The sequence below is a fragment of the Megalops cyprinoides genome, chromosome 19 (genome assembly GCF_013368585.1).
Source record: "Megalops cyprinoides isolate fMegCyp1 chromosome 19, fMegCyp1.pri, whole genome shotgun sequence".
Taxonomy (NCBI): domain Eukaryota; kingdom Metazoa; phylum Chordata; class Actinopteri; order Elopiformes; family Megalopidae; genus Megalops; species Megalops cyprinoides.
In genome coordinates this window covers 25,691,428-25,833,345 of record NC_050601.1, presented here as the reverse complement: position 1 = coordinate 25,833,345, position 141,918 = coordinate 25,691,428, and the positions used below count along the sequence as shown (strand labels likewise).

The window sequence follows — 141,918 nt, the reverse complement described above, 5'->3', positions numbered from 1 at the left end:
GCTTTCAGAGAAGAGTCTCCACACTTGCAGCAGATTTCCAGACTGTCATGGCTTTGGCAGAAATGTAAGCTGCTGTAGCCCCATGGCTTGGCATTGCCACAGCACTGAGTCTCCCATTTGATGAGTGCTGCGGCCCATCGTATTGCCACCCCCAGACCAGAAGCCAGCGCTCTGCCGAGCCCAGCTGACCGTCGCCCCTTGAATGGGCAGTCATGGAGAGTGCAGCGTAGACGGGACTGGATGCTGCCAGTTCACACTCGCTGGTGCCTCAGCGCTGCGGTCATTCCCTACTCTGAGTGCCATCTGAATTGGCCCTTCCGGCCACAGGGGTTGTATCGCCATAGCAACCCGTTTCCCGCAATGGCAGGTGAAACCGCGGCGACACACGGCAGGTGTGGCTCGGGGGCCTCGGCGGACGTTGTGGCTCAGGCTGGCGTTCTGCGACAGAGCCGCGAGCTGTTTATTTCCTGCTGTCCCGTCTGGCGAGCGGCTGGGTTTACAGAGTTCGTATTTACGAAACCGACTCCCTGTGTGGAGAGATACTGACCTATATTTACCGGCGGCTGCTGCCAGCCGGCCGGCTGTGTTTTCGTCTGTGGCTGGCGTGAGGCTGCCCTCCACGACCTCTCCAAGTACCTCTCCTTCCTGCACCCGCCCCCACCCCCAAACAATGCCAGCTGGGATGGGGGGGCTATTTTTAAGTATACAGCTGTTTGCCCATGTCTCAGGACAGTAAAACATAGCACTGCAATGTAAAAAAGCCCTCACTCTGGCCATGCCAACCAAAGCAACCCTGCTAACGGCAGACACTGCATATCTGTGCCAGCGGGTCGCGCCTGCCCTCTGCTTCATCCGGCGCGGGTCCCCCTCGGGCCGCGGGCGCTCCGCTCACACGCACAAATGCCGGTGCGCCCGCCAGCTTTTGCTGCTGCTACATGTGGAGCTCATTGGCGTGTCTATATATAGCAGGTGCGGTTTTCACCGGGATTGGGCCGGCTCTGACACACTTGTGGGGTTAATGGGTTGTTAATGCTGGTGCAGGGCTGGGTGCTGCTGCATGATACTGGCAGCGGAACTGGGGGCTGGGGGTGCTCCCAGTTGGGGGCAGGGCGCAGAAGGAGGGGGAGTGAGGGGACCCCTCAGCACAGCGGCATGACTAATGAGCCCTAGTTTTGGGTCATAAACCGCGAGGGGGAGCAGGAGGAAGTGGCCAGTTATGGCGAGACAGGAAGCGTGTGGCAGGAAATAATGTGGTGTGGGGGTGGGGGTGGGGGTAGGGGGTTCCTATGCGGGATCATGGGAAGTCCCTGTGAACGGGACATAGGTTTTGTTTCCCTCTCTCTCTCTCATGACGAGTTTCTAAAAAGCATGACGTTTTCATGGGGCGGATTTTTTGTTTATCTTTGGTTGCATACTGTATACATAGATTTTATTGTCGGAGTCTTTTTAAGCACCCTCATTGATGTGTAGTTTTCTGTTCCCTGGGAAGTAAAACGTATGCCTCATTATGCTTTTTAATTTCTGACTTTATTAGTGTATGTTATTGCAAACAGGATAATGGCACATTTCCAGATGTGCTGAGGCCAATAAGAATTTTGCCATTCATTTATGCAAGAGATCTTGTAAAATTAAAAGCGAGCATGTAAATGTGTAAACATAGTACTAACTTTAGAAAGCTTAATGTGCCAAAACTAATATCTTTCTACAGTATTATATAACACTTGATGTCTTCTCTCTTAAGTACATTCATATGTTGCTGCTAATTATGTTGTGGTGAACATTAAATGCTTGTCTTGGCTAATAAGGGCTTCATTATGTTCAACATTCTGATGCGGTGCCCTTTGCAGGGCGGTTAGGAAACCAGAAGGTTACAGATTCAGATCCTGGCCACATACTGCCGTTGTACTGTATCTCCTGAATCCTATTCTCCTCAGAGCACTTTTCGCTGCCTGGACAGACAATGTATTATTAAGTTACCACTGGGTACAGGGGTTATCTGTGAAAAGTAATGTTTTGTGACCCTCTGTGTGCGGCAGGGTTTCTACACAGACGCCGTGCGGTACCTGGCCTTCTTCTTCTATGTCTCCCTGCTGCTGGCTCAGCTGGTCCTCTGCTGCTTTGCCGATCAGCCCCCGGACACTGCGAAACCAGCACCAGGCAAGGTCAGCGAAGCACCGAGTCTGCAGAGGTGCAGGGATTCACACAACCACACGCACGAGCACTCAGTGAATGAATGTTCCCTTCTGTTTTTCACTTCCCACAGAATCCCTGTCCAATCAGGGACGCCTCTTTCCTCTCAAAGATTTTCTTCTGGTGGTTTGGTGGGTAAGTTTTTTTAATTCCTGCTGATGTCATCACATATGTTATAGTATAAAATTACAAGCATCAAATATATATACTAAATACCAAATTACTGGTATCTAATAGTACCAATGTGGTATACAGCAAAACATATGAAAAAATGTATTTGCAAAAATAACGATTCATATCTTTTCATGTATGCCATTCATATCTTTTAATATATGACATATATTTTGACATAAATTATATTACATGTACTTTATATTTTGGATTGCTGTTACTACACTTTTTATGATTTAGAGCTTGGGATGACAAGGGAGGCAAGCACACGTCCTAATGGTCATGTGTGTCTGTGTGCACGCACGTGCTTCAGTGCACGTATATTCATGTGTGAGTATGTGTGTGTCTCCGTGTGTGTGTGTATGTCCTGCAGGCTGGTCATTAGGGGTTACCGCTCTGCGCTACAGGCTGAGGACTTGTGGACCTTGAGGGAGGAGGACACGTCAGACAGGATCCTCTCTGACCTGGAGCAGGAGTGGAGCACGGAGTGTGCCAAACTGCAGCAGTAAGACGCTCACATTATTTACTACAACTGTTACTGTTGTGATTACTGTAACTGATATTATCACCAGTACTATACTGTTATTGTAATTATTACCATTAATGTTGCAGCCATTGTTACTGCTACTGTTATTGCTGCTATTACTATTACTGTCATTATTAGTAACAGTTTAGCAAGTTCTAGTTTTGTATTAGTAACGCCTCTCTTCTGTGTTCCACCCTGGCAGAAGAGACCAGGCCCTGGGTGTGGGTGCAGGCCCGGGTGGGAGCACGACCCTGCGGCCCCTCCTCCTGGAACAGACCCAGCTTCTGCGGAAGCTTCGTAAGGAGCAGTGCTGCGGTTTCCTCCTGCTCCGTGCGCTTGCCCGTAGCTTCGGCCCCTGCTTCCTGTCCGGGACACTCTGCCTCCTGCTCAACGATGCCTTCATGTTCGCCATCCCGCAGGTGCTCAGGTGAGACAGATATGAAGTAGCGAAACAGGCTCAATTCAGTCTGACAGTTTCTCTGTATGCTTTGTCCTCAACTTTGAGCAAAGGAAGCAAACACCTTTTGCAACACCTACAGAACATTATAATTGAGAGAGTGGCCAAAGCTAGCATTTGAATCATTCACAAAGTTCAAATTTTCAAAGCAGCTGGAAATAGCACTACCATACAATGTGGTGAGAGAGTAAGAGAGAGAGAGAGAGACACAGAAAACGCATGAAAGAGGGAGAAAGTGTAGCGCCCAGCGCCTGGGGGCAAGGCTTTAAACAGTAGCTGACCACATAGCGATGGCTGCCAGTTGAGCGCAAGGTCAACAGTGTGGCCACAAGCAGCTTTACAATCAGAGCTGGTGTGTGTGGTCTAGCAAAGCTGCAGCTCTTACAGTCAAGGCCAGCTGGACTGCACATATTAAAAACATACACTTTTACGCATATGCAGTAAATGTACTATAAGAAAAGCTGCAAATGTTAAAGTAGTTATAGCTTAAATAGTAGTAGCGTACATATTTTATATTATATAGGACATACTTTTACACTGCTGGCTGATGTAAAAAGACAGGCACACAGGTACATCAGCTTATAAAATCCCTCTCTCTGTCTGTGGCTGACACCTTAGCCTGCTGCTGGGGTTCATGAGGGATGCAGATGCCCCATTGTGGAAGGGCTACTTCTACGCCTCTCTGATGTTCCTGCTGTCCTGCCTGCAGTCCCTGTGTAACCACCAGTACATGTACACCTGCTTCACCGTGGGCATGAGGGTGAAGACTGCTGTCATGGGCCTTGTCTACCGCAAGGTATGTTCACATTGCATCCTACTGTCCTCCCAGGAAGACATGTGTCCCACAGCTCAATGAGGGCGTCTCATAAAAAAATACATTTTGCTTAGCAGATGCTCTTAACCACAGTGACTTTTATAGCTAAAGGTTTATCAGCTGTATATTGACTGTGGCAGTTCAGGTTAAGTTTCTTCTGCAAGGGTACAACAGCAATGCTTGACCAAGGAATGGAACCAACAACCTTTTGGGGTACAAGCCCTACTCCTCCAGTATACCACACTACTGTCCCATTATTATACACCTGGAATCTGCAGCCTGCTGATTATTTTACTTTCCCTGCCAAACAACATTGACAACGCTGCTCTTCTATTGGTCATATCCAAAACATAATAATATAATATTAATAAAGACAACATTTTTATTATTATTACTATTATCATCCCTGACTTCTCTCCCACAGTCGTTGGTCATCACCAGCGCAGCCCGCAGAACCTGCACTGTGGGAGAGATCGTGAACCTCGTGTCGACGGACACACAGAAGCTCATGGACTTCGTGGTGTATTTCAATGCAGTCTGGGCAGCCCCCATCGAGATCGCCCTCTGCCTCTTCTTCCTCTGGCAGGTAGACACTCCCCACCATGACCTTACAAAAATGTAACATACTTCAGCAGACGGTAGAATATTAAATGCAACTTTCAGCAGATTGAAAGATATGTGACATGTAACTTTGAACATATATTCTGGGACACTGAGGTTGATATAGTAGGCCTATGCAGTACAATTTTGACATGCATATAAAATTTTTCCTAATGTCACTTTTAGTGAGTAAATTTCACACACAAGCACGTTTGCCTAATGCCCTGTTAAAATGGATTTTTGTCTTACAGGTCCATTATGTGAACCAATTTTGCGCCCGAGAGAGGTTTAGCTGAATGTCTTTGCAGAAAACACAGTGACTGTAACGCGCATCTCAATGCCTGTGACAATGTCTGCGTTTCTCTTTACTTTCAGCATTTAGGGCCGTCAGCCCTGGCTGGTATAGCGACCGTCATCGTTATATTTCCCCTCAATGGCTTTATCGCGAAGAAACGGAGCAAACTCCAGGTACTTCCGACGACATTTAGGTCTCTGTGAAGAATGACGTGCCCCAATCCGCGCGTTCCACGCGCTGGTTTAGAGCTTTGACCGCGTCGTGCAGCTGGTTTAAATTTAAAAAAAAGAGAGAGTTGTTTGACTGCGCAAATGGTCTGTGTGCATTTCAAACCTTTGATCCCTCCTACATTACCCAAAAGAAGAACGACCACAGAAAACGGTGCTATAAAATGTCAATGTTTCATTTATTTTACTAGGACAAACAACAGACGTTTGGCAGCACTACACTTGAAAGCGGAGTTACAGATCAGAGCCTATTAACTGCTGTCTTTGAACTCGGGATTCTATTTTCGTATGCCGAAATGGCGTTTTTGTTATATGTATGATTGATACCGCGCGAGCTGTGGTATCAGCTCTTTCCTCTGTTGTATAATTCCCCTGAGGAAGTTTAATAATGCTGATTACTGTTTTTTTCTATTAACTATGCAGGGATTTCTTTTAACTTTTAAGGTTCTTTTACACTGACGTCTGCATGTTTATGCATTGCATTAAGGACGTTAACTTGTGCTGTGACTGAGTTTATATGCTTATATATAAGTTTATATATTTTCTCCTAACAGTTTATTTTCTTGGAAAAAATCCTTCAGTCCTGTTTCTTATAGCCTCATCCATATTATGCATTTATACTTTATATAAAATGCATATTTACTATAGCAGGCTGGCTTGTGTAGCTTGTTCAATAACACAACAGCAGTGAAAATATGAGAACCAAGGCCCTCAAATAAGGTGAAAAAAGAAGGGTCATATTAAAAAATTGTGACACATTTCAGTGTAATGCCTTCCTCAGGGAGTTGGACACAGTTTAAGTGTTAAGTGAAGTGAACCCACAACAGCAGTGTCACATTTGGGCTTAAACGAGCACCCCTCCGGGTTACTTTGCCCCCTCAGGAGATTCAGATGAAGTACACGGATGGAAGGATAAAGCTTATGAATGAGATCCTGAATGGGATCAAGATTCTGAAGTTCTACGCCTGGGAGAAGGCCTTCCGGGAGAGGGTGCAGGGCTACAGGGAGAGAGAGCTGCAGGCCCTCAAGAGATCCCAGATCCTCTACTCTGTGTCCATCGCCTCCTTCAACTCCTCCTCCTTCCTGGTATGTGTTGCAAGGGCTTGCTTCTGCTTGTCCCCCTGTCTTTAAGAATTGAATGTTATGGCTTGGCTATTGATGTCTCAATTGGTTTCTAATGCCCTCTAAATTTGCACATGTATTCGATAATAATGATGATGGTTATTGTGGTACTACTACTAATAATAATCGTTATCCTCATTATTGTAGTAATGAAAAAATAATAAGAAGAATCAATAGTGCATGCAGCGATGTACTGTAAAATCCCAGGGTCCCCCCTGCAAAGTTGGGGGGGGGGGGGCCTTTGTGGGTTGAACTTTAAATTTTTCTAGGCATGCTGATTGGCCCTATATGCATTTGTGATAGGTTCATTTCAACTGAAACTTGTGCACCAAGGCCGACTCTTTTTTCACTCCAAAGCAGACTTGCTGCATTAGAGTGCCTCATAAATTAGACTGACTCTGATTGCATTAGCAGTAGTTTGGGCCCCCCTGCACTGCACCCCTCGTATGCTCATCCCACCCACCACTGTGTACCGATCCTCTTAGTCTCTGTCGTCCTCAGATTGCCTTTGCCATGTTTGGAGTCTACGTGCTGATCGACAATAAGAATGTTCTGGACGCTCAGAAAGTCTTCGTGTCCATGGCCCTCATCAACATCCTGAAGACCCCTCTGAGCCAGCTGCCCTTCGCCATGAGTACCACCATGCAGGTGAGGTCAAAGGGCAAAGTCAAACACTGCCCTCAAACTTTCATTACTGTGCCATTTTCTCCATACAGTTCTTCCATGGATAAGCGCATCTTACACACTTAAGGTTTGAGGATTGAGGTTTCCTGGAAAATTTATCTTCATTTCTGGTGGCAATTTTGTACAGTATACATATCAAATATATGATAATTTTAAGACACTTTACTGACAGATGTGTAAGAGAAAAACTTAGATGTCCTTTAAGACAACTCTATGAGTGAATTAAACCACATGAAACTGGGTTAATCTTAATGGGTTGCTATTTGTTTCAGGCTGTTGTCTCACTCAAGCGCCTTGGAAAATTTCTTTGTCAAGAAGAACTTAAACCGGGCAATGTGGAAAAGGTCCCCTGCACCCCCGGTAGGAGTCCTCATAAAGTTTCTGCCATTAATAGTTTGCCATTGCATATATCCCTATAAATCAAACTAACAATATAATTTAAGGAAAGATATGACAACAGCAACATATTATTTACAATTATGTAGGAAAAACTGCAGTAAAAATAACGATGGTTTACACATCCTTGAAAGCATATTAAAAATTATGATGGTATGTTTTAAACATTTCGGAACACTGATTTATTGTTTCAGTAAATGCTGTTGTCAGCAGTGCTAACTACAGTATGTAAAACACTGTAAGTGGTGATTCTGCATGTGGTTGAGTTAAAAATAAATACCAAAACAGTCTATCACCAGAATCAGAGTTGAGTAGCGCGGGTGTAAAGTATAAGTGGGTATAAAAATGCTCAGTGAACTTGGTCGTTCAGACTGTGTCAAGAATGCAGATCCGTTTGGAATCCTTGCAGCAGGTAAAGAAGAACTTTTCAGATACTGTCTAGTTAAGCATATATTGATACCCCCCTTTCTCACGCATTCTCTCAGAGGGAGATGGAGTAGTGATAGAGAATGGGACTTTCAGCTGGTCTAAAGAGGGCACTCCGTGCCTCAGGAGGTGAGTCTCAGTATTCTGCCCCCAAGCAAGTGATACCAAAGACTTAAAAAAAATGGTACCCATTGGCACTAAGCATTAAATGGGTTGAATTCTGGGTAATGGCATATTGATAGACTGGTGTTCTGTCCAGGGCAATAAGCTCCAATCATAAACTGCACACCATCCCATGCTCCCACTAACATAGTGCCATAGTCACCAGATTAGCTCAAGTATGCTGCAGTTGAAGGTTTAGTGTGACAGCTCACCGTCGCCCCCTGTGTTGGTAGGATCAGCGTACGTGTGCCGCAGAGATCCCTGGTTGCTGTGGTGGGCCACGTAGGCAGCGGGAAGTCCTCCCTGCTCTCGGCGATGCTTGGCGAGATGGAGAAGAGAAGCGGCCGAGTCTCAGTCAGGGTAGGAGTGCCTGGCCACCACACAGAACCTCACACCAGCCAGTTAGTGCCACTGAGGTTTCACTAAGAGTCCTCATTAAAAAGAGCTACAAACCAAGAAAATTGATTAAAACTGAGGGCAGTGCTTTTAACATTGAACTAACAACTAATCTATTTGTGTAGTAATTTGTTATTGTCAGAAAAGAGCCTAAAACTTGCTCAGTAAAAAGAACATTGTGTAACAATTACAGAAAATAAATAGTTTAAAAAAGTAAAATAAAACTCATCACTCAAAGTTCAGGGGAAAGTGGTTAGAGGGTACATGCCCTTCCTTAATTAAAGCGTGGCGGTTTTCACCAATGGCTCCCCCACCTCTCTCTCACTCTGCTTGCTGTCACTCGTTCACTGATCTGGGATCTGCTGTGGATCTGTGCCTGGCTCTGCAGGGCTCTGTGGCCTACGTGCCCCAGCAGGCCTGGATTCAGAACGCCACCCTGCGGGACAACATCTTGTTTGGGCGCGAGAGGAAGGAGAGCTGGTACCAGCAGGTGGTGGAGGCCTGCGCCCTGCTGCCTGACCTGGAGATCCTGCCCGCTGGAGACATCACCGAGATCGGAGAGAAGGTGAGAGCGGCAGACACTGCTGCGGCACAGTGGCGCCAGCCGAGGTCTGGGCTGTCAGTACTCAGTGGAGATGTCTTGCTATGTTGAGTGTGGAATTTTATTCTAGTTGTGGGCAAGTTGACTGTGGAACCATAATGATCATATGTGTACGTTTTCTCCACTTCACATGAACGATTTTGGTCTCACCTCAAAGATGAATGTAGAGATTACCTCAAATGATAATGATAGGTTTTGTTTGGAAGCCTTCAAAGGTGATTTTTAAATTTTACTCAGTGTCAACACCTCATTTCTGTGGCCCTGAAGGAAGGCCAGGATATGTTTGCACCTCTGAATGTCTGTCACATCTGTTTGTATAAAAGGGGTGCAGTAACCACATTTTACCACTAGGAGTTTTGAGGCTGATAAATTGAGCTCTGCTTGTTCTGTCTCAGGGGCTGAACCTCTCTGGAGGGCAAAAACAGAGGGTGAGCCTGGCACGGGCGGTGTACAGGAGGGCGGACATTTACCTGCTCGATGACCCCCTGTCTGCTGTGGACGCCCACGTCGGCCAGCACATTTTTGACAAGGTCATTGGACCCAAGGGTGTGCTGTGTGACAAGGTAATGCCCTTAAAGAAAAAGCCTTCTATGAGTAGGTGTGTCCAAACTTTTGACTGGTACTATATGTCGTTTAACATTTATTTTACATGGAGCATTATACTTATTCTGGAAAAAAGGCATTAGGGTATTTGAAAATGAAACCCAACTTGGACACATTTAGTACATGCTGAGTAAATGGCCTATTCTGGACAGATTTAAAAAATACTTGGAATGTCCAACCAAGCACTTTCCCTGGGTTTTGTTTTTCATAGGTGTTCTTAATGCTTTTCAATGCTCAGTGTTTCACCTAAAAAGGAATCTTGGGTGGCTGAGTAAATTCATTTTTGTAAATTCAATGTGCCTGAGTAATCTGGTCTTTCATAAATTTAGCACTAAATTAAGAATTCTTAAGTTAAGAAGTACTGTTATTCCACACTCTGGAGTATTCTGGTGGGAGTTCTCTTATTCTGGAGAAGTGCATCAGAGTGAACACATTACCAACACAGCCCCTGTGCTTAAAGCCCAGCACCAGCATCATTGGTAAGACTGTGTCGTGTGATGTGCACAGACGCGCGTCCTGGTGACCCACGGCCTCAGCTTCCTGCCGCAGGCCGACCTGATCCTGGTGATGGTGGACGGCGAGATCACGGAGGTGGGCTCGTACACGGAGCTGCTGGGGCGGCAGGGCGCCTTCGCTGAGTTCATACACACCTTTGCCAGCAGTGAGAGCAAGGAGGGCCCCACACATCGAGGTAGGGGGACCTGCACGGCGCTCAGCCTGCTCCTTCATCACTTCAGTCACTACTGTTTGCACGATTCATCACAACTCAACATTCCTTCTGTACTGAATCAAAGTGAAACTTGAAAATGAGCTCTGATAACTCTGAGTTCTCTTATTCTGGAGAATCAGAGTGAACACATTACCAACATAGCCCCTGCATTTAGTAGAAGGCTGCCTCATGGGGAAATATTTGTGGAATTTACCAGCAGGAATAAGTTGAAAATGCACTGACTTTCCATATTTAATTACGAGTCTAGATCTCTAAAATAAAAAGATGTAATTTTTAGACATTGAGGTTTGCAGGTTCTGTTGTGATTTTTTTTTATAGAAGCTGTTCTGTAAAAAAATGTGTGTATTGTGAAGCTGACGTATAGTGTAAAAGCTGTTAGTGTAGTTTAGAAAAGCTAATGTATAAACTGTTTACTGTTTTTACAAATTGTGCTATTTGCAGAAGCTGAAGTTTACAGACTTGACAGTATTTACAGAAGCTGAGAATTTATATTTTTTATATTTATTAAAATAGATGTGTGTATATATATATATATATATATATATATATATATATATATATATATATATATTAGATATAGATAATAGACATTTTATATTTTATGTATTCATAAGTATGTATATAAACCGATGTTTGCAGATACTGTTGACAGTATTCACAGTTTGCAGTCAGTTGTGAAGCTGACCTTTACAAACTGTACTGATGTTGTTTGCAGAACCTGAAGTTGATATTATTTTCAGAAGCTGATGTTCAAGCTCTTGTTGCGGGCAACAGGAAGTCCTCATCACGCCTCAGCATGACGGACTTCCTGCCCACCTCCAGAGATCTCTCCCATGAGCTGCTCATCAGGTAACTGTGACCAATGACGTGCCCATATGAAGCAGCAACATAATATGGGGTCAAGGGCCTGGTCCAAAGTGTAAGGAAGATATTTTTTAATACAGTGTATGTCAGATATACTGCCTGTATCATAAAATATATCAGTTACTGCTATATGTGCATGGTCATATACATGATACATTGTACAATATGTGTAATTTCACAATGTAATGTAATATACACTCATTAATGTTGATGAAGATGACCGTAACTGATGTTGTGTGGGAATGTGTCCCATGCACTTTAATGAACTTTAAAAACATATTCTCAAAATTATGGATGATATATGTTGCCAGGTTAGTGAAGGAGCTGTAAGAATCATTGGTCCTCCAACCTTTGACAAAACACAGTCGTGATGTGTACCTTGGGTCTCCCCAGCAGCGACCCAGGCGGCACCAGCCCTCAAAACACAGAACCCATCCCTGATCAGAACCACGAGCCAGAACCAGATGGTGCAGGCAGGCTGACAGAGGTGGACAGAGCCCACACTGGCAGGGTGGGTGCATTGCTGAAGACTTAAACGGTGGAGCTACAGCAGACCCGCCCAGATTATGTGTGGTCTGAGTCATTTTTAGTGGCAGTGGACAGCAATTAAGGACACCAGAGCACTTACCTTAAGCATCATTTAATAATCATACTCTATCTGTCTAGATTGTTTTCAATGATTAACAAGCATACAGATTTAAATAAGGGTCACTCATTAGCAGCTGTTGCAGCAGTGCTTTCGGAAGAGTGGTTTGTAAATCTGGAACCATCCACTCTCATAAAACTTTCATAAAATAAACCTCAGACACAGAAAATAATAGCAAGGCAGAAGTCAGAGTTTTTTGGTTTATTTGTTTTTTGGTTCCTCTCAGAGGTAGTATCTGGTAATCAGCTGACCAGAGTTTTTTTGTGGTTTTTCGCCCTCTCAGGAGCAAATCTTTAAATCTTTAGGTAGCAAACTTAAGCTAGCTAGTCGGGTAGTTTAGCTAACCAGCCAGTTCCAGTTCTTCTGCATTTGCTTTTAGGATATCTTGATTCTGGTTGTGTTAGCACGTCTGCTTTTGCTGAACTGTAGGCATAGTTTATTGTATGTAGACTAAGTGGCATTTCTTGTGTTTAATTTCTACCTTTGACTCTTCTGAGCCACCTTGGTGCTTGTACCACTTTTTTTAGCTGGAAATTCTGTCTTGGCAGTAAATCTTTATTTAGGGAAAGTGTGTTCAGTTAGGGGAGAAACATGTGTCCAAAGCTATGCAAGAGTTGCCGGATGATCGGATTTCTGGAGGGAGACCTCCAGGATGAGTTCATCTGCAATTGTTGCCAACTCGTTGAGCACTTGGAGAACAATATTCTTGATCTTGAGGCCCAACTAGCTGGACTCCACAGTAATCCTGAATTGTTACAGTTCCAGGAACTGATTAGTACGCCCTATAGAGAGATAGTATGCTCACCGAAGCTGGGTAGGGGGGAAGATACAGACCAGATAGAGTGAGAGAGCTGGGTTACAGTAGGGCGTAGGTGTAGAAAGGGGTGCACAATTCCAAGAGGGGCGGCATCTCCGGAGATCACGGTGACCAACCGTTTCATGCCACTGCAGGACGAGTTGGCCCACGATCCTGAGAGTGGGAGGACTGAAGAGCCCCAGGGCACCCAGGCAGCCTCATTCTCCATGAAAAGGGAGTTAATGATAGTGGGGGACTCAATCATTAGAGGGGTAGATAGCATAGTGTGTTGGCGCGACAAGGAGTCTCGCATGGTCTGTTGCCTGCCAGGTGCCCAGGTTTGAGACCTCCTGGAGCATGCGGACAAGCTCCTGGCCAGAGTGGGGAAGGATCCAGTGGTCATGGTCCATGTTGGAGCCAATGACATAGGAAGGGGTAGGTTTGGGGTTCTGCAGGACAAATTTATTGAGCTAGCGGGGAAGATTAGGAGCAGAACCTCCATGATAGTTTTCTCTGGAATTCTACCAGTACCATGTGTAAGCAAAGGGAAGCAAGCCTTTATATGGAGTTTTAACATGTGGCTACAAACCTGGTGTAGGAAAGAGGGGTACAGGTTTATGGGCCACTGGGATTTCTTTTGGAACAGGGATGACCTGTACAAGTGGGACGGGTTACACCTGAACCGGAGGGGTACAGCTGCATTGGGCCAGCGTATGCTTAGGGTAACAGAGGGTTATTTAAACTAGAGTCTGGGAGGGCAGGGAGGTTATACAGTGAGATGGGTAGGGATAGACAGACTGCCGGAATAGAACACACCAGTATTTTTTTAAGTATTTTATTAGTAGGGAGGGAACCATGATTGCAATTCAGTCAGAGCAGCACTGTAAAAGAGGTGGTTTTGAGCAGCTGGGAGTGAAAAGGAAAGACAGGAAATACACACGCAGTCCCCTGAAATTTCTGTTTAAATGCTAGAAGCATAAAAAATAAAATTTTGGAACTAGAAACAGTTATGAGTAATAGTAATTATGATGTTGATGGGGTCACAGAGACGTGGCTTGGTGCAGGGGATGGGGATGAGTATAACGTAGAGGGATACAAGCTGCTAAGAAAAGATAGAACCAATAGAAGAGGAGGGGGTGTAGCTCTCTATGTAAGGGATAATCTTAATATTCAGGGAATTCCAAGAATGGAGCCCCTTGGTTTTAGTGAAATATATTGGGGGGAAATATGATGAATGGTGAATGTCTGAGTATGTTATAGGCCACCAGCTCAGACAGCAGTGCTAACAGTATGCTCTTTGATAATATTAAGCTAGCATGTCAGGAGGGTGAGACAATAGTAATGGGGGACTTCAGTTACCCTTCAATTAATTGGGAAGCTGTGTCAGGTCATGGTAAATGTGAGGAAGTTTTTAGATGTTGTAAATGACTGCTTTTTTATCCAGTCTGTTACTCAACCTACAAGAGAGAACACAATTCTAGATCTGTTTCTGTGTAATAATCCTGATAGAATTTGCAGTACTGAGGTAGGGGAGCCACTTGGAAAAAGTGACCATAGTGCAGTTACATTTGAAGTTTTTTGGCAAGAAGTCTGCATTCTCCAATGCTAGAATTTTCAACTTTAGACAAGCTGACTTTATTAAGATGCATGATTATACAAGGAATATAAACTGGGTACCTCTTCTAAATGGCAAAACTGTGAAAGAAATGTGGTGCATATTTAAAATGATTATTCTGGATGTACAGCGTAAATTCATTCCCCAAGTGAGAAAAGGGAAGCTGAAAAAGAAATGTCTACAGTGAATGAATCCACAATGAATAAGTTGTTACGAGAAACAAAAAGAGAAATTATTTATAAAATACAAGTTGGACAGCTCAGAGAGTAATGAGATTGAATATAGTAATATGCAAGCTCAAGTTAAGAAAAAAAATAAGGGAAGCTAAAAGGTGTTTTGAAAGACAGATTGCACTAGATGCAAAGAGCAACTCTAAACGCTTTTTTTAATACTACAGTCGTAGAAGGATGGTTAAGGATAAGAAGTATAAAAAATAAGGATGGAGTTATGGTTTATGATGATAAAGCTATTGCCGATACCCTAAATAGTTTGTGGAGAGTTTCACTAGTGAAGTGTTTTCACATATGCCTTCAGGTGCATTCAATTCTCAGAGTCTTGTGGAGGAAATTGATTTAAATGATGCAGAAGTACTAGATAAACTCCAAAAACTTAAAACAAATAAGGCAGCAGGCCCCGATGGAATATATCCAAGAGTTCTCAGGGAACTAGCGGAAGTGCTTTACAATCCTCTGACAGTTATTTTTAAACAATCTCTCAAAACTGGAGAAATACCAGATGACTGGAAACATGGCAGTGTAGTACCTGTCTACAAGAAAGGTGACCAGACTGATCCAGGAAATTATAGGCCCGTCATCTTAATTTATATCACATGTAAATTACTGGAATCCATCATTAGGGACAATTTGGAATTATTCCTTGAACAAAATGGTATCTTAAATGATAGCCAGCATGGTTTTCGCAGAGGGAGGTCATGCTTAACAAACCTCCTGGACTTTTTTGAGGAAGCTACAGTGTGTTTAGACTCAAACCAAGCTTTTGATGTTATCTATTTGGACTTTCAAAAGGCATTTGACAAAGTACCGCATGAGAGGCTCATAGTGAAAATGAAATCTGCAGGAATTACAGGAGCAGGAGGAGTGGATTCGAAGTTGGTTGTCTAATAGAAAGCAGACTGTAACTGTGGGAGGTATTGTATCAGAGCAGGGTCCTGTATGAAGTGGAGTCCTGGGGCCTCTGCTATTCCTTATATACATAAATGATCTTGATGCAGAGGTTAGTAGTAAAACAGTAAAATTTGCAGATGATACAAAACTAGGGGGCCTAGCAAACAGTATAGAATCAACTAAGGTAATACAGGAAGACCTAAACAGCATCCAAAAGCGGGCAGATACCTGGCAGATGACATTAAATTTAGCTAAATGGTAAGTCTTGCATGTGGGAAATAAGAACCTTAGACAAGACTACTTCATGGGGGGAAAAAACTAGAATGTGCTCAATTTGAAAAAGACTTGGGAGTAATAGTTGACCCAAGCCTAACAGGATTTAGGCAGTTGGCTGTAGCAGTAAAAAAGGCCAACAGAATGTTAGAATATATAGCCAAAAGTATTGATTATAAATCTAAGGAGATTATATTGAAATTATACAATGCTTTAGTCAAACCTCACTGGGAATATTGTGTGCAGTTCTGGGCACCGCAGTAAAAGAAAGATATTGAGGATCTTGAAAAAGTTCAAAGAAGGGCAACTAAATTAGTTCCTGAAATATACTTCCATGAAATGTAAAAGCTATGAGGAAAGACTCAAGTTACTTATATACTTAAATACTTAGTACTTACTATACTTAATAGTAACCTATTTAGACTTAGCGAGAGGAGCCTTAGGGGTGATCTAATAGAGGTTTTTAAATATATAAAAGGACTCAATAAGGTTAATTATAATACATTTTTTAGGGTGAGTTCAGTCTGTAGAACAAGGGGACATAAATGGAAACTAGTGAAGAGTAAGTTCTGATATAAGCACTGATATAAGGAAGTACTATTTTACACAAAGAGTTATCAATACATGGAATAGGTTGCCAGGTCATGTAGTTGACGCAGAGACCCTTGCTGTGTTCAAGCCCAGACTTGATGCAGTTTTGGATTCTCTTTAATTGTAATGGCAAGCTTAGTTGGACCGAATGGCCTGTTCTTGTCGTTTGCTCTTATGTTCTTATGTTCTTAATCAGTACATCTGACTCTCCAGGCCTCTCTCGGTCTTCGCAGGTGAAGCTGGAGATGTACACGGAGTACTTCAGGACCGTGGGCCTGGCCCTCATCCTGCCCATCATCTTTCTGTACGCCTTCCAACAGGCCGCCTCGCTGTCCTACAACTACTGGCTTAGCATGTGGGCTGACGACCCCGTCGTCAACGGCACGCAGGTCGACGCTGACCTCAAGCTCGGCGTATTCGGAGCCCTCGGATTTGCGCAAGGTCAGGGGGTGTCACTTCACCTCAAGAATCTGATATTAGAACAGGCTTTGTCCAGGGGCTGCTACTGATTTATTCAACTCTCTTAGTATTGGTGTGCATTGTCATCATCTAGTGGCGAAACAAAGGTATTGCTTTCACCCCATTCACTCAGTCAGGGGAGTCAGTGGGTAACTCAATGACTCAATCACCCATGTCTCTTGGACTGTTTAGTCAAAGCCAAAATGTCTCTTTTGAAAGATATAAGGTAGAATAGTAGGTGATTAAATGCAGCAATGTCTCTTCTCTTTGTGAAGTAATGATCTCATTATATTACATTGCTGTCATTCAACAGATGCTCTTATGCAGAGTGATTTACATAAGTTACAATTTTTACATACTATCCATTTATACAGCTGGATATTTACTGAGGCAATTGTGGGTTAAGTACGTTGCCCAAGGGTACAGAAGCAGTGCCCTTTCGGTTATGAGTCCTGCTCCTTACTACTATGCTACACTGCCACCCATGTAAGGCATGATGGAATGTGAAATCTGTGAAAGTGTAATGGAAAAGAAAGCTGTAATCTGATCTCGATATCTCCGGAGACAGGAGTCCATTGCTATGGGCAGGCTGTTGTATGCGCCATATACTAACTTGTTGGTTTTCGGCGCCTGGTTTCAGGAGTGGCCATTTTTGGCACCACCGTGGCCATCTCGGTGGGTGGTATTATGGCGTCCCGCCACCTGCACCTGGATCTCCTGGACAACGTGTTGCGCTCGCCCATGTCCTTCTTCGAGCGCTGCCCCAGTGGGAATCTCCTCAACCGCTTCTCCAAGGAGGTGGACGCCATCGACTGCATGATCCCCGACGGCCTGAAGATGATGCTGGGCTACCTGTTTAAGCTGGTGGAAGTGTGCGTCATCGTGCTCATGGCCACGCCCTTTGCCGCTGTGGTCATCCTGCCCCTGGCTGTCTTCTACGCCTTCGTCCAGGTACGCACAAGCTACTTTCAGGAAGCCACTTTTCAAGGAAGCCAGAGGAGAGGCCAGGCTGAACCTTTGTGCTCATTGTAGATTTCCACTTAGGTTTCATCCAGATTTTTAGGTTCTCTCCCTTTGTTGTTTCATATAACTGGAGTGAAACGGGCTAGTAAGCCAGGCTGGGGTGAGGTGGTTAGGGAAGGAACATACTGACCTCACAGATGTGGGCCAAGTAGCCCGAACTGTCCGACCAATGAGAGGGGGTCAGGCTGCAGGGTGAAGCTGGAGCCGCAGGCCTACATAAGCAGCTTGTGCTAACATCACTGTTATTTTCAGACTTGATGAAGATCCTGAGCCCCAGCCCCAACCGTAACCATAAATGGGCTTGTTTTGCCTTCACACAATCTCAATCTGGTCTGAACACAATGAAGACATTTACGAAAAGGCGTCCCAGAACAGCTTGCGGGCGGAGATGCCTACAATGGGAGCTTGCGCTCCAACTGCAGTCAGATATACCTGCGGCCGACCTGAGGCAGCTGTGGTTTCCACGGCGCCCACATGTGGATGCCCTTAGGTCAGCTTGTGCATTGGGTGAACATCTTGACATTTTTAAATAAACTGTGTACAAAAAGTACATCAAGAGAAGACCGCCAAACCAACTAGAATAGAGTGACTCCAAAAAAGTTAATGGTTGAAGATAAAATGGAGCCAGCTGTGAAAAAAACAAAAACAGTCAATATGAGGTCTTTTCAGTCCTGCTTCTTTCTATTTGAAAGTAAGGTGTAACCTGCTGCATCTGGCAGGAATTCTTAGTGGTGTAACATCCATACATGATCCTAGGCAATCACAGTCCTGAAAGTTTCAGAGATGCCTTTCAGCCAGCAGCTGATTGGACACCTGGAACAATGGGTGATTGAAGCTCCCAACCAATCAATGGCTCTAGTTAAGTAAGTACGTCCTGAGCTGGAATGAAGATCAGAAAGCCCACAGCTGCAGCAGACAGATAAAAAGGAAGGAAGATAAGGTGAAACAAGATGGTGAGGGAAAGTATTTGCGCTTTTGTGAGATTTCAAGTGGAAGCTACTTACTAAAATAACACCCAAACCCAGAGAAAGAACCAAGTAACATGCAGAAGCTTATTGGTCCATTTAACATGTCGCCCTCTCCCAGAGTTTCTATGTGGCCACGTCATGCCAGCTGCGGAGACTGGAGTCGGTGAGCCGCTCACCCATCTACACCCACTTCAATGAGACGGTGCAGGGTGCCAGCGTGATCCGGGCGTACGGCGAGCAGCCCAGGTTCATTGTGCGGGCCAACCGCAGAGTTGACCACAATCAGGCTGCCTACTTCCCCAGATTTGTGGCTACCAGGTCAGAGACATCAGGAAAACTGACATCGGTGATGTGACATTTAATCTAGATGAATTAATGACAAGGCAAAAAAAAAATAGAAATTACTCTTGTGCAAGATTGATACAAGTGGAAAAAAATAATCTTGTGATATTAATCATTTTAATTGTTAATAAATCATTCTTAATATTTTCCTATAAAGAAATTATTTTTGCATAATAGTGCCCCCTTGTGGCAACCTATAACGTGTAAATTATTATTGAAGACTGCTTTTTGACTGGGATTGGTCTCTGTAGGTGGCTGGCTGTGAATCTGGAGTTCCTCGGTAGTATTCTGGTCCTTGCTGCCTCTGTCCTATCTGTGATGGGGAAGGACAGTCTAAGCCCTGGCCTTGTGGGATTGGCTGTGTCTCACTCCCTTCAGGTGAGAAGACTCTGTGGCACACCGCACACACAGGACAGGGTTCCCACAGTCATGGAAATCCTGGAAAATCCATGGAATTTTAAAATCCCATTTTCCAGGCCTGGAGAAGTCATGGAATTCAGTAAATTCATTGAAAGTTTTGGAAAAGTCATGAAATTTGATTTTGTCATACCAGGGGCATAGGAGATAAAGTATATTTTATTCTATATTTTATGGATTAATGCGAGTCACAAAATCCGATCGCTTCCTACTCCCATTACACAGTGTGGTAGCAGAGAGTGATGGGAGAAAACACGTTTTATCCAATCTCGTTTCGTTCTCCATGAACCTTCTGCCCTCCAAATCATTCACCACATCCTCAGTAGTGTAAATGAATAGGAAATCTAATTTCGGTTGTCAGACAGCATGGTGATCAAATTGTTCTATTCCTACGAGGTGGGCGTATCCTATCAAAACCAGTGGCCAAAGTCGTCTCTGGATTTGTCTGATAACAACTTGACTGACAGTAAATGCTAGCAATTTACTTCTGTTTAATTGTCATTTAATAATTAGGCCCAACCTGTGGAATAAAGTACGCAAATTTGGGTACTTGTAGGTAGTGAAAGGTCATGGAAATTTCATTAAAGGTCATTGAAAAGTCATGGAAAAGTTTTGAAATCTTGTCAGTGAAAATGGGTGGGAACCCTGACAGGAGCACCCTGGGTGGGTTGTTGAAAAAGCTAAAACTAGTTCACCAGTTTTACATATATGTAACAGAGGGGCTCAAAATGAATGAATCTCTCAGGATATTTAGATAGAAAGTGAAACCCAGGGTAAGTGACTGGTTGGCAAAAGCACACACCAAGTGACATGACCTTTACATGGCTTAAACCAAATATGTCTATTGCGTATGAATCAGTGCACTTTGGATTACTTGCATTTCCACTGATACATGGTTAATCAATCTAAAGTGGAAGGGGTGATGTTCCTGAGTAAAGTAGTGGACATGCTGCCATACACAATGTAAACCTGGTGCCTGGAACCTTTAACCTGATAATCATTGCGACCCTGCTTGAGCACAGAGAAACAATCAGCAGCTGATTCCTTTTTTACTTCATTGTGTCTGATGTTCTTGTCTTACAGTGCATTTCACTTTGGTGCACTTCACTGACATGTTATTTGTAAGAAGCAGACAGGGTTACATTAAAAAAACCTACTGTAACAAATAGAATATGTTTTAACAGTAAACCAGCTGTTTTTTGTGTTATTAACAGCACATTAGATACACTGAAGCAAAGCAGGACTTGGCTGCCATAAGGTGATACTTATATAAACTGGCACACTTAATTTATTAATTTGCTAATTGTCCAAAACAATCAAAACACAGGGTCACTGTCATTGGCATCAGTAAACACTCTGCCTCTGACTTGGAATGTTCTGAACTGTGAACCTGTGTTTCAGGTGACAGCCATCCTGAGCTGGATCGTGCGCTCATGGACCGATGTGGAGAACAACATAGTATCGGTGGAGAGGGTGAAAGAGTACGCCGACACTCCAAAAGAGGCAAGCATCTCCACATCAAGAACCTTCGCTTCCCTCAGGTCGTTGGAGAGCTAAAAACACACAAACACCAGGGAATGTGTTGGGTTGGATGTAACTTCTGCTTGTATCCAACCACACACATTCCCAGAGTTTCTTTTTTAGCACTTATTCAAATGTGTTGTTTAAAAACAACCTAGAGCCCATTTCTTATGTATGTGGACAGTAACAATAAAGTAAACAGTGGCACTTTTAGAGATATGTCCTATGCACATGTTAATACATAGTATGTGAAATAGCAATGGAAAAGAGGCTTCCCCAGCCACAAAATTAGCTGTGAGTGCTATGAATTATTTACTGATCTGAACCAATTCTGTTGTGGATAGACACTGTTTCATACATGATTTGCAACACATGAAGCCTTAATCTCCCATTGCTAATTTGAACCCCTGTAAAGCCTTTGTTGTTCTGACCAGCTGTTGTGTGGGTCTTGCAGGCAGAGTGGACCATTGAGAACAGCGCCCTCCCCGATGCCTGGCCACAGACAGGTACCATTGAGCTCCGAGGTTATGGACTACGGTACCGCAAAGGCCTGGACCTGGCTCTCAAGGGCATCTCTGTGCACATCCATGAGAGAGAGAAGGTCATTATCCACTAACACTGCAGACTGGGGGCATATGATGTACTGTTTAGAGCACTTCAGTCTGGACCTGGAGGTCATGGGTTCTGCTTATTGCAGAGTGATGCTTCATGATCTCCATAATGAGCGGAGCTACAACCTGGTGCTGACCCCACTTGTAGTAATCAGAAGACTTTGCTCTCCACAGCTACACACTGTGATTGATTCAGATTGATTCAGTAAATTAAGAACTGGTAGCCTCATTCACGTTGGGGTTCACAAAGCCTAACTCTCCCTTCATGAATAGTCAAAGCAAAGCAAATTAGTCATTCAGAATGAAACCTCTGACAAAAATGAGTTGTGAATTTTTTTCTGCACTCATTGTTTCCACCTGCTTTATTAAGGTTGGGATAGTGGGCAGGACCGGAGCTGGAAAATCTTCCCTGGCGCTCGGAATCTTCCGGATCTTGGAGGCTGCTAAAGGAGACATCTACATCGATGGGATCAATATCGCGGAGATCGGGCTTCACGACCTGCGGTCCCGCATCACCATCATCCCACAGGTAAGGCCGCTGTGGCAATGTGGGTAGGGAACTGGTTTTGGAACCAGAAGGTTGCAGAGTAGGGGTTAACCTCAATCATTTTGGGAAAAACAGCTGCTTGTGCAACCAGATAATATGTAAAATGTAAGCTATGGCAAACACCCAGGAAACGATGTCTTTGGTATAAATAATGTAAGATTATATAGCGTAAGAATGGAATATCTGGCATTGAAATCAGCACTTGGTGTGAGTTATGTGAAGGTACAGAATAGTGAACATGCAGCACTGTGTGAAAGGTGCTGTAGGGTATGGTATAGTTTGAGTCCCCACCAAGAGTGAGTGTGTAAGAAGGAAGGGGCGTGTCCTGACTGTCTCCGCCCCCCAGGACCCGGTGCTGTTCTCCGGTTCTCTGCGCATGAATCTGGACCCCTTCGACGCGTACTCAGACCAAGAGGTGTGGAGCGCCCTGGAACTCGCCCATCTGAAGAACTTTGTGTCGGGCCTGCCAGACAAACTGAACCACGAGTGTTCAGAGGGAGGGGAGAACCTCAGGTACAGCCCAACCCAGGCAGAGCCACGCCCGCTAGCTAAAGCACCACCCCACACTATGGCAAAGTTACTTATTTTCTACTATCTGTACAGTATTTCCAGATGTATTTAAGAAAGTCTGTACAGCGTGTTACGTTTTTTCCAAAGGACTCTCCTCTCACTGAATCCCCCATCCCTCCTTCTCTCTCTCCCTCACTTGCCGTCTGTCTTGTCCTGCAGTCTGGGTCAGCGCCAGCTGGTATGTTTGGCCCGTGCTCTGCTCCGGAAGACCAAGATCCTGGTTCTGGACGAGGCCACGGCCGCCGTGGACCTGGAGACGGACAACCTGATCCAGTCCACCATCCGCAGCCAGTTTGAGGACTGCACCGTGCTGACCATCGCCCACCGGCTCAACACCATCATGGACTACACCCGGTACGCCTCCCTCGTCATACTCTGTATGTCTGTACCACGCCTCAGCCTTCATATACCATGCTGCGGCTTTGCACTTTTTGCCATAGTGTGTGGTCTATACCCAGCGAGACTGCCATATACCACATATACACAGGAAGGTGATACTGCTACATACCACACAGACACAGGACAAGAGTCTGTGCCTTTGTGCTAATGCTTGGAGGCCTGTTGCAGTCCACTCTGTACAGTGCTTGTGAGGACAGTCTCAGATAGGCCTGACGACTGTGATACAGAGCCATGGTGTTTCACGTTTCCTGTGTCTTTTTACCATGGTTAATGGGACATTGTGTTGAGTGATGGCTTTGTGAACGTCTTGACATGTGCCAGTCCAAGCAGGACATGCTCAGAACAAAGCTCAGTCTAGCAAATACATAAAAAACAGATGAATAACCTCTTGCGTCTCTGTCCGCAGGGTCATTGTCATGGAGAGGGGTCACGTGATGGAGATGGACTCCCCCTCCCAACTCATCGCCCAGCGGGGTCGCTTCTTCTGGATGTGCCGAGAGGCTGGGCTGGCGTGAGCGGCCGTCCCGACGGTTGGAGGGCTTCAGGGGTGGGATGGGGGTGCAGGGTGGGGGAGAGACTGGGATGTCCCCCCACCTTTTAAAGAGGCCGGAGAGTGGTTCGTCCAAGGCGACCAAGCAGCCAGGACTCATGGGCGAGATGGAGAGGATGTCCACTTTTGCAACAAAACCCCCAAACGTTGAAGAGTCACAGCCAAATCCCCATTAGACCCCCCTGGCAAAGGGGGCGTCACTCGTATTAGGGGTAGGGCTTTACTATCCTCCAGGTTCATGTAGATGATTCAGTGAGGACTGTGACATCATCAGCACTGGAGGGACCAACTGGGGACAGCCATGTATCAGTTACTTTCCGGTCTGAGTGGCAACAATTCCAGAGACAGAGGTTGGCAATCTAAGGCCGAGGATTTGACAAGAAAGAACATGGCGTTACTGAAGCAATTTCCTGAAGCAGTTTCCGCCAATGTTTTAAAAGGAGTAAAGCACTTGAACTCGAACACCATCTCCACAGGCTTCACCTCAGAAAGCCTTGGGAGATGCACGACCCAGTCGGTCACCTCCATTCGGCTTCTGAGAAATGGTTTTACACTTTTTACGAGCAACATGAAGGGAGTGAAACTTTACATTGAGCCAAGGGACCGGCCTCAAAGAATTTCTTGGTATTTATCTGAGGCAAAGTAAATACAGGCCTGAAAGCTCGGCAGGCGAAGAATGGCTCACTTGAACACAGCACCACAGATGGCTGTTTACACTTGTGAGGGTGATATACTATAAATGTGCAGCTCTTGCACAAAATGCCAGGGATGACAGGAATGCAGAATCTGTCCAATAGAATTTCAGCCTCTAGCCTACCCCTACTCCCTTTTCTAGGCATTGTAACCCCCCATCAACGAGCAACTCTTATTTTCACATCTGTCAACAGATCAACAAGGTCTGAACAGTTGCTGAAAACAAAAACAAACCAAAAAACTGCCAAGGCCAACTCTGAAACATCTGGTCTTTCCCTTGTTTGGTTTCCAGTATCTCTGCTCAGACCTCCAAGCTATTTTTAACGAGCGGAAGCAAAGGGCAGAGATCCAAATGGGACTCCAAACAGGGCAAGGTTTGTACTTGCCTCTCTTGATTTGTAAAAGAAAAAAAAACACATTATAATGCTTTTATAAATCTAAAGGCTGTATTATGTTTTATATGTTTTTTTTTTATTAAGACCATTACTTTTTTGATTGACAATGCATTTTGTATGTACATTGTATGAGTATTTTAGAAAACAAAACTTGAATAAACCAATTAAAATTTTTTAATTGTTGTCCATTTTTATAATCATCTGAAGAGAATGTGCAGTGAAGAATGGGCTTTGGATTTATGTAGATTCCCAACCTTTGACATCCTTTACCTCATACTTCAAAAGTCCACAGCACACTTACCTCAGAGGAGTGCTTACAGAAATAAAATGCCATGAAGATAACAGAAGTGCTGCTTGGGTCCAGGGGTGCAGCCTAAATACAGGTGCTCTTTGGAAAGATGAGTTTATTGCAATAGATGAGACATAACAAAGGGCACTTTGCTTTGCACCTTAAGAAAAACTAAAAAAGGCCAGGTCAGTATGGATCCACCACGGTATTTTTTTGTACCTTCCTGCAAAAAAAGGCCTTTGGAAAGTTACTACTTTCCAAAGTGTTTGGAGTCAATGTGAGCACCTAAGCCTAAACCTAAACAGTAACCAATCACAACCCAGGACCAGACCCCCAACCCAGTGCTGGTGAGACCCAGCTTGAAAGGGTTTCATCCAGTGGTGAGAGAGTGATTGTTGATGAACCTCATAATGGGGAGTACCATCATGCACCACTGTCAAGTACAGTCTAAGGACTTTGCTTTCTGTGGCAAACAACCCCGATTGGTTCAAGTCAGCATCTTAAGTGGCCCTGCCCGTTTCAGAATTAACCAGGCCTCACTTACCCATTGCCGGATTTACCCAAATAAATAAGGCTCTGTTACACAGTGCCTGGACGCATTCGCACCATCAGTTCACCGCTGTTTTTTTAGTATGTTGCCATCTGCCTCAGAAGCTTGGGTGTACCAGCTGAAGCAGGCCACACAATCACGACAGAGCACATCCTCACACACTTAGCTTCTTCCTCCATGTTTGCTTCAGATTAAAAATCCTTATCCTGTTTTTTATTGGACTGTCACTTTGAATAATCACATTTCAAATTTGAGCTTAAATACTTCATTTTAAAGCACCCCATGTCTTTCTCCCGCTAAGTCGATGGCTTTGGGATTCCATTCATTTTCAACCACAAGACTACAGGTTCTGTAATCCGCTGACATACATAAAATTACACGCTGCAGGCAGTTCGCCTTCAGCCTTCCACTTACGATGCAATTTAATGTTTTTATTACATGGTATCAGTTCCTTCGCAGATGGAGTCCTCATTCACAGCTGTATCAAAACTGTCTGTCTGCCTAAAACCACTGCAACAGATGCTGGAACACACAGCCAAAGTTAAGTGCTGGTCTGCTGCAGCTGGAATGTATATATTTTGGTAATGTCCAAGACACTGCACAAAAAAGATATACATTTGGTCTGTGGGTGTTGAAAAGAAAGCTGCCTTTTATTGTTGAATTGCATCCATTCATGATGCTGTGTCCTCGTTTAAGAAACACAGAGGCACACGTTCACAGGATGTATTCCAAACAATATAAATGTAGTCTAAGCCCAAATCTAAGTGGAAAAATTCTAGAGACACAAGCATTTGAATTTGTTCAAAGTCAGGTGGTACAGTGTTACATTAAAAAAAATGGGCTGCAACATTCAGCTAAACACCTCTTTCTACTGAGGACATGCGTTGCACAATGAAATTGAGCAGCACTGCCCCCTACTGGAGCTGTGGTAATGGAGTAACGGTGCACAATGGAACTCATGTGATGCCTATGAGTCAATCGTCAAGGAGCAAAGTGTTGTGCACATAAAGAAACCCAAATGGACAACCTCAGATCTCCCCATGCAGCCCAATGGCATGGAGTACAGACACGAAATACAATGTAACAAAAATTCCATAATAATTTATTATGCTTCTTTTCACATCAGCATGTAAAATCTCCTGGTACGAAGTAAAGCACACTAAAAAAAAGGGTAAATGTACATAGAGGTAACAAATACAAATCAGCCATATTTACAATAATATAAATATGTAACAGTACTGGTATATGCGTTCATCAATGCTGCGTAACAAATCAAAGCAAAAACAAAAGCTGTCATCATCGTAATATTTATGAATGCAAAAATGGACTAATAAAAAATAATTGGACAAAAATGCCACTTGAGCAGCAGTGACTGGACAGTGGAGAGGACACTTTGTCAGCTCAAGTCATATTGCACTGGACAGAGAGGCAGACGCGCAGCTTGGAGTGGACCGAACCACTGATAGATAAACTTGTCAGACTGGATAAAGTGTGACGGAGACTCTCCTCCGTACACCACAGCAAAAATGCCTAAGTACAACTATAGTACAGTCTGACTTTCCTCATCCTCAGGGCCCATGTGATAGATTCCTACAATTTATAAGCGCAACACTGCCACTCTTCTCGCTGAACTGCTACAAAATCAGCTGCTCCTAAGACTAGCTATCAAATTCAAGACACCCTCCTTGAGTGTCACCACATTAAATTTGTTCTTTTTACTTTTTTCATAGTGCTGTTTCTTACCTTGTCTCAATAGTCATGGTTGCGATGGCTGTGACCTACACCATTAGTTGACCTTTCAGAATCACTTTCAGAGTTCACTGACCTATGAACACTGAGGGGGAAAAAACACTAAAAAATGAATCCACAAATATTTTTGTGTGGCCAATCAAACTGAAGACCCTTTCATAAAATAGAGAAAAATAGAGAAGAAAGAGCGGCCTTCCCACAATGCAGTGTACCAGACCAGTTTCTTTGCGAAAGTTTCTTGACCGACAGTCTGGGTTTTACTGTTGAACTCCGATGACTATGCCCATACAGCAGAGAGGAAGACTGTTCAGTAAGGGTTTAATAAACCTGTTTTTTTCCATGTTTGAACGGCATTTTACACAGTTTAGATGTGTGATCAGATCCAGGAGAAGGGCTGGGGATGAGAGGTGGTGAACACGAGATCATGGCGCCTTGTCCCGTCGAACCAGGCCTGGTCAGAAACAGTGCATCGCAGCCAGTACTGTCAGAAACTGAGCAGCGCACAGAACTGGGACTTAAACCGCGCTGTTAAACATTACGCTGTGACCTTTTTCCACCATTCTAAGCCTGTGTGTCCACACAGCCGGTACAGCTGAGAGGGGAATCACCGGGAAGGCTGCTCAGTGCGCTTTCTTAGGGCTGCAGTGGTTGTGGGCCTTTCACCTGGAGGTGCAGCAGAGGTCAAAGCCGGTTCCTAACATCATGGGCCGCTTTAAAGGTAGCGACCTATCAGAGCAGCATCAGTGACGTGAAACTTTCACACTGCAGGATTAGGAAATAAAGAAAAGAAGAAAAACAAACCAACCAACCAAAAACAGCAACACGCTCGGAGACGAGGGAAAGGGAGTGGCTGAACAGAAAGGGGCGCTCCCCAACTTGCTATGGAGTGCATTCAGCAGACTGAGAATGCTGGGGGATGGGCTGGGGGCGGGGTTATGTTTGACTCCACCCCCTTCCCCTTGTCACCTCTCATATAAAACTGCTGAATATTCTGGAGAAAGGGGGGAAATAGGGGAACAAAGAAAAAAAAAAACAACAGAAAAACAAAACAAAACGAAAAGCTCTTTGGCTCTGAATCCGAGTCACACAAGGCCTGAGTCTTTGGCCATCCTGTAGAAGATTCCTTTTTTGGCGATGAGGTCGGCCGGCGAATCGAATTCCGCCAACTGCCCTTTGTCCAGAACCAGAACCCTGCAGGGGGAGAAAAAGAGCCACTGAGAACCCTGACTGCCGCAGTTACTTCACTCTACACACCTGCTGCATGTAATTTCACGAAGTGTAAAGCCGCAGCATGGTACATGAAGGCTGAGGCGTGGTACAGACATACAGAGTATGACGAGGGAGGCGTACCGGGTGTAGTCCATGATGGTGTTGAGCCGGTGGGCGATGGTCAGCACGGTGCAGTCCTCAAACTGGCTGCGGATGGTGGACTGGATCAGGTTGTCCGTCTCCAGGTCCACAGCGGCCGTGGCCTCGTCCAGAACCAGGATCTTGGTCTTCCGGAGCAGAGCACGGGCCAAACATACCAGCTGGCGCTGACCCAGACTGCAGGACAAGACAGACGGCAAGTGAGGGAGAGAGAGAAGGAGGGATGGGGGATTCAGTGAGAGGAGAGTCCTTTGGAAAAAACGTAACATGCTGTACAGACTTTCTTAAATACATCTGGAAATACTGTACAGATAGTAGAAAATAAGTAACTTTGCCATAGTGTGGGGTGGTGCTTTAGCTAGAGGGCGTGGCTCTGCCTGGGTTGGGCTGTACCTGAGGTTCTCCCCTCCCTCTGAACACTCGTGGTTCAGTTTGTCTGGCAGGCCCGACACAAAGTTCTTCAGATGGGCGAGTTCCAGGGCGCTCCACACTTCCTGGTCTGAGTACGCGTCGAAGGGGTCCAGATTCATGCGTAGAGAACCGGAGAACAGCACCGGGTCCTGGGGGGCGGAGACAGTCAGGACACGCCCCTTCCTTCTTACACACCCACTGATAGAATGAAGGGTCACTATTGGGTCTCATGCTATACTATCTGTCACAGCACATTACTCACAGTGATACATCCACACAATCAAGTCTCATTATTACATACACATACACACACTGTATATCTTCTCCTGCAGTACTTTTAAACAATACAGAATGCTAATTACACCTGCAGCCACTCCTTTATTAGATAATATTAATGAATAATGTGAGATAACTGTAATAGTTCCATTATTGTTTACGTAGCAGATGTCTTTGAGAGCTGTGATTTGCAGAGCTTACGTGTCACAAAGGTAATGGCTAACACAGACCCTGAGAGCTGCAGGGTCTGCGATTGTGGCTCTCGGACCTCTTGATCCTGCTCTGAGGTCAGCTTGCCCTGCCCATGATCCAGACCCCTACTCATTCAGTGCGAGCTCCTGACACTGATCCAGGATCAGCCACTGCAGGACAGGCGTACCTGAGGGATGATGGTGATGCGGGAGCGCAGCTCGTGCAGCCCCAACCCGGCGACGTTGACGCCGTCGATGCAGATCTCGCCCTGGGCGGCCTCGATGATGCGAAACAGGCCCAGCGTCAGGGACGACTTCCCCGCCCCCGTCCTTCCCACAATCCCCACCTGCGGCACACACCCACGTCCAGAGTCAGAGGGGACTGGGTGCATCCTATTTGTCTACAACTTCTTTCAGCAAAGACACTCTACTTACTGAACAGATATTCAGCTCAGAAGGCCACAGATATTCTACTATCTAATGTAAATTTCTGTCTCTACTATTGCTCAAGACAAGCGCTTTGATTTGCTTTCATTAAGAAGCAGAAGGGAAGCAGTGAAAGATCCACAGCTAGCACAGCAATGAGGACAATGTCTGAACTTCCTGTTATCATCAGTAATCTCCTGCCCTGAGCCTTTAGAGGGCCCCTAGTGCTGTGCTTTTAACTGTGTATTAGCAATTCAACATAAAATGTTTACTTTAAAATGTGCATCTAACTGCAGCCTGAAATCAGCTGGAAATTTTCTGGTAAAAACTTGGTCTAAACTGAACCCCTAGCAAAACTGTTGTTAAACACACCAAGCACAGACCACATAGGCCAGGTATGCAGCCTTTATGTGGTTGATTTACAGACACTTACTTACAGCATGTCCAACTCCTTCCTTGGAAATGACTTTCTCACTGAACCACACTAGGAACAATACTTAAAGTAACTTGCTAAGCGAACAGCACACCAAAAGAAAGCACTGATTGGAGGAAAAGTGCATCACTCCCTGAGGTCATTGGAGTGACTCAGAGGCACCTGATCAGCCACTAGAGGGGGCTGATGAGTAGTGCATCAAGGAGACCCTGGCCCTCATCCCCTGCAGGAATGCAGCCAATTACATTCCACCGCTGCCAGCTTCTGGGCGACGATGGCTAATGACACAGCCCAGACTCAACCTGCAAAGACTCAGGCTTTAGGGCTCAGCCTGAGCTCTGACTGAGCAGCGAATCAGCCGATAGGGAGTGCAGTTTGCTCACTTTCATCACATGACCTCACCTAAAGTGCTAACGGCACTGAGACCCCGCTCACCTTTTCCCCGCCCTCGATGGTAACGGTGATGTTGCGGATGGCCAGCTCCAGGTCCTCCCGGTAGCGCAGGCCGAAGTTGCGGATCTCAATGTGGCCGGTGGTGGGCCAGCCCTGGGGGAGGGTGGAGTGCTCTAGCCGCCATTCCGCCTGCAAGAGCAACACTGCAGTCGCAACCCCAAGCCAAAAAAAACACTCCTCTCACTTCCACAACTGAGTCTGAAATGTCTGCTCAGCATTAGGACACATTCCTAATGTGTGTGTGGAGCTCCACCCTTTTCCTTCACTGACCTCCTTCTCAGTGTCTCCGTACTCCTTCACTCGCTCCACGGCAACAATGTTGGTCTCAAGCTCTGACGACATCCGTACTAACCAGTTCAGAGAGGCGGTGACCTGACCGGTGGGAAAAGAGGGATATTAAAGAACACACAGGGCAGCTTTCCCAAATTCCACTTCTGTAGCTCACCTTGGGTACTCACATGTTCAGCTGAATTTGATGTGAAATAGAAGTTTCATCATGAAATCTCTTAGAATTTCAAAATGAAACCCCAGGAAAAGTACTCAGTTGGACATACTGAGGCACGCGGCCCAGTCAATTACCCTTGCTAAGCTGCTTTGCAAGATGCATGAGATGGCGGCCTGAACACTTTTTTTCCTGGCAAAGCACAATCCTACGCTTGTTAAATCAAGGCTTTCTCATGAGCTTAAGGACAGCAGTGACCTGACCAGTGAGAGCAACCAAAGGCTTTAAACAAAGCTTTGAGTGGGGTCTCACCTGCAGGGCGTAGGATATGGACAACCCCATGATTCCTGGGCTCAGGCTGTCTCTGGCAACGACCGCGAACAGGGCGGCGAACATCACGATGCAGTTCCCCACAAACTCCAGCCGCACCGCCAGCCACCTGCAGACACGGCCAGACACACAGCCGCGGTCACGGTCAGCACCAGACCTACCGCTACTGCGGCCTACTGGCCACAATGTCCCCTCTTTAAAGGGCACATATGGCTGTTCTCTTAAACAGCTATAGTTTACCTTGCATGTACTATTTAACATTTACATGTGATTGAAGTAGTTGAAAATGGACCCCTGTCAAAGTGTTTAGCTAGACTTCATTATTTTTTTCATATATTTGTTTAGCACACACCTTTAGCTGGAGTGGCTTGTATAGCTCAAAATTTTACATGAATTTTACATTAAATTTAGCTGGCTGTTGCCTCATTGCATTAAGATAATGCAGATATTAATGCAGCTAGTACCTAACATGGCTTCTTAATCAGTACACCCTGACAGCATAGATTCCAGCCATGTCTATTCATACCCTCTCCCAGTGGGTTTACCCCCCCTCACAGAACCACCCTCGGCTGCCCCTTTAACTGCGTCCCGGTGCTCTCCGCCGCCACCTGTTGGCCACGATGCTGGGGTAGTAGGCTTTCTGGTTGCGGTCGACACGGTGCTCGCTCTCGCAGACGAAGCGGTCCTGTTCGCGGAAGGCCCGGATCACGCTGGTGCCCTGCAGCGTCTCGCTGAAGTGCGAGTAGACGGGCGAGCGGCTCACAGACTCCAGGCGCTTCAGCTGCCGGGACGAGGCCACGTAGAAGCGCTGGGGGGGGGGAGAGGTGCATTCAGCGCTGGAGATCTGCAAGCTTCCGCTCTTCCCAAAGCCCACCTGGCTGAACTAACCAGTAACCAACAGCAACTAACTGCTGCCACTTTACTGCCTTTTTTCCATCATCCATCATGCCTTTTTTATATTTTCTATAATAATGGTGTAATATCTGTTTATCTTTTAATCCAGAGAAGTGTTCTGTATTAATGCACCATGGCATGCTTGTTTGCCGTTGTCCTGTTACCTGTCCAGGGAATAAATAAAAAATCTAGCTTCACATCAGCTTCATAGCTAATTCAAGTGGCTGCCCCCTGCCCCTGTTCAATAAACAAAATCAGGAGACAAATGATACCTCTAACAATTTACTATATGAGTGACTGAAAACACATGGCAGGTAATGTTTTCCTGAATTGTAAAAACTCATTGCTTCTGAGCACTTGCATAAACTGATATACAGCAGCATGCAGGGAGTTGAGTAATGGAGAGAGCGCATATTTATTCTGTGATAAGAATCGAAATGTCTTCAGGGAATCTCAGCCTCTGAAACAAGGGCACTGTGGGTTGGAAGAAGTGGCCACCGGCCATCAGGAGGCATTTCCAAAACCCTCACATCTGTGGATCTCCTCAACCAGCAACAAATACCAGCAGGCTTGCTTCTACAGGAGGGCCTAGGACAGGCAAGGCCAACAAGGGCAGATAAAAGGGGGGGGGGGCAACAAGTGTGGAGCCAATGACATGAGCAACATTGGAGAAGAACCAATGAGGGCAGGGCCAAAGAAGGATTTGCCAGTGAGGAGGTGAGGGGCCTACCTGCACAAAGAAGTAGAACAGGCCAAGGGGTGGGATGATGACAGCCACCAGGGGCGTGGCCAGCAGGATGACCAGGCAGGAGCCCAGCACGTTGAACATGGAGCCCATGAACATCTTGATGATGCTGGGGATGACCGAGTCGATGGTGTCCGTCTCCTTGGCGAATCGGTTGACCAGGTTGCCGCTGGGCGTGCGCTCGAAGAAGGCCATGGGTGAGCGCAACACGTTGTACAGCATGGTCTGGTGCAGGTACCGGGAGGCCAGGATGCCCCCGAACGACACCGAGATGGAGTAGCAGAACACTGAGATTCCTGTCAGACGAGGAGAGAAGCTCAGAGAGCGCACATGCATCTGCGAACTGACCAACTCATTTCTCCTCATTTTACGTTGTCTATCACTGAAATGATGCTAAACAAGGAAACTAAGTCCAGGGGAAAGTGCCTGGATGAAGCCAAAATTCATACAGCCTAGTAAAGAACACTGCTTTAATGTGTACTTGGTACTTCCAACTTCTAAAAACAAATGCCAAGAGACCTGTGGTCATCATGGCAACAGATGATAATGTTCAACTGGAGATTCCAGAATGAAGGGTTCATACAGGGGTTGCTTAAATAAAACAAAACAAAAAACCAAACAAAGTTCCAGGGACAGTGTTATGTCAAACACTAACTTACTTCTCCCCCAAACAAACTAAACACGTGACTTCTCTCCACACAAACAAACTGACTGTCTTCTCCCCAAACAAATCTAAGGCTCCAATCCCCTATTAAAAGATGATAAAACCGAGATGTAATAGACTGAGCACTGTTTAAGGAATGGCCTTCTCTGTCTTTTAATGGCAAACAGGAAAAACTAATGTTAGATGCACACTGAGCACACCTACCCCCCCCCGGCATGCCAGCCCCTCCCGACCATGCCCAAGCCTGCCCTCCCCCTCTCTGCCCATTCACCCCGCCCACCGTACCTTGGGATAGCCCTAGGGCCCCGTACACGCCCAGCCTCATCTCCGTGTAGGGCTGGGTGCCGTTGATGACGGGGTCGTCGGTCCAGAGGCTGAGCCAGTAGTTGGAGCCCAGGGAGGCCAGGTGGTGGCTGAGGAAGAGGAAGGCGCTGAGGAAGGACAGGCAGAGTCCAATGGCCTTCATGTACTCCCAGAACACCGACAGCTTCACCTGAAGGGACGGCACAGGTTAGGAGAGACTGCCCTGTTTTTTAGAGGTGGTGACGGTACCACTCACATGGTAAAAAAGGGGCATGCCTGCCTCTTACCCTGCCTGTGTTGGCCTTGTCTGCCTCGGTCAGCTTGCCAACCTCCAGGGGCCCGCCTTTCTTGCCGTCGGCCTTCCCTCCATCGCTCTTTGAGAGGGTCTTGGATGAACTGGTCACCGCCACCGAGCTCTGGCTGTTCTGCCTGGAGAGGAAGCAACCAGATGGAAACTCTTCAGGGAAAGGAACGGTCAGACAAAGTCAGCAAGTCAAGAAAGTCAAACTCACTTATTAATGGCAGTGCTGCTATTGTAGACGCTACTAAGGGCAGTACTCACCCCATCAGTACTGCGGGGCCTCCGTTCTCCTGTCCTCTTTTCGGGATGTTCACATCTGCACCCAAAAACAACAACATGCGTTCAGTCAATCCTTTCCCACCACACTACTGACTTATTCATGCCGGTAACTCCATGACCTTCACTACACACCCGCAAAGCATTGTATGCAGTCCCACTCACCGTATTCCATTCCAAATGGCTTCTCATTTATATAGTCAAACCATATTTAATAGTATGGTGGCATTTTACAGCTCTGATAGCACTCAGTTATAACTCTTTGTTTCTGGGCAAAGATCCACACTCTCTGGGGAAGTTAAGGCAATTACTACATTTTTATTGGATTATTTCCTCTTTATCCAGAGCTGTAAAGTGACACCTATATTTATAAACATAATTCAATGTTATTGGCGCTTTACTTTCTTAACCAAGTTATGTACTGATAACAGCAAGCATGAAAAAGTCCATTTTTTTTCTTTCCAAGATCCTTCTATTAGTGAAGCTTTTCCACTGAAGGCTGGAAAGCTGAAATGCATTAATTAAGGAACATTAGCTGAGGAATAACCAATGTACACCTCCATAGTTCTTAGCAGAGTCTCCTCGAACTCGCTTGCTGTATAAACAAGTCCATGTCCTCTCTGACCACCAGAGGGCAGTAATACTCCTACATCGCTCCTCTGCCACATGTGTAAATAAACCAGGCCCATGGAAGTTAGAGAGGCATGCATCTGCATTTAGAAGAATCACCCACAAGCATCCAGTAGCTGTAGGTCTCCTGAAATTACCCCACTGGTGAGACAATCCCCCGCTCTGTGGTGGCGTCTCTGGCCCAGGGTTCGAGCTCTAAAACAGCAGCGCCTCAGTGGTGAGGGGCAGATTTTGTGCAGAGGGAGGGACTGCTGCTACAGCCAAAGCTAGAGACACCCCACCCCCCATCCACAAAAATGTACAGGGGCCTAAGTCTGTTCAGAGACAATGCTACTGCCACCAGGGCCTGCTGTACTGCTGTCACCAACCCTACCAAGGCTGTGACACCTTCTTATAAGAGGGCTAACGGGATGGGCTAACATTCCCCAACATGCAAAATGTGCTGACTCTGAAAAGGCACCGAGGCTAATCCCGTGAGGGCGCTAAACCTGAGGACAGCGTCTGGTTGGACGTGCCAAGCACTCATAAACCAGTGTTTTCAGGCCAAGTGACCTGCTGTGCGCTTGGGTTCATTCAGCAACACACTGGTCTTAAAGGGATAATTAAACACTACGTAAAATCAATAGATTCCAAGCCCTAGAAAGACAAACGTGGGATGTGGTAAGTGGTTGGTATGGTTATCTAAAAATAATGCTCTTTTTTCTTCCTCAGAGAACAGCCAAGGTGTGTTTTCAAAGCCAGGGCCTTTCACAAAAAAAAAAAAAAACCCTGGGAACCGTGACACCCTCAAACCTTCTGTCTCCACCTCCTCCATCACACTCCATTGTTCTGAACAGCAACAGAAAGAAGAGAGGGACAAAAGAGAAGGAGAAGAGTGAGCAGACAAACTGAAAGACAGAGGGATGAACAGGTGGAAAGGGAAGACATCAAAAAAAAAAAAAAAGACGACAAAAATTTTGTTTGAAAACACAATTAAAAAGCCAAACCCTGCTCTGCTTTCACTAGAGTCGGTGATAACAGCAGTTTCTTCATTTCAGTGCTTTTGATCATTCCAAGTTCCACTGTGACAGACTAGTGTATCAACTAGTGGTGCTACAGTATAGCAAATATGGGTAGGGAACTGGGCTTGTAACCGAAGGACTACTGTCATCTCGAGCGGACCCTTAACACAGATGGCTTCATCAGATATCCAGCCACACAAACAGGAAACGTGGAGAAATTTAGGATGTCCCCTTTGTCTGGAAGCCATTGCCTGTGGGTCTATCACAGGCAGCGTACGCAGTCCAACTGAAGATCACCTTTAAATGCCATGCTTGTCAGGAGATGTAAACGTAAACTAAGCGTCAGATCTTCGGGGCGGGGAGAAGAACTGGGTTCGGATGTCGGATGCAGCATCCTGGACCTTACCCGACTGCTCCTCCCCCTGCTCGGCGCTGGCGTAGGTCCTCAGAAACTCAGCGAAGGCGCCCTGCCGCCCCAGCAGCTCCGCGTACGAGCCCACCTCCGTGATCTCGCCGTCCACCATCACCAGGATCAGGTCGGCCTGCGGCAGGAAGCTGAGGCCGTGGGTCACCAGGACGCGCGTCTGTGCACATCACACGACACAGTCTTAGCAATGGCGCTGCAGCTGAGCTTTACACGCAGGCACCACACAAAATGAAGTATCAATAACTCACTCATCTGAATGATTTACAGGGCTCTGGCTGTACTACAGAGACAAAAGCCTCTTGACTGGTTCAAACAAGGCAGTGATTGTGCTTCTTGTGAGAGGAGCGCCCCAGGGTCAAGCGCTGTAATTGTTTGGCCTCTCATTTGTTGTTTTACATATGTTTAAATGAGGTTAGATGGCCATGAAGTTAATGTTTATGAGTCAGACCTCAGAGTCATTGTGGTTATGTCTGTAGGAAACCCCAAAATGGGCCTAGATCCTGCTGCTGTACAGGTATGGGGTACACCGTGCAAGCCTGCAACTTGGCAGACCCGCCACCCCAAACTCCTCACTGCAGAGACCAGCTGTTTTATGTCCAGTTATAAGCCCCTAAAACAGTGAAACATGAAAGGCTGACCTCACTCTACCACCAATGCGGTAAGGGATTCTGCTGCGAAAAGCCCTGAACGCCAGTCGCCAGTGCCGGTGTTTGAAAGTTGAAAAGGGGCCTCACCCTGCCCTGCAGCACTCCTTGGGGGCCGATGACCTTCTCGAAGATGTGCTTCCCGACGTGGGCGTCCACGGCAGAGAGCGGGTCGTCCAGCAGGTAGACAGCGCTGTCGCAGTACACCGCCCGCGCCAGGCTCACCCTCTGCTTCTGCCCGCCTGACAGGTTCACGCCCTGGCAGGGACGGGATGAGGGGGTCACACTGCCGCATCTGCTCGCAGCCAGCGACCACACCCACAGCCACCATCACTAACAGGACTGGCTCGGCTGGCAGAGGACACTCGGCTCCCATTCAGAGGGCACATTTAATAGTTTGGACACAGCGCAGGATAATAAGGGGTAATAATACGATAACACGACAGTGCTTATCAGTAATTAACCGAGCTTCCATCAGACTGTGCGGCTCGTTACACAGAAACAAAGAGCGAAGCAACCCTGGCTCGGGAATCAGTTCATCTGAGCTGTGAAGTGCTACTGGCAGACTGGCAGTTTATCAAGCAGTATTATTTAAAACGCTGTAATAACTGCAGGGAAGATTTATAAATGCTTGGCAAGGTTAAACAAATCCTTTTAGTAAGTATGTCGATCAATCTCAATGCAACCAGGCACAGAAACCAACAACATTCTGAATTCTGTGGATGCAAGGCACCAACTTAGCAAGTAATATCCAGCCTTATCTCCTAAGACAGCCTTTACAGCCCACACTATATAGTAACACCAGTCATTTAGAGAGGCTGTTTGGAATTATAGCTGATTATAGTTATCATAATGGTTTTATGACTGAGCTTCCCTTTCCACAACATTTTACATGCCACACAATTCCAATACTGAATGTAGACAACCCAAGCCCTTAGAGATAACACAGCTTGCTCCTTTCATGCAACCACAAAATGTCAATGAGCTGTTGGAATTAACATAAAGTAACTTAAATATTATGAACCCCCATTACAGGTGGAGCAACAGAGTTATGGGAATCACTGATTCATATTACCAAATTAAACACGTGGCCTGCCAGTGAAAACCACTATCATTGACATGGTTCACGAAGCCTCACTCTCTCATCACTACTTCTGATTTGCTGTGGTTTTGAATATAAGTTGATTAATCGTGGTTCTGGACAGCCCAGACCTCGGCCGGGCGCCACTGTGCCGCGGTAGCGCCTGCCGCTCTCACCTTCTCCCCGATCTCAGTGGCGTCTCCAGCGGGCAGGATCTCCAGGTCAGGCAGCAGGGCGCAGGCCTCCACCACCCGCTGGTACCAGCTCTCCTTCCTCTCGCGCCCGAACAAGATGTTGTCCCGCAGGGTGGCGTTCTGAATCCAGGCCTGCTGGGGCACGTAGGCAACAGAGCCCTGCGGAGCCAGGCACAGATCCACAGCAGATCCCAGATCAGTGAATGAGTGACAGTGAAGAGAACAGAAGAATCTCAGAAATGAGGGTGAGGTGTTTACATAAAGAAGAAAGGCATTCGAGTGAACTGTAACAATTAAATATTTATTCAATGTTCATACAGGCATACAGTTTACAACCAGGGCAGAATACAGCAGTTGGTTAACGGGTCTGTAAGTATTATAGGCATATCAGAACAGGCTGTAAGGGTTGGTTAATGAATCCCTATGCTTTGTCAGCCTATCAGGGAGGGTGTAGTGATCAGTCAATGGGTCCTTTGCATTACCAGCCAATCAGGGTAGATTGTTGAGACTGGTTCATGGGGCCCTAAGCAGGCTCAGCTAGGCATACCTTGACATAGACAGATCCCTCCTGTTTGTGCATCTCCCCCAGCAGGGCAGAGAGCAGAGAGGACTTCCCAGAGCCCACGTGCCCCACCACCGCCACCAGCGCTCCCTCTGGAATATTCATGCAGATTCTGCCGAGAGAGAGGGGCGGGACAGGCTGAGGATGACATCACAGCATGCACGGCACATGGGGGTGGAAGGGGAGTGGAAGGGCTGAGGTTTGGATTCATGGGATACAGAGGGAGGAGGATGAGGCCAGGTTCTACATACAGGAAATTCTTGCCATTCGCAGGCAGATAAGCCCCCCAGGGATAGAGAAACCCGTGAACACTGCATTGTACCAACAATGCTTATGTGCAAAGGGGCATTTAACGGCATGTAATAATGCAAGAAAGAAGCTATTCATATGTGGAATAATGAAAAAATGCAATTAACAAGTATAATATCTCAAATGAAGGTGAGAGAACAGGTACTGACACAGCGTTCAGCAGCCTGGAAACTAAGAGCCAAACTGGGAACTGGGGGGCCCTGCCTGACCTGCAGGAACCTGCAAATGGCGAGGGTCTTCTACATTAGGATGGCTGCGCACCATGCCTTCCTCCAAAAATCTGAACGTTGCACATCAAGCCTGAGGTCTCGCTTTCGCTATGCACGACACGGTGACAAAACAAGTTCTCACCTCTTCAGGGAGGGGGCGTCGCTTCTAGACCAGCTGAACGTGCCGTCAGTGATCCTGATGCTGTCAGAGGCTGGACAGAAATACAGAGGTCCAATACACTGTTGCCTTGTTATACATGTTACGTCCCTGTTTAGTCTGGATTAAGAATAAATACAGAGGACACCATGCGTATGTGTGTATTACAACTGTATTGAAGAAGGAGCGAAAGGTAAAAGTCTCACAGCCAGTGATGGCCTTGCGCTCCACGCTGTCCTCGTCCAGCTCCTCGTGGGACAGGAAGACTCGCAGGCGCTTCAGGGACACACTGGCCTGCGGGAAAGAGACAGGAAGCGCAGCGAGGGTTCAGGCACAGACCAGCGCGAATCACGAGAACAGGAAGGCGCCCCACCAAGGCCGGGTAAAGACCTCCAGAAAGACAGTGATGGGGTGCCAAGTGTAATGTATCATCCAGAACAATACCACCAAAATATCTGCCACATATATATATATATATATGTATATATAAATTCTTATATTTTTATCATATCATATTTGAAATACCTACAGTACGTCTGTACGTATGCATGCATTGCTTACATTTTACCACAGATACACTGAAACATATCTTAAATATGTAAATTGAAGTGTGTGTAAGGGAGAACACTTTGCAGGCAAACAGTATGGTTGGGAGGAAGGCTAGTAGGCATCTGAAGCATGGCATCCTGCCCCCCTTTTTCCTTAAACATCGCAAAAAAGCTGGTCCCCATCCTTCAAGCATTTCCTGGACGGCTGGTATATTTGTGGAACTAGGGTTGGGCGATGTAGCCGTCGCGACATATCGAATAGCTATTTTTAGCACAATAACAGCTATCCCTGGTATGTGGCGTTAGAGTTTTTTCCTGTATTTTTTTCCCGTTAGTCATACCTGATGCAGGAGCACACCTCCAAAGTTCAGTGAAATGCTTCCGGGGCAGAAAAATATCACTTGTACCTATATGTTGGTTAATTTACCTATTAGCTTTGAAAAACACATAGCATATGTTTTCACTAGGGTTGTCAAAATAATGCATTAATTTATTATTAATTAATTAATTATAGAAAATTAATTAATTAATTAATTAATTATAGAAAAATAACGCGTCAAAAAAAATTAACGCAGATTATAGCTGTTATTGCACTAAAAATAGCTATTTGATATATCGCGATGGCTATATCACCCAGCCCTATGTGGAACTGTGCTGATTCAGACATTTTGCCTATGACCCGGAGTCCCTGGAAACACTGCTGCCCCTCAGTCACTCGCTCACTCAGTCACAGTGAGCAGCTCAGCCACACCAAGGTCACTGCTATACCCTGCTTTTACCAGCCGCAGGCAAAAAAGGCATTGATGATACTGGTGGGAGAGTGAGGCATCGTGAACCACAGAAGGTGCTACCATGTGCTGTTACTCACTCATTCGTTTGAACTGAATATTGCTGTGACTTGTTAAAATCAGACAGCCACTGACAGAACATGATGGCTCCACCCATTGTGGGGTTCATGGAGCCTCCCCATCCCATAAGTAGCTGCAGCCTCAGAGCACTGCCTGTCCTGTTACTGGTTTCCCTGCTGCTCCCTGTTTAGACAAGATGAGAGATTTGCAGGGCAGCACATTTTAAGAGATACCACAGATGGACAGGGTCACACGGCTAAGAGAAACCAGAGATGGACAAGGTCACATGACTAAAAGAGACCAGAGATGGGCGGGGTCACATGGATAAGAGAGACCGGAGATGGGCGGCGTCACAGGGCTTAGAGAGGCAGAAGATGGGCAGGGCACTGACCTGCACCATACTGCTGATGACCATGGGAAGCATGTTGAGGGGGAAGCGCAGGATGTTGAAAAGGGCCAGGGACACAAAGGCCTTCTGAGCGTCCAGCACATTCTTCTCATCAACCAGCACATATACTGCAAACGTGGAGAGCGCCACCTGCAGGCAGGAAGGGGACAGGAACAGAATTAAGCCTTTACCCAAACAGGTTTTTCCTTTAATTCTGAACACCAAAAATTGCAGTTGTTTGTTTCTTATTAGCGGTGAGCTTGGTGGAGGCCTCTGAAATGAAAAAGAAAAGCATTGTGTGTCAGACCGAAAATAAAGACAGACTACATTGCAGCCTGAATTGTGCATAATGAGTGCCTGGCGGACTTCCCCCAGGGCTACCCAAGTTACAACAGTGTATCTAAAGGACTCTCATTGACCCGCCTGTGTGGTTTCAGTGTCATTGTGCAAACCGCACGTTGTATATTGTGTAATCTGTGGTGCGTGGAGTTTGTGTGTGCGCATGCCTGATGTATTGTGTGTGTGTGTGTGTTTGACATGGGGAGTGAGTGTGTGATGTGGATGCATTACGCGTTACTGTGCTTGTGTGTATGAGTCTGCTGTACGGAGCGTGCGGTCCTGTGCGGTGCGGTGCCTCACCAGGAAGGGGGCGCACACCCAGGTGAAGGTGGACATGGCGCCCAGGTAGGCGCTCTTCTTCAGCACGCGCAGCTCGCTCTCCCGGATGGCTGACACCTTGTCCTTGAAGGCCAGCTCCCAGGCGTACAGTTTCAGCACCTTGATGCCGTTCAGCACCTCGTTCATCAGCTTGATCCGGTTGTCCTTGCTCTTCATCTGGGCCACCTGATTGAGCGGGAGGGGGAAACGACGACTGCTAACATGGCCAGCAATCACAATGGTAATTCAGGTGACACAGCGTTCTGTGATGGGGTAATATACAAACAGCTGGAAGCACAGCCCCGGGCAAAAGAGTTAAATCCTCTAAGCACAGCAAGCTGCTTCCTTAATCATATTACACGCCACAGAAGGAAAGAGGAAGGAACAGAAAGAGGTGGTCACACATGACACACACATGACTAAGTGATCTGGTGAGATTTCAAGTTTGGTAGGTTTCACATTTTCACGAACAGAAGCACAGCCTCAGGCAAAACAGTTAAATCCTCTAAGCACAGCAAGCTGCTTCCTTAATCATATTACACGTCACAGAAGGAAAGAGGGAGGAACAGAAAGAGGTGGTCACACATGACACACACATGACTAAGTGATCTGATGACATTTCAAGTTTGGTATGTTTCACGTCTTCATGAATAGAACTCATCCCATCACTGAATGCAGTACGGGTAGCCCTTTCACTAGGCAAAAAGCTTCTGATAGAATGCAAACAAACTTGCAGCAGGCAGTCATGTGAATGACCAATGAGAACAGGCAGCGGTCCCACCTGGTAGGTTTTGGTCTTCATGGCGATGACTGCGTTCAAGGGAACCATCAGGACCATAACCGCCACACCGGCTAGCACAGATGGGCCCAGGTTCTGCACAGAAACAGGACCATTACAGTGGACAGCCTGCAGGTTCATTCTCTCAGGTGTACTGTGCAGAACACAGAAATCTCAAACCAGATATGAGGGATGAATATGCTCAAATAAAAACAACAACCTTAAAATGATTCGAATTAAGTAACTGTTACTTCCCATGCTCTCTCATAACACATCCTCATAACACTGAGCAAAAAGTCACCAGACTGTCCTCTGAAAGTTGCTTTTTGTCAAAAGAGGTCATTTGTTGTATGAGTTGATTTTTTTTTACATTTTTTTGGCATTCCATTATGATAAACATGAAATATACATGAGATTACTGACTCCTCAGTGAAGAAAATAAAACACTGTGACTTTTGTGTCTACATATCGCTAGGTCACCATATACAGTCTAGATCTGACAGCAGATCTGACAAGTTGACAGCACTGATACTGATACCACACCCACATGACAATGAGAAGGAATCTGGCAGATCAACTCAACCACAACCATTACAAGCAAAGAGGTGAGGTTGACCCAGGATCAGTCAGCGCTTAAGGGCAGAGTCCAGCCACACCCACCTGCCACAGGAAATAGAGTGCTAAGATCACTTGCAAGGGGGCAGACCAGATCATATTGATGTAGGTGATGAGGTCCATGAAGCGCTGGGCGTCCACCGACATCAGGTTGACGATCTCGCCCACAGTGGAGGTACGTCGGGCCGCGCTGGTGATGACCAGGGCCTGCAGCATCACACCACAGATAACGCATCCGTAATAAAGACATGACAGTCTACACCTTACACTGAGATACTGGTCCCTGAATGGCGGAAGAGTTCCAATGAAAGCAGATGCTTATAACTTCATTACCAGAACTGTATCACCACAAGTATGCTCAAAATCATAAACAGCCAATCGTATAGAACCATACTGCTTTCTAGGGCCTTCTGCTCCTGAATATTCAGAGACCAGCTATCTCAAAGCTGTGACCGGAACTCTTTAGAAGGGACGAAGTCAAGCAACGTCAGTGCGAAATGTGAAAAAGCATTAGCAGTTTCTGCTCACACCACACTTCACTGTGACACAGCAGGTGAAACGGGCAGAGCTGGGGGCGATGCTCTGACCGGGGGAGCCGAGCAAGAAGTGCTCCCTCACCTTCTTGTAGACGGCGCCCACGATGGCGGTGCGCAGCCTCATGCCCGTCACGAAGCAGACATGGAAGTACTTCTGCAGGATCAGCGTCTGCACACACGTGCACACAAACAGCAGCGCCGTGTAGAAATAGCCCTGCCAGGAGGGGGCGCTGGAGTCGTTCACAAAGCGGATCAGCAGTCTGTTTCACAGGAAAGCATGCATATCTTTAAATACATACTTCTGTACACGGATTCACATATAAATATGTATTGCACAGCACATCTGTGATTTTTTTGTTACATCTCATGCACCTGTATACATTAACTAATGCAATACCTATTTAACCCTTGAATGATTTGGTCAATCACACTGGGTGAACCGCAAGTTATTTACACAGGCAAGATGTCAATGCTCATTGTCCAGATGAAGATCCCCAGGGATTGAAACACTGTGCATTGAGGCACATGTGCAAAGAAAACTATTTGAGAGTAGAAGAGTAGCGTGAGGACCCTATTTCTGCTTTATCCAGTTATATTCTAGTCCTTCGTCATTGTTTATTTAATAAATACATCAGTGCATGAATGTAAAATTCTGAATAAATAAATATCCATACATGTCAACATGTCTGCAAGGGGTGGCAAGCAGGGCTCCACCCCTCCCTCCCGTATACAGGGAAAAGGTAACCGATCTTGTCAAAGTGCACTGCCTATCACATTCCCTGCCGATAAATTAGTGAGGGCGTAAGAGAGACAGAGAAAGACATGCACACCAGCAGGACCAGAATCTCAACTCCCTGAAAGCGAAACAGGTTTTCTGCTTTGTCACGACCCCTTTGTTGCTTTTGTTTTCTTTCCTGGAAGGCCTGTGAGAGTGATCCGTTTGCTTTCGTGTACACTCAATCACCGTGCTGTGGCTCCGATAACTGCCAGCTTCCCTTGAGATTACTGCTTCTGCTAGCCTGAGCCAGATCACATCAGTGATGTGTGACAGTATGGTATGCATTTATACCCGTACTGGACTGTGGAACACATTTCACAGTACGTGCAGTTTTCCAATCTGCAATAAATACATAAAAATTTATATTTCACTTCTGAGAAGGCAGACAATTTTAAACACGCAGCGTTGAAGCAGGGTTAAGGCAGCATGGTTTGAGGAGGGTTTAGGAGGCGTTAATGTGGTAAGGCAGGGGTGTGTATGGTGGTTTTCTCCAGCAGTGCCTCAGCAGTGTCACGCAGCTTAGTGAAAATAAGAACACATTATGAGGTTACGAAAAGTCACCCAGCTGTGTGCAACCACTGTCTTCGCTCACTTCAGGGCCACAGAGAAAAGCAAGTGCAAGAGACTGTGTGTGGAAAGAGATGGGAAAAGCGAGACACGGAGCCAGAGACCGGAGAGAGACAAAGAGAGACTCGGAGACTGGAAGGAGGAGGAGAAAGACAGGGAACCAGAGAGATACAGGTAGCTAGAGAGAAAGACAAGGACCCAGTGACAGGAGGAAGAAAGAGACAGGGAAGGTGAAAGAAAAAGACAGGGAGTTGGAAATGAGAGTGAGAGAGAGACAAGAGAAAGAAAGACATGGAGTCAGACATGAGAATAAGAGAGACAGAGAGAAAAAGAGAGGGGGTCAGAGATGAGAGAGAAAAGGAGGCAGAAATGAGAGGTACAGTAAGAGCGAGAGCAAAGAGTGAGCAGCAGGCACAAAACCAAGACAGCATGGCTTTCCCCACTGTGTGTCTTCAGATTGATTTCTTACTTCAGTTTGTTGCTGTGTACAGGAAAGCCCACCAGGGCAAAGCACCAGTGATTCCCTGCTGATTCTGAGGTGAGGAAGTGCATTCCCTCACACCCGAAATAAATGCTGCTCAGCCGAGCTTCATAACAGTCTCTCCTGGCCCCCCATCAAATTGCTCCCAAGCCAGCAGGCACGTGAAGTGTGAAGCCTGCTTATTTTTGCTAGTGTTACTGCTGTGGCTTCACAGTACTTTTTAAGCGCTGCTTGACAAGGCCCTCGTGTGGGGGAGGAGGCAGTGAGGCGTGATGTTGCCACAACATCAATTTAACTGCAGTCTGCTTAAACCACCAGGTAAGGGGGGGGGGGGGGGGGGTTAGTGAGAGGGGCAAATCGCAGGGGGGGTTTGAGGGGGCGCGAGGGGGCCCACCTGAGGATCTCCGGCCCCACAAACATGAGGATGTCGTGGATGATCTTGTAGAGGGTGCTGACCAGGAAGTAGGGGCCGAAAGCGAGGCAGAGCGCCAGGAGGAGGGAGGGCTCGCGGCTCTTCTGTGCTGTCCTGACCAGCAGGATCTCCGACTCCTCGGCCGGCGGCGCATCCTTCTTCCTCTCGCCCCTCACCGACCTCTTCGGGGAGTAGATGCTCGTCTCCAACGGCCTGGGGCAGGCAGAAGAGCACAGGATGAGTCTCACCCGACATCGTGACATGCTGTCTAATTGTGACGGGAAACCCAAAAGGGCAGAGCCATTGAAAGCTAGTGAAAGCTTTCTGATTGGTCCTTTCAGCTGTCAGTCATCAACATGGCACAGCAGCTCTGCCAACTGGTGGACTCATATGCTGTCACTCTCTTAGCGGATCTGTTTATGACATCATTATGAATCAGAGGATAGTGGCGCACAGGAAATGTGTGTAAAACTGGTTAGATCCTGTGCCTTCCTTCTTCTAATTATATTTGCCTAGTGGACTTCCTCATCCAGCATGACCAACGTAGACACATTATTACACTCCATCTGTTTGCTCAGCTGTATATTTCACTGAGGCCGTTCAGGCTAAACACCTCAATCAGGAGCATATTGGCAGTAACCAATTTAATCTGCAGTCTCCTGGTTACAAGTCAATCCAAACCTATGGAGAAACGACTGGATCTGTTGTTAGTGAGTGTAATCATATCTTTCACTGTAAGCCCTGGGACTTGTTAGAGAAGGGCTGACCAGAAATGTCAGAACTACTGAATGCAGAACGCTGAGGCAGAACCCTTTATGCTTTCATACTTGGACTGTGAATCTGGATCGAGGCGGATCGAACCGGAGCTTGTTTGCAATTGTGAAGGGGACAATGCAGTGCTGATGTCAGAGAGAGCGGGTGGTGACCTCTCGACCCCTCTGACCTTTTGACCTTGCTGCACTCGTTGTCCCAGCGGCGCACCAGCTGCGGCACGACTCTGTGGGAGCGGTCCTCCTCGTTCAGGGACCACAGATCGCTCTCCTCCAGGGGTCTCTTATAGCCCTGTATCATCAGCCTGCACACAGAAAGAGAGAGAGATGCTGACACTTACAGACACACACACTCATATATGCAGAGCCGGCCTGTGGTATAGGCGGTATAAGCGGTATAGACAAATGCTAGGGGCACCGTCCATCCATGGGGCGCCCCAAATGAGGGGGAAAAAAAAGAATTAAAAATTTTTAACTTTTACTATTTTTTACTAATACTATGTTAATACTATTATTTCGAAATATTACCAAAAAAGCCCACAACATCATATCTAGTGTATTTTCTGGGTTGCCCGCAGCATCACCCATCACCCCCCACTCGTCCATATCTGAGATATCTGAGATCATTTGTTCCATCAGCTGTTGGGTTTTTAAACAAGCTGTACGTCTGCTTGCTATTGCACACACATTTTAACAATGGACTAACAGACTCTTGGTGTTTTATATCTCATTGCATTTTTAATACGATGACAATCTACTGTATGTTATATGTATCTGTGCTCTTTATTTATTCATATTTTATTTATTTTATGATGTGTGTTGGTTGTGTTGACTACTGTTTGCAAACCAAATTGCCCCTCGGGGACAATAAAACTATCCAATCCAATCCAATCCATCGCCGCCCCCCCCCCCCCCGACGCTCTTAGTTAGACTTACTTGATTGTGGGAGATGGGCGAGTTATCTGAACTAGTGAGTGACACTGACCATGAAACGTGATAGGATTAACATCAGTAGCCTAATTCAAATATATGTATATATATATATATATATATATATATATATATCATGTCAAAAACATCAACGCCCTCTGGTGCCCAGGGAAGAAAAAGAAGAAAAAAGGAGGAAAAACAGGAAGCAGACAGAGATAATATGATGAATGAATAGTTTATCTATTGCATAGTAGTTATCGTTGGAGCAGAGTGTTACTAGCTTACTTTACTTTACGTTACTTGGTAACGTTCGCTAACTTAATAAATAGCTAGAGTTAACATCAGTTACTCCCACTTTAAATTCATTAGGGAAAGTTGGAAAAACTATTCAGGTGTTTGGGGAACAATCTACAGCATAATTTTGAGAAATACACTTTTTCTTTTAAGTGTGCTGCACGAACCAGCCATTGTCTGCCTCAAGAAACTAGGCATACATTTTTATTGACATCTTAGTCCAGTTAGCCAACGTTAGCCCTGCTTGTGATAGTCAATTAAAATGCTTTTCCTTTTCCATCTCCTTGTAAGTAGGGCTGGGCGATAAAACGGTTGAATTTTACTCGATAGAAATATAACGAATGTTCGACAAATGTTCGATATAATTCATTTCCATGCTTAGATAGCATGCACAGAAATGAATCAGACTGTGCCGAAGACACCTGCCGTCAAAGACAGGCAACACCACAAACCTGTTTCATCATTTGAAACAATATCACCCGTTAGAACACGCAGAAAGTAGGAAATTACAGTCCCAAACGAGTATTGCTAGTGGACCCTCGACAAGCACCGGGCCAGTACCCAGTGCGACTACCCAGCAGCAAACAATCATATCAGCATTCTCCAGAATATACATAATACATAAAGACGTCACAAATGCAATTGCATATTGCATTGCAAAAGACATGCTTCCCATTAGCACTGTTGAAAATGAGGGATTCAAGAAGCTTATCAGCTATCACAGGACAGCTTTAAAACCTGAGACTGTGGACAGACTTGTCTTTCTTGCCTGTAACTTGTAGGGTAATGGCTTTGCTTGTTTAAAACTTGTACAGAAGATACTGACCACAGTTGAGATTTTTCTTTTGTCTGTTTATTCTGTTTGCATTGTCCTGTCACTGACCAAAATTAAGATTTCTATGTCTATTTATTGTTTTATTTATTGACATTATCCTTTAAAACGCTTTTACAGTTTGCAGTCTGAGCCATCTTACATGTGTGCTGTATCACACTGCAGCACTTAATTTTTCTAAGATATTTATTTTATTGAGGAAAAACAACTGAAAAAGGATTTTACTTAATTTTACTCAAGCATATTTTGATACTGAAAAAAGATTTTATCACTATATATTATTTTGAATGTTCTACCTCAGATTTCTGAAATGTTCTGCTGTTTGGAAAATGTTTGTCATGTTCTGACCATAAAGAATGGTTTAAAACTACAATTAACGGTGGTGGTGGAATTGGCTGCGATGCAAGGGGCACCAGCTAAAATCTCGCCTAGGGCACCAAATTGGTCAGGGCCGCCTCTGCATATATGTATTCCATGCATATATATTAGAAACCTCTGACTCAATCTAATCACAAACTGCCCATAATTTTGTCTGACACATTTTAACACGCTCTTTTTCAATGAACAACTAACTGAGGGCTTGGCCATGGATGCAATTAAGTAAAACAGTTGTACGAGACAAAAACATGATGGTTGATTAATCTTGGTTCTCAGGACTCCTCCCATTCAGCTCATTGGACAAAGCGAACTACTCTCAGGCCCGCCTCCTCCCACACCCAACCCCCTTGTGTACTCCTGTCTTACCCTGTGATCCACCAGAAGGTGATCTTGGACAGGAAGGAAGCTCCTGATTCAGGACACGGGTTCTGTGGATACAAGCAGACAGTTCACTCGCTTCCGTTTCCACACAACAGCCAGCCAACTGTTTGCAAGAATTCATTGGAGCTGCCAACCACATGGAGGTAGTTCCTTGTGTAGCAGGACCAAGAGTGTCAGTTCCCTTTCTGATAATGTAATAGGTGCTTTTATGATGTTACACATATATTTGACATAGGTTTACAAATGTCATGTACAGGAAAAAGCACTTTGGAACTCCCCACCCAACAATCTGAATTTTGCCTCTGACAGGAGGTGCGGTCAGTTGGTTAGTTGCCTCCGATTTGCTTTCTGGAGAACCGCATTTGCATATCAATATACTCTTGTGGCCAATGCTCTTATCCACAGTCTTGGCCACGTGAGCAATGGTGCATATGTAATGCAACAACAGACCTCGCCTGAGTGTGTCAACCCACCTCGGTGCTATGACAACAGGCCCCTGCCACGCCCTTGAGTTACACGCCCCTAAATTAATATCCTCGTAACCCCTGTTGCCTGCGCAACCTGTGACCCAATGGAAAAGCAGCATTTTTTTAGCTCTGGGGACGGCTGTGCCTACTGGGTCCTTGACGGCCTGGGAGAAGTGGGGGGGCTTGTCCGACAGGCAGGAGAGGAGGAGTGAGACCAGGAGCAGGAAGTAGTAGATGTAAAAGGTGGTGTAGCGGAACACGCTCACGCTGGAGGCCTGCGGGGGGCGACAGAGAGGGGAGGGCTGTGAGGATGCCTGAAATATAATAATGTAACACTATACTCACATAATAATCTACATAAACCAACCTGAGTGATGTGCACAGCTCAATGACTTTTTGAACTTTGACCTACTTCTGTATCTGGGCATTGAAAGGTGGAGCAATGCAGGTTAAGTGCTATGACCAAGGGTGCTACAGCAGGATCAGGACCCGCAAACTACTTGGTACGAGTGGCATTCTTAAGTTTTCGAGTGTGTGTGTGACTGTGAGGGGCTCTTACCTCGTCCAGTGCCTGCAGGATCTTGGAGCGAAAAGTCACAGTGGCGCACACCACGGCCACCAGCCAGAAGTTAAGCATCACCCCAGAGGATTGCACCCCCTTCATCCGCTCATACTGCACCAGGAACGTGGCCAGCAGCTGTGACACACACACACACACACACTCTTCCATTAAGTTGAACTTTATTCTGTCTTTACTCTGTCTATACATGGAATTGAGTTTGGGGAGTTGACTTACCACCCAACATTACTTCACATCAGTGATGAATAGTGCAGATTTCCTTACAGTAGTAATTGCAGTGTAAAGTGATCCACTATTAGGCTCTGTGATTTCTGGATTGTGCACATTTGTGTGTGTGTATGTGTCTACACAAATGCTTCTGTATGACTCTGTGTGCATATGTGTATAATTGTGGTTACATGTGTATCGTTGCTGTGGCATCTTTTGTGTGTGTGTGTGTGTTTATACATCTGTGGCTGTGTCAGCATGCATATATATATATATATATATATATATGAGTGTGTGTGTGTGTATGCGTATGTGGTTGTGTTAGTGTTTTTGTATGTATGAGTGTGTGTGCATTTGCATGTGTATGTGTGAGGGCATCAATGCGTAGGAGGCTCACCATTGTAATGCCGAGGATTGTGGGGCTGACCAAGTAGACGGGTGCTATAGCAATGCCTTGGCTTCTTTCCCGGAAAGAGTAGAAGACATCTGCCCAGCAGACAATCCACAGCACTAACCCCACTGCCTGAAGGAGAGAGAACGGCACACAGGCTCTTCGGGTTACTCAAGCCACAAGCTCCATTCACAAAATAATTCCACTGACTGGAATTATGCGACGAGACCCTTTTAATCCCTCATCGATTAAAACAAGCCCTTCAAAGGGAAACACACAGAGGAGTCCAGCCATCTCCTACAAGTCCTTTCTTGACATCCTAACTCTCGGGAGCTGGAGCAGACCCAAGGGCCAAGCTTTAAGGCTTCGCTGAGCAGGGCAGAAAGAAAAAAACATCTTTACACAGTACAGACTTATGGGAAATCAATGTCTTGTTCAAGGTCAAAGTCCAGATGGATTCTAGCACTGAAGGGTGGGGATGGTGTGGGGGGCACTCACGGTTTTGGCTTTGTTGAGATGGCTCATGCATATGTACCCTCGGTCGTGGCAGCGGAGGTACAGACAGTAGAAGGGGGCGCACACCCAGAGGTAGATGCAGGGGACCCACACCAGCACCGTGTTCTGGAAGCACTGGGTCAGGTCAGGGCTGGACGTGTGCCATGTCCGGTTCCAATCCTAAAACACGGGAGGGGAAACAAACAAAGAGATCAAATATCAAGCCCTTTTTGGCCTGAGATTCCGGTTCTTTCCCTTGGAGTGTGTGTGCGTGTGTGTGTGTGTGTGTGTGTGTGTGTGTGTTCGGTTTCAGTACAAGCAGGAAGACAAAATCAATTCCCCTGAAGTACATGTGAGTTGACCCTGTGATTAATACAGATTCACACCTATATTATTGACGTCACACTCATTTCATAGGCACTGATGCCACTGAAGTTCTGGAGGCTACATCCCTAAACCACCCTGTACAATTGTAGTAGCAGCTCTGAAATGAAGTCACTTCCTCCTTTTCCCACAGCCAATCATTCCACCAGTATTGTGGTGCTGCTGTTACTCACTGAAACCCCATTCACACAGACAGGAATTCCAACAGACTGCTGCTGATACCCTTGCAATCAAATGCCCAATTATTACAAGGCCCAGCATCCTGTTCCCTGGCTGCACAACTCTGCTAATGTTCTTAATGTCACAACTTTATCTTTAGAATAGAGAAAGAAAGAAAAAGTCATTTTTCTATCATGTAATAATAATAACTGATTTGGCAGATACTCTTATCCAGAGCAATGAATAATAATAAAAAAACTAGGGACACTTCAGTGGGACCTGTCCATTTAAATTCTGTTTTAAAAGTTGCACCACTACCCATCATTGTGTCTATGATGGGCTGCCTGCTTTCCCTGGCACAGCTGATATCAGGAGTTTGAGTGCACTGCTCTACATTAATCAGAATAGAACAACTACATTACAATTAACAGCTACAAGCATAGTTGATGAGATTGACAGTTGTTAAAGTATCTCCTTGACATTCCTTAACATGTACCTTTAGGCAACTTTTATTGAACTGTTTAGACTTACTGTGAACGTAAGCAGAATGTGTCAAGTGGTCATGCAGTGGGGTGCTATCCATGCAAATGCCAGCATTTGTCCTGCTCAATTCACAACAACCTGAAAACCAGCATTTTTCTGCTTTCACAGCTACATCTGAAAACTGAAAATTCCTGTGGGTGAAATGGTAGTGTTCACTGTTCACTGTCCACTGCTCCCCATTCACATGAAAAAGAGCAGTGGAAAAATGCAGGCATTTCACAGCAATTAAGTCCAGTTTGAATGGAGTTTCATCCAAATCTATCTAGAACATTTTATATTAGCCTATTTCAGAGAGACAGGCAAAGGGGCAATCAAATAAAAATGGTGTTTTAAAAAACAGAAACAAAGTCCATGAAAAAACAAAAAAGCATGTAAATAAAAAGCAGATTTAAAGACAAAAAGTGATAAGTAACAAAGCCAAAATGCTGAAACACAATACAACAATAAACGCCACTGTTAACTCATGAGGTACCAAATCTTCAAACAATAAAGAAACAAGCCTGAATACACTTTGAATGGTAAGAGAATCACTCCAATAATGAATTTCGGTGTACTGAACAATAACACAATGATTGAAGCATTTTCCTATGGAGGCAGCACAGCACTCATGAACAGTGTTGGGAGGGTATTTTATTTTCAGCGTGTGACTCGTGCACCTGCTCATTTTAAAAAAGGCACTGGCACGGCCCCCTTTTGGACACCTCTGTTTTCTGAGCCCCACTTGTTTCGTTTCACTTTGAAGTGAAGCTGCTAGGGCCTTTTACCTCTTTGAGAAGCCAAGCTTCAATGCCCTTCGCCCTGCTCTGGACACTGTACACTGTGGAATGAAGAGTGTTCTGTACTTTTTAAAAAAGCAGACTCATAGAAGTACTTTTGTTTCTACACTGGGGGGAAGGGTGGGGACGTCAAGATCACAAACTACTTGATCAACAGGTGGCTAGCCTGCCAGCTAAGATAGATACCTAAATTCTGAGAAGTCTTCAACTTTATCGTTAGTGCCTGTCATTAAAAAAAAAAAAAAAAAACGGGCTGTTAACTGCGGGGCGCCCAGATGTTTGGCCCCAATAAGGGCGTTGCTATGCCTGTTGCTAAGACAATGACAGGGGAATTTTGCACGCCTGTCCCCGTATGCTACCGAAAAAAAAAATCTTATTTTCAAATATCAATTCACAATTTCTGGTCAAAAACAATACTTGGAAAAAACAAAAAAGGTCAAGGTATTCTTTTTTTTTTTTATTTAAGAATGCAAGCTGACTTCTGGCGTCAATTCCATAAATCTGTGAGAATAAACTAAAACAGGGGCAAAGCTTTGGAAAACGCTGCTGCCATATGGGGACAGCATCTTCCTGCAACGTGTTTGCTAGCCGTATGGTGCAACATTAAAGGAAAATATGCAACTGATTGTGACGGGTCAGCTAATCAGCGGCGCTGGCTACAGATAAGCCGCAGTAGCACATACACTGCTGCCGGCTAGACAGTTTCGCAGTTACCTACGATCGTTCGCTCCTGTTACTTTGACAGACCCACCACTAACAAGGAACGCAGCCTTCCAGCTAACGACGCTACGCAGCTAGCGAAGTTGACCGGCGAAGTGGCTGAGTCTGTGAACTTACACTAATGCAATCTAGGTAACACAGCTGTAGATTGAATGGATGACTTGCATATATAAATAATACACAGGTAATAACGGTATAATTTCACAAATTTCATAAAGTCTGGCCAGGGCTTGACTGGCTGGCTAGCTAGTCCCCATGTGAGCTACCTAGCTAATCTGTGCCCTATTAATAACAATATGGCAATCCATTTAGCTAGCTATATAGCTATTGAAAGATACAGCGAAGTATCATGCGTAGCTTGCTACCCACCGTTAGCTAACAAGTCTCAACAAAAATGACTTCAGCTAGCCAGCATCTTAGCGATCTAAAACACTGACCTCTCAAGGGAAATAACATTAAATTAGCTACCATGACTACAAGTTAAGATAAGCAAAGTTGGGGGAGCCCCGTTGAAATCATCAGTGGCTGCGCTGTTTACCGGCTTTTAGCTACATGGCTGACCTTTAAAACCAGGACAAGCCCCAGCCGCTTGGCTGGACCACAGAAACATGTTTTAGCTAGCTAGCCCGCTAGCTTGTGGTGCGAAACATAACAGCAGCTAGCTGGTTACCCAAAACGACATCATGTATGGCGACAATGTAAGACTCACCCAGAAGGGGTCGGAACCGTCGACACTGCAGAACCGGTCTATACCCATTCTCAATTTCAGTCAAATGACCTGTAGAAAGTGTAATTATTTGTGCGCTCCTTTAGTTTCATAACCAGTTCATTTACAGCGGTTGAATAAGAGAAGCCAAGACCCTGCGCCACCTCGAGCCTGAGCACCGGCGCAAAGGCAGCGCGAGAGTATGTGCGCGTGAATGACGTCAGCGTGCTGTCTGCTATATGTTCGCCTGGCGCGCCCTGCCCATCCGCGGGGGCCGAGCTGAGGCTCATGTGCAAAGCGGAGAAATTTAAGTCGATGTGAAAGGGACCACTGAGCACGACGGGCACTGATAAGACCCGTCTTTAAGAGATGACAAATACGGTATCAGAATTAAGCCTAGTTAAAACCATGTTCTTTTTATTTGATTATTCCATTAGTGCTCTTCTCACTTGTGTATGCACAGTATGCAGGCCCAGTTCTACGGGGAGGCAAGCATTTCGCACCATAACAAAAACTGCTGACTGACCATACTTCTAAATGGCATTGCTTTCCTCTGCGGCAGTAACTCCACCCTCTATCCATTTAAGGGAGCTGGATCAAGCCTTAACACCAGTACTACATATTTGATAGAAGTACATAGTGGTCATATTTTAGATTACAGGTTAAAAACAGGGCTATGAATTTAAGAGGAGTGTCTTGATAACTATAAGGCTATAAATCAAATTGTTTCTACATAGCCTACTTCTTTCCTTCAACAGTGAAACTTTAAAAACCTTTATAAACCTAACTCTACATTGTCATTGAGTTAATTACAAAGGATGTCGTGGTGACTTTTTTAAGGTTAGGTATGTAAAGTTGCCAACAAAGACACCATTTCACTGAGGTAGGGACGCAGTCTGCTGAAACTTTACAATATTTATCTTCATCTTTTTAAGGATGCTTTCTTAAACAAATATAATGAGACGGGTACAAAAACTTGTTCAGAAACAAGTGTCATTCTATTAGCCAAGATATCTCAAATATTCTCAATTGCTAAGGTGCAATGAACAAAAGTTTTGTCCACTGATTATGATCACCACCATAACCCAAATGAGCACAACAATAATTTTTGCAAGACAGGAAGTCATTTCTCATTGCTCACACACAAAATGCAAATGTTAAGCACTTTTTTTTTTTTTTTTTTTGCAAAACAGCACTCTCACAACTCTACATAAATGTCACAGAAAATTGTTTAAGAAAATCATGCTAAACAAATCTGAGGCATTTTTTCTCAGCTGGTAGAGATTGCTACCATAATGGTGAATCTCTTCTCCATATATTCAAAACCTCTTTGCGCATTTATTCAACAGTCAGTGCTTGTACATGCATAAAATAGGTCACCTCTGGGATGGTGTTTGCAAGAATGGAGGTCAAGGACCTTAGAGAAGATTGGTGCTTGAAGCCAGCACCACAACTCCCCATGTCTTCACATGTGATTGAAGCAAGCTTCAACCTGACAAAAGTAAGGAAACATGGAAGGAACTGTTCAAAGAGCCACTGTAAATATGCCATGGCAAAGGAGGAATATCATAACCATGTGAGCTGCAGTCTCCAGTGAGGGTGTTCTTACCCCCTATTCCCATAATTCAACCTTACAACACAGACCGTCTAACTATATTCCTTTGCGTGTTGTACCATAACATTGTTCCTCCAGAAGGGAGAGGGCTGGTGAGGCCTGAAACGTCACACTTTGCAATCTTATGGGACAATGTTGCATTCCTTCACTCCTGTCAGCTCACCGAATGGTTTGCATCCGACCTACGTGTGATGATGCAATTTCCCTCACCCCATTACTCTCCATTTCTTAGTTCATGTTGCAAATGAAATGTGTAATTTGGGCAAACACAATTCAGTGGGGACTGTGTTAAATGTTTTGAAAAAGCAATTTCCGTTTGGAGCAATGTGCTCAAGCAACTGAGAAAAACTGTAATAAGCAGTTAATCAAGTTCTGAATTCAAACGAAGAGAATTAATCTCTCTAAAATCTGTTATATAAATTGCTTAAGTCTTCTTAGTGTTCTTGGATGCTGATTTGATTGCAGTTAATGTAAAATGAAGCATTCAAACAACAGCTGCCTTGCAACAGCTCCAGAAAGGCATGGGTGAATATATTTGCAGTAGTAGTACTTTACTATTGATTTGACTCTATTTTGAAAAGTTTCGATATGCAACACTCTTAACACAAAGAGCCAAACTGTCAATATTCTTACTGTAAGACACAAAATGCTGTGCTTACATACAAAGAGCAAAACCCTAAATCACATGCTGAATTCTCTGCACACAGCCACCTCACATTAGTACAATGTTCAAATGCTTATTGCTAGACATGCAGGTCATTAATTCAGTTCAACATGTATTTGCAATCATGTCTCGTTAGTTCCCAGGTGAGTAGCACTGCAACATAATTGGTAATCATTGCACCACTACATAAAAGGCTGTTTTAAACCTGTATTGCAGTTTCTGACAACAGGGAGCAGGCCAGTGCAATTGGTATCAAAGGACACAGTCATGAAAGTGGTCGTGGCGAAGGTTGTGGACTCCATTTCATTCATTTTGGCTTGTACAATGTACAGAATTTTGATCTAAAAGTCTGACTCTGTATATTGTATGTATTTGTATTATTCAACAAATAAAATCTGGAGTATAACAGGGAATACTTTTTGTACATAATTTTAAATGCTCACTACAATGTAGGTCACAAATCTTTTGCTCATTGCTATTTGGATAATTTAAATATGAGGAAATGGCCATTGCATACTCTGCTGTTATTGTAATTATGACTGTTTTATTTTAAAATGCAGTAATGATTAAATTTCAGTGATGTACAGTGTTCCGATGCGATGATGAATATTTGCATGATGTACTACATTATTTGATATAGTTGTTTTTATTTTGCATCCTATATGGGATTTTTACGCCAAAATTAGGAGTATAGTGTTTTGCATTAAGAATTTTGCACATTGAAACTGAGTCAAGGAAATTGTAAAATACTGTAATTAACTAACCTGACCGTATGTTGGTGCAGCAAAGAAGAGCCTTCCAGAACTGTGTTTATCATATCTGCATTATGCTACAGAGACACTGGAGGCTAACATTCCATTAGCAACAGGAAGAGTAAATGATGGGTGGAGTCAAGTCTTTCATGTCACACCTCCAGGGAAGAGACCACAGGAGGGAAGCAAACATCCATTGTTAGGGAACAGGACATCTTGGGGACTAAAAGGCAAAGCTGGGTTGATAAATTAAGGCTTTTGTACCTTCATGAAATGCAACAAACTAAGTCAGTTTTCTAGAACTGAGAACATCTCATTTGATTGGTGGGTAAGGTGTTGATTTAATCACAATGTCATGTTTACCGCCACTAAACCCAATACCCAGTAGGTCAACTTTTTCAAATTTGTTGCCAAGTAACAGGCCTAGCTGTGTCCTGAGCTTGCTTCATGAAATGGAAAAGCCAGCTTTTCTCATCCTACTTACAAGGTAAGCAGCTAACTCCGGAAATCCAGCTTCACAAAATGGCCCTCAGAACACAGCACAGGGAATGTCATTCGACAGAGCTGAGTGGGATTCAACTTGTGTTTCGCACAGGTCAAGTGTCGGCTAGATCCACAGGCCCAGGGCACTTTGAGTCAAATTGCTATAAAAAGCTGCCCCAACGTAAATTACCCATGAGTGCCTTTGCTTGTGTTTCCATGTTTACGTCTGAGTGCCTGTGCTGCACCATGGAGAGATGTCCCATTGCAATCTGATTGGGTTTAAATCGCTTTAACTTCAGTGTCTGTCCGCTGTACCTACCATAGCTTCACTTGCAAGCTCTGTCTCAGGCCGACACATCTGGTGTCATTTAGGATCAAAACTGAGATAATGTACTCACAGAGACCAAGCAATCAAAAGCAGCGTAAAGGACAAGCTGGTAATGAACAATGCTCCTCCCTGCGGTCTGTGCATGCTTATCTCAGGCGCACAGTTTTCACTAGATATAAGGCCAGCTTAAGCTGTTGGATCTGACACACTTAGCTGGATATTTCCACTACTACCTTTGTACATATATTTTCTTGCATTATGCCTCCTCTTTGTTGTTCAGCAAGAAAAGGCAGGAGATATTTTATTCAGACATGCTGTGCATGCACAGAGACAGGTCTGTAACTCAATCCCAGGAATGCAGATGGCATGGGGATCACTGCACATTCCTCAACCCGCCTCAATCATCATTGCCTACTGTAATTAGACTTTGCAAACTGCTGGGTTAGGCTTTCCCCCCTAGTGTATTAGGTTGCTTAAAGACTTTGTCAGGCTGCCAGAGTTGCACAGGCTAACACAGAAAGGTATGCCCTGCTACAGCAATTGCAGCATTGAAGAAGCCCTCCTGTATCCAAGGAAACTCTTCTATAAGCCCCCCTCTTGCGTCTTTTCCTAAATTTGAGAGACTAGTCCTTCTGTTTGTTGAATGCAAGCAGTCTAGTCCATAATGCCAACCATTATTGAGACAACAAACATTCTCTAAAGATCAATGTTGGGGAACCACAGTTTGGGGGGGGGGGGGGGGGGGGGGTCACGTGAAATGCCATTCATTTAACCACTGTGCCTTGAATGCTTCTGATTGTCAGACGTGCACGTGCAGCTTTATGGAAATTTCCAACAAGAAATCCAATTAAAATCTTAGAATTGAGCAATGAAGGATACTGGCCTGCGCCTCAATTTATGAAAAAAAAAACAAAAAAAACAAAACTGTTGGTTCCTGTTACAGTTACCCCCAATTGAAAAAAAATGTCAGATGCCATTATTTTCGTTGGTGCCGGGCCGTTACTTGATAAAATGAATGATTTGTATCGGGTGATCTCATTCTTTCATGCCAATACATTCGAATTTAATTATGGTAATCAGATTGGTGCCGTCTCGGAATCAGCTGTTTTCTGTTTGCAGTACACGGAGGTGCTGTCACAAAAAAACATATAGACTAGGAAACCTCTGATTTATTTCAAATGTAATAAAATAATATTTGTGAAATCACCACAAAACTAAATGTCAATGTAACAGGATGAAGTGGATTGGTAACCCAGTCTGCGCAACGCTGATCCTGCCGCTGGGAACCCAAACGATTTTAGCGAAAGCTCATAAAGCAACATTGCCACCTCGTGGGAATAAAGTGCAGTTGTTAGCAGCAGTTTGTTACTCCTTACCCTCCTTTCCACAACATATTGTAATATTACAACAATTATTGCGCTTTTCATAATGAATAGTGTTGGTTGAGATACAATGTATTTGTGTACAAGTTTGTGTGTGTGTGAGAGAGAGATAGCGAGCGAAAGAATGAGTATTTATTTATAGAACTCTACGTTTATTTGTGTTTCACATCGACAGATACTTGCATTAAAACAAGTTAGATGACCTCATCACACACGTTTCATGGAAGCAATTAAGCCGACAACACATAAATAGAGGAGGAATCAACAATAAACCAACAACAAACCAATCAAGCAACAATCAGATGGTTGCTATGTAAATGTATATATATATATATATATGTGTGTGTGTGTGTGTGTGTGTGTGTGTGTTTAAGTCTTGATGTATCATCTGTTGGAAACAACTGAAAAATACCCCTTTTGACGGAACATAGATCCGCTCCGCATCTTTACGTCAAAATGACGTCACTGTTTTGCGGGGTGGGTACAAGGCCACGGTAATTTTAACACGTTCTGAGCAACTCATTGTGAGCCTTAACTTTCTAAACTGATCGTGCCAAATTCCATTTAAGTTATTCTCCGAAACGAAGTTATACCATATCAAAACTTGCACCACAGAGCATAAATATGCAAAACAGGTGTCCATCTGTGCGGGTCATCACGGGATGAATGCTGCCTTTCAATTGGGTGGCTTTGTGTAAGCAAATTAATCCATGAGCACAATGGCTATAAACTGTAATGGTTTCATATTTAAGCCGTATATGGGAGTTCGACTGTCTCACGTGATGCTTTTACGCACGTCCATAGAAAAGGTCAAATGCCCTCTTTTATCGATGTAGTAAGGTCTGTACTTATCTTTAGCCCCTAACATGCCCTTGCCTAGTTGTTAGTGTTCTGAAAACTGACCTTGATGTAATGGGTTCTAATCCCAGGCAGAACACAACTGTTATGCATATGCAGGATACTTTATCTAAATGGCTGCAGTAAGCTATTTGCAGCTGTACAAATTGGGCTGTGGAATATGAAACCCTTAAAATTGGACCATCAGCAATGCAAATAAACGTGTATTTAAATCTTGAGGACACTTTTGTGTATGAGGGTGACTGTTTTATGGTTATATTTTCTTGCTCACACGAAACTAAGAATGCCTTAAACACACAAGCACGTGCACGCACATGTATATATGCACATATATACATATACATCCATGCATGCATTGACACACACATGTAGACGAGCACACATAAACACACACAGACACATAGCCTGGAAGACTGATCTGACTAAACGAAAAACCCCTCCCAATTAACTTCAGTACTCTAACCTACAGCTCCCAGAACACCGTACTTTCCTTCTATGCATACAACTGATGACAAAAACTGAGTTCCCGCAGTAGTCATATCTGCTGAACTTATTTGGTGTAATTTTAGTGAAATTATTTACTTGGGAAAACAGTTTAATGCACAGATCACCAAATATAAGACTGACATTGTGACCAGATTAGCAGGGTTGTGGGTTGAAACGGTGCTCTCATGCTGAACTGTCAGAGGTAAAATACCTCATTTAAATGGTTCTAGTCAGAATTTAGCTGTGTCAAATGTTTGTAGAGTATATCAGACTTAATCAATACTAGTCACCCTAGACAAGGAGCATCTGTCAAGCAAGCAGGTAATGTAACGAGACTGGTCACAATGATGCTGATCTACATTGGTGCTCAAAACAAGACAGCAGTACAGATTAAATGAAAATAAGGTAAGCTCCCTGGAGGAGTGGTAGGTAGAAAGAGTTAAGGAAAATGCTAGGATGGCAAGAGCTAAAGGAATTCCACCTTCAGCTTCATCCTCTCACATAACTCATTCAAATAGTACACTAACGATATAAGATAAACGAAATGCAAAAAAATGTCGATAAATTACCCTAGGCAATGCTGAAGCACAGTTTGTCACAATACAGCCATTCACCTTTTACTGCTTTCACAAGCTGAGTTCTGTAGGTGACCACGGTGTAGGTGATTTTCATATCAAACGCATATTTCCATGTCATAGCTTAGTTGTAACTCGTTATCTTGTGCACGCGAACATCGAGAGTTCGTGTGACTCTGACAACTAGTGTTTGGGATTGTAATGTGGACTGAACAATTCAGAGGGCCTCCTCGTATTCCATTAAACTTGTTACATTGCATGTTACACAAAAAATCAAGCACCGTTCTGATAACAAAACGTATTTTTATACCAACGACGTAAAAAACTTCATGTTATTCTAAAAGTCATTCAAGCCTGTGTGCAAAATGTGGCAGAATGACAAAATACCTTGTGAAAGTTTTTTGTTTCCACACACTGTAAGTAGTGCATTGCTGTTTGAATGACTTCTTTGTGATAATAACGTTTGTATAAATGTGTGACACTGCAAAATATCGATGCATAAAGTAAAAAGGTAATAGCCGAATCCTTTAGTAAATGACGTTTTTCATCCAAAGTCTGACAATGACCTGAAATATGTACGCTACAGGTCTTAAGACCTGTAGGACCTTTCAGTCCTTGCAGTTGAGGACGCCCGCCGGCAACGCAAGATGTGCGCTATCAACTGAGAGGAGGACGCAGGCGCACCGCTCCTCCCCATCGCCGGGCGGCTCGGTTTAAATACCCTGTTATGGAATCACACCCGGGTAATTTGGACTGTTCGTCAGTGGAGTACCCCGCCGGCACACGGGACTTTCTTTTTTTAAATTCTCTATTTCACGTGATAAACCAGGAACTCAATCTTGTGAGTATCATTATGCATTTTTTTATTTAACTATTGTTTTACAGTCGGTAGTTGTCTTGTGTGTAAATATGTTCTTGTCATGTGCGAACGACAGTAGTCCGTTTCCTATCAAATAACGTCTGAGACTCCCGAACCTTACAAGGTTACTTTTAAAAATACTTGGCTTAAAAATGTACAGAACTATTAATAATGGCTTTTAACGGGGGCGATATAAGCATAACCTGGCGTTGGCTGCACAGGTGCACCCACAGCACTTCAATTGCGTCGGAGTAAAAACTGCTGTACCGTTAGTCAGCTGTTTCATTCATCCAAGCGGGTGGATAGGAGCGAGAACCATCGCTCCTTGAAAAGGGATGGAAAAATAAAATCCATAAACCTTTGGTTGTGTGCTGTCAGCCAGCTAGATTCCCGAAATTTTGGCTGTTGTCTCCTAGCTATTCTTTTCAAAGCAGCGCTTCTTTGGTGCAATGAAACCACCATACAACAGAGTATACGATGTGTCGCTCTAAAGACAAAAAGGAGTGCAGTTTAACAGAAGTGTACTGTTCGCGGGGATTGAGACTAATGTTTTTAAGCCAGATATTTATGAACGCTAGTACAATTTTTATGCCATTTATTTTTTACGCTATCAATTTACGATGGCATTCATTATTATTCTTGTCTAAGCATAACGGCACGCATGACAACACAGCAAACTACGTTACCTTTCTGCCATTCTTCATTGGGTGGTTTCGACAATCTGGCGTTGTATTTTATGAAGATTTGTATTCATATCCTGAAAGAACAAGATACTTTGTAAAACATACCCTGGCCAAGGGTCAGCATAGACTAATACCAACAATCAGTAAACAACAATCAGTAAACTAGTTACTTGATTATGTATGTGTTTACCTCGATTTAAGTATTTTTTAAGTATTTTTGTTCATTCAGAATTGTGAAACAGGCTTTGTAACTAGAGGGCTGCAGGTCCGAAGACTGGTTAGAGTTCTGCCTTTGTAAAGTGGAGCACAACACTTGACTTGGAGTCTGTCCATAATTATTCAACCATATTAAGCTATAAAATGTAATTCTAATTATTCTAACACATCTCAAGTATTAGTATTTGCATAAAAACTCACATACTATCAATTGTTTTTTTCTAAATCATTTCTGTGTCATTTATTCCATCATTTTCTATTAATTGACTCATAAATCAATTTTCTGTCATTTTCTATCACTTACGAACATTGATCCAGTAAAGGTGAATCATTGTATATTTAGCACAAGCTCATTTAATGTGCCCAGTGAGATGGGGTACTGCTTAAAAGTTGAGTGGAATGAGGCAGGGTTTGTTTTGGAAAATCACTGCGTCACGGCTGTCACCTCACCACAAGGTTAAATCTGCCTGAACCCCCTCATCTGAGAAGCACCATTTGAGTTCTCTTTTCCATATTTCCTTTTTAGGGGAGGAAAGGATGATTTTGTCAATGAAGTGGCCAGTGAGCTTAATTTGCCTTAACTTGGTCTGAGGGAACTGGTCACTCTCTCAGTACCATAGGTGGTAGGAGTGGCAGAGGGAAAAATGAAACCTGAAAAGGAGGTTTTGTTTGTTGACAATTTGTTTCATGCTCATTTTTTAAAAAAAAAAGTTTTATCAGGTCAATGCTGACTCAAAGGTTATGATATTTTCATGGTAGACCCTGATGATCAGCTCGGTTATCAGATTCACATCTCACCCTGACAGAGTGTGAATGTCTGTGTGTGTGTAAAATTCAGTTCAGCTTTAAAGCCTATTTAGCTTTTTCTAGTTAGCTTGTGCTGAAAAAAGTGCACATTGGACTGTTCTAAGAAAAATGTAATAATATTTATAATATTTAATATCTATATGAATAAATGTATAAATATGTTCATTATATTAATAACACCACATATAACTTGCTTCATGGTGTCATGAATGAATAATTTTGTTTGATTGGTGCTGAGGGTAGGGGGTATTGCTGATAATCTGTTTGCCCCTAGGTTAGTAATTCTATTGGTTTTACACCCTCAACCAACCATGCCTATCCCCTATTGGGCTCTAGGGGGCCATGAGAAGCCAAAGACCCCCATGGGTGTCAGCTGTCTGTGAGGAGCCAGGGAGTAAGCCTATATGAAAAAATGAGTCACTAGTGGTCTACAAATTCTTAAATATAAGAGGTATGATTTCATATTATATGATTTAATATATGTAAAAAACCAACACAAACAAACCACCCAATTTCTACCACTTTCATATGTGCAATTATTTGCCTATACCTATTTTTGAAGTCATTTGAAGATCATATATAAGCGCAATACTGAGAAAAGTCTATTGAGTGTATCTTGGCTCATTCCTTTGCCTGTAATTTAGAGTGAATATTTGATCATTTCTGCAGTTTCAATAAAAAATAATAATAAATAAAAATAATGAAGACCACCATTATTTTGCAATATACCGGTTGCTTGGCAGATGCCCGAATCCAGAGCAACTCACATAGTTTACATATCACCCATTTAAACTGCTGTATACTTGCTGAAATGATTGTAGTGAAATGTCATGCCCTCGGCACAACAGCAGCACAGCAGTCTCTGACCTGAGAATAAAACCAACAACTTTCAGGTTACATACAGAGCTGGTGTGCACTATGGCACACAGCTGCAATGAAAAACTGAGAACAAAATGAAAACAGAACGAATGGGGATGCCTTCTAACATGCAAAGCACCTGAGGCAAATGTACAACAATTGTACCTCACCAGGAGTCACAGCTGCATCCCACTGAGTCCTTATAGACATAGTTGTACACTGCATGAAGGGTGTAGGCAAACAGGGAATCGGTTTAGGGAATTCTTTTGCATCTTCCAGAGGCCAATGTTCTCACCTCCCAGTCTAAATGTGTAACTTTTCAGTGGTGAAGGCTGGGCAGTGAGCTGGGTGAATGTGTAATGAGAAATCAATGCATAAGGTCTACCATTCAGTTGCTATTGAGGTCCTCCTGTAAGGACCTGTTGTCACATGACCTGTTGTAGAAAGGGTTAACACTTCAGATAGAAGAGGGTTTGGTCCCTAGCAGAGATAGCCCAACGACATTAATAATGGTACCCAATGGCATTCTGCCTTGAAAGTGATGGATTGTGGGTAACGGGCAGGGGTTAGGCTTGTGTCCCATCCGTCGTGGGGTGCTGCTTCATGCCACAGAATTGGGATGAGATGGGATCCTCTGAGACCTCTAGGCAATGGCAGAGCTTCCATGAAATCATCAAAATGAATAGAAAGATTTTGTGATGAGCGCAAACAGGTTGACATTGATCACATGAGAACTATTGAACACATAACTCAATGGAGCATATGTAAGTCTTCATAACATGAAAATAATTTTGAGTACACAGATCCTGTTCTTTCCTAATGGCAGATAACCCATGAGGAAATGACTTTTCTGATACAGGTCAGGGTGTCATCATTTGCACTCATGCCCCATCAGAGTAAACAATAAACTGGCCATGCAAAACTGAGGAGATCTCTGTGTAACTTTTATACTTGGAATGTCACCCACCTGTCAGTGTTCCAGTTGCTCATTGGTGCATTGCAGTGAATTGCCACAGCGATATCTCGATGCATGGGGGGGGGGGGGGGGGGTCAGGCGTGTGGAGCAACTTGCAGTCCCAACCTTAGCCCACCCACAGCCACGTACTTCACGCCACGGTTTTGGCATAAACTGCGGTCCTGGCAAGAGACAGGCTGGCTATTCCCTATTAGGGCTCCTTTGTAGAGTTAACCACTCTGTAGGTCTATGGAAAGCAGGCTGAGGCAAGGAGAATGGCCTTGTATGGTCATGACAGACAGCAACACGATGGGCTGGCCGGGTCTCTACGGTGCAGGGCACCTGTTATCACTGCCAGCATATTCGTTGCACTGTGTGATTAGACGTGGTATCAGGGACAGCGCCACATGGACAGGGGCATGGAAATACTGTGGGGAAATTTTAGGGAATTATGGTTCCCTTAAACACACCACAACATTTATCACACCCTGGTTTCAGGCCAGATATCGCTGTAGATATTGCTGCGGTTGAGTATGAATGTGTACGTGCAGACATGCATATGCACATTTGTATGCATGAGTGTGTGATGGGGAAAATTTCCAATGTAAATTGTTGTAATATAAATTATTGCCATTGTGATGTATTCCAATATATTTCTGCTTTGCATTAATATATTTTAAACATATTTGCAATATGTTCTTGGGCTCAACAATATATTCATCTATATATATATATAGATATATTATATGTATTATAATATATATATATTCAATATATTCAATCTCAATATATCATGATATATGTCATTTTTGTATGGGTCTGCAACCTCATTTTCTTATTCTAGTGTTTTTTGCAGTTTCATTTGTGGTAGTGAAGTCAGCTTTGGCTATCACATTGTATTTTATATATTATAGTTTTACATGCCCATCTCAAAGTAGCCATCAACAAGATTTAAATGAGCATATACATAGTTTAAAATAAGAAAAAAAAAACCTTTGAAAAGTGAATTTTGAAGAAGAGGTAATGGAATGAACTCTTAAGGTCTGTGTTTCATCCTCTGATATTGATGGATCACTATAGTTTGATGTGTTTGTGTTGCATCCAGTAATACTGTAATGCTGCCCCACAATTCCAGCAGCTCACGTTCAGAGTCCAAGATGGCCGCCAACAACTTGAGTGAGGACGAGAAGTTCCTCTTCCTGGACAAGTCCTTTGTCAACAGCCCTGCGTCCCAGGCTGACTGGACCGCCAAGAAGCTGGTGTGGATCCCATCGGAACGGCACGGGTTCGAGGCAGCCAGCATCAAGGAGGAGCACGGTGATGAGGTGGTGGTGGAGCTAGCTGATGGCAGCAGGAAGTTGACGGTCAACAAGGACGACATCCAGAAGATGAACCCACCCAAATTCAGCAAGGTGGAGGACATGGCTGAGCTCACCTGCCTCAACGAGGCATCTGTTCTGCACAACCTGAAGGAGAGGTACTTCTCTGGGCTCATCTATGTGAGTACCCCTCTGTATACTCCGCACATCCCTCTGCAACCAATGCCCCCAGTGTGTGTATGTGTTTATATGTATATTTCTGAGGGTGTAAGAGTGTATGTATGACTGAGCATGTATGTGTATGCGTGTGTAAGATTGTGCATATGTGTGTGTATTTATAATTGTGTCTGTATGTTTACTGATGTGTTTACTGAAAAGTTTGCATATATATATATATATATATATATAGTGTTTATGTGTGTGTCTGTCTAATAGTGTGTGTTTATAATAGGGTGTGTGGGTGTGTGTATAACATGTGTGTAACACTGTATGTGTTTAAATAATAGTGTATATATATATATGTGTATAATTGCGTACATATATAATAGTGTGTGTGTAATAGTGTATAGTGTATAATTGTGTGTGCGTAAAAAGTACACTCTGTCTCTGCCCTCTCCCCTCTCAGACATACTCAGGGCTGTTCTGTGTGGTTGTGAACCCCTATAAAATGCTGCCCATCTATTCTGAGAAGATCATTGAGATGTACAAAGGGAAGAAGCGTCATGAAGTTCCCCCTCACATCTACTCCATTGCTGACAATGCCTACAGGAACATGATGCAAGGTAGGGCTTATCACCCAGACTCCTGCTCTGCATGCTGCTGTCACAACTTTGGCCGGACAATTCTGTGACATCCTTAACAAAAAATACATACAAAAACATCAACTCCAAAATTCACAATTTAAGTATATTTCAAAATATACCCTTACACATTTGAGCTTACATTAGTCAATGTCTAAACCATCTCTCAATATTCTCTAAAACCATTTTTCTAATCCATCTTCAGATGATGTATTCTTACAATGTCTAAATCATGTATCTTAGTTCAGACAAAAGAATCTTCAAACCTTGTCTCTTAATATTGTCCCAACCTGTCAGGGCTCAGGCACGGACTCGGACGCAGACCACACGTACTCAGGTTCAAAGCGGCTTATTGGAATCGTAGGACAAGAGCGAAATGGCAGAACAGGCAGGGTCAAAACCAGGCAGGCAGTCCGAAGGCAGAGCAGGGATCAAAAAACAGGAACAGGCTGGGTAAACTGGGTAGACAGGCCTATCAGGCAATCAAGGCAGGGCAGCAGGCAGGAATGAGGTCAGAAGTCAGGCAGGAGTCAGTACCGAAAGAAGCAGCAGCAGCAGCAGCAGCAGCAGCAGCAGCAGATAATCAGGAAGGTATGAAATGGACAAAAACCAAGATGAACTGGCAGCAAGACAAAGACAAGCAGGGAATATAAAGGGCTGGGGCTGCCGAGGAGATGGGATGCAGGTGGGCAGGCAGGCAGGTGGAGGCGATCAGGTAATCAGGTGGGTGGGGTCAGGGCGGAGAGCGGGGCAGGGCCGGAACACATGGGCACTGTAAACAAAAGCACATGGACGACACTGACAGACAGGGAGAACACAAAAACAACAGCTAGGGGGCCGAAGTACTGACGAAACCATGCCTCTTCACATGTTTCTACACCAGATATAATCCATGTCTCTTAACGCGATGCAAACCATGGGGTCTGAGCCACACTGAGCCCTCTTGTTTCTGTTCTCCTTCCTGCAGATCGGGAGGACCAGTCCATCCTCTGCACGTGAGTACAAACACATCCAGCCAACTGCAGTGACCCTGACAGGGGATTGACCCTTAGATTTACACCACTGCATCTTTGGTGGGCTAGCTGTGATTGCCAATCCAAAAAGCAGCCCCATTTTCACCTTATGAGCGGGTCATCACGTGTCTGAGGCACGTCTGAGAACTGTGTGTCTTGCATCCAGAGCGGCCGGAAATTAGCTGCACAGATCACAAAGTGGTGACCTTGCAATTTAAGCCCAGTGATAATTACGATATACAGTGATGTCATGAGGCAGAGATGCGCAGGTATCTCCAGCTTTGCAGCACAAAACCAAATGATGTATTACACTGTTTAAATCATGCTAGAAGAGTCTAAAATATTTGTGAAAGAACAGAAAGATTCCATCATACTGCAAAACTATTGTTTGTGGAATACAGAATTAGCATGAAATGTACAAAATGCGCTTCATAGCCCCTTTAAGGGCCAGATTCACGTCACCGTCACCCCAGGAATGATCACGTTTGTGGTCTTGGGTGGGCTGGGTCCAGTGACCCGATTGTTTCAAGGGTGGTCGCTTAGTGCGTCCCCATGCCTACCCTGGCTATAAAAGGGTATTTGACTCTGTGCTGCTCCCCGGAGGAGAGCGTGTCAGAACAGGAGAAACCCAGTGACGTCTGTTAATCACAGCAGCACAGTAACAAGCTTTCAGCCTGACTTCAGATGTCATCAGGGCAAACAAGCAATGGAAGCGTCAAACACGGCTCACTTATATGGTCAAGGTTTTTAAATGTAATTTTGCAGTCTTTTCATTGATTGAGAAGTTATATGCAGAAAGTATTTTAGATAATGATAGACTTTTGTTTTTGCCTTTGCATCGGTAGACAGAAAATGGAAGACTGTATAATACATAAGACTGTGGTGCCCAATAGAAGATTACTATATTACAGCACATGCACTGTGCAGAAGGTCAAAATTGCTTAAAATACAAAATGTGACACTTTAATATGATAGATTTTAGTACATTTGGTATATTTATATCAGCTAATAGCAAAGTTGTTCAGCAGGTTAAGTTGTGACTGAGAGTGTCAGCACAGGTCATCATTGGAGAGCATACAGGGTGCAGTGCTGTGAGGTAATGTGTGGTGTTGAGTGTTAGAGCATGGTGGTGTGCGGTAATGAGTGCTGTTTTGTGATCATGTATGGTAGTGTACAGTAGTGTGTGGTATTGTGATCATGAGTGATGTCATGCGGTAGTGCGTAGTAGTATATGGTAGTGTGTGGTGGTCTGAATGATTGGGGCATCTGTTGTGCAGAGGGGAGTCTGGTGCTGGAAAGACAGAGAACACCAAGAAGGTGATCCAGTACCTGGCCATGGTGGCCTCCTCACACAAGGGCAAGAAGGACACAAGCACAGTGAGTCCCTTCTTTATTAGTTCCCACACATGTGCCTCTTACAGTACCCTCAGATATAGAGCATTAATATGCCCCCCCACACACCTCTTACAATACAGTCCCACATATACCTGACTCGTACAGTATCCTTTACACTTCTCCATTGTTCGTTATTTTCCCATATTCACCCACATGGATGCAAGATTGGTCCTTAGACACATATTGTGACAATATTGTCATTATCAACTTAATGCAAACTGCTTAACCTGATTCATATTGACTTACACATTTATAGCATCCCATGATGCCTTTGTTTACTACAAGAGACAAAACAAGAACATAGTAGTGAACATGTCAGGATGGGCCAAAGATTCGTACATTCATGTGGCCTGTCTTCAACCTGTGTTGGAGAACGACAAGAGCCACAATCAAAACACAACAAAAATAAAAGTGATTGACCAAGAAATTAGTTCATCTAAAAAACCTGATTTCGTTGCTGTCATTTCATTTCTCTTGGCGCATCCAAAACATTAGACTTGATTCAAAAGTATTTTTTTGCATAACAGGATTCAGCCGCATCATCACTCAACAAGGTATGGACACATTTCCATGACCCGTGTCACAGTCATTTATAAACGGTGGTGGACAGCCAGGGTTTGTGGGGTGTGCAGGTGGAGGTGTTTACTTAAGCCATTTGTACCTACCTCTTTCATGCTCTTTGCTTTGCTTTTTTGTGTCATGTTGAGGCCCTGAAAATCTGTGTCCTGACCTCTGACATTTTGAAGCACCAGACAGGATCCTTGAAATGTAGTCTATAGCTTGGCAACTCGTCCAGGCTCCTGCAGGGCCACAGTGCCTTCAGGGCTACTCTACCCTGATCCTGGAGGGCCACAGTTTAGTAGCACAGAAGTCATTCATTTCCACAAAGTAATATTCACTGAGAAAAGGAGGTTTCGTCCGTAAAGTGTGGTGTACATTAGATGTATTTTTAAAAGTAACTTCCCTGGTACAAGTGTTTAGGTTTCTGTGCCTTTATGATAAATTCTCCTTTTCTGAGAGGCACCTACCTAGAGTTGACCTTGGAGGGATGTGATCTAGCAGGTTCTCTGGCTCTCTGTAAATAACTAACTATCTCAGAACTGGGAGGAACAGTGGAACCTGTAATAATGCTGAAAGCTACAGTGCCCCTGATAGAAAACCAGGGGGTCCAGGCCCCTCCTCCAAAGAATGGGGCTCTGTCCAATGCCTGGGGAGCTACTGAGTTTAACTGCTGTCCCATTTCTCCCTCCCTGCAGTCAGGAGCACAGTTTGCCTATGTGAGTAAACTCCAGAATGCTTAGAGATTATTTGCGCGTGTATCACCTGCTGGAGGACAACACTGCATGCCAAAGGCCTCCTGATAACACATGCAAGAAGATGCAATGCTGCCTTGACACATGCAAGAAGAGGCAACACTGCAATATACTACTTATATTGTCTGTGGTGTCTCACTGTCTAATTCATTACCAGTTCTTAAAGATCACCTGATTCTGGTCAATGAGAAAGGATCTGTAGAGCACCATATATCTGACAAGGGAAGGTGTTGTGTTGGGTGTACCATTGACACATACAGAGTCAATGCATTTGACAAGGCAGATATAAACTGTAAAGTCTTGGCATGTCCAAGTAAGCACTTGGGCTGCTCTTGGGTTGTATTTTTTAATAGAACCACCAAGTATCCCTTTGACACAGATAAATTAAACTTGCACACCCACGTGAATTAAATTGTTGTGATGGCCAATCATGCATCTTGCAGTAAAAATGCAATATTGACTGTGTTTCTGTACATAACTAATTTGTGTAACGCTTCCGTTGATACAGCACTGTGCTTCTACAGTAATGTAGTTTTATGCAGTGGTTTCACCCTCTCCATCTTACAGATAGGATTCATCCAGTGATTTTAACCCTTTCACTGTCAGTCTGTCCCTGGCATTGAAAAGACCACAGAACCAAGAGCATATGCATGAGTATGCTTGTCCCCTTCCCCTCAATCAGGGATATCCTGTCCATTCACAGAGCACCCCACTGCCATGTGTGCACATGTGTTTGCACATGCATGCATGTATGTGTGTAAATGTGTGTCTGTTTGTGTGCATGTTCTGTTTTATGTCTCTTGCTGGTACAATGCTGTTTTTCTGTCTTTTTTGCTTCTCTCCTTGGTCTATCAGTGTGCAAAGTGGTCACATATACGTCCTCCTTCCCATAAACTTTTCATCATTGGGGCTACAGATCTTAAATCTTATTTTTTAAAACTGTGTGTTCAAATTATCATTGTTTTTACCAAACAGTTTTCAGTGCAGTTGTTTGTTTGGTAATCTGTCTATGATCTGTCAGTGTGATTTTTTTCTGCATACCTGGTTTTTTATTTAGATTTCCACTTTCGTATATTTGTCCCTTTTTATTGGGTCATTGCGAACTGCGCAAGTTGATATATTTGACTGGATAATAATTTTATCATCCTAACCCATTCCGGTCCTATAGGGGGAGCTGGAGAAGCAGCTCTTGCAGGCTAATCCCATTCTAGAGGCCTTTGGAAATGCCAAGACCATCAAGAACGACAACTCCTCCCGCTTTGTGAGTAAAGGCATTCTTACTTGGTCAGTTGTGGGTTCCATGAATTTTTCATCTTCACCATATCCAAATCTTTTGTTGAATCTATCTGTCTATTCTTTTGATGTTTGTCTGATATCAGCACTGAGTTTTTGTTACCTGTGTGACATCCGATGACTCTTATCCGATGACATCCAATTACTCTGTCTTCCAACAGGGAAAATTCATCCGTATCAACTTTGAAGTGACAGGCTACATCGTGGGAGCCAACATTGACACCTGTATCCTGAAAGTGTGCCTAAATGGAGTTACATAAGCAGCCTAGTCAACTGCCATTTAAAAAGCACCTAGGAGAAAGCCAAACCCAGGGAAAGGTGTTTCATTGGACAACAACAACAGCTGTTGAGGCTGGTACATCCAGGTGTCAGGAGTAACTCAAAACATGGATAAAGTCACAACTAAAAATCATATATGGCCTAACATCCCCCCACTCCCCCTCTTGCCACTTTAGCATCCATAAGCAGCCAAGAAAAGATAAGCAAAAAATGGATTATGTGATCATTGCTACTTTATTATATTGTATGCAGATGCGGCACATATTATAAAATATATAACTATATAATATATTTTTGCAATATATAAAATACATTTATTTAACAATATATGCTTGAATCATGCATATGAAACTGTCAGTAAGTGATATTTTTCAGGTATCTGCAGTGGTTTGTAACATGCAGTGTGTTGAAAATGTACTCCAGAGAAGATGAATTCTGATAACCTTCACACTCATTGCTGCTCCATAAGGTCTTGGTTCCCCACTGCAGTTTCTGTCCTTAACCCTTTCATCCCCGCAGACCTGCTGGAGAAGTCCCGCTGCATCCGACAGGCCAAGATTGAGCGGGCCTTCCACATCTTCTACTACATGGTGGCTGGGGCCAAGGACAAGATGAGAGGTGAAGCCCTGCTCGAGTCCCTCTGTCCCCCTGTGGAACACTTTTTCCTCGAAAGACATCAAGATCAAAACTTTGTGTCCAACCGAGCGCTTTCTGTAGGTTTTGTTTTTGCACAGAAAACCTCATGGTTCTCTGTAATAAACTGTTACTTTTTTTTCGCAGAGGAGCTCCTGCTTGAGAATTTCAGCAGCTACCGTTTCCTGGTGGCGGGACATGTACAGATCCCAGGTCAGCAGGATGACGAGATGTACGAGGAGACGATGGAGGCCATGGACATCATGGGTTTCACTGAAGAGGAGCGGCTAGGTAGGGCAGCATCTTGTGGCTGTGGCTGCCCAGTTGAAAACTCTGTAGGCTTTCAACTCTCATGACCACACAAGGCAAATGTCCAACCCCTTTCATTTTGTCATTGCTTATGGGCGATGACTGGGTGACTATTTGAGGAGGCAATGGGGCTTCTCCTCTGCTTCTACACTAACTCCTCACTGCTCTCCCCTGCTCCCCTGGCTTTATGGGTCTGGCTGGATGTACACGCCATCTTGTCCATTGATGTAAAGTGCCTATGCCTTAACCCCAAATTCTAACCCTCACCAGATTTTCCGAGGCTGCAATGTTTAATGAAGGAAACCTAACATGTTGCTTTAAGCTGTACGTGTGGTTCAGTCGGCTATAGCATACCTGCCGTGAACCACACTCAGCTCCTGCCTTCATTTAAGGTGTTCTGGTGCAGGGCTGAGCCTACAGAGCTATTACCCCTGTGGCCGGATTTCTACTGAGAGTTTGTCCCTGTTGGCCAGTTCTGGCTCTGGCTTCAGCAGGTAGCATTAGAGAGATCTGGATTCTCTGTGACTTACTTGCACCCCTCCACCCACTATCATCTTCCCCACACACCTGCAGGGATCCTGAAGGTGGTCTCCACAGTGCTGCAGCTTGGGAACATTGAGTTTAAGAAGGAGAGGAACCAGGAGCAGGCCACCATGCCCGACAACACAGGTGACAAGAATGCAACCTGCACACGAAGGGGCTCTTGCTGAGGGATGTTTACTGGTATGGGGAACAAAAGCAGCAATGTCCATTGCATTCAATGATGTCTTCCATGCCGAATAGAAAAGAAATCAGTTTAGCACTCACTAACCTGCAGAGCCACGGTAATGTCCCCATTCTACCAACGACCCACAATGCAACACTCAAGGCCATCAGGAATGACAGAGGGATGATGTCTGCCTTCTGTTAAAGATGCAAACATTGCTGTTGCATGTTAATTGATAGCATCCTTTTCTGAAAAACTTTACACAGTGAACGTTTAATGTTCTCATACTGGAGCTGATCTTTTGTTTTGGGTGCTCAGTGTACAGACTATGGATTATATAGAAACAACAGAGGCAAAGATAAAACTCAAGAGAAGCTTGGGTAAAGTTTGGTCAGACACATCAAGTACACACAAACCAGACAGACTACACGAGACCAACCAGGAGCTTTCCCTGAGTTTCTGGTATTCAAAGACTCGCTCTATGCGCCTCAGTAGTTTGAAAGTGGTCAGATCTGCTGCAGCGATAGCAGTGGAGGCCTTTGTGCAATACCGTTTTTTTTTTTTGTGCTCTCCTCTGTGCTTGGTCCTGACAATGACCTCATTGTGACCCTGCAGCGGCGCAGAAAGTGTGCCACCTACAGGGCATTAACGTGACGGACTTCACCAGGGCCATTCTGACCCCGCGCATCAAGGTGGGCCGTGAGGTGGTGCAGAAGGCCCAGACCAAGGAGCAGGTACAGCACAAACCAGTCAAAACCTTTTATTTATACATTCATATTTCCGAAGAACACATAGGGATACATACAGCAGTTCATCAAAGCATATCAGCAGTTAATCCAATTATTAATGTTTATTATCATTTATTTTGAACATTTATTTATCAGCACAATCTTGCAATAGTTTTTTGAAGTACCTTGTAATAATTTATATTAAAAGTCAAACCTGGGGAAAGTAACTGGTTGGACATACTGTACTTTGACAGGCACACTAATCTATACCATCTACACCAAGCATACATCACACAGTGTTTGATACTGTAAGAGACTAAGTTTTTTTAATGTTCAAAGAGGCATATAAAATGATCACCTCTGAAATTTACGTGATGTAAAAATTGTCTTTCTCTTTGAGGTGACAAATGAACAGATTTGTTAGGTATTTATCAAAATGAGTTAGGCATATAACATCTTTATTATTTTAATATTTGGGATGTCATCCTTCCTTGCTGAATTTGACAGGAAGTAAGATGAGACTACTTGATGTAAAATTATTCTTGAATGACACATGAAAGGTCACAAATGATTGTGAAAGCTTTCCCTACTGAAAAAAGAATAAAAACAGTGACCATGCTCCCTCTCTCTCCCTGTAGGCAGACTTTGCGATAGAGGCCCTGGCCAAAGCCATGTACGAGCGCCTGTTCCGCTGGATCCTGGCCCGTGTCAATAAGGCACTGGACAAGACCAAACGCCAGGGTGCCTCCTTCCTGGGCATCCTCGACATCGCCGGCTTTGAGATCTTTGAGGTGGGAGCCCGTTCTACCACCACACAGAACCGAAACTAGCCCCCACTGAACTGAAGCACTTTGCCTGCCCTGCTGACATCTTTTTTTCTTGGAAATAGCTTAAAATGTTTAAATCCTGTATTTTGTGATGTCTAGAGAACGATTTGGCAATGTCAAAATCTTGAGATGTGTGTTTTGTAATAACCAGATAAACTCCATAATGATAGCAATATTACCTTATGATGGCTGGAAGGAGTCCCCATAGCCTTGAGAGGAGTGGGTGGGTATGTTTTTGTGGCATGTCAGCTCACGGCTGCGGTCTCCTACAGGACAACTCCTTCGAGCAGCTGTGCATCAACTACACCAACGAGAGGCTGCAGCAGCTCTTCAACCACACCATGTTCATCATGGAGCAGGAGGAATACCAGAGGGAAGGCATCGAGTGGAACTTCATTGACTTTGGCCTGGACCTGCAGCCCTGCATCGAGCTCATCGAGAGGCCGGTCCGTCCATCCATCTCCCTGACTCCGCCTTTCTCCCAGTTCCTCTCCCTGTCTCCGCCTTTCTCCCAATCTGCCCGTCTACTTCCTATTCTTAGTTTTAAAGAAGGCATCAGGCATGAGGTTTTTAGATAATCTCTATGTAAACCTGGTTAATCACTTTCTTCCAAAGCAGCGTTAAGCTCTTACACATCACTAAACTCTCTGTTGTTAGGAATATCTCTGCCTTCCCTGTCTCTGTACCAAACATCTACCTTTGCTTTAACTTTTGCTCCCATATGGACAAATGCAATTCTGTATGTATTATAAAAATGTCCGTGAATCAGATTCTTTTAATTTGTGGACTTTATCCAGCATGCCATATGTAGCTCACATTTTCTGAAGTGGCTCCGGTTCAGACCCGTGCTTAAGAGCCCAGTAGCAGGTCCCATCTGAGAACACAACCTGCCACCTTTAGGCTAAAAATCCAGTTGAGCAGCTGGAGCAGCCTATACATAAACTAGCATAGCGGGGCCAATGATGCCATTGGGTGTCAGTAGTGAAACTACCTCATTCTTGCAGGGTAAGAACCTCTGCCCCCACCCCCATGCCGGTGTGTCTGACTCAGGCTTGTTCTCCCCCTTTGCAGAACAACCCCCCAGGCATCCTGGCCCTGCTGGATGAGGAGTGCTGGTTCCCCAAGGCCACAGACGTCTCCTTTGTGGAAAAGCTGATGAACACGCAAGCCAACCACCCCAAGTTCTCCAAGCCGAAGCAGCTGAAGAGCAAGACGGAGTTCTCTGTACAGCACTACGCTGGCAGGGTGCGGATGCGCCGGCCCACACCACACTAAAGATGGCACTGCATTACCTAGCTATGCTGTAGATTTAAATGATAGCATGTCCATATATGCTGTTTCTGTCCATTATCAAAATTTAAAGCATTAGAGCTCTTGAACTAATAAAAGGAGCCTAGACAAGGCTAATGTATTGAGTTTTACACATTCAAATTACATGAAGACAAAAAGACATACGCAATTCTCTCAGCTTTTGAGTACCAAAAAAGTGTGTAACGGGTGAGCAGGAGGTATCCAGTAGCAGAGATCACACAGTAGCACAGATGGGTTGTAAAAAAACAAAGAAATTTTAACTGGAGAACTGAAAACATCAGGCTTTTCACACAGAACAGAACTGCACAAGACTGAGCAGCAAACCAACCAACAGGCAGGGTTCATATAGAGCACCAAACAAAAGAGACTAACTACACACAGGTGCAAACGATTAACTAGATTAGGCAGAGCACAAACAGGAAGACAGGACATCTGGTGGAATTTAGGGGAAGCAGCAAGCAACATGATCAGGCTGTTACGAGGACGCCTGCTGGTTGTTGCGGGATGCAGTCTTTGAAACCCTGACAAAGTGTGTGAGATGATTTGCTAAGGCAACTAAATCACTGATAATTTTACAGAAAGCAGCCCCGATAGCCCAATTGCCCTTAAGTGTATTGGGTTTCTGCTGCAGGTGGACTACAACGCCTCCAACTGGCTGACCAAGAACATGGACCCGCTCAACGATAATGTCACACAGCTGCTCAACAACTCCTCCAGCAACTTTATACAGGAGCTCTGGAAAGACAGTAAGAGGCTGTGCCCCTAGGGCAACACGGAGAGGAAATGAATCTTGAAGAACAAGGTCCTTATCTCGAATGAGAGACTTTATGTTTGGAGGAAGAGAGAACCTTTTTCACTTGTTCCTTGTCCTCATTCAGTCTCGTTCTGAATCAGTCTCAGTCCTCAGTCCTCAGTCTTCAATTCTCAATCCTCAATACGCAATACTTTTTCTCTTGGGATTTCATTTCCCACAGACATGCAGTCATTCCCTCAAGATAAATATTGTTTGAACACCACAGCATTCAATGTAAAAACTAAATGTTACCTTGCAAATAACTCACAGAGGGGTTCCGATTTCCATATACGAGGCTATTAGAAATGGCTTTGGTGGTGGTTGTGTTGCGTTACTGCCCCCTTTCACTGTAAACTACTTTAATATGTTATAAAACTGTTTATTATTATTATTATTATTATTATTATACAGTTTTAAATGTATACATCAAGGCATGTAGGTAAGTATTTACAATGTGAGCAGTGGCTGTGTAGACAAGTACAGGAATTATGTAGGTTGAGCAGAGATAATACAGAGACAGGGTGTGGTTGAACCCCTTGTCCTTGTGGTTTAGCTCTGGTTGGCAGTGGTAATAGAGACTGTGACTGGCTCTCTAACCCCCTGCAGCGGACCGTGTGGTGGGCCTGGACACGATTGCCAAGATGTCGGACAGCTCCATGCCCAGCGCCTCCAAGTCCAAGAAGGGCATGTTCCGCACCGTGGGCCAGCTCTACAAGGAGTCCCTGACCAAGCTGATGACCACCCTGCACAACACACAGCCCAACTTTGTGCGCTGCATCATCCCCAACCATGAGAAGAGGGTATGTGCTCTCTCTATAACTACACAGCGTGTGTTTTAACATACAAATGAGAGCAGGGTGTGCATTCTCTCATTTAACACAACTGGCAGTGTGGTCTGAGTGAGTCCTGATATATGTTTAACACACACACATACACACACACGCACACAGACATTTACAAGCATGAATGCATACACTCGTGTATATACATATGTGGCAGCCAGCATGCTACAACCAGAGGTGGCAGAAATTGTTTCACAAACTATGCCAATTTAAATAAGGATCCAGCCATCAGCAGCTGATTTTACTGCATCTAATGTGGTTGCTCTGTCTTTGTGCACCTCACCTGGAATCATTTAAAATTGAACAGGAAAAGATACAATTTTAAATTAAAAAGCCACAATCTGGTTTCTTTGTTAAGATAATAACAATAACTGAATGTAACCCAGTGTCATTACTACGGTCAAAACAGTTTCATATGAAGTGCACAAATTAAATGCCACCACAATAAGACATGGTTAATCAAGAAAGGAATCAACTGCCGAAGGGTGATTCTATTAAAACTGGCTGCTAACTTGTTAATCACAACAAACAGGTTCAGGAGCATTATTGGATTGAAGGTAATTGGCTGCCTCCCCTGTTATTACCTCTTTGGCTGATGCTGCTGAATGGTACGAGTGTAATATTACCTCACTATGCTTTAAAAGTGGTTGTTCCCAACAGAGTGACCTTTTATGTTCTTATGGTTTGCACTGGTGCACGCAACCCTTTTTATTCATAATTGCTGAGGTAATGCTGCATTCTTGTGTGTGTGTGTTATTCTGGTTCTGGGTCAAACCTCTTTCCATCATGTGGTTTCAAACAATTCTGACATATTTAATTACGATAATGTTCCTGCAGTACTACCAAAATAAGGTGCCTGTTTGTAATGCATGGAACTGAGCCAAAAAAATTACTCTGCCTCCAGGCTGGGAAGATGGACGCCAACCTGGTTCTGGAGCAGCTGAGGTGTAACGGGGTGCTGGAGGGCATCCGAATCTGCCGACAGGGCTTCCCCAACCGCATCGTCTTCCAGGAGTTCCGCCAGCGGTGAGCATCCTCCCCGCCCCCCCCGGCCCACCAGCCCACCAGCCCACCAGCCTTCATTCCCAGCTGATGACCATGTGCCATGTGGTCATCTATGTAACCTGTGTAATATAGGTAACACTTGTAACCTATGTAAATCACTCTGACTAAGAGTGTCTGCTAGATGACAGTAATGTAATGTGCCATTATGGAGTGGAGTTACCAGTGGAGTTACCACTAGGGGAGGCAGAGAGCCTGATTGATGCAGTTGTTACCTAAAAAAGGCAAAAATAGGTTTGGCACAATTTGCAGTAAAAGGACAGCTTTAGCCTTGTCCAGCTTGTGCTCTCTCATTGGTAAGGTCCAAAGAGCAAAGTGAGTCTTCAGGAGAGCTGATGCATCAAACACCTACATCCAGTATGACAAAAATATTGGACAGTGAGGTTTGGTGAGCCCCAAAATCACAGTATTTCACTTCGGAGAGCAAAGTCTTATGATTTAACAAATCAGTGATTGATATCATGCATGAGCTCCACCCCTAACAGACTTCATAAAGCCCTGCTCCACTGTCAGGGTGCGTGGTGAGATGCCCGTGTATTTGGTGGAGTCACCTGCATGATTTAAATTCTCTCTGCTCTGTCTTGTACACAGCTATGAAATCTTGGCTGCCAGTGCCATTCCCAAAGGCTTCATGGATGGCAAGCAGGCCTGCTGCCAGATGGTGAGGCTGATCACTCTACCCTCTTGCTGCATTCTTCAGTCACAGGAAAAGGTTGTACAACTGAATTAGTTTTAGAGCTGCAGGGACCACCCTGCTCCTCCTCCCAGTGCTACAGCAATGAAAGGAAATCCCTGCAAAAGAGCTGCACTTTTCAGAGCAAATAAAACATCACAAAACATAAAATTCAAACAGCAAGCAGTATATCTCGAACATATGATGAAATATACTGCATTCATGAGTTAAGGCATCCTTTTCTGCCACTTTCATGTTATTTCATACAATATTTCAGCAACGGCCTATATGCGTATGTTATATTTTTCAATATGGCTTATATTTGTATTAGATGATGTGTTCCCTGGATTTTATACTGGACCCTGTCGTGTTGTCATAAGGCCACAGATCCTCTCTTTGTCCCGCACACTATAGATCAAGCATCTGGATTTGGACCCCAACCTGTACCGGATCGGCCAAAGCAAGGTCTTCTTCCGCACTGGGGTCCTAGCCCACCTGGAGGAGGAGCGTGACCTCAAGATCACCGTGGTCATCATTGCGTTTCAGTCCCAGGCACGAGGCTTCCTGGCCAGAAAGTGAGATTTCCTCCTCTTCTTAAAAGGGGTTAGATTAAAAGGTGGCATGGCGCTTGGAAGAGGAGCAAGAAAAGTATATGACCAGCCTGGCCAATCATGGTTTGGGAAGGCTGCAAACCAGTAGTTTATGTTTTTTTTTTTTTAAACTCTGGAACACTTAACTGCTCGATTCAGCTATTCACTGATTGAATTTAACATATAAACCAAGCCCCCTGGCTCAGAGATAGTGGCCATTTAAAGAACACATGGAAAACAAAAGAACACTGTACAGCACTACTGACTGACAAAGGGCCAAAATTATTAAATGTTATGAATGAACTTCATTTATTTGGCCTGGTCATCATTCAGTGTAGTAAGCAATAAACAGGAGAAGTCGATAATGTACCTTCATATGAGCATTTCTCTGAATGTGGTAATTCGTTTTGCAAGTAATCAGCTGTGCCAACAGAGATAAGGCTCAAACCTTAGTGGAATTTTATAAACTGCTTATGATTTATCTTATTTTATCATTGAGCATTTTAAAGTAATTGGAGTAGTAAGTGGAATAATCTGCAAGTATTTAACAATGAACCGCAGTTAAAGTGTTTAGTTGACTGTGCCAAACAGCAACCTTTGAAAAGATAATTTATTGATGCTTATGTCATGCCCAACCAGAGGCTTCCACAGAATTTTATTTATACTATTAGACTTGTCCCCTGCCTTGTAGGGTAAGTGCTGTGGTCTTGGTTACCCAGAATTCCTTTCTCTTCCTGCATGCCTGCACAGGGCCTTTGCCAAGAGGCAGCAGCAGCTGACCGCCATGAAAGTGATCCAGAGGAACTGCGCCGCCTACCTCAAACTGCGCAACTGGCAGTGGTGGAGACTCTTCACCAAGGTGAGAGAGATCCTTCCACAGGTTATTACTGTACTGTACTTTTTATTCTGTGAGGAACAGCGATGGAATGATAAGAAATGGATTAGACCCCCGGGCTCTGCACATGAGCTTTTCATGGGTTTGAAAACTCAACTGTTGAACATTGAGTCAAACACCTTAGCTGTCATAGAAAAAAAGCTTTGTTGATGTATTACACCAGTTATTAGAGAGTATGTAGGATGTGAAGTTCTGTGCTGTGGTGGGGGGTGTGGGTGATAACTATATACTGATGTTTGTGGGTATTTTCACAAAGTTGTCAGATTTTTTCCCCACAAGGAACAACAATGCCTAGGCCACAGGGATTCTATGGGTGCAAGTGATGTGTCAGTGGGGCATTCTCCTGTCCATTGAACCCTATGAGGGAGTTACACACGTCACTGCAAACACTCTACAAAGTTTGACTTGCTGTTACCTCATTTGCCTGAATCAAAGAAGGATGATGAGAAGGATGTCTGTGAATATAATAAATAAAGCAGTGTTAAGGGATGTTTTCATCTCGGTTTTTGTGTAGGGTAGTTTTCATTTAGCTGTTTGATTTAATTTCAGGTGAAGCCGCTGCTGCAGGTGACCCGACAGGAAGAGGAAATGAGCCAGAAGGAGGAGGAGCTCCAGAAAGCCAGAGAACTGGCACAGAAGTCTGAATCTGAGCTAAAGGAGATCACCCAGAAGCACACACAGGTGAGGCGGCCAGGTGGCTGTGCCAGCAGTCTGTACACTTTAGTGTGTCTCTGTGTGTGCGTGTCATATATTTAATCATCTCGCTTTCACTCTCTCCCCCTCAATGTCCCTCTCCATCTCCCTCTCACTCTCTTTGTCCCACTCAATCACTCTATCCTTCACTCACTCTCAATCTCCTCACTCTCCCTCCCACTCTCCCTCTCCCTTCCTCTGTTTACTTCCCTCTTACACTGTCAAATTTAAATGCCTTCCCTTCCTCACCCTCTACCTCGCTGTCTCTCTCCCTCTCTCTCAGCTGGTGGAGGAGAGGAACCAGCTCCAGGAGAAGCTGCAGGCAGAGACAGAGCTGTACGCAGAGGCGGAGGAGATGCGCGTGCGCCTGGAGGCCAAGAAACAGGAGCTGGAGGAGATCCTCCATGAGATGGAGGCGCGTCTGGAGGAGGAGGAGGAGCGTGGCCAGGTCATACAGGATGAGAAGAAAAAGATGCAGCAGCAGATCCAGGTGGGCCATTTCCACCAACACTGAAGCAAATGCATTCATCTATCTCTAAAAGGCAGGGGGACACACCTTTGCATTATGAAATTTAAATACTGGCACTGCAAACTCGTCCTACTCAGGAGCTGGAGGAGCACCTGGTGGAAGAGGAAGACGCCCGTCAGAGGCTCCAGCTGGAGAAGGTCGCAGCTGATGGCAAGATCAAGAAACTGGAGGATGACATCCTGGTGATGGAGGACCAGAACAGCAAGCTGCTGAAGGCAAGTCTAGAAGCCAGTAGTGGGGCTCCAACTGTTGACAGAAATAAGGAAGGGAATATAGAGAGGGAAGTGGGAGGAGCTCTGACCAACCATATACAGAGAAATGGGGGGAGCCCTAACTATAGAGGGGGAAAATGGGAGGGACCCAAACTGTAGAAGGAAAAGTGGGAGGGGAACTGATTATCCACATAAAAGTGGGAGAGTCACTATCTATAGAGAGACATGGGAGGGGCTCTTACTGTCAACTGAGAACTAGGAGGGGCCCGTACTGTAGAGGAAAAAGTGGGAGGGACTCAGACTATAGAAGGAGAAGTGGGAGCAGCCCTGACTATAGAGAGATCTTGTTGTGAAGAGTGAACAGTGAAGGAAAAATAAGTTGGTGGATGACAAAGGCCATGTCTTAAATTTTGCTGTTAAACTCAGGAGAGAAAATTAATGGAGGAGCGGATAGCAGACATAAGCTCCAACCTGGCTGAGGAAGAGGAGAAATCCAAGAACCTGACCAAGCTGAAGAACAAACACGAGTCAATGATATCCGACCTGGAGGGTCTGTAAAGAGCTTTCCCATTCCCTTTACAGCCTCAAGTTCATTAACATTCAGCTAACATTGTGCCCGTCACTTACTATGTCTCTGTCACTCGCGAATGCACTACAATACAACATGGTTTCTATACTGTAAATGGATACAAGAAAGTGAAAGGACACTGAGTCCTCTTTTAAAGAAGTCCTTATATGCAGCAGCCTGACAGTGTATGAAACTATAATTAAAATTCAAAATGTTCTTTCAAAAAAGATTTGGAAAAGAAGTTCAAGGACATTTTATACAAGTCAAAACTGGAAGCATAATTAACATTCAGATGATTTAATATGGAGAGGGAACTCAAGAGTAACATTTAGTTGAAAAAATCAGGACAATTATTAGGTTATTAGGAATACTCAGAATCCAAGTACGCAGGGGGTATTAAAAGATTTTGTAGCAACGGATTAGATTGCAGAGAGACATCTTTGCTACAGTGAGAGACGATTGCCTAATTGGACATCTTCTTTTAGCCTGAGCACTTGGGTGTTATAAACCAACTCACGACCTCTGCGTCATTATTCAGCTTTTTTTAAATGGCTATGCAGTAAGTCAGTCGGACCCGTCTGATTGGAGCACCTGTCTGTGTAGTGCGGCTGAAGAAGGAGGAGAAGAGCCGGCAGGACCTGGACAAGGCCAAGCGCAAGCTGGAGGCCGAGACCGCCGACCTCCAGGAGCAGATGGCTGACCTGCTGGCCCAGATCGAAGAGTTGAAGGCGCAGCTGGCCAAGAAGGAGGAGGAGCTACAGGTTGCTGCTGTGAGGTATGTCTCCACCCACTCCCTGACCCCACCCACCCCAACCCCACACAGGACCACTGCTGCCACCTCTAGGGCTTCTTGCTTTCTAACTGTGCAGCAACAGAGCTCCTATTCTGAGAATGCTGAGAACTCAGGACACCAGGAGCTGTTTTCTGGAAACCCATCTACAGTTTACCTCACTATTATCATGTAATATGAAAATCCCCTTCGAGCTTAGAATTCTTATCAGGTTTTCTGTGAAAAGGGGTCAAGTAGTGTTTGGCAGTGAGCCTTGGGGGAAGTGTTTGGTGGGACACACAAAGCCAGTGGTGACCCAGTGGACCTCACGTGGTTGCTCTTTAAATGCTTGGCACATCTGACCGAAACACATTCCCTGCGTTTTAGCGCAACTCAGTGAGACTGTGCTTTCTGCATTATGTGCTGGTTTGTTTAAGGCTTTTTAGCCACTGTTTTGGACAGCTAAGGTCTGCTGTTAAAGAGGTCAGGTGATAAACGCTAGGTGGCAAGGACAGAATTATCAGTGTGAAGTCTGTATAAGGGAGTGTAATACCTTGATTCTATAGCAAAATGTTATCAGCTAAGATGAAGGAAGTGGTCCATAGAAAAGATATTGTTCCCCTCTCGCTGACTCACCAACTCTGACCAAGTTAGCAGCTACAGCAGTAAGGCCATTTAACCAGTGGACAGAGCTGTGGGCAGCACTTTCCTGCAGAAGTACAATATGAGTCCCATGCCTTGCAGGATCGAGGACGAAACAGCGCAGAAGAACCAGGCCCTGAAGAGGGTCCGTGAGCTGGAGGGGCTGCTCTCTGAGCTGCAGGACGATCTGGAGGCTGAGCGCAGCGCCCGTGGCAAGGCTGAGAAGGCCAGGCGCGACCTGGGGGAGGAGCTGGAGGCGCTCAAATCTGAGCTGGAGGACACACTGGACACCACGGCTGCCCAACAGGAGCTCCGGTGAGAACTTGCCTGGAACCACCTGGTTTCAGCAGGAGGCTGCATGCAAGATCCAGTCCCAAGTGGGGTTGTTCTGTTTAGATCCTTAAGTGTGAAATCCAATTTCAGCTTAGACCCGCTGGCACTGCCTCTCTAACTCCCCCTGGTGGCAGTGTGCAGAAGTGGCGAGGGAAGTGCGCCTCTGACCTGATATGCATTTCAACCCTTACGATTCTTAACCAGATCTTACTGTACAGTGTAAGAGTAAATGAATATAATTTAAATGTAAGATATATATATATAATATATATCTTACATTTAAATATAATATAATTAAATGTAAGATATAGGGGGTAAAATGAAGTAGTAACAATAAAAAGTAGTAACAGTAAACAGCATATTTGGTTAGCCTGATGATTCAAATCAGCAAGGGAGCAGGCTCAGAGAGAGAGAGAGAGAGACGTTGTATATGTTTGATGGGACATCTCCCCTCCTCCCCCTCGCAGGGCGAAACGGGAACAGGAGGTGGCCCTGCTGAAGCGCGCGCTGGAGGACGAGGGCCGCTGCCACGAGGCGCAGGTGCAGGAGATGCGGCAGAAGCACGCACAGGTCGTGGAGGAGCTCAGCGAGCAGCTGGAGCAGTCCAAACGGGTACGCCCCCGTCACTAAGGGAACGTCTGCAGTCTGCCAATCCCAGAGTGGCTCACAAAGCAAGGCCATTAAAGGGCATCTAATAAAGTCACTTTAACAACAATACATGCAGAAGTGTGCAGGAGTGAACACAGTGTCAGTCCATTACACACTGCTGTAATGACCAGTGCAAAATTGTGAACACAGAGGTGCTACAATGAATTTAAAGAAATGCAAATGTCCCAACATACAATGACAGCTCCTTCACAGCATGCTGTACTGGGCTGCCCTCTGAATGATTAACTAGTTCAGCCTACTGTTCTCACTGTACTGTCATATCTCAGCAGGAGCTTGAAATGATAAAATGACAACCAGCAGAGGATCCTACAATTATCATGCACTGTGTATGTTTAATTGACACTTGAACTGAATGTAATTTCAAGTTTCCTTCAGAAATTTAATGAGTATGAGACAATCAAACCTGCAGAACCTATTTGGTTGGATATACCTTGGCTTGGCCCAAGGCCCAAGATCTGATTTATAATGCTTGGTGTGTCCAACCAAAAACTTCCCTTTCCCTGGGGTTTTGATCCTTTTTGTGCTCAGAGAGGCCCAGGTGCTCTTTATGGTAGTTTTTCTGGATGGACAGAGCCCTGGAGGACAGAGCTGAGGGGAAGGGGGTGGTGGGTGGGGTAGGGGAAGGGGGTGATGAGTCTGACGTCTCTTCCACGCGGGGCGCTGCAGGCCAAGGGCAGCCTGGAGAAGGTGAAGCAGGCCCTGGAGCAGGAGGCGGCGGACCTGAGCGCAGAGGTGCACTCTCTGGCCAGCGCTAAGCAAGATGTGGAGCACAAGAGGAAGAAGGTGGAGGGCCAGCTGGCTGACCTGCAGTCCCGCTTCAATGACAGCGAGAGGCAGAGGGCTGAGCTGGGAGACCGCCTCTCCAAGGCCACGGTGAGTGCCCCACCCCCTTCAGACTCGTCACCAGGAGGAAGCTTATGAGAAAAGTAAGGACAGACAATAGGAATAAGAATAATTAAGAGTAACTGTGAGGACCCGAAATCATCATCATCATACAGTGATATTTATTTTCCTTGTCTTGACTTTATATTTATTTAATTTGAAACTATTCATTTTCCAGGACCTTGTGCATAATAATAACACAGTAGGATTGTGATGATGTTGGTGATGATGATTATTATTATTCATTATCATCATTATGATCATCATCAATACACTAGGGGAATACAAAAAGTACAAGATGACAGTAGCTGAAGGGAGCACAGGAGTAGCACAGAACTGACAGAAGAGAACAGGCAAAACAGACCTGGAGAGATACACAAGGAAGGGAAGCCATGTTGTATGGAAACAGTGGGTAATGAATCAGGCTAAGAACCTTCCTCAAGCTGAGCCACAGGAGTGCTTCCCTGGTTTCCTCTCCCGCTACACCACACGATACAGCACACAGCCCTCACACCCTGACCCCCCTTTTCCTGACAGGCGGAGTTGGACAGTGTGACAGGCCTCCTAAACGAAGCCGAAAGCAGGAACATCAAGCTGAGCAAAGATGTGGCCAGCCTCGGCTCCCAGCTGCACGACGCCCAGGTAGCAGCTCTCTCTGAGCGGCCCATCCGTACACCGCACACGACCCATTAATTATGTTCAATCTGATATAGGCTAGCCTTCTGTTGTTTTAGGCATACGTGACTAATGTAGCTTCTGCTCATTCCCCTTAACAGTTTATCAAGTTTGCTGTCAAGTAGGACACCCTGTGTGCTATATTTCTAGCTTATGTATAGGGCACTGTTATCTTGTGAGATTGGGCATCTAGTTTATTGTCTTTTGTGAGAATGTTCCCACCATATGTATCCTGTCACAATTACTTTACTCCCAGTCTTTTTAAAAATTTTTAAACTCTAGGACAAAATATATATTCAACCTTGTCTATGCTCGAGTTAGAGAGCTACAGCGCTCTGCACTTCTCTCCATAATATCATGCAATAAAGGTTGAGCCCGAGTGGACCGAAGTCTCCGGTTGTCTAAGAATTGTTTGACAGTGATTGAACACAAGTGATTGTTTAGGGCTGGTTAGACTGACTGACTGCTGACATTCACCACATTCGCCAGATGCTGGCTTTAACCCCTGGTAATGATAGACATTTTAATCCTGGTAGTGATTGGCCCATTTGTCCTGGTCTTTTTCCCTGTGTGCTTCTCAGGAGCTGCTGGCTGAGGAGACCCGGCAGAAGCTGAACTTCTCCACCCGCCTCCGTCAGATGGAGGACGAGCGGAATTGCCTGCAGGAGCAGCTGGAGGAGGAGACGGAGGCCAAGAGGAATGTGGAGAGACAGGTGTCCTCCCTCAACGGGCAGGTGAGCTCTCTGACAGGAAGGGGGAGGGGGGGTTTGCAGGACAGAGGTGGTCTGGGGGAAGCTCTCAAGCTTATATCACTTTGCGGCCCCAAAAATTCACATGGAAAAGGCAATTCAAATGTCTCAAGCACACCGCAGCTGTGGCTCACAAAGCATTTTAATCTGCTTCAACTTTTGAAGAATTGAGAGATTCTCTTGTTAAGAAAACTGAGTTTATAGTCAGTTTTCTTAACAAGAAAATCTTGTTATATATAGAGTAGAAGTCAGGGTTCAGTGGTATACCTCTGTTTGCTGCTCAAGGCTGCGTTTCTGTCCCACCAGTTGTTAGACTCCAAGAAGAAGGCAGATGAGCTGGCCTACAACTTGGAGCTGTTGGAGGAGAGTAAGAGGCGTCTGCAGCGGGACCTGGAGGCAGCCAACACTCAGTATGAAGAGAAGGCCTCGGCCTACGACAAGCTGGACAAGAGCAAGAACCGACTCCAGCAGGAGCTGGAGGACCTGCTGGTGGACCTGGATAACCAGAGGCAGCTGGTCTCCAACCTGGACAAGAAGCAGAAGAAGTTTGACCAGGTCAGTTCTTCTCCAAATGTACTGACTTTATTTTAAGAAATCTGTAAACTCTCACTCAATTCGCTGTGGGGCGATCACATGCAAAACCCTTTGTAGACAGAATGCAAAGCATTATTTCAACTTCTGGATGAACTTGAGCCTGACGTTTGGTGAGTAAAATTTGGTGAATATCATTTCACATGAGCTTGATGACTCCTGCTCTCTCTTGTCCTTTCTCTTCTTTTCCCTCTCGCCCTCTCATTCCTTCCCTCTTCTCTCTTACCCTCTCTCCCTTCCTCTCACTCTTTCCCTCCCTATGTCTCTATCTTCTTTTCTCTCCTTTGCTCTATCCCCCCTCCTCACCTCTCTATCTGCCTCTTTCCCTTGCTCTCACTCTTTCTATCCTTCACTCTCTTTCCCTTCCGATGTTCTCCTTGCTTCCCCCCTCTTCCTTTCCCACCCTGTCTCTCTCCCTTTTCCTGCCTCCTTCTCTCTTTTTCCTTCCCTCTCCCACTGTCTCTCTGGATCTGTGCTCAGATGCTGGCTGAGGAGAAGAGTCTCTCCAGTAAGTACGCAGATGAGCGTGACCGCGCCGAGGTGGAGGTGCGGGAGAGGGAGACCAGGGCACTGTCATTGGCACGGGCCCTGGAGGAGGCGCAAGACCTGCGCGAGGAGCTGGAGAGGACCAACAAGGCTCTAAGGGCAGAGATGGAGGACCTGGTCAGCTCCAAGGATGATGTTGGCAAGAATGTGAGCTTAAGCCTTTGTAAATGGTTTTACACGCTAGGGTTCCTCTAAGCAAAAGCTACTCAGATAGTCACAACACAGTGATCTTCATTCATACAATCTGGGAACTATACCAGTAGCATTGTTGTATATCAGGAATACCAAATACTGGTCCTGAAGAGTCACAGGCTAGCAGCATGTTATTAATATTTTTCATCATCTTATGTTTTATGCATCCTGCAAAAGTACTTTATTTGGTGTATTACTCCATTCTACTCTGTTCTACTCTATTTGGTTCTTGTGCTTATGTGTGACTCTTCCTCCCTGGCTGCAGGTGCATGAGCTGGAGAAGTCCAAGAGGGGGCTGGAGGCACAGGTGGAGGAGATGCGCACCCAGCTGGAGGAGCTGGAGGATGAGCTGCAGGTGGCTGAGGACGCCAAGCTCCGCCTGGAGGTCAACATGCAGGCCCTGAAGGCCCAGTTCGACAGAGACCTGCAGGGCAGGGACGAGCTGAGCGAGGAGAAGAGGAGGCAGCTGCTCAAGCAGGTAATGGAGTCACTTTCAGAAAATTAGTGGCAATCCATCAAACCAGTGTCACTCATTCTGTCCCCCTATTAACCAGCCAATCATTCAATCAGTCAATAAATCCATCAAGGAATAAGTTAGTAGTAAGTTAAATTTTAGTTGATGTAGTGCGCTTATGAAAAGTCAATTGCCACTGAAGATGCATTGCACCTATCCATCCAGATATGTATGTAGTTATGAGTAAAGGCCGATGAGGACACAGTTCTGCTGTGCATTTCAGGTGCGGGAGCTGGAAACGGAGTTAGAGGACGAGCGCAAGCAGAGGGCCTCAGCATCTGCCGCCAAGAAAAAGCTGGAGGGTGATGTGAAGGACCTGGAGGACCAGGTGGACATGTGCAGCAGGGGACGGGACGAGGCCCTCAAGCAACTGCGCAAGGTCCAGGTGGGTCCTCCCCCCTCTCCCTGCCCCACTTCCTCACGGGTTGGCTCCCTCCTGTCTCTCCGCTTTATCACGGGTCCAGCCCCTTTTCCTTTCTCTACCTCTTCACGGGTCCTTTCCCTTTCCTCTTTCCGCCTCCTAATGGATCTGTCCCCTCCCCCCCCCTCGACCTCTTCATGGGTTTGCTCCCTTTCCTCTCTCTTCCTCCTCAGGGTTTTGCTCCTTTTCGTCTCTCTACCTCCTCGGGGGTGCACCCCCTTTCTTCTCTTTGCCTCCTCATGGTTCTGCCCCCTCCTTTCTCCCAGGCCCAGGCAAAGGACCTCCAAAGGGAGCTGGATGATGCCCGTGTGTCCCGTGAGGAGGTGCTGTCCACCTTCAGGGAGAGCGAAAGGAGGGCCAAGAGCCTGGAGGCTGACTTCATTCAGCTACAGGAGGTACAATTGTCACAGAGAGAGAGTGTTTAAGTCTTACTCTTACATCTCTAATGTCTTTACGTAGGATAGCAGTAGGAGAAGCTGGGGACAGTTGTGATGTTTTGCAGTTTTGTAACAGAGATTATTTGAGCTGTTTGACACAAGTCTATTGCGTATTTGTGTGTGTGTGTGTGCATGTGCACGTGTCTGTATGTGCATGCATGCCTGTGTGTGCATGCTTGTGTATGTGTATGTACGTGTGCGTAGGAGCTGGCCGCTGCCGAAAGAGCAAAGAAGCAGGCAGAAGCAGAGAGGGACGAGTTGTCCGAGGAGCTTGCCAGCAACTCCTCTGGAAAGTGAGCATCACTGAAAAACCTTCCCGATTCTATGTCAAACCTCAGGGAAAGCATCTGGTTGAACGTACCAGGAATTTCTATGGGGTCATGTGCCTGATGTGTGCTCCACATGTCCAACTTATCACTTCCTCTGGTATTTTGAAAACATTTTTGAATACATATTGAATTTTCCTGGAAAGAGAATTAACTTCAGCCTTAAGTAATTTCAACCTTCATTGCCCATTGAAATAAAAGAATAACCCTTTTCCCATAAATGATAGTCTAAACAAATTCTCTTAAGCACAAATCTGTATACAAGGAGCCAACATAATGGTTTAAAAACCCTTTTACACACACAAAACTCAGTCACACACATCGACACACATATACACACATAAAAACATGCATGCATGTATCACTTTAATTATGAGGTTCTCAGATTTGTCCTTGCACTACTTTGGATGTTTAACAGTTTGCTATGGGGACATGAGCTGCTACACCTGACCTCTCTGGGTGTAAAACACGTGCTTCCCGTCCGCAGGTCAGCGTTCTCTGATGAGCGGCGCCGTCTGGAGGCCAGAATCACTCACCTTGAGGAGGAGCTGGAGGAGGAGCAGGGCAACATGGAGATCCTGAATGACAGGCTGAGGAGAAGCATGCAGCAGGTGAGGAAGCAGGCAGGCAGGGAACTCCACGCAGAAAGCAGAACTTGATCCCATTTTCCTTAGCTTTAAAATGGCAAGGGTTTTCCTGCTCCTTGTCCTGTCTTGACAAAGAACACTTCAGTCGCCGAACCCATACTACTTCCTCAGTGTTAAGCCACTTGATTCACTTTTGGAGTTGAATCCACTTATTCTGTCCTTATCTGGATGGGCTGAGAGCAGAGTCGGAACATGAGATCAACTCATCCAAGTCAAGAAAGCATCTGTGAACTGGTCCAAAGCTTTGTCTCCTTGTGAGATCGGTTTCACTCTGCTGGGTTTGAGTTTAAAGGTGAAAGCAAAATGGCATGAACGAGATCACAGATCATTTCAGAGTACATAAACAGTTTGTCAGTTTTTCTCTTGTGTGACTGCGTGCTTCTCCCTGTGCCCCTGCCAGGCAGAACAGCTGAACTGTGAGCTCCAGGCTGAGCGTGCCATGTCTCAGAAGAACGAGAGCTCCCGCCAGCTGCTGGAGAGGCAGAACAAGGACCTGAAGGCCAAGCTGCAGGACATGGAGAGCCAGGTCCGGTCCAAGTTCAAGGCCTCTATCGCCGCCCTGGAGGCCAAGATGCAGCAGCTAGAGGAGCTGCTGGAGCAGGAGGGCAGGTGAGGAGAGGTGCCTACAAATGGGCCTGTCAGAATGATGTCAAAATGACATATTGAATCAGTACATGTAAATAAAGGATACTTCTTCCCAATACTTCTGCCATCTGTACTGTGTGCATGTGTGAGTGTGTGTGTGTGTGTGTGTGTGTGTGTGTGTGTGCACATATGCCTATGAGTAGACATATTTATGAGCACATACTGTATGTGTGTGTATATATGCCTGCGTGTAGGTTTAGTTATGAGTGAATGTGTGTGTACACATGCCTGTGTCTGTGTGAGTGTGTGTGTAACTCTCGGTGGTGCCACTCTCTGTAGAGAGAAACAGGCCGTTGCTAAGGGGATGCGTCAGAAGGAGAAGAAGCTGAAGGATCTGACCATGCAGGTGGAGGAGGAGAGGAAGCAAGCGCTGCAATACAAAGACCAGGTACACACACACACACGCACATGTGTGTATATACATTATATAATATATACTGCCCCTACCCACTCACACACATACACACATATATATACTACACCCACTAACACACACATGCATACACAAACGTGCTGATATGCACACGCATGTATATATACTCATGCACATACACATACATACATCCTGAAACACACTTATACCCACAAAATGCATTTTGTGTTACTAGTCAAACATTCTGGATAAGAGTGTCATTCAAATACATGAATAATACGATCATGTATGTGTATGGCAAAAAATATATAAGAAGAGTAAGGGTGGAATGAGCCGGAATGCTTGTGGATGTAAGAGTGCCCCCTTGTGGCCGCCACGCAGGCAGAGAAGGCCTATGTGCGCCTGAAGCAGCTGAAGAGGCAGCTGGAGGAGCTGGAGGAGGAGTCTCAGCGTGTGACAGTGGCCCGCAGGAAGCTGCAGCGCGAGCTGGAGGAAGCCACTGAGGCCAACGACGTCATGAGCCGTGAGGTGTCCTCCCTCAGGAGCAAACTCAGGTAGGAGGCCTGGAAAGGACCCATGCTGTGCGTTCACTGACACTGAATCCCAGAATCAATGGAATATCAAGACACACTACATATCATACAAAAATGGGCAAGCTGATTCCAATATTTGTGTATTTAATTTGTTATGAATATATTGTAGAATATATTTTAAAAGAGTATTTAATTTTGGAATATATTTTATAATATTATAAAAATCTTACTAATATGCATTTGGTGACAAATTGTAGAGGATATCGTGTAATATATACAAAATATTTTGACCATGTATCAAAAAACCTATCATGTCTTTGATTTTGTATTTCTTAAATATACAGACATATATTACCTTTTCGTAAGGGTTCAGCACCCAGTTTAGTCTAGAATAGCTACACCCCCCCCCCAACCCCAACCTCAACCTCAACCCCAATCCTGCCCCCTGTGCTGCACCATGTGATTTTATGTCTCTGTTTTCCTCAGGTATTTTTAATGGGGGACTTGTCCGGTTGGGTTCGCTCCGTTTTCCCTTCAGTACCCCTATCTGACCACTGTGCGCAGTCATGGCGCTGCCTTGACCCCAGTTTGCCAAATTGTCCAATCCCTGGGGCGAAATCCCTGCGGAATACGGAAGGACAAACCACAGAGAACCTGTCATGCCTTGGCTCCTTTCACCAGCTGCATGGAGAAGCACACCACCCGCATGTCTAGCACTGCATTCTGCACAAATTTTGTCTGTTTCACTTGCACTTGCACTGTCTTCTCTTCTGCTGCCATTGGAGTGGGGGCTTTTTATAGCATTTAGCAACCCGTATCAGGGGAGTCTGCCCTTATGAGAAAAGTAATATGTCCAAATATGTAGTGATAAAGTGATTATAAGTGATTATTATGAAGTGATACAGTGATTGTTGCCACTTCTACGTAATTACATGCATATATTGTGGAATATATAGCAATATTCCATACATTAAATGACAATAAGCAGTTTATTTTTTCAAATATATGTTACATATTTTGATATGTATTCTCTTGTAAACCTTATATTCTGGATTTCACATTTATTTCCTACATGTTTACAAGTATCAGTTCTTCAAATGCTCTGTGCTCAGCCCTGGACTTATTAGCATTCCCCAGAGTGAGTGAAGCAGCTGCCCCCTTCTTTTTTCTTTAAATTAAATGGTTTGTTTTAGGTTGCAGGGTTATAATGTTGACTAAAAGATTTTGTGTGGGATATTTTGTGAAATGTAATTCTGTAGTGTATTCTTTGATAGTTCTGCAGTATAAAACCTCCCATATCTAGATCACCCCAACAATTTACAAGAGCAACAACATCAACTCCATTCTCTTGAGTTCAGAGGTTACAGGTCAGGGGTAAAAAATGTGAACATAAACCACTGGATAGCTTGCCACAAAGAATTTGAATGTAAAGCACTGGGCTGTGTCAACCTTTGATGCAAAGCCTAAATGAAGTCTAATTATCTTCAGCTCCTGGTGAGGACTCTTCATTCATGTTTTCCCCATAATTTCAGCCAGAGGGAGTTAGTGGCTGATTTTTTGGCTGGGCATATCATTACCAAAGCGTACAAGAGTAAGACACATGCAGCAAACAAGGCCACCTTCCCCTGATCACGTTGGCACCATGTCCATCCTCTGGCACTCACAGGGTTCAGTTTACATATCAGACGAAAAACTCTCCTCTAAAGAGACCTTGTCGATGGGTGTGACATACCCAAACTGTAAACCATATTCGCAGAGCCCTCAGAAGGAAGCCATACCTGAGCACCAATCACGTAGCCTTTTTTTTTAGCTTGCATTTTTTTGGGGGGGGGGGGGGGTGGATATGTCTGTGGCATCCAAGGCTCACGCCAGCCTCTCTGGGCTTTCAGGAGAGGAGGGGAGCCGTCCTACAGCACCCCACGCCGCATCGGGGGAGGGTCCCCCCGGAGGGTGATCGAAAACGCCAACACCAACGCCGACATGTCCGAGGAGGAGCCTGAGCCCCAGGGGGACATCAACGGAACCAAGCCAGCTGAATAGAGAAAACTGCCCCACCCTCCCCACCCCACACTCTTCCGTCATTAATCAGACATGCCCCAACCAATCTGCTTACCAGTGAACACACCTTAAAAATAGCGTACTTAAGGGGCACCTGAGGGCTCTTCTCTGTGGAAACACAACCCAGGGAAAGTGTTTGGGTGGAGCATTTCTCTATTAAGCTTGCGAGGGGCCATGTGATGTTATGTGCAACTAAACATTTTTCCTGGGTATCACACTTTAATCAAAGGCTCCATGGAACTTTAAAAATAGTTTCGGTGTCCAGATATACTAATGTAAAGCAGTAATTGTAGTAAAAATAGTCCAATAACAATGGTAATAATAATGTTAGCTGAGGGCAGACTGATTTATCCTGTGTGAATTGCAAAAGATTAATGTGAGCAAATATGCTACATTAAGCATTTGGTTCATCTGCAGGTTTTTGATTGATTTGTTGTTCTGTGCTGCAGCGATTTCCTTCACATCACTGAATACCTATTTATTTCCTACTTCTCTTCATCATCATGCTTGTGGTGCATCTTCCCCAATCCAGTAATGAAGGAATGCATTAAAATCCAAGAAAGCATAAGTATATATAAATACTAATTGGCATTATCATTGACTATCTATTGAAAAATGTATTCAGAAATTCCATGAGTTGTAAAATATATTCAGTGATATAAGCAAAAAAAAAAAAAACAACACTGGTATAAAGTTCGGCATTTACAAACCCGCCATGGCAGGGGGAAGACAGTGCTCTGTCTGGCCAATGTTCAGAACACTAGCGGTGTCATGAGCAGTACACATAAAATTCTTTTTAATATAAACGGCCTGTTCTCATTTCCTAATCATAACATAAGGTGGCCATTTTCGTTTGAAGATTGTATCTTGGGCATCTAGTTAGAGACTTGGGCATCTGGATAACAGGGTTTCGTAACGGTATTCCCACTACTGTGCAAACGAACACTTCAAAACGTCACCACCGTGGCAAGGTTAAAGGCTTTTGCTCTGACTTTGAGGTGCGCTTTTGGACGTCTCTCAACCACAGTAAAGACAGGACCTTTGTGAAGATGCTGTAGAGTTTGTCACCCTGGTATGCATTTCAACTGAGATTGTGAGGGCAAATACGTCTGAATCTGTGTTGTGATCACATCTCAAACGTACATTAGCTAAATTCTACATGGTTGCAGAGGTCTTGCATAACACCTTGGCTTTTTTAAGCACAGTATTGCATTTCATTTTCCAGCACTGAGGAGATTCTTTAATGTCCAGGCAAGCATGGCAATGTTTATCATTCAAAGTATGAAGTATATTACATAATGCAGTACTGGGTTTACAGTTCCATATTCCAGGCTGCAAAGCTGGTAAGCACCATCATAAAGTCATAAAAGCCATTGGAACAGAAAGGCGGCATAATGAGTAATACCATTACTGGTGCCTTTTTGTCAATACCAGTGCCTTTGCAGTTTTAAAGAGTTCCTAGCCAAGCTCTTTTTATCAGGGTAATGACAACACAAAGCCATGTTCTGCACACAGGAACATTGAATTCTGGGAACACTGCCTTTTTTCTTCTTTTTCCCAAGTTTTACAGTACATACCACTGATGTGTTTGTGAAACCACTTCCAACTCAAAATAAATTACATCTGTGTGGTCACAAAATCAGACATTTTTTGTTTTGTTTTTTTACTTGATCCTGATCTTCAAAATGTAATGTTTTTACAGAGAATGACAACACTGATAATGAATACATTTAAGTATTTTTAATGTAAAAAACACATATTGATATCAAAAATACCAGTGAAGCTAAACTGCCTTTACAGATTCATCATCAAAAATGGGTTGTAATGCAGACACATACACTCATAGTTTGACTAGGCACTTAGTAATGATGCTCATTAGAAGCTACAATTAAGCCCATTAGAAGCTAAAGGACAGCATTCTGTTTCCTGCAATCCCATAATCCATACAAAAATATACACATCCCACTCAGCTAAGACTATTTGACTTCTATTGGTATGTTTATGTGCAGACATTGCTTAACAGTGACCCTGAGTAACGGTCTGTACCTTTCAGTCTACAGTACATATCTCAGCCTCTAATGCAACACCTATCTACTATTACAGTAGCAATACCACCTACTTCTTTGTGCCTTCGAAAGACATTACAATCTAACAGGCCTTTGGGCCACATTCAGTCCAAAGAGGCGCTTTGTCTTTGACTTTAAGTGCCCAAATTAAAGGCGAGAGATCATTCATCACAAAACTCATGATGAGCAAGGACGGGGGTGGAATGTTACACTTCAGCAAACTTGTCACTCAAAGTCAAAAAGGACAAAGCCAACAGTGTTTCGAATGAATGTCAGCCTTAATGCACTCTTTACTGTTTCGTATTTTTAACATAAAACATGCATTCTTCACAGAAGTATTCAAATTTCCACCATTCAAAATAACACTGAATTTACACTCCTTTCTGTGAGAGAGAAAAATATAAATGGTTTGGCATTGTATGTTCAAAATCTTAATGCCACACCATGCCAAAATTTAAGTGGCATATCACTTATTGCAAAATGATGTTCTAAAACCATTTCAAATACTGGAAAAATTATCTAATCCATTTTATGCATTTTTCCAATTTACAGATCTGAAGAAAATGCTGTGGGTTCAAGTAGGAGAAACTTAGAAGTCTTCTCAGTATGTTAGTGACCAGGAACTCCATGCAAAACTGATTTTGAAACAGACTTAATATAAAGTGTTCCTGAAATTTGAAATGGATATAGAACAGCCTTTAACAACGATTGGCCTACTCAAGTGTTCAGGTTTTATAACCTCTAATCCTAGGAAGTTACAACAGCATCCGATTTCCTGCTCTACTGGTCGGAGACAGGAGAACAAGTAAACAGATACGGCCAAAGTTCAGTCTAACTGCCATACATCTTCCCTTCCAGTTCAAGCAAGAAGGCTTTACAGTTTCTGAAATTACTTTAAAAAAATGCGACAGGAGCGTAACACTTGCTTGAAAGCATTACTCGAAAGGTAAGGACAAACCACACCAGAGTTAGACTGAGCAGAAGCCCTCTGTGTTTCCTAAACATGCACAATATTACCACCCAACGTGTTCTCCTGCAAGGCCAAAGAGGCGGTGCTGCATTTCCCTCTACCTCTGTTCGTCTCGTCTGTAAACATTAGAATCTGACAGGGCGCACTGTCTTTAACACAGCAGGATAAAACATCCTCTTCCACCCTAATGGTCTACTGTCCCAAGGGGTGGGAGAGAGTGAAGCCTCAGGAACCCCAAAACAGGCGGAGCTGTGATGTGCTGTCAATGGCTGACTAGCGTGATCAGTGATAACACCTCATGCTGCATCCATTTTGGGCTTTGTGAAGCCTAGCTGTCTCCCATCACCACTTTCACCCCCCAGTTCCCTCCCATTTGGAACTGTTCAAAGGAACAAAGGAACAGTTCTCTATAATACGAGGGAGAAAGCTATGCCAAGACTCAAAAATAGGTCACACCAGCTCACTAACGATACACCTGTCTGCCCCTGAGAAAGAAACCAGCAGCCGTTAGTCACACTTAAAGCAGCGTTACAAGGTAAAGGCAAAAAGCTGGTACAAAAAAAAAAAAAAAATCATTCTAACCATGACTCTTAACCCTCCTTAGAGCTACACATTAGCATTATTTATAACACCTCTTCTCTACATTCTGCCGGTAAAAAACTGATTCATGTTCATTATCAGTGGTGGGTAGGTGTCAGAATCATAGTGATCACGGAAATCTACTATTGTTCAGTCTCTCTGCGTCTTTCGTATTGTAAAAAATAACGAGTCGTTTCCCAGTTTAACTCAGTATAATCCTGTAATTCACTACAAGGGAGCAAGCAGCTTGAAATTCCTTGTAACTGTCTCTCCCGTGCACTAATGTCTTAGTTATCCACAGTCTTGTGATGACTTAAGGTTTCACACTGAACCATGGCCAAAAGCTCACCAGCTCTGCCAAGGTGCCAGCATAGTGACATCGATGCAGTCAAGACGCTTTTCTGGCCACTGGCCCCTAGGTGTCAGCATGGACCCAAATGGCAGTTTCTTAAGCATTGCAAAATGTGTATGAAGAAAATGACACTGCCACCGCATTGGGAGCTCACAGGCAAGGCTCTGGCCTCACAGAGAGCACAACAACCAATCAGAAACTTGCAGATTTCTGTTCATCGCATATCCCAATGTAACTGTATGACATTCTTGGCTATTTGTATTTGTGCTTTTGTGTCCACTACAATATGCCAAGCAAAGCGGTAAGCAGCGGCCAATGAAACAGCTCTTTGTGACTCCAGCATTGAAAGAAATGCTGTGACCTCAAGTGCTATGACCTCATAATGCTATGACTAAACACAGAGAGCACATTCTGGCACAATTTTAGGTCCCACTGTGACAGCACGGACATTTGTCTATCTGGTGAAAGTTAAACCCAGCTGTACAACCGAAGGACAGCTAAATGTAGTCTATAAGACAACGGGAGCCGACTGCCAAATAGTATTGACAAGGTCCTCTCACCCCCCAACACAACATTCTATCCAATCGAGGGAAGTCTGTCAGTGGTACAGCCTATGGGCCTGCTGGTGGGACAGTGGGTTAAGAACAGTCTTTAACCAATCCAGTGCTCCTCTGCAACAGGAAGAACAGAGAAACCTCAGGAAACTGAAGAGCTCTTCAGAGGCAGGGCCAGAGAGAGAAGGTGGGGCCAGTCTGCCCTTGGGGGTAACCAGAGGGAGAGTCCTGAAGTTCCGGAGTTCAGAGAAGGGGCACGGGGTGTTGTGCTGACAGCAGGGCGGGGAGGAGAGCAACCACGCTCTCACAGGGCAATCTTTGGGGCAGGTCCAAATTCTAGCCGCTTCGCTAATCTGCAATACACAGAACGGTTTTGAGCAACACTGACCTTGCTAACCACTGATGAGTCAGCCTATTACTGTAACCTCAGCATGAATGAATCACTCACACGTAAGCATATAAGAAGTTAGATGGTGAGAACAGCCAGGCACACTGTGCCTCTAGTCTAGAGGATCTCTGCTTCCATGTCGGCATGTGAGTCATTATTAGTCTTGTGCAGTAATTCACTCCTGATCCTGGGGGCCGCAGGGTCTGCAGGCTTTCACACCTGCCCAGTGCTTACTCACATTCTATTCCATTTAAATCACTTCAGTTCAATTTTAATTCTATAGTGCCAACCAAGAGCAGGTAACATGCTGAGACTGATCACCAGTTCGGCTGAATCAGTTCAGCTTCCTTTCTATGATTCTGAGTGTTAAAAAGCACCTGCGGACAATCTAGGACTTGATTATTCAGCATCAGCTGGACATTGCATATTTACACAAATCAGCTCCAGTAGACTCCCTCACCCCTTATCGAATGCGGGCAGGCCGTTGGGGCTGTGCTGGTTCTCTGAACCCTCTCGTGGGATAGCAGCTGCTGTCCCAGGACCAGCGGTGGGGTTCGCCCGGTTTGGCGTCTGCTCGTACACGAACTCCCGGCAAGAGGCCAGCTTTGACTCCAGGTTCTGAAACAACAAGGCGCACCCCACACCCAAAAACATTACAGTGCCTGTCTTCAGCTTGACAGTAACTGGCTCCAGCTCTATAGTGAAACAGGGGCGTAATGAGCCTCTTACCCCCACTTTCCTCAGCAGCTCCCCGACGATATTGAGGGCAGATATCCGGGCGGATGTGGTAAGGGGAGTTGCGGTCATGCTTTCACCTGGATGCACAAACACACTGCTGTCAATGCCGTGCTTATCACTTTATCACATCCGCTTCCACTAAGCAAACTGGCTTGCACTGACTTCTGTATAAAAAGCAGCATCTGAACACCTTCGTCTGAACACCTTCCCCTGGAATTCATCTTCAAACACTGTAGGACCTTTCAACTGAATAGATGCTAATGATAATTTTAATTAATCACTGATTGTTTTTAAAGCAAACAGCTACCCTCTGCAGCACATTCATTGGCCCATGAAGGCATCTGATTGGCTGTCTCCTTATCTTGGCTTTGTTTTTGAACTTGATGCTTTACTATTAATACATTTTACTTGCCTTTGCTCTAATTCTAGCAGCTCAGCATCATATTTAAGATGCCACAAAGGCTCTGCAAAGTACCCTGGGTAAGAGCATCCGTCACATGAATGAACAAACACCAGGTCATCACGGGTGATGCTGGGGTCATGAGTCGGCTCTCACCTCGCTGGAAGGAGGCTGCGGGCGTGGTAAAGGAGCTGGCCGGGCTACGGGGAGGCCCGGAAGGCGTGGCCAGGACGGAGGGGAGGCTGGAGGGGACCCGTGGCGAGGGCGGCGGGTCGGTCCTCTCAGGATCTTTGGTGAGGGCGAGGGATGGCCGGCGCTCCTGTTTCTGCTGTACTGCCAGCTCCTGTCGCAGGTCTGCCGCAAGGATGGGAGGGGGGCAGGGCCAACAGGTTAGTGAACAGGGCGCTTGTTTATTCATTTACTCATTGTGCTGTTTCAGGAGGTGAGAGGAACTGCTCTCCACCATCAGCTCTCTCCAGCTCATCCCACTGGTCCAACACTCATTACCAATCAGAGAGGAAAACCACAGACACTCTATACACTGGACAGTTCTGTCTCTGCCACTGGTGAAGCTAAATGTGCTCTGATTTGGTGTCGCATTATGAATATTCATAACAGGGAATAACAGCTGGAACCTCCTACAAATGGAAACATGGAGAATGGAGGGAAAACTCAGTGGACACCCTCTTGTTTAAGTAGCCTCATAGCTACAAGCTATGGCTTCATTTCCTATAATGCCACAGAGCGCTCCCTGCCTTCTGACCTCGGGCCTCGTCCTTCAGCCGCTGCACCGATTCCAGGAGGCTCTCCTTCTCATCCAGCTCGCTCTCCAAGAAGGCATTCCTCTCGATCACATGGTTCATCCGCTGCTCAAAGTCCTCCAGTGACATGATGGTGGCCCTGTGTTGAGGAAAGAAGAGGGCGGGATTTATTTTCAATAACAGAGACCCTTATTTAGGCACTTCATAATTACTACAGCTGCCATCCACAGTTCGCAATGAATTATCACTTCCATTAGGACAAAGAATGAGGTTTCATGAACACAAAAATGGATGGAGCTATCATATGCTGTCAATTACTGACTTATGTGAATCACTGAAAAGACTCACTGGTTCAGACCAGTCAGTCACTAATCATGAAGTGAAAAAAATCCATCTACTGTGGGGATCAACAACCCTCAATCAATCAATCTTGATGATTAATTACAGGTATTTTCATATTAACACAACTGTTCCACAAAATGTTTACTGTGGAGACCTCTACATTGATTCGAACCCATAGGTCTTTGGAGCTGAAACCACCACACCACACGCAGCCCTGATCTAGCCAATCAGAGCCCGTCTCCAGCTCTTTCTGACCTCTTGGCCCTCTCCAGGTCATCGTTGGCCTGCTCCAGCTCCCGGATGTACTTGTGAAGTTGGTCTTTTATGGCGGTGGTTTCTGCAAGGTCCCCCTCCAGCGTGGAGATCTGCCTGAAGGCCTCAGAGTGCTGGGCCTCATACTTCTCCTGGAGGGAGGAAACATACATATATACACACGCACACACATACACAAACACACACATACACACAGTGCATAAACACACACAGACGGGGGGAAATGAGAATGCACAGTCATACTGAGTCTCAAATAAAGGTCACCTTCTCAACTGCATGAAGGTTTTAAATATTACATGGGACCATTCTCTGAAAATAACCGGACATTTATAACACGATTATTTAAAATGAGTATCTGATCAGAACTTTTCATCACATTCATTCATTTCATCACAATTGACATAATAATCACTTAATTTGTGCATCTTTTTGGTGTTTCAACTCAAGTTCAAAAATTACTTTCAAACTGTTCCCCAGAGGCACTGCTACGCGACAAGAGCCACCTACTGTTGCCCTGAGTGCCCAATCAAACACTTTTTAAGACAAAAAATACTTCCTGCAGATCATAGCAGTTTATTTACTGGCATTTCATGACCTCCAGGTATTTCTGCAGATTGTAGTTTGCAGGTAATGAGTGTAATGATGGGAGAGGGGAGCAGAGCAGCACATTACTGAGTGTAATGCTGGGAGGGGTAGAGCAGTACAGTACTGAGAGTAATGATGGGAGGGGGGTAGAGCAGTACAGTCCTGAGCGTAATGATGGGGGGGATTAGAGCAGTACAGTACTGAGTGCACTGATGGGAGGGGTAGAGCAATACAGTACTGAGTGCAGTGATGGGGCGGGGGGGATTAGAGCAGTACAGTACTGAGTGCAGTGATGGGGCGGGGGGGATTAGAGCAGTACAGTACTGAGTGCAGTGATGGGGGGGGGGGTTAGAGCAGTACAGTACTGAGTGCAGTGATGGGGCGGGGGGGATTAGAGCAGTACAGTACTGAGTGTAATGATGGGAGGGGGGATTAGAGCAGTACAGTACTGAGTGCAGTGATGGGGCGGGGGGGGGATTAGAGCAGTACAGTACCTTGTAGCTCTCCAGCTCCATGCGCAGGCGGTTGTTCTGAGTCAGCAGCTCACGGTTCCGCGCCTCACACTGCTTGAGCTCTGCCTCCAGCTCCGCCTCGTAGTCCCGGCTCATCTGCTGGAACTCCTGCAGTTCCTCCTGGGCATCTACTGCCCTGAAGGTGAGAGGGGGCATGACACCCAATCGCCCAATCACCAACCAGATCAAGCACCACACAACAACCCCCCCGGTTTTACCAAAACACATAACAAGCCAGAGATGGGGTTGAGCTTGAAAGCTGGACACCACATCACTTCCCATGATAAGAATTTGTCACATTGCGATATTGATGATATAGTTGATGACATGTTTACATACACGCCACAACGTGGGCATCTCACCATCTCAAACGTAGAACGAGAACAAGCATGGTGGAAGGCGGAGTTCCAGCCCTAGACGAGGAGGAAGAATTAATCCCAAAAAAAGGAGCTTCCTCCGTAATATGGAAGTGGTTCGGATACAAAAGATCAAATGTGAATCAAACTTGTGATTTGTAAAGTGTGTCAAAAACCCGTATCAACAAAGGGTGGAACCACATCAAATTTGTTCCACCACCTCAAGCAAAAACACAGATGAGAATGTGAGAAAAGCCAGAAGTTGCGCAAGGAGAAAGCGGCAACAAGTAAGGTTGAGCAAATTCCTTTAATTCAGAAGGTTATTGTCAGCACCTTTGCCAGTGGCACTCCCTATGATAAAAAAAGTAAATGCTGGAACGAACTGACAGAGGCGGAGGCATTTTGCTTAGCCAAAGACATGTTGCTAATCCGAACTGTTGACAAGGAGGGATTCAGGCTAATGATCCAGAAAATGGAGCGTAGATACAACATGCCATCAAAGAAATCTTTTTCAAAAACGGCCCTGCCAGCTATATACAAAGAGTGTCGCGGTAGGTTTATATACCATTCTGATGTTTTGCAGCATAGTTTTGCATAAACTTCTTCATTTTGTACTATTTAATAGGGGTGTGCAAAAATATTGTTTTTTCAATTAATCGTTTTTTAAAATTAGCCCGATTCGATATTGATCTGTAAAATTTATGGATTGATCTTTTATGCTAGTATGCATTTTTTCCGGTTTTCTAGGTTCATTTCCGCAGTGGTTAAACAGCCAGAAAATTAAATAGACGGGCTCTGATATAGCCTAACTGTCATATTAAAGGCAATTACCAGCGCCCCCAAACCGGTTGCAAAGCCAACTTGGTGGGCCTAAAATAGACTAAACTGGAGGTCTGTTTTATACAATACTAGGTCTGTTTTTATACATACTGAGCGATGTGACTCGGTGTCTACAGAGTGAAGGCAGCGTGACACACGTTGCTGAAACAAATGATCCAACATTTTGGTTCCAGTCAAACATGGAGAAGCTTATCGTGGCAGTGTCCGTTTTCTCCATACTCTACAATTTGTCTCTTGATACGTACAGAGATATAAATAAAAAATGATGCCTGGAGAAGGGTGTCCGAAATCGTGGAGATGCCTGGTATACATATTCATATATATGTGCACTGCAGTCACAGCTTTTTAAGCTTTAACATTACTATAATGCACAACCACTACCTAGTTATCCAACTAGCTAGCTAGCTAAACTGAACACTTGCTCACAAATGCAGTGTAATTTAGCACAATTCAGGAGAAACGTAGTTGTTCATGTTCATTTGCAAGGTAGCTAGCTAGCTACTTGTTCATATTAGGCTAGCAAGAAAACGTTGTTCACAATTGCAAAGTTGCTACTGGCAGTCAGCTACGTTTTGTTAGTCATTGCAGCTACCAAACCAGCTTTCCCTGAGCTAGCTAATGCAAACACATTTCCGCTTCGTGTCATTAATAAGTAGGCAATGATACAGGTTGGTTTTGTTTTTAAGGAACTACACCCATGTGTTCCTCAAATAAAAAGATTTTGGTGTACAGTCATGCGTCGCTTAACGTCCACGATATGTTCTGTGAAACAGGACATGCGATTTGGACGTTGTGCAAACACCATAGTATATACTTAGCAAACCTATATGGAATAGGCACTATATTGGATGCCGCTGCCTACGAGTCGAAGCATACACTGTTATACGGTAAACTTTTTAACTGTCAGAATGCGAAGTTCACATTAAAACAAAGATAGAAAGTGCAGTATAGTACATACATAAGACATTAGCATAGGCGTTTATTATGACTATCAAGACTATGCATTATAATATTATGGTATACTATGTACTGTACCATTATACGCCTGGCAGCGCAATTGCTTTATTTCCATGAGACATGAGATACACGTGTTGCATGCGGGAAGCACTGCCTTCACTACATCCGGTTACGTCCCCTACGTCCCATTCTGCGATCGGGATTTTTAAACTTTATTATAACTTTACCGGACTACGGACACATATGCGAATGGACGTTGTCCGAATGAACGTTAAGCGGCACATGACTGTACAAGCCTTTGGCCTTTTCTTTAGTGGTTTTCACAATTTGTTTCCAGTGACTCTGCATTTGTAAATTTGTGTTCCCTTTAGAGCTTTTTAAACATCTCTCTAAATATAACTGCTATATAGTATTTAATATCTCATTCTAATCGAATCGATATCGAATCGGAATCGAATCAAATCAGATTGAATTGAATTGTTAGCTTGTGAATCGGAATCGAATCAAATCAGATTGAATTGAATTGTTAGCTTGTGAATCGGAAACAAATCAAATCGAATTGAATCGGGGCATCTGTGCCAATACCCAGCCCTACTATTTAAACATTATTTGTACTTTTACAGAAGAAAAGTATTTTTACAACATTTCCATTTGTTTTTCCTGGGGTCAGATTATGAATCCTGCCAGTACTGGTGTTTGCATTTTCACTGGAATTTTAATTTGTGAATAAAGTTCACATTCTATTTTTTAGCCTACTTAATTGGTATAGTTTAGTATTTGATGATGGTTAGGATTAAGTTTTACTTTTTTGGATCAATGTTTGTGTTTGCATGGCTCCCAAGACTGTATGCTGATGTAACTTGTGGCCAAAAAGATAGTGTTGAATGATACTATTTTCATTTTGTCATTTATATCGTTACTGCAAAATATACCATGAAATATTGTGATATAGTTTTATATCTATATCTAAGTCTATATCGCCCACCCCTAATGTACATATGTCTCTGCCAGTGAGACTAATTCCACGTACCTCTGTTGGTGTTTGGCAGACTGCTCCTTCCAGTAAGACAGCTCTTCCTCTATGGAGGAGCACTTAGGAGACTTGGGCTCCCCCATTCCCTCACAGTGGAGACCTGCCTGAGGGGAAGACTACAGGACCTGAGGGAGAGGAGCAAGACGTGTAAGACTGACATGCAGAGGCCACAACCCACTCCCAAATTTCCCTTCACTGTAATGATTCAGTACTTGCCAGATAATTACTCAATGCGTTTTTTTCCCAGTTTCAGGAAAGCTGTCCTAATTAATCTGAATGAGGTCTGGCCATACAGTAGCCAGTGGAACATCTCACATTTTAGAGCGTAAATCTCCTGTAGCTTTAGAGCTTTAACCCACCAGTTGCATTATGGGAAACAAACTGTGGCCAGCATTCATTCATAACCGTTTGAGCACCCTCACATCTTGAAAAAGCAAGATGCGTTCATTATCACGAAGCGCTTCCGTTTCACTTGAGACTTCGAAGGATTACGCCACTCTAAGCAGACATTTGAAGCGCTAAATTAATGCTTTTCCCACACACTTTCACGACTTGTTCCTGTCAGACTGATTTGCGATTCCACCCTGTAAGGTCTTTGGTATCACGTATGAGTAAAATTGCCCACATCAATTGTAGACATTGTTGAGATACTTGGGAACCCAGTTTAGGGTCATGCCGTCATGGTTAACGTTACCATCAAACTTCATCTGACTAACGCTAGTCCTTATGTAGTTAACCAGCAAAATTGTAAAAGCTTGCAACGTTATTTCAGATGTATTTATGTCGTGAAAGCAAGTTCTTACATTGTATATTTGTGAAGATCAAGAAAATGTTGACAGATTAACATAACATGAAAACGAAGGATACCGTTAGAGATTAACTTGCTGACAGTTTTATTGATATAGCTAACGTTAGCTAGCTACCAAGAACGGGATTGTTAATTCAATCGACCGGTCAGATAACGCAGCTAGCATAGGCATTTCAGTTATGCGCTTTAGTTAACTAAGTTAGCTAGCGCTAACTCTTAACTCTGTAGCTTAACCACTGAAAAACACTGTGGAATTAGGTAAATCAACACAAAAGTTTCAGAAAGCCAATCGCATGACTAATAAAAACTATATCTAGCTAGAGCATTTTGTTCTTGCTCCACACCCTCGCTAATGTAGACAGCTTGCTACCTAACGTTAGCTAGTTAACAACCAGTAAGCTCTTTGTCGCCGATACCAATCTCTTTCAAAGTAACACACACACAATTAAGTCTTCAAACCTGCAATAAGGAATGGTAATGTGTTCCGGTCTTCCTCTCACAATTATATGTCCTCCGTTAACAATAACAAAATGTCTTAAACTACTGCTAAACCTCCATTTGAGCTGGAAAAAAGAGGAACTAGATGACGATACTCCAACTACAAAACTGCTCCTCAGATAATCCAGACCATCGCAATCAGCGGCGGTGCAGAAAACTCCCCAGAAGTGACGCAATTTCGCGAATCACATGCTTTACAACGCGGAAACCAGTCGCGCTAATTTGAAAAGCGATAGTGGGAATTGTCTAGTTGCAATCGTGATGGAGACATTTTTGCACAGAGTAACTCGGTTCAAAATATCTTTTTTTCCCCACAAAAAATAATGCTTTAGTGTTATTACATTTCAGCATGGATGTAATAAATGTGAAAAGCTTTGAGTAATATCACTTTCTATGATTATACAAAGGAATGCGCAGCATTTGAAAGAACGCAAATAAGGTTTTAGTGATGGTACATGAACTATTCAGACAATTGCGGAGTGAATAAAATGTATTCAGGCAAGGTATATAAACCTCGGTGAGTTGAACTATTGCCTTTTCACATGTATATGTAATTCGAAAACACCGAAATAATGTTAATAAAGACATTTCTTGACAAATTGTGTGAAATAAATTATTAAATGTATACACAGTTGAAACTGTAAAATAAATTAATATATAAGATGCAACAGCAAATTGTGCGTGATTTAAGTCTCCGCATATAACTAAGTAAATATGTCTGCAAGCAGTGATTAAATGGCTGCCAGCACAAGTATATAAGAGGATTTCCACACCTCACGCGCCTCATTCAAATGTCCTTTATAAAATAACATTCATACAACACTTCACAATTCACTTAATTTGGGGGACAAGGAGGGTGGTACAAATACGAATCAGAAACGTAATGATATCAAAAATAATGCTGAACATGTCGGTTACATTTTCCTTTTGCACACAATAAATACCAAGCCTATTTAAAATGAAGAAAAGCCGAGGAGGAAATATAGTGAATCGTTTCAAGCAGAACATTGAGCAGTATTGCGTAGGAAGGGTGCTTGTTCCGTTTGTTTTTGGAAATGTGGATCAGACTGTTTCATGTTCATGTTGATATCAATCATTTTAATGGCAGCCTTTCCCGTTTGAATGTCTTTTCTTGTACACATGACCAATGAAATATAGAGAAAGTGACTTCCCAGGATACGCAAATATATGTGTGCTCTGTGCTTTAGTCAAAAATGCAATGTCGAGCCGACCATAAATGGTACGATCAGAGTGGTGAACCAGGTAAAGAGTTGCATTGCTCACTGATGCGTTTGTATTTGCTTTGTAGGCAGTGGGTGAGAGATTAGTTAAGGAGAGGTTGTCTAGCTGTAAACTGAAAGGTGAGAGAAGTGGTGTTGCACTCAGTCAGCACGATAGATTAAGTGGTACTGCAGGTGCGTAGAGCCAACAATAGGCTATCAAAGAGAAAATGCTAACCACACACTGCAAACGTATATCAGTTTGACTAAAAGACTACATTTATTAATGTTCTCATATTGACAACAAAAGAATGCAAAAAACAAACAGTGTTACTATTGTTTAATAGCGCTGCGGATTTATTGTGCAGTCGATTTGTGAAAAGGACATGTTCAATTATGTTTTGGAACTGAAGGGTCATGTCAGAGAGTTTACACCTGTACACGTCCTCCAGATCAGTCATGACTACTCCTGCTGAATCTCTGTCTCCCCCTACAGGTGTTTTGGGAATCTGCATACAACAAGGACCAGCGGGAGCAGTGAGAACAGGAGCCTGTAGAGGGCACTGAAGAACTCTGTGACGTTAGGGTATGAGGAATTCTGGGCTGGCTGGCAGCAGGTGAGAGAAAAGGTTCTGAGGAGCAGTAGAAGAAGTGGTGTTTTTGAGGGAGGGAAAACAGAATTTGGGCCACTAACCTGACACTCAGGGGTCCAATATCCCCCTGCACACCATCCAGCCTGACCCCAGGAGCATCCTGCTTTCTCTTTGGCATCTGTCTACCTGGCATTTGACTTCAGACCAGATAAAGTGAGATGAAAAGTAACTATCTTCTTTAAACATGTGTGAGAAAACTGGTTCTTACATATTTACTTTTACATGGAACCTGCCCCTACAAAACCCATTATTTCTTACCCGTGTGTGTGTGTTCCTGTGTGCCACTTGAAACTCAACGTGAGAACATACTTTTGAGCGCTCATTGGCGGTTCAAGTCACTTCATCCATTGGTTCACCTTCACGAGGGAAGAGTGTGGCTACAGTGTGCAGCTTTTTCCAGGCTCAAGCTTTCTTTGTTGAAGAGCATGTGATTGTCACACCATTCAGCCCTTGCATGTAAACATCAGGAAAGCCCATGCAAAGCTCTGACAGTGTCAATCACGTCATTATGGATTCAATTCAGAATGTTGGGTGTGGAAAATAAAGAAACTTAAGGAATGATAAAACTCTTGTTGGCTGTAAGTTTTGTGTGGCTTACCAGGCTATAGGTATTTAACATATCCTTTTGATATCTGCTGATATTCTTTGACATCTCACTATCCTTTATCTCTGAGCAATGATGCGCTTTGCTCCTCATAAATAATGTAGTATCAATATAAATATCACCATGAATCCTTAACATTGACCTCATAAATTGTAACATTAACCTGAAGGTATTGCATTTCTAATCTGAATGCGTGATAAATTTACCAATGACACAACGTCTTTTTAGGCTCAAGTACAGTCCTTGGTATGTGCAAATCATATACACCTAGAGAAACAATCAGCACTAATGGTTGAATTAATTTAGTAAAGACTTTATTTCTCCTCACACTATTCCACAACAGTGGCGGCAGTGCCATCTCCCAGGGCTAATGGCATCTTCAGAGTTATGACTGTGACAATGTGAGCCAACACAAACACATACAAATGGAGTATAACAAAACATCCCTATTAACGGACTTATTGATTAGGCAGACACATGGCTCCAATACAAACACTTGTAAAAAAAGAAACAAAAAACACATGAAAAAGAAAAACGCTTTAGATATGATTTCATTTTGAGATATAAAGCCATGGATAACCTCCCAGTCTTGCAATGAGGTTGTCCCTGCAGAACCACTGTAGCACAGGTATTATTCACATGCAGCACACACTTGTCTGTGATTGGAGTGGAGGTGTTACATGGAATGTCCACACCAATCATAACAAAGTTCCCGTTGCCCTTCACTGATTAGCCCAGATGGTCAGGAAACACAAGACCATTTCGTCATGTGTTCTTGTGAATTTTGAAGAATACACATTAAGCTACTGGAAAATGTTTTTGTTTTGTCAAGTCTGCATAGGTCCCCAGCAGTCCTCAGAATTTTTTTGCACCGTGAACTCAAACATAGAAGATGATTTTAAAGGATTTTCTTATATTTTTGGCTCCTGACTAGAACAACAAACATGGTCCTTGTGACTTCCTAGTTTGGACTCAGAAATGAAGGACTGGACAGTGTATCAAGTGACAATTTCTCTTAAATATTTGTCAGAAAGACTTTAAGTCAGTTTCGCTGTGTATATTTGGTCTGCTTCCATTCTTTTTCACTCAGTATTTGGCTCTTGGTTGCTTGGATACACAAATTGCAGGGGGCTGTGGGTAGTGTGAGGCTTCTGTCTAATCCTTCATTTCTTGGTCCTAGTTTGGACTGCAAGCGCACAGACTAGAACCTTCCTTTTACAGTACTAGGCTCTAATGAAAACTCTGTGCCTTATGGCTCATTTAATGCATAGCTGGGCTTCAAGCTGTGAGCTAAAGTGAGCACATGGAAGCAGACAGACAGGAATATTAAACAAGGAGCACAGTGCAAATGACCTGCTGTCTATCAGTTATGGCCAGTTTTAACAACGGATAATAAAACATCTAAAAAGAACTGATTTCATTCAGTACAAGCTGGTGGTAAACCTGACATTTGGATCATATAACCCACATTCGTTTAATGAAAATGTCAAATAAATTGATGATCACATAATCAAATTAGACAACGAAATATTAAAGATTCAACGAAAAAATAAAATGATCAAATCAATCAAATAAATTGTTCGTCGAATGAACTGCAATTAGTCAATGCAGTAGGAAAAAATCCATAATTATGAAAAGCATATTAATACCGTCTTCAAGATATTCATCTTTTCGGAAAGACGAGTCAGTAATCATTATGCATGAAAACTCCACATGAGATGGTATCAAAGTGTATCTATGTTTATTATTGTATTTCAGTATATTCGACCGGTTTTATTCTCCCATATAAATATTTATATTGATAATATTTAAGAAACAATTTAACGTTCAAGTTGGAAGTGAACTGAGATAGAATAATGCGATCACATGGTTCGTGTTTCAGACTTTAAACCTTTCTCTCTGGAAGACAGAAGGGACCTGGGCGGTTAGTAAATTGTGTGAACAAAGTAATAAAGACTTTGTCCAGTATATGTTTTTGTATTTTTAAATATTCTGTAGTAAAGCGCACCTTTTCCATCCCTGGCATCTCCACATAGCATCGCAACAGTAAAAAAAATCGCTGTGTAAGCGCTGCGGTCCCTAGCAGGAAATCCAATCGCAATAAAAGACACGATTAGCACACGAAATAACTAAATCGGATACCCCATACGGGTAGCTAATCGCGCTCTTAATGTCACTCTTATCTTCGCATTGCTGTCTGTAATGGTATCAACGAGCACACCAAGTTCCGCATTATCTACATCAACTAATAGAGTTACACCATAATAATCTAAATTGCCGTCTGCTAAAACGGCACACGTACATTTTCTGAGTTGTTTTAACATAAGTTCTCTGAACACACTGTCCTATTTTAAGGTATGCTACTCGATGACATACCTCTCTGTTCATGTGTAAGGTGTCTGGGTTGATGGCAACCTATTGTGTTCGAATAAACATTTCAAGTAATTAGAGCATGTGGGGTTTTTAAAGTCCCTGAACTACGCGTCTGGTTCCATGTTGCTTTGGCTCATCTCTGCACTCTCCATGAAGGAAACAACTAAGAGTTTTATTTGATTTTCACAAGTACACCAATAACTAAGATTAGGAAGACCATTATTCTGGTTATGTTAAGGTTATGGCTGGCGTTATTTATCACAATATTGTCATATAATTAAGAGGGAGAATGACTAGTGACAGGCGAATTTTAAGAAAGGCCTGAATTCAATCTAAGAGCAATGTGCCCCATCTTTAATTTTGACAGAGGAATTTAATCAGTTGCAACCTTTTCATCCTTCGCCAATTTTGTGAACAAACAGGCAGCAACCAGCGTTAATCTAGCAACCAACCTGTGTGACGTATAGGGAAAACGTGACAAGTGGTTCAATTTTTTAGTCAGAACTTCGGGGGAAAGCGTGAGGACCTGGTCCCCTGGGTGCACCTTCTGTAATATATGTAAGACTTCTGCTCTGTAGGTATCTTTCGAAGAATAAAGGCACGACCCGCACGTTTTTCGCTGGCCCCGGCCCCGTGTCACTTCTCCTCGCGGGCTTCAGGAGCTGGGAGCTTGGCTCTGGGCGACCGGATCCAGGCCAGGGCGACAGTGACCGTGCCGTCCCCACTCTGGCGCGAGAAACACAGGAACGTGGCCCACAGGAAGGCGCTGCAGCCCATAACCGCCGTCCGCAGGTATTGCGGCACCAGCACGAAGTTAAGGAACTGATGGGAAAAAGAGGAAAAGGAGAGAGAAGGAGAGTTAACGTTCGATTATGGTTAATATGATTGCGGTGTATACAAAACAGACAGTGCGGAAGTGTTTACAGCAAAGGGTCAATATTGCCATGTACATAGTGTTATCTGACAGAACGGAATTTCAGTTTACATTCACGTTCTTATATACGGATACGTGATGCTATAGGCCTACATTAAACACTGACAAGAACACCATTATCACATTTTAGCACATGTAATGCAATTGTAAAGGCTAATTTCAATAACTTTACTTGGCTTTATCAATTTACGTAGCCTATATCGACTGTCATGCTAAACTGACTCGAATGCTTGGAAATGGACAGGCTACTGCTGATATTTTTTCATTTTTGTAGCCTAAATAATGTTGCACGGAGGTTTAGGACAACAATCTGTGTTTTTAAGTTCTTTGCCCTCATGTGCATAACCTAAACATTTACTGCGTGTGCTGATGTTGGTCTCCCAAGAAAGAATTTAGGCTTCCAGCTAAAATAAATATACAGCGCTTTTTCCAGTAGCTTCGTCAGCATCGCTACCAGCGTTACAATTTACAGAACGTTTTGATTGCGCGGTTCCTTAAAACATGGACTTAACTCGTTACCTAAAGTAAGTTACTGCTATTTTATTTAAGTAATATTACTGCTATTACATGTATTGTCTACAGTGGGTAATATAACCATTGTCATGAGCAAATTGCACCACATGACACGAATCACACATGAAAATTTGACCAGTTTACAAATCACTGATTACTAGCGTGGTCATTGCAAGCTGTTTGATAAGAATTTCCTCAATGGCCAACGGCTAAAAGAGCTACTTTTGCAGTGGGGGTGTATTTTAATGAACAAATATGGGGCAGAGCTTGGATGAAATGTGGCCTGGCGTTGTCAAAAAAAAAATCTTTTACCTGCATAAACGGCCAGTACATGAGTCCAGTCTGAAATAAAGAGACACATTTTGAAAATAAGCGTCTGATGTTACATAAAAAACCATAAAACAGCCGAATATATTTTAGCGACAGTCTGAAGCTCTTGGAGCAGGGGTAAAATGGATGCAATCCCGTCTCTTCTACAGATTTGACGACAGATGTAGATTTCTAATATCATTTTAAAGTGGACGGGGTGTGCCAACTGTAGAAGAGCAACGGGAGGGTTTTATTGTCCACCGCGTGTAATCGCCCAACACCGGAATAATGAATTACCCTGGCATTCTGCCAGCCGTCCAAAAGCAGCGCCATAAAGTAGGTTAATCAGGGGTGAGCCGCAGAAGGTGACTTTCCTCTTCCGTGGCCTACGGAGCCTTACCTTGTATGTATTGAGGAATTTCGCCCTCCAGTCTTCCAGTATGTCCTCCTTGCCCTCTAAGAAACTGACCCCTGAAAAGAGGGAGATATCCTAATTTAAAAGGTTAAAAAATGTCTTAGGTCTTAAAAATGTTTGCGAGGCATAGGCTACAGCAGTTAAATGACACTGTTCCATTGGGATATAATGTCCTGTTTTGCCACCAAAGCTCTGTTGCAAATAATGTACACAGGTGAAAATGCAGGCAATTAAGAAAACTGCCAGCGGGCATGATTAAAACACACGCAGGAGCCTCGCGATCAATAAGCTTGCCATTTCCACTAGAGGCCAAAGGTGGATCCAGAAGCAATACGATTGCAATAGCCTGCAGTCCGCGGAGAAATTTAACTAGCAATTAATTACGCTTTAGGCTATAATGAATTTGTCATTTAACGTACACCGACATTACCTGTGTAGAAGACACTCGTAGCCAGCGGGGATGCAATCGTTTGATCCAGAAACAGTTTGCGAAGTACCATCCCGGCGGATCTTCCGGGAAAACGCCGCTCCAAGCCCCGTAGCCAGAAGTAGTTAAAGTTGCCATGGAAGCTGAATGCTACCAGAGCCACGTTTCGCGTTTGATTCCAGTCAATTTCTTCTTTCTGGGCAAGACATTGGTGCGTGAAGTCCCCGCCAGCGAACAAGCATCCATACAAGGTCACATTAGTTATCCAGGGATACCTTCTCGCATGTTTTAAAAAAGCCCTTCTCATTATTTTGTCTAATGGTTGTTAACGTGGAACTAATGGGAAGATAGGTAATTATATATTAATGTAAAGGTTTGTTGGAATATTAACATCTTTCCATGAAATAGCTAGTACAGGAGGCCAAGTTCTTAAATGCGCAATATCCCGAAGATTGTCTCTCGAAAATTTGACGCAAAATCCACATAGCCCGCGCGTTATTCTCAATTAGCCTAAAATAACGTTACGGTTCTCTTGTGTTCTCCGCCAGAGTCAGCCTTGGTTGAGATCTAAATGGATGAAGTCATTGCTGATTTCTAGACGTCAAATCAAAAGCGGACTGCGAAGTGATCATTCTGACAATCTCCCGGAACATCCCGACACTGCTATACCCTGGCTTTAACCGGTGTTTTACAAATCCTGCACGTCAACTGCTAATCTGCATGTCGCTGCGCTGGTCGCTTACGACACACGCAACCAGGTCCTGAAACTGTATTGTGCGTGAGACAGTAATTATGCGTTCTTTCCCAGACCACAACCGTAAAATGATAGTGTAGCCCACAAAAGCCTCTGTCACCTTATCCTACTAATTTGTCACTCATCTGTGTCTATAACATTTCCAGAACTACTGAGAAAATCTAATCCTGGCAATGCAACCGCGTAGAAGAGATCTGTGTACGCAACAAGCGTAGGCTATCTCACACAGGCAGACAGCACTGTCTATGCAGGTAATACGAGAGATCAGTGGTCACACGAACTGTTTGGGGTGGGCCGGAGGGAAAGCCGCTCCCCTCCCGCCCCATCAGCCGACCCAGACATAATCCGACCCTAACTGATCTAGGGTCAGCTCTTCGCAGAAATCGACACCGCAGGTGATCACGTGCACTGTGCCGCTACAGGGGTATGAACCATCTTTCCAGGAGGCAAACTGTCACAGCACTTAGGGAAAATTCGGTGTTACAGAAAAAGCTAGCCAGTATTTTCCTGTGTAAATTAGAGGTCACATACACCGGATAAGCCGCTTGTCATATGTCGCCCAACAGCCAATACCAATGGAGCAGCGGTTTCACCTGTTAGACAAGTCACAGCTCAGGTTTTCACTGAGAGTTTCATATGACACTGCACTGATCACGACAAGGGGTTCTTTGCTTGACTGACGCAGACTAGCTCGGCTCAGAACAAGCAATATCGTAACTTTCATTGCACGCAAATAATTGCTTGCTTGATTTCAGAGCTGTTTAACGCTGATCGCAAAATCATGAGTCATTTGAAACTCCAGAGTAAATTCCTCTTTGCTTTACTCTAGCAAATACTAGCAACTGTGTATATATTTTTTTCCTGTTTAACTTTTTGACATTTGTGACATTTATATCCAATACTGCATTATGCAATCTGTATTTGTATGTCTGTAGTCCATTCTGATTGCATACATTGTTTTCCCTTCAAACCAGATTATGTCTATTACCCCATCTTCACATAGCCTATATTTATTTTCTTGTGTTATTTTAACCTTCCTGTTTTCAAGCGCAAATAAACTCAAACTAAATATAACTGCAGCGCACTTATCCCGTGTAGCTCATCTGGATGGTGCTGCTGCTGCTTCTGCTGATGATGATGATGCCGATGTAGTTGTTCGTAACCATGTTATCTGAATTTATTTACGGACAAGTGAAACAGGGATGATATCGCCACCAAATGTATTATCTCGTGATTGCTGAGAGTAACATCTTCAGTAAAATGTTAGAATTGACAATACTGTTGTGTGAAACGCGACCTGCTATTAGCCTATTTATTATCATTCGCTTTTAGCCTATTCTGTGTGGCTATTTAAAGGTTTAAAGGTAACTGACTAGAACTCCAGTCCATCACAGTGATGAATGAGGAAATACGGAATAAAATAATAAGGAAGTGAACTTTCCTTACTATACCACCATCATGGCAGAATTTAGTACCGAGTACCTTTTTGAACTGTGACACAATAGAGGTGGATTTATTGCTCTAATATCGAACAGTCAGGACATTAGAGCATTTTTTTAACAAAACACAGTACCAACTTTGAAATGGGCAACACAACCTCATGGATTTGGGTATCAGAATTATTTTTTTTTTCTCAAAGGGTTGCTAAGGTCAAATGCTGTAGCCGATTCATATGCCCAGCACATTCTTTCTTTACCCTTTACTGCCCTCTGTTGGCAGCTAATTGCACTACATGCGAGCAACATTCCACAAAGCCTCCATCAGTGAGAGACGTATTCCACGAATGAAAATTCTAATTGCAGTGAACACCCTACTAATGTAACATCAGTGTGAATAACAGCAATGTCTTAACGAAATATAATTATTTTATCACAGAAAAAAGGTATCAGAACTTTAATTGGCTCACTGAATGTTGTGGATGTGCATTCTCTGGAAATGGATAGTGCTGATGTCTGTAGTTTTCTTTCACGTTATTGCGTTACTCTGCATACTGTGCCACATTTGCTAGAACCTCAGCAGCTAAGTCCCATGACACCACAAAAAACTGATTTAGGTATAAGCACCACATACTGATGTGTACTGATGTGACTCTCTGCCAGTGCAGGTCACTGGCTGTCCTGAAGTAGACCAGGGCCTTGAATATCAACCAACTGGTCCTAGGAAGCCTCTTGAGAATATCACTTATTTCAATTTCCTTAAAATTTACACAATTCAAATGTGATGTCTTAGGTATAAGGTAGTAATATTATATTATGGTAAAGTAAGGTATAAGATGGCCCACCTCATCATACAACGGGCCTTTTCTAGTTTAATTTAACTTTAGTTTCTAATTTAAATGTAACTTTGTACATGAGACATTCTCTCTGGGTGAGAGATTGCTGATAGTGATGTGATGGTGCAGGAATAGGATGGTGCTTCTGCCATGCTGGATGCAGTGGTGTGGATCACCCATAGAAGATGTATGAGCTGGTTGAGAAGCAAAGATGTGCTAAAGATGTATCCTCAAGCATGTCCACTTTCATCCTGTGTCATCACTAAATTTAAATTTTCCCAATCAAAGTATAGTTTACTTAGTGTGCAAACTAAACACATGCTACCCTAACTCACTTATGGAACTACTACACCCACAATGCAATGCAATGACAGTAATTGTCTATGCATTCTACCCTCTCATTTGTCAAAATTCTCACCAAGAAGGGTAAAAGTTTTAAGAAAGGTAATATTTAAAAAGATTCCACCAAAGTAGCTAACATCTGAGTTATCATTGTGTCATTTACCTGGTGGTCACCCTTAGCTGGGGTGGCTTGGCTTACTATGCAGGTACAATGCAGTCTGCAAACTACAAATAAGCAGGTACAGCATAATCCTTAGCATATAATCACCCACAGTATAAGGCAAGCCCAGATCCATCCAGGTTTCTAGGATCTCAAGCCAAAACATGTGCCACTGTGAAGATACTGGCTTACATTTCTTCCATAAAAAGTAGAAAAAAGTAGGAAAAGAGATGGGGGGAAATGCAAAATTTGTTATAAACAAACAGGTTGAAACAGGAATAGGCAACAGTAAAAGTTTAAAAATGAGGACTACCATGTATGCAGTCAAGGAGTAAAAATAACTCTCCACAGCTGCATCCTTTCTTTCTCCTTTCTCCTTCTCACAATCCAACTTTTCTTAGCTGGTGGGCATGGCTAAGCAATTAAGTAATTTATCAATTACCCAATGGCACACCAGCTTTCACACACGTACTCATGCTTTCTACTGTCTGAGATAGACTTTACAACAAAAGCTTATCTATTGCAAGGTTCGTATACATGAACACACAGGACCCTGCAAACAAATACACATTTATACACATGAAATGAAACCAAAAAAATAGAAAGGCATCAATTCATGACATCAAGTAGATGACACGCCCTCATTCTACCTCCCGGCTTTTGAAAGCATAAGACCCCAATTCCCAGGGACCCTTCTTATTAAGTGGGAGAATTTTAAGTTAAACGTTTACTGAGAGTGCTGACTTTCATTGGTTCAAATATGAAACGTGAATTATAAAGGCCAATGACAATCGAATGCGCTGAGAATCCGTTGACTAAAAAAATAATCTCATTCCGTCCACTGTGGTGACGTCAGTTCTGCCGGGCCATCGCATGGAAATGTAGTTTATTAATATAAATTTACGTACGTCTAAAGGGCATACACATTCCAAAAGACAACATGTCCCAGAATGCAATTTTGACGTCGCCACCGTCGGTTGGGGAGAGTCATCGGCACACACGAGGGCTCGCGCTGAGTGCTGAGTCGGATCTCTCTCTCTTTCTCTGGTGTCGCCGTGAGAAACCGGCGCTATTTTATTACAAGAAAAAAAGGCAACATTTACACGTTATAAAGAGGGAAGTTTTAAAAAATATTTTAAAGAGGTGACAAAAACAACGCGTTAGTGGGTGGTTACACAGCTAAGCTAACTGCGTAGTCTTCACCACAGTATAGTAAATATAAAGATCAGCGATGGACCCCAGAGACACTGCCCCTGATTCGTGGGAACAGGAGGACGATGGCGAGGCCCCGGCCGACGTGCAACTTCAGACCGCCTTTACTGCCCTCAATGTGAACGCCAAGCCGTTCGTCCCCAACGTTAACGCCGCCGAATTTGTTCCGGCCTTCCTTCAGAGAGGGCCTTCGGAAAATCCCGACTCTGACGGTAAGCTCGCGGCCGTCGTTTTAGATTTAGCTAGTTAGCCGGCTAGCTACATGCCACGGCAGTCGGCACACGCTTTCAGATACTCAGCAACTGCAAATGCTAAGATCGGTACCGATAACCGAGTCTGAAATCCTGGATGTGGCTAACGCTCCGGCGCTGACTAGCTAGAGAGTAATCAGCATGCGGGTAGGGAGCTAGCTATCATGGAGTAACGGTAGCTAGCTATGTAACATTGCCATCAAACCTCAAATCTGGTTCGTTTCTAACTAGCTAACGTTACATGGATAGCTAGTTAGCTTCGTTGCTAAAGCTAAACAGGCATGTTACATATCTAACTGGTAAGATAGGTAGTTGGCAGACGAGCCTAGATTATAACTAATTAGTTGACAAGGTTAACATCTGTATTATGCCAAGATAATTAACAGTAGTTTATTCCTGCTGCCAGCAAGCTAGTAAGATTGTTAGATCTAGTTAGCTCCATATGTGACACCTGTGTAGCTAGCTGTCCAGCTCACGAGTATGGTTAGTTACCGGGATAGCCGGTCATCAGTGCCATATGTGTAAGGTTAGCCATGTGCTGGGTAGGCAGCAAGCAAGCTACCATGAGGGATCATTAATGCCTTAACGGTAGCTGGATCGTAAGGCGGGTAATGCCGCCCCAGAGCCACACATTTTGAGAATCTCTGTCCATGTTCATTGTAAAAACATAGCTAAAGGCTAACCTTGCATCATGCTTCATCGTGTTTCCTTTGATTGTGCTGCTTCTTAGTCAGGAGGACACAGGTGTTAAACGTTGTCAGACATGTACTCTGAGTATCGGCCATTTCTCAGGTACTGCATCACGTAGAGTACACATTTATTTTTGCGTTTTTTTTTTCTTAGACTGCCTGCTTGTTAAAGGGTGTCTACGTATCCATGCAAAAATCACAATTATCAGGAAATAATAGGAACCAGATCATTGCACGCTGTAAGCATTATGGAAATACGTGCCGATTCGTGTCAGATTGTACACGACCCTGTGTTTTGGCATCCCATTGTGGGTATATTACAGATTGTGTAACACGTTTTAGGAAATGCTGGCAGAGGTCCTACTGGATTTATGCTCTGCTGTTTCAAGAAGAAAGTCCCTTAATTACCTGGGCCCTTTTATTTTCCTGCCTCAAACTTTGAAACAGTTGTTTTTTTTTTTTTTTTTAAGATTGATCCATGACAACAGTCATGGATATTAATCTCGCTGAAGGAGAGCACTAGCCAGTAACAGACAGGCTTGGTCTGGGATCAGTAAAACAACACCATTGGAAGTAGATGACTGCTGCTTGGTTATACATCAGTACTTAGAGCAGGGGCTCTTGGTTGCAAATATTCTTGTATTTAATTTTTATATATATTCTTATTTACAGCTATTTTATTTTATTATGTGCTCTTCTATGTCTCATGTCTTCTGTCTCTTTCTGATATCTTTTTGTTTCACTGCGCTGTATTACCAAGTCAAATTCCTGTGTACACTGTACATTTGGTGAATAAAGCGATTCTGATTCTTTATATGCCGTATGCTGGTCCCAGCAGATGGCAGGACAGTGTTGGGGCAATCTGGTCAGGGATCCTTCCATGGCCTGTCAGAGATTCAAGCCAAAACTGGATTGAACAGTCCTGTCAGGAATCCGTTTCAATACCGTGTTAAGCCAGCAGGACAGGGGCTGTGCAGCTGGTGTAGCTTGTGGGTTTATTCACCATAGTAAGCTGTTTATGTAATGTTTCTTGTCAAATATCTTTGGCAAAGTCATGTCTCAGATTTTTGGTCTTACAGGTTGAGTCAAGTAGTTTAGTTAGCGCTACAAAGTTTACGGTAAAAATGAGCACATATGACAACAGTTGTAAAATGGTAGCTAGCTGTATTAACATAGACAGGTGTGATGGATTAATTCAACCAAATATAGTTCTAGCATTAGTATGTTTTTCAGCAGAACTCAACTGTAGTGATGGACACAGACTGAACATCCTGGATCACAGCTAGTTAACCACTGCATCAAGAGTCAGTTTACATGTGTCAGATTTACAGAGTGTCTGATTATACAGAATGTGGAAAAATATTTTAAACTTGTTCTGTTCCTGCTGCTGAGAAAACTGCAGACTATAAAAATGTGTGTTTAAGAATTTACTCTGTTCATGTAATATAATGTAATGTATTGTGACTTTCACTGTGGGTTTTCAGAAGATATTCTGTTCCATTATTATTATTTTTCCATTTAAAAAAACGTACTCATTTTAGTTCATGCTAAAAAGCTATATCTAGCAAGAATTATTTTGCACGAGCAGTAGTTGTGGTAGATTTATTTCGTGATGGTACAGCTGGCAAGGTTAATGTATCCTTTAAGTGACTGTAACTATAGTTAAGAAGTTGTTTGTACATTTACATTGCAATGGTCCACTAAAGAGCTGGCAGTAACCAGTCAGTGAGGTTCAGTTGTAATGAGAAAGTTGAAGGCATGTCAAAAAAAGCAGTGCTGCTTCCTGGTGTTGAAATAGGATCAGGATTGTACCTTTGAACAGGAAGGCAAGCAGGATCTGCTCACTGCTGTCTTTGGATTCTGATGGGTAGTTCTGGATTTGGGTGTGATGTGTGGCTTACTTTCCTTATGTTTAAATGTTTCCCTACAGGAGACCTGTGTTGAGGCTGACATTTGATTGTCCTTTGTTTGAAGGATTTTTCAGGTGTTTTTCCAGTTGTTTATGAGTACTTTATATTCGTAGTGCAGTTAAGCTAATCTTGACCATCAAAGTATAAACAGGCAATTCGCCATTTAAGAAAACAATTAAAAAGGAGCATTAATGCTCCTCTGTTTATACTGCGATGACTTGAACATGTGACTGGAATCGTTGTTGCTGGTTGATGGAGAAGGGGGCACCTGGAGCCCAAGGGGAGGAGCCCAGCTTCTAAAAATCATCTTCCTCCATTTTGTTTCCTTTGATGGACGTTCACACATCCTGAAGCATTTCAACACATGAGTAATCGCCTTTGCTGTAGACGTGTGTGTGTGTGTGTGTGTGTGTGTGTGTGTGTGTGTGTGTGTGAGAGGGAGAGAGAGTGTGAGTGAGAACACAGACCTTGTGTGTGAATGCCACCTTGCGCCAGAAGCCGGTAACCTTGTGCAGCGCCTTGTCCTCCTCTTCCTGAGTGCTTTAGTGTTCCCCAGAGAGACTAGAGGAGAGCTAACATTGTAGTGAAGTCGCACCCAGGGCTGAGTGCTCAGTCATTAAGCACCGTGTTATCTTGCATCCTTGAATCAAATTTTGAAGTGGTAGCAGCTTCCTTGTCCTTATTTAGTGTTCTGAATATTTAGGTTGCTCAAAAACTGCAGACATGAATGCCTTTTTTCCCTCCTGCAATTACGCTGAAGATAATTTTGGAACTTTTTTTAAATTGGCACCGTCCAGAATATCCCAGTGTGTCCTTAACAGGATCATAACAGCAAGTCTCTCTGCAGCGTTGTCATTAGAGGCCATTTTCACTCTCGATTTCCGTGCGCAGATTCTGGCTGGAGACGGCCTTGCTTTTTTTCCTTGGCTCTGTGGGACACAGCAGGAAAGGATGTGGTGGTGTTCCCTGCTGAAAACATCAGCTTTGTTTTGCAGGGGAGATAAATTCAGTTGAATGGCAGGAGCTTGAAGTGCAGGGTAGCTGGCTGAGAGGCCAGGCTGCTTGTGTCAGGGTGGCCAACGAGCACATGTCTTCACATCCGCCTCTGCTGCAGGAAGCTTTAGGAGGTGTCTTCTGTGGCCACTAGAGGGTGTATTAGAGAGGGGTAGCCTGTAGATGGTAAGTCATCATGGGTTTGTGGGCTAGGGGGAGGCAGGCAGTTAGAAAGGGTGTACCTCATTGTTGCATATCCTCCACTAAGAGAAGCAGAGCTTTTGAATATCACCCAATGGGGTGTTCCAGGAAATACCTCCCATTTCCCTTTCTGTAAAGCCTACTTTAGCATTATAATATTATAATAAGCACTGTTTAAGTACCCCGTAAATCCATGCATCCAGTAAGGCTTGCTTTTAGGCTGATTGGGATGGGGGTTAATTCATGGCCACTAAATGCAAAGAAATGATTAATTCAGACCAATCTCCCAAGGCTGCTATATGGAGCTTTTAGTCACTGGTTGGCCATCCCACGATGCACTGCTCAGTTCCATGTCAGCACCATCCAGTAAGCAAAATGGATATGATGCAACTCAGTTTAATGTACAGTTAAGGTAACCATTAAAAAATCTCCCTTCCCACTCATGTATGAGTGTGTTTGTCCTCACATACTGCCACAAGTAGCATCCTTGCAGCACCTTGTATACACTGTAAACAGGGTTATTTAACCTCAGTGCACAGTTTTGCACCCAGATGTTCTGATGTTCACTACTGATGTTCATTTGAGAGTTGCTCTCACTGAGTGAGTTTTCACAAAGATACTAGGAAAAAAAAATACTTTGGTCACAGTTATTCTGGTTGTTTGTTGATTTTAGTTATGTCCGATAGTGCTAAAGAGGGTAAAGTTGGCTAGCTATGGTTTAATCATATCTTTTTTTAGTACCTTCTACACACTGCCATCCAAACTCCGGTCAGATCAGGAAAGCAACTCATTGTCTTACCAGTCAGCACTTCATTTTTTTATTTTTTCATAGGCATTTTAAACAAATGGTCATTTCCACATGTTAGCCAGTCAAACACAATGCTGTAAATACACCCGCCACGCCACAGGTTTTGACCACAAATTACAGAGTGGCGGCATCGTGACATCACAAAACCAGAGAGCTGTGGATCTACTTGTTCTTGAATGCGAGAGTGCTAAGAGTGGCACTAACCCTCTCTGTCTCCCCACAGGCACTGACACGGTCGTCAGCATGGAGGTATCAGAACCCATTGGTACGTACTCTGATGTGACTTCTCATCTTTCCTGTGACCTCTCTGTCTGCCGACGTTACTTTTGAGAACGTTCTTTGGCAATCTTAAAGGACAGTTGAACACTGAACTGAACTGAACACGGTCACGTCAGTGTCATCCCAGTACACCAACACACCCTCTTTCTCCCACCAGAAAGATATGCGCAGACTCAATTTCGGATTCGCACTTTAAGTGATTATTGAGATATGGTTAATGCACTCCACTCCTGAGAGGTTGTTTCTAGTTGTATGTCCGGCCAAAAGTATTTTACCCTCTATTAGGCATTTATCCTGGTGAGGCATACCATGGTGATCAGTGATATTTTTTGCTTGTGTGTTTAGGTGCTGGACGGATGAATGAACAAACTAATTAATTACTAATTAAGCACTCCTCTCAGGGTTCATAGAAGGCTTTGCTTTGTTGAGTTGGGGGAGTGGTAGCTCACTTCAAACACCACCTATGCGTAGCACCAGTGACGCTCCGTCTGCCTGACATTTAAACAATTGTGCTGTAAGAAATACCTTGATGTCAGTTGCCTCAGATCTATATAAAATGACAGGATTGCCACTAATGTTCTGTAGTGTCCCAGTTGAACTTTTCAGTTAGAGGAGGCACATTGGCTGTTGCCCATTTGTTTGTATATTTGTATCATAAGTTTCAGTGGAAAGTCTGATTAACCCCTGTCCTGTTTCTCTTAATGATTTCCTGTGTTTGTTGATAAGTCAGATGAAGGTGTTTAAGGGGAGCTGCGCTGTGTGGAGGTGTCTGGTAAATCTGTTAAGGCCAGTGAAAGCGCCGAGGTTTAAACACAGAATGTGCTGCCCACGTGGTTAACCAGAGGTGTCTCTCAATGATGACCACAACAGTGGTTTTCGGTTGGGCGCCAGTGAAGCAGACGATCTGTTTAACAACTTATGTGCACAAAGAGGAGCAGCAAAAGCCATTTCCGTAATCTGACCTAGCCCACAGTTCACACCACAAACTGAATGGATTACCAAAGCCCTCCCTCTGCTGGAGTTTGTTGAGTCTCCCCCCTGTTCCAGAGTTTGTTTCCTCTCACCTCTTCCTGTTGAAACTGCTGTGGGGCACAGCCTGGACGAGGCGGTCTCGCGTGCCCCAAGAGCGCGCGCGCTCCCGAGAAGCTGTGCCATCTCCGTCTGGAACACGGGCGGTATAACGCTTCAGCTGCAGGGGATTCCATTTTCTGCCCAAGTGATACTGAATCCTTTTTCTCAGTTTTGGTTTCAGCACCCAAAAAAACGACACCCATTTTACCCAGTTAACATGGTGTCATCCAGGCGATGTGGTTTAAATTGAAGTTGGAATGCAAAACCTCACAGAAATGTAAGCGCAGCTTTCACTGGGCACGCCATCTTAGGTTATGTCCCGCCAAAATGCAGATGCCAGCCAAGAGATTTGGGGAAACAGATGACCCACAAGACTGAGCAGTACTTCCAGAGTTAATACCCAGGCCATCAGCCAGCATGCAAAGACTCCCATTTTCTCACATTTTGACAATATTTTTTATTGAAATATTGAAATTTATGCATTCAGCTACTATTTCAGAAGATTTAAACGCTGCAGTGCTAATGAGCCTCTGTTGTGGCCCTTTCCAGTTTGGGTTGTGGGTGTGCGGTTGGTCGTTTGCATGCGAGTTTATGTGTGGTGTAAGACAGGTGCTCTGTCCCACAGCGCCAGTGGAGAACGGCGAGGCGGAGATGACCACAGAGGAGACGTGGGAACAGAAGGGCGGGGAGCCCGATGAGGCGGAGCCCGGAGGCGGGCCCGGGGGCGACGGGAGCCCCGCCGAAGACTCACAGCAGGAGATCATGGAAGAGGAGGAGGAGGTGCCAACGCCCAAAGTTGCCCCCGCCCCGCCAGATGCCCCCAAGAAGGAGCACGTGAACGTGGTGTTCATAGGGCACGTGGGTGAGTCCCGTCCTCCGGGGTCAGTCCAGAACTCCCCCTCTTTCCCAGAAGTGGTGTGAGTCAAACCAAGGGTGTAAACTGCTCTTAGGAGATTAAGCCCTCAGTATGTGTGCAATGCATTCCAGCAGTGATGGTCATTACTGCATGTGGAGCCCACGAATGAGTGAGTGTGTGCGTGTGAGCAACTCTGTGTGTGTGTGTGCGTGTATGTGAGCAAATTTGTATCTGTGCGTGCGTGCGTGTGTGTGTGTTGTGAGCGAGTGACTGGTTGTGTGCGTGTGTGTGAGAACGAGTGTGAGTGTATACGACAGTGAATAGATGTGAGGGTGTGTGCGGGTGTGTGTGAGAGTTTAAGTGATTGAGCGAGGGAGTGAGTGAGTGCCATGACCTTTCTATCCTCACTGACTCCATCCTTCTATTTCTTCTCTCCTTTCAGATGCTGGCAAGTCAACAATCGGGGGACAGATCATGTGAGTATCGCTCTCCCAGTGCTGACTTTTTAGTACTGCCTTTTACAGTAAAACACTGCAGCGTGAGTTCAACATTCCTAATGCTCTTTACCACTGAATGTCAAGTGCAGTGCAACTCGAATGTCAAGTGCAGCACAACTCAAGTGTGTAAACATTTGAGCAGACAGTTTAACACTAAACGTGCTAAGCTTTACAATTTCTCAGTATCAGTCATGAGATATGCCCAGCCATGTAATTATGCAATTTTGTCACATTATGACAGCAATATGAATTTGCTACTGAATCATCTACAGAGCACCTTGCTTCACTCACACACTTGATTTCTGTGGACAGAATAGACTTCTCAAACTTATGCATCTCAAAGGGTAAACAGTCATGCAGGCTCTAAGTGTAGACACTCATGTGTACAGAGATGGAGTGGAACACACTCACATCAGCAGAAATACTATATAAAGGCAAGATGTGTCAGTGATGCATCTTGGTGTACCCCACTATCCTTCTCATTCAGATGCAGTATAATGATGTTGGCTTTTGACATAGCTCTTTTCACATGTGCTTGCAGGTATTTGACGGGGATGGTGGAGAAGCGAACGCTGGAGAAATACGAGAGAGAGGCTAAGGAGAAGAACAGAGAAACCTGGTGAGCCCCACCTGTCTCCCAAAACCACACCCATGAATCATCAGCCCCATTGTGGGAGAGGCTTCTGTGTCACAGACTTGTCTAAACCACTCAAAATGCTCAAAACGTGTTGCTCTTGGCAGAAGCAGTGTGATTGGTCCAGATCATTGAGGTCACAGGAAACATGTGGTGGCTCTACCTACTTTGCAGTGTTTGAAGACCATGTTATTAATGCATCCTATTCAAACTAATGTTGGCTAACATTTTGATTTGCACTGACTGTAATAATAAACCCCTTTGTACATATTCAGAAGCATTCATTCATAGGTGTGGATTTTTGTACTTTGAAAATGATATGAAAATAATCTGCCTGTAACATTCCCTGGATAGATTTTTCCTAGCAGCATAGAAATGTGAAGGTTTCTGTATGTTACTCTGAGGTAAATCAGCACTATGGAATAATTTTCCAGTGTTTCTGTACATCCCCTCCCCCCTAACACAGGTACCTCTCCTGGGCTTTGGACACAAACCAGGAGGAGCGGGACAAGGGGAAGACTGTGGAAGTCGGCCGCGCTTACTTTGAAACCGAAAAAAAGCACTTTACCATCCTGGACGCTCCCGGCCACAAAAGCTTTGTCCCCAACATGATTGGCGGCGCGTCGCAAGCTGACTTGGCAGTGCTGGTGAGTCCATTCAAGGCGGCTTTTTGTCAGCTTCCCTCACGGGAGCCATCGACAGCTGTCATTGAAAGCTATGGCATAGTCGCTGCACAAAGAGGGGTGCGTTCAGAAAGCTGAGCCCTTCTGCTGAGTTACGCACACAACTGCTCCCTGACAAAGGCATGGCAAAGGGAAAGGGTTCCGTAAAATTAAGAAATGACTTCGGAGAAAAGAAAAAGGGGTGTTTTTATTTGCCAGAGATGTGACTCATTGTTTTAACTCTCCCATTCTCCGCCCCTCTTAGGTGATCTCGGCCAGGAAAGGCGAGTTTGAAACGGGCTTCGAAAAGGGCGGCCAGACGCGGGAACATGCCATGCTGGCCAAAACGGCGGGAGTGAAGCACCTGATTGTGCTGGTCAACAAGATGGATGACCCCACGGTCAACTGGAGCCTCGAGAGGTGGGATACCGCCAAAAGCGTAGACCAAGACAGCGTGTCCCTAATGCTAAATCTAGAGCCAGTGGCCTCGTGTGTCCTGTACCACCAGCAAGAACTGGGGAGTTGGGTTAGGATTCTAGGTTTGGGTTCGGTCTCTGTGATTTCTCTCTGCTTTTTCAACATTGTTTTGATAAATCAGAAGTTTAAATCCACTTCTGGTGGTCCTAGGAAAGAGATTTTTGTCATTTATAAACGAGGGCAGTTTTCCAAGAACGTTTGTCTCTTTTCCTTTAAACAGGTACGAGGAGTGTAAGGAGAAACTAGTGCCATTTTTGAAGAAAGTCGGCTTTAACCCCAAAAAGGACATTCATTTCATGCCCTGCTCTGGACTGACTGGAGCCAACCTGAAGGAGCCTGCAGAGCTGTGCTCTTGGTATACGTAAGTGAAACCTGCTGCCCATTTGCTCAACCCAGCCATCTCATTATACTCTTCCACTGTAGAACTGGAACCAGGCTGGCTCATTATACCCCTTTTCCACTATAGAATTAGAACCACATTGGCTCATTATACCCCTTTCCCACTGTGGAGCTGGAACCAGCCTAATTCATTGACCCTTTTCCAAAGTAATGTTAGACCCAGACTGGCTTGTTAAACCCCCTCTCTTATTTAAAGTTGTAACCAGGCTGGCTGGCTTATAGGTCGGTTTCCACTTCCTTTTCCATGATTTATTTGCTATGCTGATCTGTCGTCACGCTTAGCCCACTGCTGGCTGGATCTGAGTAATGTGTAAAAATGTAAACTACGTAAGAATGACTGGCAGTCAAACATGAATCATTTGCAGAGGCTGAAATAATTTAGCAGCACGCAGTGCATCAGAATATCACCAGCAGAGCCACATGAATGGCAGTTGATGCGGATGCATTCAGTTTTATTTGTTGTTGATCTTTTTTTCCACTCCAGAGGGTTGCCGTTCATTCCTCACCTCGACAGTTTGCCAAACTTCAACAGATCGAGCGACGGCCCGGTCAGATTACCCATCGTGGACAAATACAAGGTGAGGAGCTGCACAGGCAGGAAGTGGGCAGGGTGCATTGCATGGGTCTGTCCTCGAGCAGTGTTTCTCAACCCTCTCCTGGAGTACCCCCTGCCCTGCATGTTTTAGATCTCTCCCTGCTCGAACACAGCTGATTCAAATGATCAGTTTGTTATTAAGCAGCTTCAGGAGTTCATAACGAGTTGATCATATGAATCAGCTGTGTTGGAGCAGGGAGAGATCTAAAACATACAGGGCAGGGGGGACTCCAGGAGAGGGTTGAGAAACGCTGTCCTAGAGGACCGAACAACAACATCTTTTTAAAACAACATCAATGCTTTCAGTCATGACATGTTGGCATGGTTTCAGTTATGAAGCCTCTGTTTAAATCCTGCAGGACATGGGCACTGTGGTCCTGGGGAAGCTGGAGTCCGGGTCTATCAGCAAAGCACAGCAGCTTGTCATGATGCCAAACAGGGTAAGGCCTTTCTGTCCCAGAGTGTGCTCATTATCCTCAGAGCACTATAGACATGCAAACTGTGTGAGTGTGTTTTGAGTGTGTGTGTATGCGCACACATACTCCCAGCCCTGGGGTGACAGTGTGTCCCTGTCCCATTCCCACAGCACACAGTGGAGGTGCTGAGCCTGCTCTCGGATGACGTGGAGACGGAGGACGCGGCGCCCGGGGAGAACCTGAAGCTCCGGCTCAAGGGCATTGAGGAGGAGGAGATCCTGCCCGGCTTCATCCTCTGCAATGCCGAGAATCTCTGCCACTCTGGGCGCACCTTCGACGCCCAGGTACGCGCCCACTGGAGACACCCCAACACTGCCCAACTCTTACCTTAGCAATGGCAAAGTTAGGGTTCATCAACCAAGCCTCCCACATGTTTTCCAGGAAAACATGTTTGTCCTGGAAAGTTAGGGGAAAGTGCTCAACAATGTCAACATTGCTCACATTAAAACAAAAGTTCGTTCATTCTTCTTTTAATCATCGAGCAAGTGCAGCCACCTTTCTTGCTCAGCTCACTAACTTTATTTCATTTACTATCAAGTCTTGCTCTTGCTATTAAGCTCATACTGATGGGATGACTGATATTTGCCAAGAGCATTTGCAAGTGTGTATAACTACACAAAGTGATTTGATAGTATAGTGCCTCAAAAAGTATGTCTCCCTAGCAGCTTAGAGTTACTCATCAGAGAGTTTAGGTGAATTTAACATTTCTGTCGTAACAAGTACTTGAAAATCACTTCAAATGTTATTTAAAAACAGTGGAAGTCGTAAGTGTTACCCGAGTTGGAATACTGACAAATCCCCAAAAAGAGTGAAGCTAACACATCTGATCAGTGACTCCCTTATTTGAACCAATCAAAGTGTGCACTTCAGTTTTTTAAAAAATGCATTGATATTTTTAGATCGTCATCATTGAGCACAAATCAATCATCTGCCCGGGCTACAACGCAGTTCTACACATCCACACCTGCATTGAAGAGGTGCAAATCACAGTAAGTATCCCAGGCTTTCCTTTCTGGCCTTCCAGCCAAGCGCTTAAAAACACTCATGAGGTTTCTTAGTGGCTCAGGGTTAAATGCTATGGCCCGGGTTCAATCCCAGCCATGTCATTAGCTGATGAGGATCGAGAGCCCATAGCAGGTGGACAAATTGGCTAGATCCACTGGGGATATATGACAGGGTAGGTCGGCGTGGGGTTTGTTTTTTAGCTAAATAGTAAGCCCCTGCTGGTTGGTCTGGGGAGTGGTGTCTGATAGCACACTCTCACAGAGGAGAGTGTGGTAGTCTTGTCCCTGCGCGATCAACAGTGGGGGTTGTAGCTGCGAAACAAATGTTATACAATTGGGCATTCCAAATTAGGGAGGAAAAACTGGGGGAACAGCATGGGCATTACAACTTAAAAAAAAAAATAATTCACTGCCCAACCAATTAAACACACCCCTCCCCCTTGCTCAGGGATCATTAGTCATCCAGTCAGAGCCAGCAGACCTGCTGGACTGTGTCTGCCAGGGTTTATGCAGGATGCTCTGGTCCGGAGTGGTGATATGGTAAAATGATTAATAAGGTGTTCCCCATGGATCCGTTCTGGGGCCACTGATCAGTATTCACTCTTGTTCATTTCTTCTCTTCTTCTTTACCTGTCTTTGCTGGTTTTTTGCTTTATCTGATTTTTCAATGATTCTTCTCTCTTGGTTTCCTTTGTGTCCAGCTCGGTGATTATTATGATTTAGTTGGCAGAGGCTGTCATGGCAGGATACATATAGTGCATATAAGAGCTGTAAGAATAAGGGAACGAGTACAGGATGGCTGGTAACACATCAGCCATAAGGAGCCAGGCTGAAAAACAGCACTGAGATGCACATGTCCAAACATGCAGCATACCTAGAGGAGTTATGAACATATGTATAGCACTTGAGATGATCGTAAAAGTGTGTTTGGTCCTCTGATAGTATTGATCCCGTGCTCAATAGTTATCAGCAAGAGCAGCATAACCTTTAATCACCCTACTCCACAGAAAGGTTCTGGCAGCGATCTGCCAGAACAGCCCCGCTGAGCTCTTCTGTTCTCCCGTTAGGCCTTAATCTGCCTGGTAGACAAAAAGACAGGCGAGAAGAGCAAGACGCGGCCTCGCTTCGTCAAGCAGGACCAGGTCTGCATTGCCCGCCTACGGACTGCAGGAACCATCTGCCTTGAGACCTTCAAAGACTTCCCCCAGATGGGACGCTTCACCCTAAGGGATGAAGGTAGGTGTCCCCTCTCCCTCCACATCTAATGACACTCGGGCATAAGATGAGGAAACTGAGTCACAGGCGTGGGCTGTTCTACCCTTCTGCTTAGCAGTTTTGCACTTAAATTTAGATGAAGATTTTAAGAAGAGAGCCCGACCACTTGCTTGCTTACTGAAGCAAAATTGAGATTGCCAGGTGTCAGAGATTAATGACAATTGTGATGATAATTTTAAAAAAAGGAATGTTGGTGTAAAACAAGGACAAACCGCAAAGCAAGAAGACTGAACAGATATCTTAAGCTAGTTTTGCCGCTTTCCTTACCAGACAGACAAGTCTTGTTGTATAGTTTATGCTTGGGTTTCACCCCCAGTTGCTCCTTTCTTTAAAATAAAGAAAGGAGCACACAGATCCTCACCACCCTGTTCTCGGGCCCCGGACATAAACACACTGATTTGCTTCCCGCAGGCAAGACCATAGCCATCGGCAAGGTGTTGAAGCTGGTGGCTGAGAGGGACTGAAAGGTCTACGGTGGGACATCCTGGATCAGCCTGTCAAGATGGAGTTGGGAGGGGTGGGGGAGGTGGCAGCTGCCGCAAGCCCACAGTACACAGCTCCCCCTTTCTACGTGCTCCCCTTTCGCCTGACGAAGACCAGCTTAAAAATAAGACACACTCTGAAAAAAGAAATCCGTTTTTAAGCGAATAAAAAAAGAGAGAAACATGTCCACATATGTCAGCTTTCTCATATTGAGAGCTCAGCTATACCATTTGTTTGGGCCTTCAACCATGACCAGATTCGCCCAACCCCCACCTCCACCCCCCACCAAACTCGGTCAACATGTAAGATTATAACGGATTACTCTTCCAGCTTTTATTTTTTTTTCTTGCTTCCTTCAGAGAGAGTGTGTGGCAGCAGTTACTTCTCACGGATGTGGACCAGTATTTTGCTTGGAATACAAATATGATTTTAAAGGAAAAGACAAACAGACAAAAAAAGTTGAGAAATTAACCCAGTCGAAACCAAAATCATGTTAATATCTTGGTTGTACATGTGTCCCTTTGCTTAAACCCAGATTGGTTTCTCTACTCAAACACGACCGCGCGATGTGCGCGAGCGTTCACTTGTTATCAAAGCAACTACAATGACAATAAAATATTAAGTTGAAAGAAATAAAGACATCTGTTGATTTCATTGTCATTGTTTAAAGTTGTGGCTTTTTTTCTGTTGTACAGACGGGAACAGTGAGTTCACATCTGAGGACACGTGCTGTTCTCCTGACCTGTATTTCCACATGCTCTCATCTGCATGTGAGGTGAAGCCTGCTATACAGTTGCTGCAAATACTTGCATTCAGTGTTACAAGTGTTCTTTCATGGTTCATGCATAGTACCAATGTTACCACCTTCCATGGATGCTTCCATCTAAGAAGAGTACACCTCTAAATGCACTAGGGGGCAGTAAGACCCCCTGGAAGAATTGCTATATCCTTAGCTAGCCTACTGTAAAGCTCACTAGGAACTTGGCTTTCTGGCTAGCTTGCATATAAGTAACTTCACGGTAATCTGACTTGGCGTTGATTGATGCTTGGGTATCCACTAATAGCTGTCTAGCATCTAATGCTGTTGCAGGCTACCGCAGTTAGCATACTAGTCATGTGTATCGTGTATTTTGGGACTGGTAAAGGGGTGGGGCTCTATATCCATAAAATGGGTAAATTACCTAAGTTCCTGCCACCTCAGCAGTGCAGGGGGAGCTGCAGAGATGGCCTTACTGGAGACCACAGCACCGACCCCTCTGGGATTCAAACTCATGACCAAAAGGCCAAGGGATTTATGCTGCTCCCTTTTAGACTACACAGCAAACAGCTGTACAGTTTAATGCCACCTTCAGTATACTGATACACCTTTTATGTTGAAATACACTGATTTTCTCTGACAGAATAATCATGTAATCATTTACATGGCCAAGGACTTAGAAGTTGAGTGTGTTGTTTTGCATAACAGGCCTAGCTGTATCCAGTTGAGGTGCCATTGTGTGTTCCAAATGATTGAACTCATTGTACTGTAAAGGTTCTTATTTAATGGCTGTTTGGGAGGTAAGTTCAAATCATATTGTATTACAACATTTGGAATGAATGTAGTTAAGTATGTGGTTAATTGCTATTTAAACATAATAGTAATAATAGTAATAAGTGTAATTGGTTCAGACTCTTTGGGAAAGAAAAAGGATACATTTCTTTTCCTATGAACTCAACCCTCTTCAAGTTTTTTACCCACCCACCCTGCCCCAACAGAATGTCCCATTTGACAGTCTGAGGAGGGAACATGCATTCTTCAAAGCACAGTCCAAAGAGGGTTTACCCACTGTCACTAAGACTGCTTTGACTGCCTTAATTTCCCATTCTTGCTTGAAAATCAACTTCAGGAAGAAAAAAAAAACTTCCAGGATCTCATTTTTATGAGGAATTGTGCCAGAACTCACCCACTCACTAGTCTGTTACAAAAGTGTTCGCACTACAAGATGTTCCCTTTCTAAGTGACCAAAACAATAAAAGGAGCTGCTGTTAGAATTGTGATTCTGTTTTGGTCATGATGTGATGAAAAGAACGGATTTAATCCGCTCCGCAGTACAAAACTTGTTTCTGCCTGAATGTTTGCTGTTGGACTGTAAGTGTGTGTCCATGAGGGTGAGGCGATGCTGGATCGGGGCTATAATTACACCTTATGCTATGCTGTGTTGAATTGTTGTGCTGTGTGTGCACTGCTCTGAACTTGAAACTCCAGTTGATTGCCATGGCATTCTGGCTGCCCTCAGAAGGAAGACACAGGCCAAAGTACACCTGTAAAGCCAATGTTACTGTCAAAACTGAAGAGGCTTCATCTGTTGAACGGTTACAGCCCTGGGGCAACAGTCAAGAGCAGTGCGTTGAGAAGTTGGCTGTCACAGAGGCTGCAGGTTCAAATGCTGCATCTGCTCTTCAGCAATGTTACTTCACCTGCACTGACTTAGCAAGTATCCCAATGTAGGAGACGATAATGTGTATAAGCATGCTTGGTGAATCACGCTGGATGTGTATCAGCAAGCAGTAATTGTTAATATTATGTTTTTTAATGCTGTGTATAAAGACTGAAACCAATGTAGGTGCCATACGGGTTCCATATAGTGTTTATTTTAGTGTGTTGCTTATGGAATATGATAATTTCACTTCTCCTCTTTCCTCAGTACAAAATATAACACATAATATTTGAACCAAAAGTCAGTTTGAACAGAATGGGGTGTCTTTCTTTACGTTTTTCAGCATGTCTACCACTAGGTAGAGCTAGTGCTCCTTTTTGTCTTGAGTTTAATGAGATCTGCAATACTTGAAAGCAGACAATAGAGACTTGACAGCAACCTTGGAAACAATAACCTGTTATACAAGGTATTTTTGTTGTGGACCCAATAAACACAAGGAGGTCTGCAGCATATTCACATTTTGTGCTCTTCTTATAACAAATATATAGATTTAAAGACTTAAATGAGGTTATACCTTGAATATTTGTAACAGACAGTTATCTAAAAAAAAAATTTAATTTTAAATTTAGTGTGTACATTATGTGTGTGATGCCTATTGTTGAATGGACAATAAAATATGAAACATAAATAAATACCTCTGTATATAAATACCTCTGTATATATAAATACCTCTGTTATATATATATATATATATATATATATATATATATATATATATATATGTAGTAGTCTAGGAAATGTTTGCATATATTTAAAATATAGAAATATACTACAATGTAATGAATACTCTCAGGCAAGACAACAGTCACACAGAGAAAATGTCACATAGACCGACAACCCCACTAGATGCCCAATATATGACCACCTGTCACAGTGTGAGGGATAAACAGTGAGAATTGGAGTGCAAATATATAGTAGTAGTATTCAGCCTCCAATACTGTTTTCAAAATTTATTGTCTCAGATTCCAAATTTAAAATATGTTAAAGTAAGATTTTTTTTCCAGCTGGTCTACACAGTATCAATCAAATCAATCAATCAATCAATCAATCAATTAATAAAAAAGTCCAAAACCTTTCAAAAATTTAGAAAAAAAAATAAACAAAAACTTTAAGATTTAAAAGGTATTCATACCCTTTGTAATTATAAGGCTAACCTTGCTCAGGTGCAAGATATTACCTTATAAACTCATCCAATTTGTTGGTGGTCTCCACCTGTGTAGGAAATTAGTGGATCACCTGTTTTGAATTACTTCATGAGCATAAACACCTTCCCTCTCTATAAAGTAGTGGTTGGAGCATTCAAAACAAGCGTGGGATATAACTATGGAGAAGCACAAATCTGGGGAAGGATACAAAAATATTTCAAAGGCACTGAACATACCTTGGAGCTAAGTGCAGTCCATCATAAGTGCAGTCCAACTACAGCCACAATGTCTAGGGCAGGCTTTCTCCCTAAACTTAGTTGCTGAACAAGAATGGTACTTCACAGAAAGGCTACTGTGAGGCCACCTGTCAGTCTAGCTGAGCTGCAGAAGTTAGTGGCTGCAACTAAAAATGATATGCATAGGTCAGCAATCTCCAAGCTATTGCACAAAAGGGTGTTTTATGGAAGAGTGGCAAGGAAGAAGTCCTTGCTGGGAAAAGTACATGCTTACCCATAAAGACTTTGCAAAATGCAAAAGATACTACAAAGATATGGCAAAAGGTCTTGTGGTCTGATGAGACTGAAGTGGAGCTTTTTGGCTCAAACACTAAGCGGTATGCGTGGCATAAAGATAACACTGCACATCTGCCAGGAAACACCATCCCTCAATTAAATATGCTGGTGGTAGCACCATGTTATGCGGGTGCTTTTCAGCAGCAGGGACTGGCAATCTGGTCAAGATTGATGGGAAGATGAATGTTGCACAATACATGGAGATTCTGGATGAAACCTACTCCCCTCTGTCAGAAAGTGCAACCTAGGGAGGAAGTTTGTTTCAGCAGGACAATGACCCAAAGCACACTACCAGAGCAGCACTGAATTGGCGTAAAATGAAGAAAATTGATGTCAGTGAGTGACCCAGTCAGAGTACTGACCTTAACCCCATAGAACATCTGTGGAAATACCTCAAAATCATTGCTCCCCAACTAACCTGGTACAGCTTGAGCAATTTTGCAAGGAGGCATGGCTAACACTGCTCCATCTCGTTGTGAAAAAATTAATACAGACTTACCCAAAAAGACTGATGGCTGTAATAGCTGCGAGAGGTGTTTTAGCCAAGCACTAAAGAAAGGGGATGAATACTTATTAATTGTTGACATTTCAGTTCTTTTCTTTTTTTTAAAATTCTCTAATGACTTATTATTTTTTTTGATTGCACTGTTGCAGAGTTGAGTGATTCACAAATAAATAAAAAAATAATTACTCAATCCCAAGAAATCTATTGTGTGAAAGGGTTGGAGGCTGAATACTTTTTCAAGGCACTGTGTATATATATATAGGTAACTGTAATTGGTTTGTTGGTAATTGTTAAGCGAGTGTTGCTAGTCAATTATCAGCTTTTTTCTGGTGCGTATATGTGCGTGTACATACTTTTATACGTATAAAATGTGTTTTTGTACCGAATTGAATTTTACGTATGTCCCATAAAAG

At 44.2% G+C, this 141,918-nt stretch overlaps 6 protein-coding genes across 7 annotated transcripts in view; 3 read left to right on the top strand and 3 right to left on the bottom strand.

Moving 5' to 3' along the window:
• Positions 1-24,102, top strand: part of LOC118794199 (multidrug resistance-associated protein 1-like) — a 34,295-nt gene extending 10,193 nt beyond the window's left edge. Inside the window, exons 5-31 of the mRNA XM_036552401.1 lie at positions 2,037-2,162; positions 2,264-2,325; positions 2,735-2,866; positions 3,090-3,314; positions 3,963-4,140; positions 4,583-4,744; positions 5,134-5,226; positions 6,163-6,366; positions 6,904-7,050; positions 7,359-7,446; positions 7,968-8,037; positions 8,304-8,430; positions 8,855-9,031; positions 9,463-9,630; positions 10,178-10,361; positions 11,141-11,249; positions 11,658-11,775; positions 16,543-16,750; positions 17,409-17,719; positions 18,878-19,077; positions 19,353-19,479; positions 20,920-21,021; positions 21,494-21,640; positions 22,021-22,179; positions 22,544-22,710; positions 22,927-23,121; positions 23,573-24,102. Coding sequence (XP_036408294.1) covers positions 2,037-2,162; positions 2,264-2,325; positions 2,735-2,866; positions 3,090-3,314; positions 3,963-4,140; positions 4,583-4,744; positions 5,134-5,226; positions 6,163-6,366; positions 6,904-7,050; positions 7,359-7,446; positions 7,968-8,037; positions 8,304-8,430; positions 8,855-9,031; positions 9,463-9,630; positions 10,178-10,361; positions 11,141-11,249; positions 11,658-11,775; positions 16,543-16,750; positions 17,409-17,719; positions 18,878-19,077; positions 19,353-19,479; positions 20,920-21,021; positions 21,494-21,640; positions 22,021-22,179; positions 22,544-22,710; positions 22,927-23,121; positions 23,573-23,681 — 4,095 coding nt within the window. The 3' untranslated portion in view covers positions 23,682-24,102. The remainder of the gene's footprint in view (positions 1-2,036; positions 2,163-2,263; positions 2,326-2,734; positions 2,867-3,089; positions 3,315-3,962; positions 4,141-4,582; positions 4,745-5,133; positions 5,227-6,162; positions 6,367-6,903; positions 7,051-7,358; positions 7,447-7,967; positions 8,038-8,303; positions 8,431-8,854; positions 9,032-9,462; positions 9,631-10,177; positions 10,362-11,140; positions 11,250-11,657; positions 11,776-16,542; positions 16,751-17,408; positions 17,720-18,877; positions 19,078-19,352; positions 19,480-20,919; positions 21,022-21,493; positions 21,641-22,020; positions 22,180-22,543; positions 22,711-22,926; positions 23,122-23,572) is intronic.
• A 2,785-nt stretch (positions 24,103-26,887) lies between these two features.
• On the bottom strand, positions 26,888-55,920 carry abcc1 (ATP-binding cassette, sub-family C (CFTR/MRP), member 1). Of its 2 annotated transcripts, none has more exons than XM_036552399.1 (31): positions 55,744-55,920; positions 52,456-52,632; positions 51,964-52,089; positions 51,339-51,476; positions 50,929-51,054; positions 50,298-50,359; positions 47,671-47,802; positions 46,710-46,940; positions 44,572-44,749; positions 43,999-44,160; positions 43,342-43,434; positions 42,543-42,746; positions 41,907-42,053; positions 40,326-40,413; positions 40,105-40,174; positions 39,430-39,556; positions 38,865-39,041; positions 37,698-37,865; positions 36,943-37,120; positions 34,891-34,945; positions 34,616-34,757; positions 34,311-34,518; positions 33,347-33,657; positions 32,331-32,530; positions 31,705-31,831; positions 31,221-31,322; positions 30,933-31,079; positions 29,827-29,985; positions 29,154-29,320; positions 28,743-28,937; positions 26,888-28,583 (listed from the first exon to the last, which is right to left on the bottom strand). In XM_036552399.1, the coding sequence occupies exons 1-31, from the start codon at positions 55,789-55,791 to the stop codon at positions 28,475-28,477; spliced, it is 4,554 nt and encodes a 1,517-aa protein (XP_036408292.1). In that variant the 5' UTR covers positions 55,792-55,920; the 3' UTR covers positions 26,888-28,474. The 2 variants fall into 2 exon arrangements, with proteins under 2 accessions (XP_036408292.1, XP_036408293.1); XM_036552400.1 differs by having other exon boundaries at positions 36,943-37,078.
• A 7,724-nt stretch (positions 55,921-63,644) lies between these two features.
• Positions 63,645-98,081, top strand: LOC118794045 (myosin-11-like). Its single transcript, XM_036552180.1, has 42 exons — positions 63,645-63,724; positions 68,397-68,760; positions 69,206-69,362; positions 70,348-70,375; positions 71,671-71,770; positions 72,316-72,342; positions 74,270-74,362; positions 74,556-74,619; positions 75,193-75,291; positions 75,454-75,597; positions 76,189-76,284; positions 76,937-77,055; positions 77,688-77,840; positions 78,149-78,322; positions 78,948-79,121; positions 79,819-79,933; positions 80,587-80,780; positions 81,727-81,848; positions 82,476-82,545; positions 82,972-83,132; positions 83,898-84,006; positions 84,592-84,723; positions 85,019-85,225; positions 85,342-85,479; positions 85,903-86,026; positions 86,648-86,819; positions 87,558-87,770; positions 88,256-88,400; positions 89,124-89,330; positions 89,877-89,981; positions 90,596-90,748; positions 91,070-91,318; positions 91,835-92,047; positions 92,358-92,570; positions 92,830-92,991; positions 93,294-93,422; positions 93,669-93,757; positions 94,278-94,401; positions 94,838-95,046; positions 95,362-95,470; positions 95,837-96,009; positions 97,878-98,081. Exons 2-42 carry the CDS (start codon positions 68,419-68,421, stop codon positions 98,026-98,028), a joined length of 5,958 nt encoding a protein of 1,985 aa, XP_036408073.1. The 5' UTR covers positions 63,645-63,724; positions 68,397-68,418; the 3' UTR covers positions 98,029-98,081.
• A 4,381-nt stretch (positions 98,082-102,462) lies between these two features.
• LOC118794858 (nuclear distribution protein nudE homolog 1-like) lies at positions 102,463-111,163 on the bottom strand. Its single transcript, XM_036553143.1, has 9 exons — positions 111,020-111,163; positions 109,750-109,877; positions 106,549-106,702; positions 105,452-105,600; positions 104,857-104,993; positions 104,250-104,447; positions 103,685-103,770; positions 103,416-103,573; positions 102,463-102,920 (listed from the first exon to the last, which is right to left on the bottom strand). Exons 2-9 carry the CDS (start codon positions 109,833-109,835, stop codon positions 102,872-102,874), a joined length of 1,017 nt encoding a protein of 338 aa, XP_036409036.1. The 5' UTR covers positions 109,836-109,877; positions 111,020-111,163; the 3' UTR covers positions 102,463-102,871.
• A 4,117-nt stretch (positions 111,164-115,280) lies between these two features.
• On the bottom strand, positions 115,281-119,477 carry LOC118794860 (mpv17-like protein). The gene is made up of 4 exons (XM_036553145.1): positions 118,510-119,477; positions 118,065-118,135; positions 117,668-117,697; positions 115,281-116,730 (listed from the first exon to the last, which is right to left on the bottom strand). Exons 1-4 carry the CDS (start codon positions 118,811-118,813, stop codon positions 116,545-116,547), a joined length of 591 nt encoding a protein of 196 aa, XP_036409038.1. The 5' UTR covers positions 118,814-119,477; the 3' UTR covers positions 115,281-116,544.
• Positions 119,478-123,014: 3,537 nt separating this feature from the next.
• On the top strand, positions 123,015-137,403 carry LOC118794889 (eukaryotic peptide chain release factor GTP-binding subunit ERF3A-like). Its single transcript, XM_036553179.1, has 14 exons — positions 123,015-123,458; positions 128,322-128,363; positions 130,074-130,310; positions 130,747-130,780; positions 131,343-131,420; positions 131,902-132,082; positions 132,363-132,517; positions 132,795-132,935; positions 133,458-133,551; positions 133,928-134,008; positions 134,155-134,328; positions 134,944-135,033; positions 136,116-136,284; positions 136,735-137,403. The coding sequence occupies exons 1-14, from the start codon at positions 123,266-123,268 to the stop codon at positions 136,785-136,787; spliced, it is 1,722 nt and encodes a 573-aa protein (XP_036409072.1). The 5' UTR covers positions 123,015-123,265; the 3' UTR covers positions 136,788-137,403.
• The last annotated feature ends 4,515 nt before the right edge of the window (positions 137,404-141,918 follow it).

What these genes read in the sequence shown, in the direction of transcription:
- abcc1 (XM_036552399.1), bottom strand. Translation starts at nt 55,791, where the DNA reads ATGGGTATAGACCGGTTCTGCAGTGTCGACGGTTCCGACCCCTTCTGG. An exon ending in TGGGCGCCGTCTACAAGAAG is followed by an intron (nt 44,161 to 44,571) that starts GTGAGGGAGCAC and finishes GTGATGCTGCAG; the next exon opens with GCCCTGGTCATCACCAGCGC. An exon ending in GCGCAAGGCCATCACTGGCT is followed by an intron (nt 40,175 to 40,325) that starts GTGAGACTTTTA and finishes ATTTCTGTCCAG; the next exon opens with CCTCTGACAGCATCAGGATC.
- LOC118794045 (XM_036552180.1), top strand. Translation starts at nt 68,419, where the DNA reads ATGGCCGCCAACAACTTGAGTGAGGACGAGAAGTTCCTCTTCCTGGAC. An exon ending in GGCCAAGGACAAGATGAGAG is followed by an intron (nt 75,292 to 75,453) that starts GTGAAGCCCTGC and finishes TTTTTTTCGCAG; the next exon opens with AGGAGCTCCTGCTTGAGAAT. An exon ending in CGAGGCTTCCTGGCCAGAAA is followed by an intron (nt 83,133 to 83,897) that starts GTGAGATTTCCT and finishes ATGCCTGCACAG; the next exon opens with GGCCTTTGCCAAGAGGCAGC.
- LOC118794858 (XM_036553143.1), bottom strand. Translation starts at nt 109,835, where the DNA reads ATGGGGGAGCCCAAGTCTCCTAAGTGCTCCTCCATAGAGGAAGAGCTG. An exon ending in TCTGCCAAACACCAACAGAG is followed by an intron (nt 106,703 to 109,749) that starts GTACGTGGAATT and finishes TCTCACCTTCAG; the next exon opens with GGCAGTAGATGCCCAGGAGG. An exon ending in CTGCCCGCATTCGATAAGGG is followed by an intron (nt 102,921 to 103,415) that starts GTGAGGGAGTCT and finishes TGTGTATTGCAG; the next exon opens with ATTAGCGAAGCGGCTAGAAT.
- LOC118794860 (XM_036553145.1), bottom strand. Translation starts at nt 118,813, where the DNA reads ATGAGAAGGGCTTTTTTAAAACATGCGAGAAGGTATCCCTGGATAACT. An exon ending in AATTCCTCAATACATACAAG is followed by an intron (nt 117,698 to 118,064) that starts GTAAGGCTCCGT and finishes TCTTTATTTCAG; the next exon opens with ACTGGACTCATGTACTGGCC. An exon ending in TGTACTGGCCGTTTATGCAG is followed by an intron (nt 116,731 to 117,667) that starts GTAAAAGATTTT and finishes TTTTCCCATCAG; the next exon opens with TTCCTTAACTTCGTGCTGGT.
- LOC118794889 (XM_036553179.1), top strand. Translation starts at nt 123,266, where the DNA reads ATGGACCCCAGAGACACTGCCCCTGATTCGTGGGAACAGGAGGACGAT. An exon ending in GGAAAATCCCGACTCTGACG is followed by an intron (nt 123,459 to 128,321) that starts GTAAGCTCGCGG and finishes GTCTCCCCACAG; the next exon opens with GCACTGACACGGTCGTCAGC. An exon ending in GTCAACTGGAGCCTCGAGAG is followed by an intron (nt 132,518 to 132,794) that starts GTGGGATACCGC and finishes TCCTTTAAACAG; the next exon opens with GTACGAGGAGTGTAAGGAGA.